Source organism: Schistocerca cancellata, chromosome 1 (genome assembly GCF_023864275.1).
Source record: "Schistocerca cancellata isolate TAMUIC-IGC-003103 chromosome 1, iqSchCanc2.1, whole genome shotgun sequence".
Classification (NCBI taxonomy): Eukaryota; Metazoa; Arthropoda; class Insecta; order Orthoptera; family Acrididae; genus Schistocerca; species Schistocerca cancellata.
In genome coordinates this window covers 1,130,108,035-1,130,252,213 of record NC_064626.1, presented here as the reverse complement: position 1 = coordinate 1,130,252,213, position 144,179 = coordinate 1,130,108,035, and the positions used below count along the sequence as shown (strand labels likewise).

Genomic DNA, 144,179 nt, shown 5'->3' with positions numbered 1-144,179 from the left:
TACCTCCACATCGATTGCACCCGTACTATATTTCTATGCGCCAGGAATTGCAAGGCAACGACTTTGAACGTCGTGTATAGTTCTGCCACTGGGCACGATGACAGATTTTTTGCACGCGTTCTATTTAGCGACGAAGCGTCATTCACCAACAGCGGTAACGTAAACCGGCATAATATGCACTATTGGGCAACGGAAAATCCACGGTGGCTGCGACAAGTGGAACATCAGCGACCTTGGCGGTGCGGCATTATGGGAGGAAGGATAATTGCCCCCCATTTTATCGATGGCAATCTAAATGGTGCAATGTATGCTGATTTCCTACGTAATGTTCTACCAATGTTACTACAAGATGTTTCACTGCATGACAGAATGGTGATGTACTTTCAACATGATGGATGTCCGGCACATAGCTCGTGTGCGGTTGAAGCGGTATTGAATAGCATATTTCATGACAGGTGGATTGGTCGTCGAAGCACCGTACCATGGCCCGCACGTTGACCGGATCTGACGTCCCCGGATTTCTTTCTGTGGGGAAAGTCGAAGGATATTTGCTATCGTGATGCACCGACAACGCCTGACAACATGCGTCAGCACAATGTCAATGCACGTGCGAACATTACGGAAGGCGAACTACTCGCTGTTGAGAGGAATGTCGTTACACGTATTGCCAAAACGTATTGCCAAAAGCATTGAGGTTGACGGACATCATTGTGAGCATTTATTGCATTAATGTGGTATTTACAGGTAATCACGCTGTAACAGCATGCGTTCCCATGAAATGATAAGTTCACAAAGGTACATGTATCATATTTCAACAACCGAAATGAAATGTTCAAACGTACCTACGTTCTGTATTTTAATTTAAAAAACCTACCTGTTACCAACTGTCCGGGAGGACGACGGTTCAATCCCGCTTACAGCCATCCTGATTTAGGTTTTCCGTGATTTCCCTACATCGCTCCAGCCAAATGTTGGGATGGTTCCTTTGAAAGGGCACAGCCGACTTCCTTCCCTAATCCGATGAGACCGATGACCTCGCTGTTTGGTCTCTTCCCAAAACAACCCAACCAACTGTTCGTCTAAAATTGTGAGCCATATGTTTGTGACTGTTACATCGACATCTATCACAAAGCGAAAAAAAGTGGTCCTTCTAAAACATTCATATTTATTTAGTTACTACACGAATATGTAATAAAAAGTGTGGATTCCTATTTAAAAAAGCGCAGTTGATATCCGTTTGACCTATGACAGCGCCATCTAGCGGGCCAACCGTAGCGCCATTTGGTTTGCCCCTTCAAGCTAGACAAGTTTCGTTCTTCGTAGTTTTTCGTTTGACGGTTATTTCGTGAGATATTTGGCCCGGTCACGATCAATGGACCACCCTGTATACACACATTAATAGTGCTAATATTAATATTACTGAAATTTTTAGTTTTACACATGTAACTACATTTAGAGGTACATTTTTTTCCATTTCTGAAACAGAAACTCGTCCATGGAGTAGAATGAGTTGTCCAAAAGAAATGATTTTAAGCTAGATTTAAAACTTGGTCTGCTACCTGCCAGACACTTTATGTTGTTGGCAAATGATCAAAGGTTTTTGTTGCTGAATAATGTACTCCTTTTTGAGCAACTGACAGCGTCAATAACGGATAGGGAAGGTCATTTTTCCCTCTAGTGTTGTATGTATGAACATCACTGTTCTTCGCGAATTGAGATGGATTATTTGTGACGAATTACATTAGCGAATGTATGTACTCTGATGGTGCAGTTTAAATGCCTAACTTCCTGAAAAGGTGCCTACATGACGTCCTTGGGTGAACACCACTAATTATTCTCACTTCTGTCTTTTATGCAATCAATACTTTATGTCTAAGTGGTGAGTTACCCCAGAAAACTATTCCATAAGACATTATTGAGTGGAAATATGCAAAGTACGTTAGGAGGCCGATCTATTTATTACCAAGACTAGCGATTATACGAAGGGCGCAAGAAGCTGAACTTAATTGTTTGAGAAGCTCAGTAATATGCTTCTTCCAGTTCAAGTTGTCTTCAATGTGAACACCCAAAAATTTGGAGAAATCCACCCTGTAACTGAGCCCTGTTCATATGCTACATCAATATGTCTCTATTCGGTGTACAGAACTGGATATAGTGAGTTTTTTCAAAATTAAGGGAGAGTCAATTTTCTGAGAACTACTTAATAATTCTGTGAAAGACATCCTTAACAATATCTTCAGCTGCTTTTTCTGGAATGGGATTTATTATAACACTCGTGTCATCTGCAAAAAGTACTAGTTCCGCTTGCCGAACGTTAATTGGGAGGTCATTCACATGAATAAGGAACAGCAGAGGAACTAAAATTGAACCCTGTGGGACTCCCTTTGTGATAACTCCCCATTCACTAGAATTTACTACCCTCCCAACATTATTTGTGTTATTGGGCAAGAACGGTTACCGTGCACCAGTAGCCCTGCAGAAGTTCCGGACACTCAAGGGCGTGAAGAATGGCATTGGCCGCTACTGCTAGGGGTCTGGAGAAAATGATTACAAAATTCGAAAAGACAGGTTCTTTCGAAGTGTGGCTTGTCAGAGGAAGTTGATACGACGTCTGTCGAAGATGTGGCCACAGCATTGCAGGAGGGATCGAGCGGTAGCTTGCAAAGATGTAGTGCCCGAACGCTGGACACACCTGCGGGCACGGTGCATAAAATCCTTCGAAACATCCTGCATGGTTACCCATACAAATTCTCTCACGTTCAGGAGTTGCTTTCTACTAACCTGCCAACAAGACAAACGTTCCCTGTGGCATTTCTTGCTCGCATGGGAGTGGACAGTGAATCGCCATGACACATTCTGTGGGCAGACGAAGCCCACTTCCATCTCCAAGAACATGTCAATATGCAGAACTGCAGAATATGGGCAACGGAAAATTTGCACGCACTTCTACCGGAACAACTTTATTCTGCAAAGGTGGCCGTGTGGTGCGGTTTGACGGCATAGTCGTAGGCCCGTATTTTTTTGAGGATCCTGTTACTTGTACCGTCACTGGTAAGCGTTATGAGAGTCTTTTGCGCATCAGCGTCATTCCAACCCTTCAACAGCGTGGATGAGTGGGTAGGATCATTTTTTATGCAAGATGCCGTTACGCCGCACGTTGCACAGCCAATGAAGCAACTGCTGCAGAGAGTGCTAGAATTATTAGCCGTTATTTCCCCTGGTCGTCCAGATTACCGTATGTTAATACGTGTGACTTCTGGTTGTCGGGTTTTCTGAAAGACATTGTGTTCAGTGCTCCAACTACGAACGTACCTGAATTGAAGGTACGCGTTGCGAAATGCATTCTGAAAGTGACCTCTCCCTTCAAGACACTCCGATCTGTTGTGGAACATGCTCTCCCTCGATTTCAACTTGCGGCAGAAAACGATGGACAGCATAATGATCATGTCATGCGCCAGCCTCATGACAATTGAAACCGATGTCATTTTGCTTTTTATGTGGCTTTTGGCCTCAGGACTATTAAAAATAGTCTTTTCTCATCCGATGTGGTACGACCTTATCGCGATGAACGGGCTTACCTAACTGACAGTGAGCAACTGTTGACTGCCGAACTTGTGCAGTGAGGTTCATTGAACAGTACGGCTGGTGTAATGTGCAGCTCAAACCATAGTCGTCGTGTTGCGATTGATCTGTCATTTGTAGCCCACCCCATTTACGCCAAGACGCTTACAGCACCATGTATTCGTAAATTATTTCCCTTCCATGGCGTTTCCTTCATGCGTCAATAATATGCTGTTCAAATTTGACGTCATTATGAGCTGTGGATCTCTTTCTACAGCGTTTTGAAAATAGAACTTTAATTATGGACGCGTGTCTGCACTCCTTCTACACGTTTAAATGCCAGCGTGACAGTGTCGTAGCTCACTGTTTACAGGAACCAAAACAAAATGATGCAGCTGACTGTTTCGGTGAGCTGAGCGATTTGATCTGCCTCCTCTAGCAGCAGATTACGGTACTCTGGTGTGGGCTTTTATGTGTCCTCAGACTTGACGAAGAGTGTAATTATTTCAGTTCCTAAAAAGGCGGATATAGTGTTTGTACAACGGAACCATCAATTTAATAAGATACGGTTGGAGTAATATTTAAACTTTCGCTACTTGCGAATACCCCCAAGAAAAACGAGTGATGGTAGGAGAATGAAACTATGTGGAAACGTTTGTAAGTACGTGGGGAATATAAATAACGAATAAACCTTTGATAGAAACATATTTTAACTTCCTCATGGGAGGGTTCAAATCTGGTAACCTTTGTGGTTATGCAGTTTAGAATGATCGGCCTATGATTCGGTTCTCTCCAAATGTGTTACGGAGTAACAGAGTGACCTTACGAGCAAAGTGAGATTGAGCTCCATCATGCATCAGAACGGTTGAGTACAAAGCACCTATCCCAGACAGCAGGGATAACATGTTGGCGGAGCAGGTCACAGTAAAGTGTGCCGTACATGTTGTTGTTTTTTGGGGGAGGAGACCAGACAGAGAGGTTCAAATGGTTCTGAGCACTATGGGACTTAACATCTGTGGTCATCAGTCCCCTAGAACTTAGAACTACTTAAACCTAACCAACCTAAGGACATCACACACATCCATGCCCGAGGCAGGATTCGAACCTGCGACCGTAGCGGTCACGCGGTTCCAGACTGAAGCGCCTAGAACCGCACGGCCACACCGGCCGGCGACAGAGAGGTCATCGGTCTCATCGGATTAGGGGACGGGGAAAGAAGTCAGCCGTGCCTTTTCAAAGAAACCATCCCGGCATTTGCCTGGAGCGATTTAGAGAAATCACGGAAAACCTAAATCAGGATGGCTGGACGCGGGATTGAACCGTCGTCCTCCCGAATGCGAGTCCAGTGTGCTAACCAATGCGCCCCCACGCTCCGTGTGTCGCACATGCTGCATGTCCTTGGTCCTTGGGATCCGAGTTCCTCAACAACAGCGAACTAACCGTGAACAGTGACGTGTTCACTACGCATGGAAATTTCACGAAAGTTCGTTGGCGGTGACGACCTCCAAATTCGACAGTTGTGAGTCTTCACTGCCCCAGCGAGCGTCAAGTGTGCTTCATCATTCCACAAAATGTTCAAAGGCCACGTGTCATCCACTTCAACCCATGCAAGACATGCAAGAACAAAGTGTAATGAAATGTCGGCGCCACGTGGCAAAAATTGGTACGAATACAATTTCACAATTGTTCCCCGAGCTTTTCGAACGGTGGATTACTGAATGTTCGGCTGTGGCGATACAGCCCGTGCACTGCTTGAAGATCGCACATTGCGTCCTGCGTTCTTAGTTATGGCATCAGTAACTTCTTCAACAATTTGAGGAGCAATTGGCCGTCGACCTGTCCCAGGAGCAAACAGAATCATTGGCCGCTCGTTCCGAACTACTTAATCACCAAGATCACCAGATTTGAACTCTGTCATATGAAAATTAAAATGTGGCTCTTTAGGTTGTTTATTCGTTATTTCTCTTCCACGTCTCCTTACAAATGTTTCCACGGAGTTTCATTGTCCTACAATTACCACTTTTCTTGTGGGCCCTCTCAGGTAGCGAAAGTTTAACTACCCAGGGAAGGAAATCAGCCAAACCATTTCCAATGCAACCATCCCAGCGTTTGTCCGGAAAGGTTCAGGAAAATCATGGAAAACCTAGATAAGGATGGCCGGTCACGGGTTTGAACGGCTGCCCTCCTGAAAGTGAGTCCAGTGCGCTAACCACTTACTCCCTGTCGCTCGGTTGCAAAATACTAACACAAATTTTTAACAGAAGAATGGTAGACGCCGACCTCGGGAAGCATCAGTTTCGATACCGAAGAAACGGAAGGACACGCGAGGCCACGTTGATCCTACGACTTATCTTAGAAGGTAAGTTAGAGAAGGGCAATCCTAACTGTATAACTTTCATAGACTTACTATTAGATTAAGTTTTTGACAATGTTGACTGGACTACGCTCTTTGAAATTTTGAAAGTAGCACAGGTAAAATACTGGGAGTGAAAGGTTATTTATAAATGGTACAGCATTCAGATTGCAGTTGAAAGAGCCGGTCATGAAAATGAAGCAGTAATTGAGAGGGGGTTGAGATAGGGTTGTCGCTTCTCCCCCATGTCATTCACTCTGCACACTGAGCAGTCAGTGATGGAAACCAAAGGGAAATCTGGAAAAGGAATTAATATTAAGGGAGAAGAAACGAAAACTTTGCTGCTTGCCGATGACATTACGAAAAATGGTTCAAATGGCTCTGAGCACTATGGGACTTAACAGCTATGGTCATCAGTCCCCTAGAACTTAGAACTACTTAAACCTAACCAACCTAAGGACAGCACACAACACCCAGTCATCACGAGGCAGAGAAAATCCCTGACCCCGCCGCGAATCGAACCCGGGAACCCGGGCGTGGGAAGCGAGAACGCTACCGCACGACCACGAGCTGCGGACGCTGACATTACGATTTGCTCTGACACGTCGAAGGAGTTGGAAGAGCAGTGGAGCGGAATGGATGGTGTCTTGAAAGGAGGATATAAGATAAACATCAACAAAAGAAAAACAAGGGTAAAGGAATGTAGTCGAATTACATCGGCTGATGCTGAAACACATTAGGAAATGAGATGCTAATAAGAGTAGATAAGTTTTGCTTTTTGGGCAGCAAGATAGCTCACGATGGCCGAGGTAGAGAGGGCATCAAATGCAGATTACGTCACATTTTCTTTTTCGAAAAAAAGTGTTTCTGTAAAAGAGAAATTTTGTTATTTAAGTGTTATAAATTTTTTCTGAAGGTATTTCATGGACTGTAGCCTTGTACGAAATTGAAGAAGATAGAGAAGCGTTTCTGAAAAAGATACTTTGTTATCTTCGAATATAAATTTAATTGTTAGGTAGTCTTCTTTTAGATATATTTGTATGGCGTGTTGCCGCACATGGAAGCGAAATGTGGAGGATTAGCAGTTCAGGCGAGAAGTGAATAGGAGCTATTGAAATTTGGTGCTACAGAACGTTTGTGAATATTAGATGGGTAGATTGAATAACTAATGATGGGCTGCTGAATCTAATAGGAAAGAAATAAATTTGTGGCACAACATGACTAAAAGAAAGGATGGATTAGCAGGGGATACCTTGAGTCATGAAAGAATTTCAGTGTGGTAACGGAGGGAATGCAAGGAGCACAAAGGGGGAGGGATAAAAATTGTAGAAGAATGAATTCAGTAAGCAGGTTCAAATGCATTTAAGTTACGGTAGTTATACAGAGATGAAGAGGCTAGCACAGAATAGATCAGCGTGGTAAGCTGCATCACACGAGTCTTCAGTGTGAAGAACACAACAGCTTGACGTAGTAAATCTCCTACCTCTCTTATCAGCAGGAAATATAACATCAGTCACTCTTTCTACAAGAGTTTGTCTTGTGTCATCAACAGAGCCGGTTGGAGAATGTTTTTCCGCGCAAGCGACTTATCATTTGACGCTCCTTCCTGCAGCCTCCCCTCCCCCCCCCCCTCCCCTCTCCACTTTTCCCTTGTACACTTTCAGCCGAGTCTTTTTTCGCTACTATTGTGATAAGCACTATAGAAGTGAGTCGATAGAACTTTACAACGTTGGAATGATATAGAAATTTACTGAGCTAACTTACATAATCGGTAGATATTTCATTTTGTAGCAAACAACCTCAAGTTCGATTCACAAAGTTCACCAATACCCCATTCCGCCAACAAGAGCGCCAGCGTAATGCATTGCACAGTGAAAACGGTTTCTCTGACTGGTGCAAAGATTGCTCGGTGAATGTTTCACTGTTTCGGTTTCATGAAACGAACTGTGCAGTAACTATTCGGCGTAAATTTCGCACCGAATACGCTAAAGAACCTCCAAGCAGGGCTACCACATCATTTCCTCATGTAAGTTCGAGGTTTCCTCGATAACCGCTTCCCAGGTCCGTGTGGCTTGGCCGTGAAAGGCCAGTCGCATGTCATCCTCCCTACCCAGACTTGACACCACTGCATTTCTTTCTCTGGAGTTTCATTAAAGACCGTTTATATGTTCCTCCGCTACCAAACAATTTAGCCGACCTGAAACATCGAATCTACGCTGCCGTTGGACAAGTTACACACAATTTTCTGCAACGAGTGTGGGAAGAATTTGATTACCGATGGAATGTTTGCCGCATCACAAATGGTACGCACATCGACCCAAAATGATGACACTTTTATGCGAAACTTGAGATTGTTTCCTACAAAATGACACATCTAACGATTCTGTAAGTTATCTCAATAAGTTTCTATATAATTCCAAAGTCGTTAAGTGCTTTTTGACTCACCCCGTGTAGAAACATTACATTTGACGCCCCTCTCGGCTTGGCACCCCAAGCGACCGCTAGTAACCGAAAACTTACTATGTGGAGATATTTGTCATGCCCTTGGCGCTCCTCTTAGCTTTGTGCCACAAGCAGCGGATTCTCCTTGACACTTCCTTCTATTCCACAGACAATTTCCGATTACTGTATTGTGTAAAAGGTGATGGGTAGGAATTACTAACCCATATTTTTACATTACAAAAAGAAAAGAAACTTATAAACGTTTAGCATGTACCCATATTTACAAATTAATTTGCGTTATGAATGCAAAATCACTCGTTCCGTATCATCATGATTTATCGTGCAAATGATCATTGGAACATGAAACTAACTAACTGACATATACACTACTGGCCATTAAAATTGCTACACCACGAAGATGACGTGCTACAGACGTGAAATTTAACCGACAGGAAGAAGATCCTCTGATATGCAAATGATTAGCTTTTCAGAGCATTCACACAAGGTTGGCACCGGTGGCGACACCTACAACGTGCTGACATGAGGAAAGTTTTCAACCGATTTCTCATACACAAACAGCAGTTGACCGGCGTTGCCTGGTGAAACGTTGTGGTGATACCTCGTGTAAGGAGGAGAAATGGGTACCACCACGTTCCCGACTTTGGTAAAGTTCGGATTGTAGCTTATCGCGACTGCGGTTTATCGTATCGTGACATTGCTGCTCGCGTTGGTCGAGATCCAATGACTGTTAGCAGAATATGGAATCGGTGGGTTCAGGAGGGTAATACGGAACGCCGTGCTGGATCCCAACGGCCTCGTATCACTAGCAGTCGAGCTGACAGGCATCTTATCCCCATGGCTGTAACGGATCGTGCAGCCACGTCTCGATCCTTGAGTCAACAGATGGGGACGTTTGCAAGACAACAACCATCTGGCCAGCACATTCTCCAGATCTCTCACCGATTGTAAATGTCTGGTCAATGGTGGCCGAGCAACTGGCTCTTCACAATACGCCAGTCACTACTCTTGATGAACTGTGGTATCGTGTTGAAGCTGCGTGGGCTGCTGTACCTGTACACGCCATCCGAGCTCTGTTTGACTCAATGCCCAGGCGTATCAAGGCCGTTATTACTGCCAGAGGTGGTTGTTCTGGGTACTGATTTCTCAGGATCTATGCCCCCAAATTGCGTGAAAATGTAATCACATATCAGTTCTAGTATAATATATTTGTCCAATGAATACCCGTTTATCATCTGCATTTCTGCTTGGTGTAGCAATTTTAATGGCCAGAAGTGTACATGTTTAATTTTGACTAGTAGCGACACACGATACCGGTGAAAATTATACATGTAGAAGCACATGCCAGACTATGCCAAATCAATGCTACTTGCTCTCAGACTCTAGTAAACGCTGAAAATGATGAAAAACTCATCATAGTTAGAGATAATGTATGGGTACAGAATGAAAGAGAGGAAGTATTGTCACATCCAGTGCGTATGAAACCAACAACATGTGGTCTTGAGGGAATGAAGGTCAGGCTCGCTTCAAGAGTAGCAGGCTCAATAAGGGATACCTCTACAGCTAAGAAGATAGAAGTTCCCGAAAAACACACAATTTCCTTAAAAGAAACGTCAGCTGCAGATACCAAGCGAGGTTAGCGCACTGGGCTCCCATTCGGGAGAACGACGGTGTAAATACCCATCCAGCCATCCGGATTTAGGTTTCTCATGATTTCCTGAAATAGATTCAGGCAAATACCAGGATTGTTCCTTTGAAAAGGCACGGCCGATTTCCTTCCCTTCTCCAAACTTGTGCCTCCGTCTCTAATGACCACGATGTTAATGGGTTAATGGCACAATACTATTTTTCTTTACTTTCTTGATTAAATGAAATTTGTTTTTGTTTTTAGAACAGATATAATATTATGATTGTCAACAACGTTACTTATAATAAAAAAGAACTTACGGTTTTAAAAAGTAAAATAATGAAAATGGTATCAGTTGAACTTCGGAACTATAGAGTGACAGGACGATCTTTGTGAAATTAATATTCGTCTTTTGTCTGACATGTTTCACGTGTCACTTCCCTTTTCTCCTTTCCTCTTCCTGGCCTTGTACTATTAAGACGCACATATTGTGCAAGTTTCTTTAAGTGGAAATAATCACTCTTTTTTTTGCCCAGGCATCGTGTGATGGTCTTTCATTTACACTACTGTAACCCTTTACACGTTACCAAAAGGTTTTGTAAGGAATTCCGGGTAAATCTTGCTTTATGAACGGTAATAACCGGCTTTGGAGAAACTTGGTTTGCCGCCTTAACGGCCATCTCACCTAGAATCGTAGTAATTATTCAGGACCCGCTTGATGTTCAAAAATGACACAGTCGCGAAAAATAAGAAAACAAGCTAGTTATTCCCGAAGCATAATATTTCGTGCGAGTTTAATGATTTTTAATTCATCGTCAATTTAAGTCTCCAGTAGAGTTAAAACGATAATTTTCCTTCCTCAACTGCAGATCGCTGCCAGAAGTAAGATTCGCCGTGCCTAAAACGGAAAGATGTTAAGTAGAAGAACAACTGAAACTGTTTCAACCATACAAAGAGAGGCAGGCCTGGATATCGGAAGGACACAAAATTGCGGTGTCCTTGTTGCAAGATCGGGGCGAAATAATTGATTAGAGCACGGAGATTCGTAAACACGCCTCCCAGCCGTCTGTCGCCAAGGGGGTGTCGGCATAACATACGAAATGCTGTGAGCTGAGTCCGGCGAGAACGCTGGTTTGCGAAACTCGCTATATCATTGAGAAGTGAATGGGCCATGTTAAAGGAATAGGCGCTGTGTTTAGTAACTCTCCACGAACAATTCCAATTTCGGATGAAGTTTTAGTGAAAGAGTTCCTCTTTCCCTTCTATATGACTGAATTTTAAAAATCGCACAATTAATGTTGTGTATGAGCTTACACATCCTGCCATTCTTATTGGTGAGAAAACTGCAGACATAAATGTAACACAGGGCGTATCCCAAGGGAGAGTTGCAGGGCGATTTCTGTTCCCAATAGAGGAAGCTCCATGAGTTGTTCGCAGATGATGATTATGGTGCAGTATGCAGAGAAGACAGTGTTGAATTACAGGAAGACCTTTAGCAGATCTACGTTTGGAGCAAGGCTTGGCGGTAGACCCTCAACTTGAACAAATATAATATACTGCGGATAAACAGGCGGATCGACAGGTATTGTATGATTACACGATTGCTGGACAATCACTGGAAGCAGTCAGCCATTAAATATACTCTAAGTAAAAAAATAAATAAATAAAAAAACGACGCATCACGAAAGAATCATCCGAATGGGACAGAAGTCGTTATGTGTGACGTACATGATTACAATTTTTTTAAAAAAACTGCATGATTTATTCAAGAGAAAGAGCTTCACAAAAATGTTCAAATGTATGTGTATTCTTAAGGGACCAAATTGCTAAGGTCATCGGTCCCTAGACTTACACACTGCTTAAACTAACTTATGCTAAGAACATCACAGACATACACCCATGCCCGAGGGAGGACTCGAACCTCCGGCGGGAGGGGCTGCGCGATCCGTGACAGGACGCCTTAAACCGCGCGGCCACTCCGCTCAGTGAGGTTCACAAATTGAGCAGTTCAGTGTGTTGTTTTCCACTTACAGCCGTTGTGCAAGGAGTTATTCGGCTTGGCATTGATTTACAGTGTTGTTGGATGTTCCCCTGAGGGATTTTGTGCCAAATTCCGTCAAACTCGAGCATTAGATCGTCAAAATATCCGTGCCTGTTGGAGGGTCCTGCCCAAAATGCTCCAAACATTCTCAGTTGGGTAAACATTCGGCGACCTTGCCGGCGAAGGCAGTGTTTGGTAAGCAAAAGACAAGCAGTGGAAACTCTCGCTGTGTGAGGGTGGACATTATCTTGCTGAAAAGTAAGAAAAGGATGGCTTTCCATGAAGGGCAAGAAAACGGGACGTAGAATATCGTCATTGTACCGCTGTATTGTAAGAGTGACGCGTATGTCCTGCTTTGAAAAGAAATGGTACCCCAGACCATCACTCCTGATTGTAGGGCTGTATGGAGGGCGAAAGTTGGGTTGGTATCACATTGCTGTCCGGGGCGTCTTCAGACACATCTTCGCAGTTCATCGGGGCTCAGTTCGAAGCACTAGTCATCCCTACAGACAATTTTACTCCAGTTAATGAGACCCCACGTGGAAGTCATTTGTTTGGATGAGTCTTATTTCACAATGTTTCCAACTTCTGGCAAATTTTACGTCCCAAGGGTGAATAATGGAGAGGGTTCGATGATGATTTATATCGTGGTATCCCACGGGCCCCATGGTTACTCTTCAAGGTCACATTCTTGGCAAGGATTATGTGACCGTTTTGGCTGATCAAGTCCTTCTTAGCATACAACGTTTGTTCTACAGTGGTGACGTTGTGTTCCAAGACGACACGGCCCCTGGTCACATAGCTCTCATCATGCAGGACTAGTTTTGTGAGCACGAGGATGAATCGTTGGGTTCTCCCCTGGCCAACACAGTCACCAGATCCCGATGATATTGAGCCTTTGTGGCCTACTTCGGAGAGAATGTCGCGTGATCTTTCTGCACCTCGATCATCGTTATCTGAACTGGCGACTATATCACTGGAAGAATGTATATGATTCCCTTGAAAACCATACAGCACCTTTGTTTGTCCATTCCGCGAGCACTGGAAGCACTTTTGAATGCCAGCATGTTTCCTCCGCCGTATTGGGCACTGTAATGCGTTGTGTTTTTGAAGTTCCCATATTTTTGTCCAGTCACTGTAGATAAAGTACGTTCTCCTATACAACATAAGGTGTCTTGAGGAATATAGATGTAGATGCAGTGTACCGTGACGATAAACTCCGAGGTCTCATTACATTTTTATTCACTGTAAAATAACTGAACTCCTGAACTCTGTGTGTGCGAAGTTGTTGTTGTTGTTGTGGTCTTCAGTCCTGAGACTGGCTTGATGCAGCTCTCCATGCTACTCTATCCTGTGCAAGCTTCTTCATCTCCCAGTACCTACTGCAACCTACATCCTTCTGAATCTGCTTAGTGTATTCATCTCTTGGTCTCCCCCTACGATTTTTACCCTCCACGCTGCCCTCCAATACTAAATTGGTGATCCCTTGATGCCTCAGAACATGTCCTACCAACCGATCCCTTATTGAGGTGAAATAAACCTGAACGCAAACCACAGACGAGGTAGAAGTTGATCTACCGGGTGATCAAAAAGTCAGTATAAATTTGAAAACTTAATAAACCACGGAATAATGTACATAGAGAGGTAAAAATTCACACACATGCTTGGAATGACATGGGGTTTTATTAGAATAAAAAAAATACCTCATATTGCTAGTCGCGTGAAAGATCTCTTGCGCGCGTCGTTTGGTGATGATAGTGTGCTCAGCCACCACTTTCGCCATGCTTGGCCCCCCAGGTCCCCAGACCTCAGTCCGTGCGATTACTGGCTTTGGGGTTACCTGAAGTCGCAAGTGTATCGTGATCGACCGACATCTGTAGGGATGCTGAAAGACAACATCCGACGCCAATGCCTCAGCATAACTCCGGACATGCTTTACAGTGCTGATCACAACATTATCCCTCGACTACAGCTATTGTTGAGGAATGATGGTGGACATATTGAGCATTTCCTGTAAAGAACATCATCTTTGCTTTGTCTTACTTTGTTATGCTAATTATTGTTATTCTGATCAGATGAAGCGCCATCTGTCGCACATTTTTTGAACGTTTGTATTTTTTTGGTTCTAACAAAACCCCATGTCATTCCAAGCATGTGTGTCAGTTTGTACCTCTCTATCTACATTATTCCGTGATTTATTCAGTTTTCAAATTTATACTGACTTTTTGATCACCCAGTATAATGCACCAATCAGAAAAGACAGTGAAGAGAAAGGTACTGAATACATCACTGAACCACATGAACAAATTTTGTGACAAGCGGCGTGGGCAGCATCAGGACGCTAGCCGGAACAGCAACAGTGACGGGAAAAAGTGGCCGAGAACCGACAGGGGAAGCAAGGGAGACCGACGGCAACGGCAGATACGAACAGAGACTGCGGCAGACGGCTGGTTAGGAGTGGTTAGGTCAATTCGAACGAATGACTTAACTGACAGAGGGAAGGCAGCACAAGGTGACTGTAAAAGAGAACTGGCTGTGTTTACAGTTGGCCGGCCGAGGTGGCCGAGCGGTTCTAGACGCTACAGTCTGGAACCGGAGACCGCTGCGGCCGCAGGTTCGAGTACTGCCTCGGGCGTGGATGTGTGTGATGTCCTTAGGTTAGTTAGGTTTAAGTAGTTCTAAGTTCTAGGGGACTGATGACCTCAGATGTTAAGTCCCATAGTGCTCAGAGCCATTTGAACCATTTGTTTACAGTTGCGTGAACAAGTCTATTTTGACTGCCTGAATAACGATGGAGAATTCAGGTAAAAAGTGTATGGTATTTGTTGGTAATACAGCTACAATGAACAGCTCCAATAAAATTCGAATGAGAATTTTCAAAAATGGTTATAGGTTTCTCTTATTTTCAGTCTAGTTCATTGACAACACATTTACATTCAGACAGAAACGACGTTACCCATCACAGAGCCAAATCATCACAAGCTGACAAAACAGATTAATTACTTTACAGGAATTATCACAGAAATCTCCAGGGGAAGAGAACGAATCTTCAAGATATATGATTATATCAAAGTTGTTCGTATGTCGCAGAGACTACGAGTAACTTTCGTTCGCAGTTAAATTCAGTTCAGAAACACATACAGATATCGTCGAAAAGTCGGTTAGATTAATTAATATAAACGGTTATAAAGATTCCGTTGCACGTAGACATTAACAATTTTCAGACGGGGAACCTTAAGAGGATTATACTCGTTTATAGTGTCAGATTTTTTTAAAATACAAATGTGTAGCTGTATTATACTTAGCTCACTGTTTCCATGATTCAGAGAGATAACGATAGTGCTTGTTATACTTGGCTCGTTATCAGACTGACAACAAGTAACAGCGATTGCGCTATAGCTGCTGCAGAGAACAGAAAGCAGTTGAATGAATGTATGTAAAGAATAGATTTATCACACAAATCGTCAGCAACAATTAACAAAGCGGAACCATTCGATCAATGTTTCGTGATACTCTATTTGTGTTGTGGGCTCACACTATTTTACAGAATTATGCACTGGGCTCGCATTCGGGAGGACGACGATTCAAACCCACGTCCGGCCATCCTGATTTAAGTTTTCTGTGATTTCTCTAAATCGCTTCAGGCAAATGCCGGGATGGTTCCTTTGAATGGGCACCCCCGATTTCCTTCCCCGTCCTTCCCTAATCCGATGGGACCGATGACATCGCTGTTTGGTCCTCTCCCCCAAATCAACCAACCAACAGAATTATGCTGCATTTGAATTCATCATATAATCAGCAAAAGACAAATTACACTATAAAATCTGAAAGATCTATCGAAAATTTCCAACAATGTGCGCAGAAATAAAGAGAAAGTATTGATAAAGTAGAACCATAAATCGCAAAAGTTGTGCCAGAGCCAACTTGGGAAAGGACGATACAGAAAGTGTTTTCACTGATATAAAAGTAGTAACAAATGAAGTACGGGACGAAATCAATTGTTAAAGTAAGGAAAGGTTTTCATTAATAAATTTCAGCTCTGCAGCGTCTGTTATACAGGGTGTTACAAAAAGGTACGGCCAAACTTTCAGGAAACATTCCTCACATACAAATAAAGAAAAGATGTTATGTGTACATGTGTCCGGAAACGTTTAATTTCCATGTTAGAGCCCCTTTTTGTTTCGTCCACCTACGCTCAATGGAGCACGTTATCATGATTTCATGCGGGATACTCTACCTGTGCTGCTACAACATGTGCCTTTACGAGTACGACACAACATGTGGTTCATGCACGATGGAGCTCCTGCACATTTCAGTCGAAGTGTTCGTACGCTTCTCAACAACAGATTCGGTGACCGATGGATTGGTAGAGGCGGACCAATTCCATGGCCTCCACTCTCTCCTGACCCCAACCCTCTTGACTTTCATTTATGGGGGCATTTGAAAGCTCTCGTCTACGCAACCCCGGTACCAAATGTGCTCGTATTGTGGACGGCTGTGATACAATACGCCATTCTCCAGGGCTGCATCAGGGATTCCATGCGACGGAGGGTGGATGCATGTATCCTCGCTAACGGAGGACATTTTGAACATTTCCTGTAACAAAGTGTTTGAAGTCTCGCTGGTACGTTCTGTTGCTGTGTGCTTCTATTCCATGATTAATTTGATTTGAAGAGAAGTGATAAAATGAGCTCTAACATGGAAAGTAAGCGTTTCCGGACACATGTCCACATAACATATTTTCTTTCTTTGTGTGTGAGGAATGTTTCGTGAAAGTTTGGTCGTACCTTTTTGTAACACCCTGTAGATGCTGGGGCTGTTGCGGAATATGAAGTCCGCCGCTCGTGGTCTCGCGGTAGCGTTCTCGCTTCCCGAGCACGGGGTCCCGGGTTCGATTCCCGGCGGGGTCAGGGATTTTCACCTGCCTCGAGATGACTGGGTGTTTGTGTTGTCCTCATCATTTCATCATCATCCAGGAAAGTGGCAAAATTGGACTGAGGAAAGATTGGGTAATTGTACGAGCGCTGATAACCACGCAGTTGAGCGCCCCACAAACCAAACATCATCATCATCATCATCGGAATATGAAAGACGAGTATCTACTCAACTGATCGCAAAAGAGGATTTTAGCATATCCATGTCTATAGAAGGAACGTTTAAAAATGAACTGGGAGTTATCTATAGAAAAAAGATTTTCGAATCATGAGTCGCACTACGCACCGTCTTCAGTTAGTAACTGAAAACGACTTGGAAACAACTTGCAACATGCGAACTTTCGACAGTCGTTTTCATGACAGCTGAGGCTTAGAGATGTTTCTCCTCTCTGAAGGAGATCAAGATATTTTTAAGAAGTGCATTAGTAGAGGCTAGGTTGATCGCATTAGCAATGGTTCCCACATACACGGTGCTCTAAAATTCCTCTTACAAACTTTTAGGACGTGTAGAGTGGCCTTAGTAGTTATAATAGAGGGATCCAAAAAAATGTATCCACTGATTAAAAGTCCATAACTGGCAAACTAATTGACGGAGTTGTCTCATCTTTGGTAGTGTAGTAGTTTGTAGTTCCTGGCAATCGCCACACAAGCGTTGTGCTAAAGATGAACACAAACAGCGATCTGGACGACTTGTAACAGTAACAAATCTAGCTAACTCCCGTCGTGTGTTACAACAATTCACTCGCTCACCACAGAAATCTGTGAGACAGTGTGCCCGTGAAACTGGAGTGAATTGCTCAAGTGTTCGGCGAATTTTGAAGACAGCGAAGTGGAAGTGCTACATCCCACGATTGCTACACGCAATGAACGAGGACGACTCAGATCGTAGAATGGAGTACTGCGAGTGGTTTACTAACATGGTGCGCAACGATGAAGAGTTTGCAGAGATGATTGTGTGGTCTGATGAGGCACAGTTCAAACGCAATGGTACAGTAAATTGCCACAATTGCATCTACTAGGCCGCCGAAAATCCGAACGTCCATGTAGACAAAGCCGTGAATTTGCCAGGAGTAAATGTGTGGTGTGGGTTGTCTTACCGGGGCTTGATTGAGTCACTCTTCTTTGACAGCACATTTACCGGTGAGGTGTACCTTCAGAAGCTTCAGACATCCATTTTACCGGCCATCCGAGACTTGTATGGAGGCGGAAGAGTTTACTTTCAACAATATGATGCCCCAGCCCACTACCAAAATCGTGTTAGGGCGTATCTCGCCGAAAATCTACCAGGAAGATGGATAGGTCGTAGAGGTGCTGTGGAGTATCCACCACGTTCCCTGGCCTAACTCCTCTGGACTTTTACCTGTGGGGAAGACTAAAGGACGTCATTTATCGACGCATATTGGATGAACTTCGAGAATCCATCGTACATTCATGTGCAAATATCTAACAGAACACGTTGCAGTCAGTAGTTCGTGCTTCATTTCGGCGGCATCGTTTGTGTGTGGATGTTAATGGTGAACATTTCGAACACCTACAGTGATATCTTTAAGTTGGACTTTAAGCTACAGCCCCCAGGGGCTCAGCATTCATTTGCTGGGTACGGGCTTGGCGACCCCGGGGTTCCTGAGCTGGGGACGGTAAGCGCCACCAGTCCCCTGTCACCGTAAGCTCTGAGCATACTTCAGCGACCACCGTGCGGCGCGGCGGTGGAACGTTGTGTGTCTCAGGGAATGGGGATCTTGGCTTGACCGCCCGGATCGCGAGGATGGTATAAACCTCTATAAAAAAAAACCTCAATCTCAAGGTGTGCTGCGCGCTGATGAGATGCATGGCTGTTGAGGTGGAACAGTCGATAGCGGGCAACCTCTGGGGAACCTGCCGCACCTCAGTTGTATAAGGCTTACCTAGGCACGCGGGGCTCTGTCTAGGTGGACTTCTAGTTCCCTAGCTGCTCGTGGGACCGAGATGGATCCTTCGAAATCCTCTTTTCTTCCTCCCAGCGGAAAGGGTGGGCCACTGGAAGGTTCTAACACCCAGTCTCTTAAGAGGGCCCGTGCAGTCAGTCCCCCTGACTCCGGCGCTTCTTTGAACAGTCCAGTCTTAGGTAACAGAATGCATTCTGGTAATCCGAATGTGTTTCTCATTGTGAAACGGAAGGAGGGTAGTTTCGAGAAGGTTTCGCCCTTCTATATACAAAAGGGATTGGAGGGAATCTGTGGCTCCTTAAAATCGGTGAAGCGCTTACGTAATGGGACCTTGCTAGTGGAAACTTCCACTTCCCAGCAAGCAACTAACCTCCAATCTGCTAAAAGCCTTGGAGAGTATGCCATAGACACTGAACTGCACAGCACCTTGAACTACAGCAAAGGTGTTGTGACATGCCGGGATCTAGTTGACATTCCCAAGGAAGAACTGCAACGTGAGTGGGCTCCAGAAGGTATTGTTGATGTCCAACACATAATGAAGAGGGTTGATGGCACTCTTGTCAAATCCGACTCCTTTATTCTGACCTTCAGTAGCACAAAGCTTCCTGAACATGTTAAAGCTGGCTTCCTTCGCCTTAGTGTGAGGCCTTATTTCCCGACCCCAATGCGCTGTTTCAAATGCCAGCGTTTTGGTCATACTACCTTAGGCTGTAAAGGCGAAGCGACTTGTGGAAACTGTGGTCAGGCTGCTCATGAAGGAGTTGGTTGCTCGTCTCCGGCTAAATGTATTAATTGCTCTGGGAACCACCCTGTTTGGAGTAGGGACTGCCGAATATTTTTAGAGGAACGCAAGGTCCAGGAAATAAAAACAACCAAGCGTATCCCCTATGGTGAGGCCAAGAAGATCTATAAGTCGATGCAACCTCCCACATTTGCTACATCTTTTGCATCCCTGGTTCAGAAGCCTACTCCAAAAGTCGATGCCTCAACGCAGACTGAGGTGGTGAGTGTTGGCACTAACACCTGCAGCTGTCAGTGCACTTGCAACGCAGCCAGTGTTTCAGAGCCAGTAGCCCCTACTCGAACGGCAGACAAAGGTACAGTGGCGAACTTGGGCCAGGCCCTGGCGCCTCCAACAGCTGAGGCTGTTCCCAAGCCCAGTGCGCCAATTACCACACCCACATCGGCTCCCCCAAAATCCACCAAACCACAGAAAGCTATTGTACAGCAGCAACAGCGCATCAAATCCCGTGGTAAACCATCTGACCATGCGGATGTTGTTTTAGGTGAGGCTTCATCTGACTCTTCCCCAGAGTTGATGGAGTACGATGTATGTGTGGGGCAATCATCTCGTCCCACGCCTGCCCCTCCACCTGCTGCGGTCTCCCCGCCCTGTCGGAGAGACAGGATGAAGGTGCTACCCCCAACATAGATGGCTTCCATACTCCAGTGGAACTTGCAAGGGTTCAGGACGCATGTGGAGGAACTTCGTCTACTCTCTCAGGGTAGACCACTGTGTCTCTGTCTCCAGGAGACGTATTTCCATCCATCATACTCCCCTGAGATACGAGGCTACACACTCCACAAAAAGGACGACCTGCGTGGAGAGAGAGCTAGAGGAGGCGTAGGTATTTTCGTCAGGACGGACTACCACTCCTCGCCTCTCTCACTTACGACGACTTTACAGGCCGTCGCTGTGTCCGTGCACGTGCGTCATCCATTGACTGTATGTTCACTTTACTTGCCCCCAAATGATGCTCTTGATGAAGCGGCCCTCACTGACCTTCTTACCCAGCTCCCCCAGCCATTCATTATTTGTGGTGATTTTAATGCCCATAATGTGCTTTGGGGCTCTGCAATTATCTGCCCCAGGGGTAGAGCAATTGAGAGGCTTCTCCTGTCATCCTGTGCCTACTTGCTTAATGGAGGACAGAGTACTCATTTCTCCACAGCGACTGGGTCGTTCTCTGCCATTGATCTCTCGCTTTGCTCTCCAGCTCTTGCCGCCAGTGCTCACTGGGAAGTGGTCGCTGACTTGCACGGCAGTGATCATTTCCCAATCTGGATTCACCTGCCAGATGGCGTGGGCCCCGAAAGGAGACCACCACGATGGGTGCTCAGTGGAGCTGACTGGACACTTTATAGCCAATTGGCCCAATTCGAACACTGTGCGAATGTTGAGGTGTGGGTGGATCACATCACCAAAATGGTCCACCACGCCGCTGCAGCATCCATTCCACAGTCCACAGGCCACCGGAAGAGGCCATCTGTGCCTTGGTGGAGTGCCGAATGCCGCTCTGCAATCAGGACGAGGCGTGCAGCTCTGCGTCGGTTCAAGTGTCGGCCGACTGCTGAGAATCTTGCAGCCTTTCGGGTGGCGAGGGCAAGATGTCGCCGCGTTATTCGTGAGAGCAAGAAGAGGTCATGGCAACAGTTCCTGAACACCATTAATCGTTCCACCAAAAGTTCCATTGTGTGGGAGACCATCAGGAGAATTTCTGGCAGAGGAGGGAGGTGCCCCATAGCTGCTGCAATGAATAATGGCACTCTCCATACGGATCCGCGAGACATTGCCCAGACTATGGCAGCGTATTTCGCCACAGTTACTGCAACAACCAGTCAGGATCCAGGTTTCCAGCGCCATAGAGCCGTTGCTGAGAGATGTAGTCTGGACTTACATTCCACCTCTCATGAAGTTTACAACTGCAAATTTTCTATGTGGGAGCTGGATTCTGCGTTGTCTGGAGCTCGTGACACATCCCCTGGCCACGACAGGATCCATTACAGTATGCTATGGCACCTCACATTGCGCAACAAAGAAATCCTCCTCGCACTTTTTAATGCCATTTGGGCGTCGGGTCACTTTCCTGACGCGTGGCGTGAGGCAGTTTTAATTCCTTTTTTAAAACCTGGGAAAGACCGCACAAGCCCAAGTAGCTACCGTAGTATTGCCCTCACTAGTTGCATAGGGAAGACCTTGGAGCGGATGGTCAACCGCCGCCTTGTCTGCATGTTAGAATCCCGGCAACTCCTTAGTCGCTTTCAGTGTGGGTTCAGGAGGTTTCGTTCCACTTTCGATAACCTTGCCCTCCTGGAGGCGGCTATACAACAGGCTTTCCTACGCCGTCACCACCTTCTAGGTGTATTTTTCGACATCGAGAAGGCCTACGATACTACTTGGAGGCGTCTCATCCTGGAGCAGCTTCAGGAATGGGGTTTTCGTGGTTGTCTTCCTCTTTTTATTCAGTCTTTCCTCTCGCCACGATATTTTAGATACCGGATTGGTGACGTCCTGTCTGATCGCTTTGAGCAGGAGAACGGTGTCCCTCAGGGTAGCGTTTTAAGTGTGACTCTCTTTGCCATCGCTATTAATAGCATTACGTCCATAGTGAAAAGTCCTGTCCAGTGTTCTTTGTTTGTGGACGATTTCTCTTTGTTTTGCTCTTCTTCAAGCCTTGCAACGACAACTCGTCAGTTGCAACTTACGATTAGGCGTTTGGATGACTGGGCGCAGAAGAGTGGTTTTAAGTTTTCCGCCGAGAAGTCTGTATGTGTTCTTTTTAACCGTTCTCGTTCGATTTTAACCTTTCCTGAGTTGAGGATGAGGGACACTATACTTACTTTTAAAGACACGGTGAGATTTCTGGGGCTCATTTTTGACTCGAAGCTCACGTGGTTACCTCGTCTTAAAGACCTGAAACGGCGGTCACTTAAGGCTTTAAGTATTTTAAAATGTCTTAGCCACAGTACATGGGGAGCTGACAGGACTTGTCTGCTCCAGTTTTACAGGGCGTTTGTGCGATCTCGGCTCGATTATGGGTGCACGGTGTATGGGTCTGCCAGGCCTTCTTACTTAAAGTTGTTGGATGTTGTGCACCATGAAGGGCTTCGGTTGGCCACTGGGGCATTCCGAACTAGCCCCAAACCAAGCCTCTGTGCAGAGGCTGGTGAACCGCCACTTCATATGCGGCGACGGCTACTTACAGTGCGCCAGGCGTATAAAACTTTGTCCACACCATACACCCCTGCATACCATACCGTTGCTCAGCCTCCTCTGGCACGATTGTTTCATAACCGGCAACGTGCGACGCAGCCCTATGGGATTCGCGCACAGGGTTGCCTCGGTGCGATGTCTATGGCTGGTCTTCATGTTTTACGTCGCGGTTGGAGCAGATCTCCACCTTGGCTCCTCCGGAGACCCAAACTTATTTTAGATTTGACTAATTTTAAGAAAGATGGCACACCAAATTTTACGTTCCAATCTCTGTTTTTTAACATTTTAGATGTGCATCATGGTTTCACTGTCGTTTATACTGATGGCTCCAAACAGGAGACTTTCCTTGGCTGTTCTGTGGTGTTCCCTGATCATGTTACCCGGATTCACCTCCCTGCTGAATATACCGTTTTCGCAGCGGAGCTCCACGCGATCCTGACGGCACTGGAGCAGATGCATCGTGTTCGGGGCGATCGATTTCTTCTCTGCTGCGATTCTCTTAGTGCCTTACAGTCACTGCAGAACCTGTACCCGACTGAAGAGATGGTCGAGCTGATACATGACCAACTGTACTTGCTCCAACGGCGGGGTAAAGAGGTATCCTTCTGCTGGGTGCCTGGTCATGTCGGCATATGGGGCAATGAACAGGCTGATCGGTCTGCCAAGGAGGCCTGCAGAGAGCAGGATGTGGTCCAGTGTCCTATCCCCTTGCAGTCAGTCATCGCTGCACTCCACAGGAAGTGCATGGAGTTGTGGGAGGACGAATGGCTGGCGGTGACGGCCAATAAACTGCGGTCGGTAAAGTCGACCATTCGGCCGTGGCGTTCCTCCTGCCGGCTGCTCAGGCGGGAAGAGGTGGCGCTCACACGTCTTCGGATCGGGCACTGTCCTCTGACACATAGCTATTTATTACGGCGGGAGGATCCTCCTTTTTGTGATGCTTGTGGTGTGCACATCTCTGTCCGGCACATTTTGACAGACTGCATTTTATACCGTGATGCAAGGGCAGAAGCACAAGTTGATGGGGATCTGCCCTATGTTTTAGCTAACGATGAGACGTGTGTGTCTAGGGTTTTTAAGTTTTGTGATGTGTCTGGACTCTGGCCTAAACTTTTAGGCTGGCGGTTTTAGTGTATTGCAGAGTGGCTGACTCCTCCCTTTTTTCCTTGCGGTCAGCCAGCCACTTCCATCTGCTCCATTGTTTTAGCTCCCTCTGCCTTTTTCTTCCTGTGTTGTCCATGTTTTACTGCTGACGCCCTGCTTCATCCCACGCTTCGGTGTGGGTGAGCACATGTTTTTCAATGATTGTTCCCCGTGTTTTCTGTTCCGTTATATGTAAATGTTCTGAGTTTTTTTCTTGACACCCGTCACACTATGATACTGAACGGGCGCTGAAGACCTTGCTGTCGTGCGCCCACACAACCCTTCTACTACTACTACTACTTTAAGCTATACTTTCTCCAAAAATGAGACAACTCTGTCTATTAGTTTGCTAGTTATGGACTTTTAAACAGTGGCTACATATTTTTGGACCCCTCTGTATTTTGAATTGGAACCCACGTCCGGAAATGTACCGTTTCCGTGCTACAACCATTTGAAAACATGTTAGCAACGCAACCAATTTTACAAGTAATTTCTTATGCGTTATCCGTAACATACCAGACGGTGCTCGGAGCAACAGTCATTACAAACGCAATTGCTCGTGTACACTGATGCAGTACTGCCTCTTCCCAGTCTGGTGTGTGGCGTCTCCTTGGAGCATCACAATCACGACTGCTGAAGATGAAGAAGCCCCTTCCTCGAAGCTGTTGTGTTATTTATGGCGAAAAGGGTATGTGGTGGAGTCGGACGTTGTGGATAACTATAGCGATAAAGGCTACGAGCAGCTCTTCCATTACCGTGATCTTCGCCATACAGAAGGATCACGTCGGTATATTCTGCAGACTTCTACTGAACCGTGTTGCTCTAACGCTCGCAGATACGTGAATAAGGCTCGAATCTAGTCAGAGCGGTAGGACAGACGTCAAATGACATGTGCTGATCTTACGTAAGAAGCCCCCCACCATGACGATCCTGTTGCATACCTACCTAGTAAACATGTTTTTAAACGACAGTACGACGGAAAATATACGGTTTCAGGTATGGGTTCCACTTCCAAATATTGTCTACTCATTCCCCTCTCAAACATTATGAATCACCTCGAAGGAAACGATCTATTGATACGTAATCAGCATGGTTTCAGAAAACATCGTTCTTGTGCAACGCAGCTAGCTCTTTATTCGCACGAAGTAATGGCCGCTATCGACAGGGGAACTCAAGTTCATTCCGTATTTCTAGATTTCCGGAAAGCTTTTGACACCGTTCCTCACAAGCGACTTCTAATCAAGCTGCGGCCCTATGGAGTATCGTCTCAGTTGTGCGACTGGATTCGTGATTTCCTGTCAGGAAGGTCGCAGTTCGTAGTAATAGACGGCAAATCATCGAGTAAAACTGAAGTGACATCAGGTGTTCCCCAGGGAAGCGTCCTGGGACCTCTGCTGTTCCTGGTCTATATAAATGACCTGGATGACAATCTGTGCAGTTCTCTTAGGTTGTTCGCAGATGATGCTGTAATTTACCGTCTAGTAAGGTCATCCGAAGACCAGTACCAGTTGCAAAGCGATTTAGAAAAGATTGCTGTATGGTATGGCAGGTGGCAGTTGATGCTAAATAACGAAAAGTGTGAGGTGATCCACATGAGTTCCAAAAGAAATCCGTTGGAATTCGATTACTCGATAAATAGTACAATTCTCAAGGCTGTCAATTCAGCTAAGTACCTGGGTGTAAAAATTACGAACGACTTCAGTTGGAAAGACCACATAGATAATATTGTGGGGAAGGCGAGCCAAAGGTGGCGTTTCATTGGCAGGACACTTAGAAGATGCAACAAGTCCACTAAAGAGACAGCTTACACTACACTCGTTCGTCCTTTGTTAGAATATTGCTGCGCGGTGTGGGATCCTTACCAGGTGGGATTGACGGAGGACATCGAAAGGGTGCAAAAAAGGGCAGCTCGTATTGTATTATAACGCAATAGGGGAGAGAGTGTGGCAGATGTGATACGCAAGTTGGGATGGAAGTCATTAAAGCAAAGACGTTTTTCGTCGCGGCCTTATCTATTTACGAAATTTCAGTCATCAACTTTCTCTTCCGAATGCGAAAATAATTTGTTGAACCCAACCTACATAGGTAGGAATGATCATCAAAATAAAATAAGAGAAATCAGAGCTCGAACAGAAAGGTTTAGGTGTTCGTTTTTCCCGCGCCCTGTTCGGGAGTGGAATGGTAGGGAGATAGTATGATTGTGGTTCGATGAACCCTCTGCCAAGCACTTAAATGTGAATTGCAGAGTAATCATGTAGCTGTAGATGTAGAAGTACTAGTAATTTGTAAGGGGAATTTTAGAGTACCCTGTGTAAGGACATGATCCAAAGCATACTTAATTTCTATGAAAACATTACTGATTTGATTGTTCCAAAGAAAGGCAGAACAATGAACTTTGTGTAGAGTAATTGCACATAGGCTTCATTGCTCTGTCAAGCACAGAAGTTACTGATACGATTTTAGGCTAATTTCTTTCATCAGTTGTTATCTTTAACATGTGCAAATTAGACTTTTGCTGGACAGTAATTATGAACAAATTGGAGATAATGTTAAACTACTTTAGTCATCCCAAATCAGAAGTAAATCAGTCTACAACAATTTCCTGGCTTTTGCTAAACTTTTGAGGGCCGAAAAACAACGAATTTTTTGGACATATTTCAGGTTTTCTCTTATAATTCGAAAACGATACGTTCTACTGAAAATTTCCATAATATCAGATTGAAAGGGCATAAGATTTAGCGTAGAATGATCCGCCTAAAAGTTAAAATCGGTTCAGTCGTTTAGACACAATCGATCGTCAAATGTTGGCAATTTTTACCAACTTGGCGGAAAAGTGAGCTATGCTCATGTTCCAACGCCTGTAACTGAAAAACGGCTATTCTAAATGAAAAATGTCATTCATACAGCATCAAACAGACATAAAAATAGCTCCTAAATTTTAAAGTGCACTCACTACGTCTCAAAGGTACAAATAAAACTTTTGAATACCAAATCATCCACGTTCTTCCAAATAATCAAATTCAAGGGCAATATAATTAGGCGCATACCTACCTACGCAGTTACCACTATGTATTAATATTAATTAATTACCATACCAGTTCAAGACGACAATAGATGAGTTTAAGAATTTAAGAAAGCCACGTTTTGTTAATGGAAAAATTCATCCATTATAATACAAAACTGATGAGAGATCAATTTTTTACAAACATTCTTTAAGCAATTATTTTTCTGCAGTTACATTTATTTACAATATAGGTAAAGAAATAGGATAAACAGGAGATATGACACTGCGTGAAGAGTTTGACAGAGCACTGAAAGACCTAAGTCGAAACAAGGCTCCGGGAGTAGACAACATTCCATTAGAACTACTGACAGCCTTGGGAGAGCCAGGCCTAACAAAACTCTACCATTTAGTGAGCAAGATGTATAAGACAGGCGAAATACCCTCAGTCTTCAAGAAGAATTTAATAATTCCAATCCAAAAGAAAGCAGGTGTTGACAGATGTGAAAATTACCGAACTATCAGTTTAATAAGGCACGGCTGCAAAATTCTAACACGAATTCTTTAGAGACGAATGTTAAAAACTGGTAGAAGCCGACCTCGGGGAAGATCAGTTTGGATTCCGTAGAAATGTTGGAACACGTGAGGCAATACTGACCCTACGACTTATCTTAGAAAATAGACTGAGGAAATGCAAACCTACGTTTCTAGCACTTGTGGACTTAGAGAAAGCTTTTGAAAATGTTGACTGGAATACTCTCTTTCACATTCTGAAGGTGGCAGGGGTAAAATACAGGGAGCGAACGGCTATTTACAATTTGTACAGAAACCAGATGGCAGTTATAAGAGGCAGGGGCATGAAAGGGAAGCAGTGGTTGGGAAAGGAGTGAGACAGGGTTGTAGCTTATCCCCGATGTTATTCAATCTGTATATTGAGCAAGCAGTAAAGGAAACAAAAGAAAAATTCGGAGTAGGAATTAAAATCCATGGAGAATAAATAAAAACTTTTAGGTTCGCCGATGACATTGTAATTCTGTCAGAGACAGCAAAGGACTTGGAAGAGCAGTTGAACGGAATGGACAGTGTCTTGAAAGGAGGGTATAAGATGAACATCAACAAAAGCAAAACGAGGATAATGGAATGTAGTCGAATTAAATCGGGTGATGCTGTGGGAATTAGATTAGGAAACGAGACGCTTAAAGTAGTAAAGGAGTTTTGCTATTTGGGGAGCAAAATAACTGAAGATGGTCGAAGTAGAGAGGATATAAAATGTAGACTGGCTATGTCAAGGAAAGCTTTTCTGAAGAAGAGAAATTTGTTAACATCGAGTATAGATTTAAGTGTCAGGAAGTCGTTTCTGAAAGTATTTGTATGGAGTGTAGCCATGTATTGAAGCGAAACGTGGACGATAAATAATTTAGAGAAGAAGAGAATAGAAGCTTTCGAAATGGGTGCTACAGAGGAATGCTAAAGATTAGATAGGTAGATCACATAACTAATGAGGAGATACTGAACAGAATTGGATAGAAGAGAAATTTGTGGCACAACTTGACTAGAAGAAGAAATCGGTTGATAGGGCATATTCTGAGACATAATGGGATCACCGATTTAGTATTGGAGGGCAGCGTGGAGGGTAAAAATCGTAGAGGGAGACCATGAGATGAATACACTAAACAGATTCAGAAGGATGTAGGTTGTAGTAGGTACTGGGAGATGAAGAACCTTGCACAGGATAGAGTAGCATGGATAGCTGCATCAAACCAATCTCTGGACTGAAGACCACAACAACAACAACAATTTAGGTTTTTATACTTTTATATGTTTCGTGGAAGACGGTCCCGATGAGGAAACGTCGTCGTCCAATTCTTCGTCCTCTTCTAGCATGGTGTCTAAATCGATCTCGCCCTCGACAATGTCAGTTTCATTGTCGACCTGTGTCTGTTCTGTTAGAGAGTTAAAGCATGGAAGCCCCTTGCAGCGGCTACATAAAGGGGAGCACTTTACGGACGCTTTCCTGCGGGAACAAGCTGCTTGCCATCCCTAGTTGCACGAGCAGGACATTGTTTTGAGCAGTTCCCAGGGCGCTGGTGGTTGGGTGGTTGCAATGGGGATCAGACCGTTTTTTATTGTCTTCCATTCCCATTTCAGTGGATCCAGTTGATTGTTACTCCAGATCTGAAACTGCAAGCAGACCCTGAGGGAGAGCTGACGAGTGATGGCTTGCCAAACTGAAGTTTGAAAAAGCTCTGGAACAGCTGCAGATGAATTTCAGTCAGAGGTTAGTATTTGCCACGGTGTACAAACACACAATGAACTTCACTCTTGCCACATCGACCTTATTAGGAGTGATGCTGGGATCCATGATGTGTGAGGCGGCCTCTTGGAGGTTCGCGTTCTTTTGAAATGTGCTTTTGCCCTGGCGAAAAAATGTAGAGGCGTGTCACAGCCACTCAAGGCATAAAGAAAAAATACATCTTTTTTATCTCTTCGGAGAGTTAAAAACTGTTAAGTGTAAATGAATATGCCTTGGTTACCTTATCCGGGTTTTGTAAGAAAGATATTGGTGACGGGTTCTTCCTGCCCACTATTTGGTGACGAGTACTTCCTGCTTCTGCTATCAGCTATGTGGCCAGTCAGTAGCGTCAAAAAATCAACATATTCTCTAGTAATGAAGACTTCGCCTGCCTGCATGGACTTTTCAATGAATGTGCCACAATCGAGGGGTCTGCTGCTTTCTCGATGTTCCGCTTGACCTGATATCCCTCACCATATAATTTTTCTGTCAATATTGAGATAAGACACTCTGTTCAGCAGGAAACACTTTTTCGGTATAGTTGGTGACATTGTTTCACCAAATAAAACAAAAGCGGACGACATAGGGTGGGCTCTTGAGGCACATTCAGCTGTCTATGGTTTTCTAAGTCCCTTCTCAGAATGTCTATCAAATACTATGGCGCAATTAGACCCAAAGTGTTTTGCGACGTAGTTCACGTATTTTTCAAGGATTGAGGAAAACACTTCAAAATGGTTCAAATGGCTCTGAGCACTATGGGACTTAACAGCTGTGGTCATCAGTCCCCTAGAACTTAGAACTACTTAAACCTAACTAACCTAAGGACATCACACGCATCCATGCCCGAGGCAGGATTCGAACCTGCGACCGTAGCAGTCGCGCGGTTCCGGACTGCGCGCCTAGAACTGCGAGACCACCGCGGCCGGCGAGGATATCACTTCATCTGTATTCTACCCAGGGCTAACTAAAAGGCGAAGTATGAGTGGAATTGTTGTGGTGAGTTAAAATGGAAAGGGATTGGACGGAAAATTGTATCAGGAGTGACAGGGACTGGTTCACCATTCATCTTGGCTGTACACTAGACAGCTCGTAGGGGCACTACTCGGTTCTTCCTCAGGAACTTCACTTCCTCTAAGTTTCCCCCTTGAATATTTTTCACGCATTTCGTCCCTTTTGTTAGATACTCTTGTATGATTACCATAAACTCAAATAATTAGCACATAACACTATAAATTACCTACACAAATAATTAAGTACATATATAGAGCTGACTGCCTAAATCGGTAGGTACCTAATTAAACTGCCCTTAAATTTGAATATTTAGACGAATGTAGATGATCTGGGGTTCAAAAGTAATTTGATTTTACAAAAAATAGTGAGTGCAATTCAAAATTTAGAAGCTCTTATTATGCTGAAAGCGATGTTCTATAACACTTATAAATGACAGTTTTCATTTATAATAGCCGTTTTTTAGTTATATGCACTGGAACATTAGCATAACTCACTTTTTCGCCAAGTTGGTAAAAATGGCTGATCTTTGACGACCGATTGTCTCTAAACGGCTGAATCGATTTCAACTTTAAAGAGCTCATTCTGTGCATAATTTTGTGCTCTATCTGTTTGATACTTTGGATATTTTTTGTGGGCTGTATCGTTTTCGCATTATAAGCAAAAAATTTAAATATGTCCGAAAATTTTGTGGTTTTTCTGGTCTCGAAAGTTTAGCACAAGCGAGAAATCGTCACAACCTCATTTCTTTCTTATTTGGCTTGCCTAACGTCGATTAACATTATTTCCAGACTGTGCATATTTATTAGTCAGTGAAGCCTTTTTTGGGCTAATATTCGTGTGCTGATTATGTGCTTAAATTGTATGTGTTTCCTATGACCTTTGCAATGATTTCTATACGTATGGACACAACGAAGAATGTTGAGACCTAATAAAGAAAATTTGAAAGTAGATCTGGAAACCAATTCCAGTAACACAAAAACAAAGTATGGTGAACACATCTTACAAAATTGAAGGTAGTGTAAACGAAGACGTGCAACGAGTTCATGCACTTTTATATTTAGGCCAATTGCATGACTGAGAGCAATAGAAATAAACGGAAGAGTAAAAATGGCCCGGCCACTTTTGGTAAACTAAACAGAATTTTAGAAACTAAGTTTCCAAGTAGTCTGAAATGGGAAGTCTATGATCAGTCTTTAGTGCCAGTTTTAACTTATGGAAGAGAGACAGAAACTTTTAATGCGGAAGAAATTCAAATACTGAGAGTAGTTCAGGAACCAATCTAGGGTTGCGTAATGGAAACTGGAAAGGTGGGACTGAAAACAAATAAAGGAATCGGGAAACACGCCAAGGGGGCAGCTGGAAAACAAATAAATGACTCAGGAAACAGGCTAGAGAGGAAGACGTAATTATGACTGCACTGAAATAAATTGCAGATAAGCAGGACTTGTGGCCAGGCGAATTTATGTGAGGAAGAGCGCAGATACTCTTTGCTGGATTCCAAGAGGTAACGTAATATCGAGGCGACGATCTATTGGACGGTGGCTATCAGCTATCAGAAAACAACTAAGAACAACATGAAGGCGTTTCTCTTAAGTGTTTAACGCATCGAGATCTCTGAGTAAGACATTCTTCTAAATAATACTAAATTCATTCCCTGAAAATTACTTAGGAAGCTCTCTCGTGACAGAAATACACTCCTGGAAATTGAAATAAGAACACCGTGAATTCATTGTCCCAGGAAGGGGAAACTTTATTGACACATTCCTGGGGTCAGATACATCACATGATCACACCGACAGAACCACAGGCACATAGACACAGGCAACAGAGCATGCACAATGTCGGCACTAGTACAGTGTATATCCACCTTTCGCAGCAATGCAGGCTGCTATTCTCCCATGGAGACGATCGTAGAGATGCTGGATGTAGTCCTGTGGAACGGCTTGCCATGCCATTTCCACCTGGCGCCTCAGTTGGACCAGCGTTCGTGCTGGACGTGCAGACCGCGTGAGACGACGCTTCATCCAGTCCCAAACATGCTCAATGGGGGACAGATCCGGAGATCTTGCTGGCCAGGGTAGTTGACTTACACCTTCTAGAGCACGTTGGGTGGCACGGGATACATGCGGACGTGCATTGTCCTGTTGGAACAGCAAGTTCCCTTGCCGGTCTAGGAATGGTAGAACGATGGGTTCGATGACGGTTTGGATGTACCGTGCACTATTCAGTGTCCCCTCGACGATCACCAGTGGTGTACGGCCAGTGTAGGAGATCGCTCCCCACACCATGATGCCGGGTGTTGGCCCAGTGTGTCTCGGTAGTATGCAGTCCTGATTGTGGCGCTCACCTGCATGGCGCCAAACACGCATACGACCATCATTGGCACCAAGGCAGAAGCGACTCTCATCGCTGAAGACGACACGTCTCCATTCGTCCCTCCATTCACGCCTGTCGCGACACCACTGGAGGCGGGCTGCACGATGTTGGGGCGTGAGCGGAAGACGGCCTAACGGTGTGCGGGACCGTAGCCCAGCTTCATGGAGACGGTTGCGAATGGTCCTCGCCGATACCCCAGGAGCAACAGTGTCCCTAATTTGCTGGGAAGTGGCGGTGCGGTCCCCTACGGCACTGCGTAGGATCCTACGGTCTTGGCGTGCATCCGTGCGTCGCTGCGGTCCGGTCCCAGGTCGACGGGCACGTGCACCTTCCGCCGACCACTGGCGACAACATCGATGTACTGTGGAGACCTCACGCCCCACGTGTTGAGCAATTCGGCGGTACGTCCACCAGGCCTCCCGCATGCCCACTATACGCCCTCGCTCAAAGTCCGTCAACTGCACATACGGTTCACGTCCACGCTGTCGCGGCATGCTACCAGTGTTAAAGACTGCGATGGAGCTCCGTATGCCACGGCAAACTGGCTGACACTGACGGCGGCGGTGCACAAATGCTGCGCAGCTAGCGCCATTCGACGGCCAACACCGCGGTTCCTGGTGTGTCCGCTGTGCCGTGCGTGTGATCATTGCTTGTACAGCCCTCTCGCAGTGTCCGGAGCAAGTATGGTGGGTCTGACACACCGGTGTCAATGTGTTCTTTTTTCCATTTCCAGGAGTGTATTTGACTGATTTACCCTGTAACCAAAGTTTAAGGAGTTCCTTTTAGCACTCATGTGGATGACCTCACACTTTTCGTTATTTAAGTTCAACTGCCACTTTTCGCACCATTCCGATATTTCTTCTAAATCGTTTTGCAGTTTGTTTTGATCTTCTGATGACTTTATTAGTCGACAAACGACAGCATCATCTCCAAACAACTGAAGACGGCTGCTCAGATTGTCTCGCAAATCATTTATATAGAAAAGGAACAGCCACGGGCCTATAACAGAATAAATAGATTATTTCGTTTTTTTACTGATAGATCGGAATTTTCAAGTAATTGAATATTATAATAGATAAATATAACTGAATTCATATTCACAAAAATTCCAGTTGGAAAGACAATACCAAAAAGAAAAAATGAAACAAATGAAAAAGTTCGTATGTTGATTAAAATGATGTGACAAAGAAATAGAAAAAATTACATTTAAACCAACTGATTAAATAAAAGTGATGAACAAAGTCATTTCGATAAAGATTTTAAAATAAAAAAAGATTTTGTACTAATGAGATTCGAACCCACATCCTCCTGCATGCAAAGCTATATTTTAACCTTATTTTTTTCGGTATTTTTCGTCGCGTTTGGTCTGGGAGGATGTCACAGTACATCCGTTCAAGTTAATCGTTGATTCCTGTACTCAGTTTTTTGTTAACGGAGGGCAACTAGCCCTCTGACCGAACACGCTGCGCTGCAGTGCCGGCATATCCATTACACCATACAAGCACGCTCTACAACACAACTTTTGTAATGGTACTGCGTACCACTCAACATACCAAATTTTCTTTTCATCAATTACTCGCAAACGAGGGTCCACCATGGTGAATGGGCTCTTACCTTACATCATCACGTAGATAGTCGATCGCAACGCTGGGGACCTCTCTTGCAAGTAAACGATTACACGCGAGATACGTCTTTAGCAGTGGAATGACGAAAGCGACTGTACTCTCATTTCTGTGTTCTGGAGTCCCATGCAATTGCTGGTGGCACTCGCAACCTATAACCGCCGATCCAATTTATTACGCACAAGCAGTTTTACAATTTGTTTTATGTATAAAAATACATGCTCGTTATGTGATTACAGAGACGATGTTTTTTTCTCTATTCATGTAACGGCCTTAACATAGAGAAAATCACTGTTTGTGGCCGATCGGTTCTAGCCGCTACAGTCTGGAGCCGCGCGACCGCTACGGTCGCAAGTTCGAATCCTGCCTCCGGCATGGATGTGTGTGATGTCCTTGGGTTAGTTAGGTTTAAGTAGTTCTAAGTTTTAGGGGACTGATGATCTTAGAAGTTAAGACCCATAGTGCTCAGAGCCATTTGAACAATCACTATGTTTACATGGGGCTTCCAAACGCGGGTTTCGTGAACCTATTTCACATTACCGTATCTGGTTGTTCATGTAAACACTCCAAAATCGATTCTGGAAATCCATTTCCCACTACCACAATCGATTTTCGCTTCCATATATAAACGCAAACCGTTTTTGAAACGCGCTTGGATTGTCAGATTACGTCTTGTTTCAAAATGTTCTACAATATGGACGGGATGACTTATTGTGCTGAGAAGGAGAAGCAGAAATATTAGATTGAGCAGGAAACTTTTTTACCTCTAATCTTGAAGTTAAGAGAAATATCGGTTGAGCTGACTAAATCAGTAACTGGGACTGCTGTTTTCCAGACGCCATATTTAAATGGGCTAGCAAATCCACTTCAGTCTGTAACATGCGAACACGTCTGGTTCCGTCTTTCGTAAGATGTTTCGCAAGTAAACGTAGTGTATGGGACGCTTTTGAAGACGGGCAATGCTGTCGAATATCTGGTCACAAACTCTACCGCGCCGAAGGCCATCGTACCTAAAAGCGGCAATCACATAATGTTCCTATTTTCTCTGTGAGACTTATATCGTAATTTTTGTAATGGATGTGACGAATTGATTCTGAGTGCAGCTTTTTATCAGATTGAGCTGCCCATTCAGTTTTACGAAGCAAAGCTTACAACAGCAAATAAACATTTTCGGAGTTGGCTCGATTTGCATGTAGACGAAAATTAATTCTGTCTGAGAAATATAAAATTTTAATATACGCCGGAGCCTGAAGAGATGTTTTTGAGTCGTACGACAAAAGGTTAGTGAATTAGACATTTGATGACAATTTTAAGAGAGAAGAATTCGATTTATTGTTGTACAACTGTATATAGAAGTTTTGTGTTATTCTGCGGCGACGTAATGAAAATGCTATAGACAACAGATAAGCTCCAAGTTTATCGCAGTCGTGATCCCTGCTCTATGTATCCTATTATCTTCTCCTTCTCACGCTGTAGAAAGCCAAAATTGCACACGAATGGTAAGTAATATCAGTCAATGACAAAGCCACACCATCGTATTAGATAATTACATGCGTTTTGTGTAAGCTCTACTGTAATCGCTGCTAATAATGACTGAGATGCATGGTAACATATCACGCAGTCTAAAATTACAAAATATACACTTAGAAAAAGAATCGAACTCTCAAACTCGAATAATCTGACGTTAAAAATCTGTTCACCGCACTTACTGTACAACACAGCTTGAGCGTATTGTACGAAGGCACTTCTCGCGCATATGATTCCAGTGCTGCAAAAGTTTCATTTCTTGACGTACGTTTTCCACGGGAAATATTCACGGGACGAAATTTTGGTGCAATCATTGTGCTGTTTCTATGCAAGGAATCGTTCTGTGGTGTCCGTATATCCACTAATCCCTAGGACGCGGAGGCGGGGGGGGGGGGGGGGGGGCGAAGGGACTTTGTTCCCAGATGTTAAAAATACTGAAAAACACTGTAACCTACTCAGTTACTTTGTATTCTAAAATTTTGTTTATTGTTTCTAATGAAGTCTTCTACCATATGTTTTAAATTTTTCATTTAAACTTAAGCCAAAAAGTTAAGTAGTAGATGTCACTTTCCCCAATGAAGGTCATATTCAATATTTTCAGGTTAAGGATCTTACTTTCACATCGACCTCTTTTTAAGGCGTATGTTGTGAATAAAAGTCAACACAGTGAAATTTGCATTTTTAAATTGTTTTAGGTTGGGCATAAAGGAGGCCCTTGGTAGTACACCTCACGGAAAAGGGGTTGATGTTGGTAAGATATTTCATATTTTGGACCCTACTAAGACATGAGTACCTCTTTAGAAAGTAAGTTCTTAATATGTCAGCAATAATTACGGAATTTAGTTTTTTAAATTAAAATTTTTTTAGAGTCGTTATACGGTATGCCGCCCCCCACCCCCTTGGTAATATGCGTTATGAAAAATGCGTTGTTATTGCTAGCGTTAAAAGGGTGGACGAAATACTAAACCATTGCTGACCCTCCCCTTTCCCTGTGTTTGTCATGAAAGCTGTTTTAACTATCCATTGATGTGTAACGTGATTGTGTTTTCGTATACGCTTCTTCAGCTTTTCTTCATTGTGCTCCACAGTTTTGGGCTGTTAGCTTATCAAAGGTCTTTTCCATATCAACGAATGCTAAGGGGTCTCTGTATTAAATTTTGCGTGTTTCCCAATGATCAGTTTAGCCAGAAGCACTGCGTTTATTGTCCATCTCCCCCTGCAGCAACACATTTTTTCTTCGTTTCATAAACACCATGATTTACTTTGAATCTGCCACTCAGGCATTGTATACAGTGTCAGTAAGCTAAAACCACTGTAATACCACTGTAAAACTTTTGTTTGTTCCCATGCACTTGGTAAGACACATCTTTTCCAACATTATGCTGGATAGATTTAGCAGTTTCAGGTAGAAATGAATTTCACCATACTTTAGGACTTCATTGTTGATTGTTGATGCTGACCATGTCATTCTGCTAAGCATAAATCGCCCTCATACTTCGAGCGTCTGTATATTCCGTTCCTCCATTTTCTATCAGTCCGTCTGCATATCAAAAGAATTTGCAGTGTTCGGAAAATTTTCGCTGTTCATTTCTTTATCTGTACAATATCTCTATCTCTTGTTTTTTGTTTTTTTTGTTAAGCATTTCCATTGTCTTGTAGGACAATGCTTATGCTCTATGAAGGTCATCTTCAGTTATACATTTATGAATGTTTGTGCTTTGTGAACTCTCACAAAGAACTTTCAACGTTGGTCTATTAGGTACACAACTAGAAAGTAAGAAACACAGATTTGTTTCACATAGATACCCGCAAAAAAGCTCTTTACCAAAGAAGTGTATTTTATCAAGCCAAATTACTCTTTAGTTCATTGCCTGTAACAATAAAGAAAATTAAACATTTTCAAACATTTGAAGTAGAACTGAAACAATTTATATTAACACATGTTGTTGTTATGGTCTTCAGTCTGTTGACTGGTTTAACGCAGCTCTCCAGCGACTCTATCCTGAGCAAGCCATTCCCACTCTGAATAATTACTGCAACCTAGCTCTTTCTGAATATTCTTACTGTATCCGTCTCTCGTATTCCTCTACAATTTTTATCCAACACAAGTCCCTCCAATACTAAATTTGTGATCCCTTGATGTATCAGAATATATCCTATCAACCGATCCCTTCTTTTAGCCAAGTTGTGCCACACATTTCTTTTCTCCGCAATTCTACCAAGTACCTCCTCATTAGTTATGTGGTCTACCCATCTTCAATTGTAACACACAGATTCTATAATACTGAATAATATCTGAATGTGTAAAAATACAACTATTTACATACATCTAATTAAAACGATTGTATTTATGTGGGAGACTGTTAATAACTTAAATATAAGTTGTATTGCAACTAACCTTGGCTACGACATTGTATTGTGTATATGTGTGTAATTATAAATATTTGAGTGTTGTTAACGAATGAATAAATAAATGACACTGAATTGAACTGGAAAGAGGTGACAGAGGCGTTTCTCGAGGTTTTAACACTCCGACTCCTCCGGTAAAAGTCGGAGCCCTTGGTGCCACGAATGTCGGACATATGCCACGCAGGACATTTGCCACGCCGGACATTTGCCACACTTGCCCCTTCGCCAGGTATAGTCTGTCTGTAAACTCAAGAGCGAGCAGCGCTTTTGGTGGGGGAAGTGGCCTTTCCCGGAAGAATCCTGCCACTGGCCTACAGGGCCACCCAAAATCAGTTGCCCCTTACCTGCCTAGCGGTGTAGCTCGGCGTGCAGTGATATACGTCGTTTCTGTTCGTGGGATCTTAGCTGCCAGTGTCAGTCAGTTGACTTTGTGTACTCACTGATATACTTCAGTATCCGGAAGTGATGGATAATCGCCCTGCACTGCAAAAAATGTGCACAATACGAAGAAGAGGAAGTATTTGCGAAGTAACGAGCGTTAGATCGTCTCCAACGTTATTACAGCGTGTGTTAAGGAGGCAACACAAAACGAACTGTTGGCTAATATTACCAGTCCCAATCAAAGGCTGCAGTTTATGCAAACGTCAGCCTCCCCGAATAGGACGCATAAGGAAGGAACGCGAAAACAAGGCGCATGGTTTATTGGAATCACCGCGAAGGAAAACTAATAATTTAGGGAGGGAGCCCATCGTTATAGACAGTTTCACAAAATCGGTCATTCGACAAACGATGGAGGACTTTTACATACACCAAAACATAGTACCCACGTTACGGAAATTACTTACTGCCGTGAAACAAAAAATACATTTTCCTTCAAAGAAAGATGTTTTACACAAGACAATGCGTGAAATGGGATTTACCTGCAAATATTTTTCAGACATGTTTACGAAGACAGTGACAAGAAAAAGCACTGCGAATCGAGCTAATACAACAGACGAAATTATAAATTTCCGGTTACTTTTTAAACACTCTTAATGTTGCAAGAATTGTTAAGTTTCAATGCAGCCCTTCAAAGAAAACTTTTACCTTTTAGTAAAAACACAAAGTAAGAACAAGCCTTAAATTCTACAGATTGATTGCACTATATCTGGTTCGTCTTATGAACAGAGGAACATAGAACCGAATGCCTATTCATGTGAATGTATGTTTGTAGTAGAATCCTGACTTCCGTTAATATTATTATATGTTAATATTATTTACTGTATAGTGTTTTGTTTCGAAGAAGCCATCGTCTTTTGTTATACTCTTAACGCATTTGTCTAAAAAGTAAACGCAGCCGGGACGTATCTCTACACAGCGTCGCCACAGATTTGAAGCGGGCGCCGCGGCAGGGCCGGCACTACGTTGTGAACCAGCCTGTAGAAGCGCCCTGTGACGTAGTAAGGTAGGCAGAGTGGGGACTCGCTCGCTCGCTCTTCAGTTTACCGACAGACTATAGCTTGAGTAGTAGAGGTGGGCCAAACGGTTATTCTGGAGTAACCGTTATCACAGTTCCAGTTATTCTTTGATAACCGTTATCGTTAACCGTTATTAATAACTGCCAAGTTATTTTTCGCTAGCGAATACCGATAACTCCGACAGTTAAATAACGACATAGTTGGAATCCATCAGTTTAGTTATCAGTATAACTGCGAGTAGTGTGAAATAGCAGGAATGTCGTATGAATCGTGTCATAACCTTAGCTTATTAACTCCGGGTACATTTTAGTTGATGTTAGAATGATTATTAGTGTTTCATATTATATGTTTGTATGTTATCGGTCGCTATTAGAAATATTATCTTCGCAGCTGCGACAGAAAGTACGCGGAACTTCGCCAAAGCACTGTTTAAGTAAAATGTTAACAACGTGCATTTTTAAGTATGAAGTAATATGTAAACTGAGTACTGTAGGTTAAATTCGAAGCTTAATTTCTTGTGCTGCTCACATAATGGAATAAAGTGTACAGCCTTATAATACAACAAAAAATATACGTAATGTGACAGATTCGTTTACTCCTGTGCTGTAAAAGCTAGTCCTATTGGGGAAAGTGTGAGTACGCTAATCCAAGTTTTATGTCAGATTTGCAAACTGCTCGATTTCTCCAGCGACAGCATGTTTATAACATATGAAGACATGCAGATCGAAAAGGTTGACAGTGTTACATTTCTGGGACTACAACTCGATAATAAATTCAGTTGGGAAGGGCATACCACATTTTTTCATTCTGTTATTTCATAAGGGAGCATATTCTGTGGGAACTTGTCAAACGTAGCAAAAGTTTTTCGCATGTAAAAGCGTGTAATAAAAATCGTTTGTGGTATTAATTCAAGAACATCATGTAGGAACCTGTTCAAGGAACTTTGTATTCTAACCACTGCTTCCTAATATATTTATTCCTTTATGAAATTTGTTACAAGTATTTCCAACCAATAGCTTAATACATAATATCAGTACTAGAAATGGGAACAGCAATCTAGATAAAGACCTAAAATTACTTACCTTGGTCCAAAAGGGGTCCAATATTCAGGAACATGCATTTTCAATAAACTGCCAGCAAGTCAGCAACCATTAAAAACTTGGTTTCAGATAAGGCACGGTTTACAGTGTGTTTGAAAGACTATTTGATACAGAAGTGTCTGATTCCACCCGTCATCAATATGCCGGAAATGTCTATTTTAAGTGTGTCTATGACGTCACTACATACACATGGCAACAAACACGAAGATACATATAAATAATACAATAACATTTCCCACCAAAAATACAATCAAACCAATGGGACAACTGCAGGAAGTTGGGGGTTTTTAGGGTGAGGACAAGCTAGTAAAAAAAACACACCATGATCCCAAAACACAAAATGAAGAACAAAAAGAAAAAAAAATACAGCATTCTGCTACACCAACAAAAATCTGCAGGAATCGGACACTTCCCTTGAACAATATAGGTCAACTATAGATGACCATACCAAAACACCAATACCCACAACTAAAAGTACGAAAATTGGAATCAGACATTTCCCTTGACCTATATAGGTCAACCTCAGATGACGATACTAAAACATCAACACACACAACTATGAAAATGGGAATCGGTCATTTCCGGTGACCTATATAGGTCCACCACAGCTACTGATGCCAAAAAACCAACACCTACAACTGCGAAAAATAAAACCACAATCCCAAAAGTCCACAAATCAATCATCCCTACATAAATTAAATCACATTCAATACATCATAAATACACAAAACATCACAGCTAGAAAAAAAAAAAATTAATTACCACCAGCAAATTCCGGCACTGCAACCTAGATCGACAGCCCCCCCCCCCTCACACACACACACACACACACACAAACCAACTCATAAACACCGTGCCGTAATCACATTCACACACCACAACACCTTTACGTCGAAGCAGACGGGTGGAATCAGACGCTTCCATCGACCCCTCCTTCTACTCTGTAGATGAATATCGTAACAGAGACTGATAGACCAGCTTAGGTAAAAATTCTGCTATATTTCAGTTTTGACAGCACTTGGTTGCAACCGTCAAGATCGGGTATTCTGTGTACGATAAATTTATTAAAAGTACGTAACTGTGTTTTATTCTGTCAGTGTACCAATTCTGTAAATATTAGCAGTTACTGTGATATATTCACATATTTTGACAATCTCCTGACAAATGATGAGGATAATAATTATTATATTCCACTGTATTATGTTATACTTTCTGACATGTTAATTGTCATTCGCGATGGCCAGCGGCTATTTCCGTAGCAGTACGAAAATATTTGTTCGCTCCAGTTACTATCCTCTCTGGAAATATCACCTCCTGGAACTACGACCTTTAACTGGAGTCACCGAGTCAGGAACGTCTAGGCACACAGTTATTCCGTTACCAGCTTCCAGGTTATCTGTGGTGGTAGCCCGATAACTACCAGAGAACTAGAACTACGAGCCAATAACGATAACTGCCAGAGGAGAATACCGGTCTCTGACAGTTATTTCCATAGTCGCTCGAATTCCTAAGTAACTTTCCTTCTACTACCCGTCCAAGCTAAATTAACACGTAAGGCGGTGGCTTAAGGGAACGACCGTACTTGTTAATGCCTGTACTGCAGCTCCTATCAGCCACGGCTCGGACATTAACTTTATTTAATTGTTTATGCTAAAAGTAACGAAGGCCCACGAAATAGTACACAGTTCTTATCAACAGATGGCGCGCAGTCTCACAGTTATTCCCATGGTCTATAGAACGCCTTCCAAATGCGCAGTACGATCTTCGGTCAACAGATGGCGCGAGGCACTGTTGACACTAAACAGTTATTGAAATAACTGCCAGAATCAGAGGAACGGTTATCGCAGTAACTGTTACTTCTCAGTAACCGGTTATTTCTATCAGTTACGTTATTTTTTGCCACCTCTATTGAGTAGCGATCCCTCAGGTAATAGACGCCCTTCCTCGTACTACTTCTGTCCGCTTTCAAACCGCCGTCTCCATATCTTACTCGATACAACCAGTACGTAAGGGACCTCCTTCTTCGCCATCTTGGCGAAATACAGAGCTTCTTTTTCGAAATCGAAATATTTATAACTCTTGGGAAACGAAAGCAAATCCGACGATTATGTCAGTATGTAATTAGTTCTGCCAAATATAAATGTAGATCCCTCTGTCTGTACGGTAGCTTCCTTTCACACTTACTGATTGCGATAGAAACAGTCCATCGCCGTGGGAGCAACAAGAAAGGAACAATGTAAAGAGATTGCCAATGTACGCTAATCATTTCTTTTTGATCACTGAATTTGTGCCTACTTTAATTACTACAAATGCATGCCCAAAAGACAATAAGGAAAGAAGAAATGGGTATGTGAGTGTTTGAAAAGAAGAACGACATGCTCCATATTAATTTACTTTCTAAAATCCGATAACCCTTGCAGCGAAACATTAGTTAATAAAGTGTAGCAGAACAATGTTCAAAACAAGACTGAAACCACGCTCATAAACAGAGATAAGAACATCTATGATTGACATGTCATTTAAAGTCTATGTACAATTATAAAATGTTAGAAATAAGGAAATGAAGTAATACAGAATGCTATGCTTGTAACGTACGTTGTTGTTCTACATTGTTTAGCTCTGTTATGTACAGGGTCACAGAGCAAGCATCCTAGGTTTTGGAGGGAAAAGCGGTAATTGTAATGATCTCCACTACAACAGAAACAAGAAGCACAACTTAAGGAAAAATAATGTAATGTGTGTTCCAGCTCACAAGCGACATTGAAGCAGATAGTTCCTATGACTTAGTGTGGACAGAGGTTATATTCGACAATCGCAATAAATTAATAACTGGCTCCTTTTACCGACCCCGGTTCACAGATGAAACAGTTGCTGAATGTTTTAAAGAAAACTCGAGGTACCCTACACATACAGGTACCCTAGGTACCCTACTCATACAATTATAGTTGGCAGTGACTTCAATCTACCTTCCGTATGTTGACAAAAATACATTTTCAGACCCTATTGTAGATAGAAAACAACTTCCGTAATTGTTCTAAATGCTCTTCTTTAATTATTTTGAACAATTAGTTCACGAGGCCATTCAAATTCTAAATGGTTACGAAAACACACTTCACCTCTTAGCCACGAGGCCATTCAAATTCTAAATGGTTACGAAAACACACTTCACCTCTTAGCCACAAATAATCCTGAGTATCACGACGGAAACAGATTAGTGAACACGCCGTCGTAGCGAGGCTCAATTCCGTAACGAAGAAATTCACCACAACTAAACGCGAAATATATCTATTTATGAAAGCAACTAAAAATTCGATTGACGTCTTTCTAAGAGACAGTCTCCAATCATTCCAAACTGTCTAAGTGAAGACCATATGTGGCTTAAGTTCAAAGAAATAGTACCACCAGCACTCGAGAGATTCATACCAAATAAATTAATAACAGACGGAACTGATTCCCCACGGTGCACAAAACACGACAGAAAGCTGCTGCAGAAGCACCGAAAAATGCAGGTATAATTTAGACGAGCGCAAAATCTCCCAAGATTGGCGAAGTTTTACTGAGGCTCGAAATTTTTTGCGGATTTCAATGCGAGATGAATTTAATAGTTTACACAACGAAACTCTCTCTAGAAATGTGGCGGAAAATCCATAGAGATTCTGGTGCTACGTTAAGTAAACCAGCGGAAAGGCTCAGTAAGTATCTTTACTGCGGGTCGGGGGACGGTCGAGGAGGAGGAGGAGGAGGAGGGGAGGGGGAGACAAGGGACCCAACCCTTCGGAGCACGTAAAATCGTGGCAAATGTCCGCCGTGGCAAATGTCCGCACACAAGGTGCCACGCCAGCTCTCCCCCCCCCCCCCTCCTATGCCTTAAGCCACAGACAAAGATATGTTACTCTGTGCTTAAGCGCATCTCAAAGAATGCATCTCAAATGAAACCGGCGCCTCAAGTGACTATGTTCCACGATCATGGAGGCCAGCTATGTGATCTTCCCTCCATTTGTGTTTAACCGGAGCAACTCAGATGCTTGTATTGAAATAGTACAAAAGCTCCGCCTTCGGAAAAACATCTCCGCGGCCAGCACTACTAGTCACGGCACAGAAGTAGAGACGGGAACAACCAAATGAAAACAATCGATTCAGTCGGCTCTTCACTCCGTTGTTGGAACACAGTGGACTCATTCGGTTGTAGTTTTACGCACTGGTTTGATTATTTATTCATTGTTTTGGATGAAACACTCTGTGGGAACGTGCATACGTATCTACATCTATATTCTGCGAACCACCGTGAGGTGCATTACAGAGGCTACATCCCATTGTACCAGTTATTAGGGTTTCTTACTGTTCCACTCGCGTATGGAGCGCGGGAAGAATAATTGTTTGAATGCCTCTGTGCATGCAGTGATTATTGTAATCTTATTCCCACGATCCCTGTGTGAGCGATACGTAGGGGGTTGTTCCATATTCCTAGATTTGTAAGCAATCTCCTTTGTAGATTGAGTGCACTTTTTATTCTGACGAATAAACCGAAGTCTACTACCTGCTTTACCTATGACTGAATCCATGTGATCATTCTAATTTCATAGCCCTGCTAAGTATTACGCGCAGGCAGTAGATAGTGTCGGAAGTGCCATGCGGCTTTTCGCGGATGATGCTGTAGTATACAGAGAAGTTGCAGCATTAGAAAATTGTAGCGAAATGCAGGAAGATCTGCAGCGGATAGGCACTTGGTGCAGGGAGTGGCAACTGACCCTTAACATAGATAAATGTAATGTATTGCGAATACATAGAAAGAAGGATCCTTTATTGTATGATTATATGATAGCGGAACAAACACTGGTAGCAGTTACTTCTGTAAAATATCTGGGAGTATGCGTGCGGAACGATTTGAAGTGGAATGATCACATAAAATTAATTGTTGGTAAGGCGGGTACCAGGCTGAGATTCATTGGGAGTATTGCTCATCAGTGTGGGATCAGTACCAGATCGGGTTGACGGAGGAGATAGAGAAGATCCAAAGAAGAGCGGCGCGTTTCGTCACAGGGTTATTTGGTAACCATGATAGCGTTACGGAGACGTTTAGCAAACTCAAGTGGCAGACTCTGCAAGAGAGGCGCTCTGCATCGCAGTGTAGCTTGCTCGCCAGGTTTCGAGAGGGTGCGTTTCTGGATGAGGTATCGAATATATTGCTTCCCCCTACTTATACCTCCCGAGGAGATCACGAATGTAAAATTAGAGAGAATCGAGCGCGCACGGAGGCTTTCAGACAGTCGTTCTTCCCGCGAACCATACGCGACTGGAACAGAAAAGGGAGGTAATGACAGTGGCACGTAAAGTGCCCTCCGCCACACACCGTTGGGTGGCTTGCGGAGTATAAATGTAGATGTAGATGTAGGCATTTGTATGAGCTGGCTGATTCCAACAGTGACTCATTGGTGTTATAGACATAGGATACTACGTTTTTCCGTTTTGTAAAATTTTACATTTATTAACATTTAAAGCAAGTTGCCAATATTTGCACAACTTTGAGACCTTATGAAGTTCTGACTGAATATTTATGGAACTTCTAATAGTACTTCATTATAGATAAATGCGTCAACTGCAAGAAGCATAATTTTACTTTTAATATTGTCTGCATGGTCGTTAATATACAATACGGACATAAAGGGTGCCAAGACAATTGCCTGGGGCACACCTGAAGTCACTTCTTCATTCGACGTTGACTCTCCATCCAAATAACACGCTGTGTCCTCCATACCAATAAGGTCACAATACAGTAACAAATTCCACTATGTTCATATTTTTGACAATAAGCGTGAGTGTGGCACTGAGTTTTTCGGAAATCAAGAAATACAGAATCTTTCAGCATGTCGTGTGAGAAAAGTACAATTGGGTTTCACATGATCGATGTTTTCGTAATCCTGAGTATAATTAGTCATTCATCCTTTTCACTGATACCAACTCGGGAAGCAACTGTATAAAAAGTCACCTGAACTCTGGCGCATTCAGTTCAGAGAGGAAACATTCGATTGTTTTGACATCGTTATTGTTGGCTGCACTCTGTTGTCACTCCAATATTTACTTCTTATTTACTGCCAGTAATCAGGTTTCAGTTCAGTTTTTTGTCCACGTTACGAATCAGCGTTTACTTAAAGTAAACTTTATGAATGGATCAGAATGCGGAAAGGCTCAGTGGCGTGGGAATGGATAAAATCATATGGCTGGATAAAATGTGATCCTCAAGATAATCTCAATGCGATATACAGTATCATATTCCGAAACTGTACTGATTAAAAACACTCCAACACAATCACAGAACGATGACAAAACATTTCTTACTAAGAAAATACTTTGGACACGTGACAGTATAAGCTTAAAAACAGGCGATTAAGTCACTAAATGATTTAAAAATTGTATGTCATATGCTTTCTGTTCGTGTCATCTCATCATTTACCAAAAGATAATATTCCGAGATGGGTTCAAATCAGCGGGAAGAGAGAGACAGAGCTTAAATAAATTTATTTATCCTTGATGGGTACAAAGAGGCTGAGAGATAGAGACAGAGCTTCACTAAATTTAAACAAAAAAGTATTTTTCATTTATTTAAAAGTAAATTTTAAAGTAACAGCAATAGCCCTTAAAAACAACCAAAAGTACGAAAAATTCGCAATTAAGAAAATAACTACAGAGTTTGGAAATATTTTATTTCTCAGAAGTATACATTTGCTTGTGTGAGTTTTGCTTTCGCAGACGTGGTTTGTTCCCCCACAGAAACTCTTGAAATTTTGTTTTAGATTACTTTATTATTAGAATTAGCACTGCAATGCAGTAATGTTAAGTCGTTTCACTGTTCGGTACTCAGACATCTTTGGCTTCTTTCCACGACCCATACATCACTCTCCGTGGGTACCATGGAATGCAACGAATGTAGTGCAATGTTTCCTGTGTAACAACGGCTACTAGCTGAAGTGCTGCCTGTAACGTGCCAACACCCACGAATGAGTGTGCTAGTAGATAATACTACTACTTCTTCTTCTACACTTCAAGAATTTGGTGACACCCCGCCTTTCCTTCAGTCTTCCTTGAATTCTTCTCCCTGTAGAGTCTTATGATTTTTAGAAGTAATCTTTGGTTATTCATTCTACTGAGTTCATTCCATGTTGTTCAGTCATCATGGATTTTATTACCTTATTTACAGAGGTTCAGTTCTTATCTAATGTCATCATTCTTTATTCTGTCAAATCTACTACATCATTTTACTGCTCCGAGAAATCTCATTGCTGCTGCCTGAATTCTACTCTCTTGTTTATATTAGATCCATGATTCTCTTACACACAATAAACGGGAACAACTATGATCTTATAAAATCACAGCCGTGTCTCTTTCCGTTTTTTTTTTCAGTCTATCTGGTACCAAGTTATCTTTCTAGTACTAAGTTTGTAAAACGTACTGTTGTTTTTGGAATGTAAATGATTGTTGAGGAAAAGACAATTGTTGCCGACATTTTAACTCATCCCCGCCGATAAATCTGTCATTTCAACATTAACGTTACAGAACCTTCTACTTAGGATAAGTGATGAAGTATTGAACGTTGACAAGGTTGTTTGATGACGTCCTGTTTTCGTTTAGGTGAGAGTTGTATTGAAATGAAGCCCTGGGATAGTGCAGATGCGTCGCACAATTTTCATAACCAGATTTAAGTTAAGGACAGGAGTCGATTATGTCAGCACATTCTCCTTTTGCTTGATCATAGCGATACTTCCTTGTTTCAAGAAATATCAGGCCTGTTATACGCCAGTAACTACCCTCAAGTGGAAGTCTGGTTTGAACAGCGCCGAATTTTAATAGGCTTATTTCTAGAGGTGGTATGCGCTTGCCTTCGTCCGACATTTCTGGCAGTTACAGGGGACCCACAGTTTTAACACTGTCAACGAACCATGGTGCAGCTTGAAGTTTTCCCATACAAAAATCAGTGCAAGAGGCGACAGAATCGATAAGTGACAGAAAAAAACGTAAGACCGACTGGGATAATAGGAGTTATGCTCTGACACTTCCAGTAGCCCAACGAGCCCATCGCAGACAGCTTTAGCACTGTTACTTTCTACCGAGGTTAGTTTTCTTTTGTTATAGAAGCAAGCATTAAGGGTCATACGACGTGCGTAGCGCCGATTTGAAAACCTAGTGCAATTTGTTGTAGGTCCAGCTTGTGATGAAGGGCAATATTCTAAATGTAGAAAAAAAAGTTAATCCAGATGAGTAAGAAAAGCAATCTGGTAATGTTCGAATACAACACTATTAGTGTGATGCTTGACACAATCAAGTCGATTAACCCTAGATTACTAAAACTTCTTAAAATTTACGATTGTATTTATTACCAGTTAGCGGTTCCCGCCAATCTGGTTTTGTTAGTAAAGGGTGTAAAATAGGACAGTTTGTACTTATTTTTTATTTGATGTACCATTGTAAACCTCACATTTGTAATTAACTAGTGCATAAACTATAAAGTATGACTTCCTTTGAATAAGATACGGAGTAGTAAAACTCGCGATGGTTTAGCAACAATGTAACATTCCACCTCCTTTAGTGTTCTGGAGTTAAATATATAGGCTAAACGTTGCAGAGCGACATGAAATGGAACGAACACGCAAGGGTGGCAATAGGGAAGGCGAATGTTCGACTTCGGTGTATCGGGAGAATTTTAGAAAGTGTAGTTCATCGATGGAGACCGCGTACAGAACACGTACTCTTGAGTATTGCGCGAATGTTTCGGATGCGCACCAGATCAGATTAAAGGACGCTATCGAAGTAATTCAGTGCGAGCCTCTAGGTTTGTTATCGATCGGTTCGATGAATCGGCGAGTAGTGAGGAGATGCATCGTGAACTCAAGTTGGAGTACCTGGAGGGAAGACGACAGTCTTATGACGAAACGCTATTGAGAGATTTAGAGGGCCAGCCTATGAAGCTGACTGCAGAACGATTCTACTACTGCCAACGTACATTTCGAGTAAGGACCACGAAGGGAGATAAGGGTTCGTACTGAGGCATTCGGACAGTCGTTGTTCCCTCATTCTATTTCCTAGTGGATCAGGAAAGCAAATCACTAGTAGTGGTGTAAGGTATCTTCTGCCTTGCCCCTACAGTGGTTTGCGGAGTATGTGTGTAGATGTAGTATTTCTTTCTAAAAGGGAAAATATATTTTTATCAATAGCTCTAAAATTACGATCAAGTCGACATAAAAGTGGTAAACTTGACTTGTTGTTGTTGTCTTCAGCCCAAAGACTGGTTTGATGATCTCCATGCTACTCTATTCTGTGCGAGCCTCTTCGTCTCCGAATAACTACTACAACCTACATCCTTCTGAGTCTGCTTACTGTCTTCATCTCTTGGTCTTCCCTCAAGAATTTCACTCCCCCCCGCCCCCCTCACACACACACGCTCCCTTGATGTCTCAGAATGTGTCCTATCAACCGATCCCTTCTTTTGGTCAACTCGTTCCTCATTAGCTACGAACACTTAAATCTATATTCGATGTCAACAAATTTCTTATATTCAGAAATGCTTTTCCTGCCATTGCCAGCCTACAGTTTATATCCTCCCTACTTCGACCGTCATCAGGTTTTTGCTGCAAAACTCATCTACTACTTTGTCTCGTTTCCTGATCCAACTCCCTTAGCATTATCTGATTTAATTCGACTACATTTCATGATCCTTGTTTTGCTTTCGTTGATATTTGTCGTATATTCTCCTTTCAAGGCACTGCCACCCACATCTACATGGGTACTCTGCAAATCACACTTATGTGCGTGGCAGAGGGTTAATCGAAACACCTTCACAACAGTACTCTAATATTCCAGTCTCGAACAGTGCGCGGAAAAAACGAACACCTATATCTTACCGTGCGAGCTGTGAGTTCCCTTATTTTATTATGATGATCGTTTCTCCCTATGTAGGTCGGCGTCAGCAAAACTTTTGCGCATTCGGAAGAGAAAGTTGGTAATTGAAATTTCGTGAGAAGATTCCGCCACAACGAAAAACGCCTTTGTTCTAATGTTGTCCACCCAAATCCTGTATCATGTCAGTGACACTCTCTCCCCTATTTCTCGATAGTACAAAAGTGGTAGTCTTCTTTGAATTTCTCGATGCGCTCCTTAAATCCGATCTGGTAAGGATCCCACAGCACACAGCAGTACTCCAAACGTGGACGGGCAATCGTGGTGTAGGCAGCCTCTGTAGTAGATCTATTGCATCTTATTATGTGTCGTGCCAGTAAAACGCTGTCTTTGGTTCGCCTTCCCCAAAACATTTTTTACGTTCGTTCCAATTTCAGTTGTTCCTAATTGTAATTCCTAGGTATTTAGTTGGATTTATAGCCTTTAGATTTGACTGATTTATCCTATAACCGAAGTTTAACGGATTCCTTTTAGTACTCATGTGGATGACCTCACAATTTTCATTATTTAGGATCAGCTGCTAATTTTCGCACCATATTGATATCGTTTTGCAATTTGTTTTGAACTTCTAATGATTTTACTAGACAATAAACGACAGCATCATCTGCAAACAACCTAAGACTGCTGCTCAGAATGTCCCTACATCGCGTATGTAGATAAGGAACGGTAGAGGGCTTATAAAACAACCTTGGGGAACGCCAGAAATCACTTCTGTTTTACTCAGTGACTTTGTCAGTACTACGTACTGTGACCTCTCTGACAGGAAATCACGAATTCAGACACATAACTGAGACGATATTCCACAAGCACACAATTTGACTACAAGCCACTTGTGAAGTACAGTGTCCATTTCTTTCAACTGCTCTTTCGAGTTCTTTGCTGTCTCTGACAGAATTACAATGTCATCGGCAAACCTAATTTTTTTTAATTTTTATTTCTTCTCCCAGGAGTTTAATTCCTACTCCAGATTTTTCTTAGGTTTCCTTTACAGCTCGCTCTATGTACAGATAGAGTAACATCAGGATAGGCTTCAACCCTCTATGACCCCCTTTTCAACCACTGCTTCCCTTTCATGCCCCTCGACTCGTGTAACTGCCGTCTCATTTCTGTAAAAATTGTGAACATCTTTTCGCTCCCTGTATTTTACCCTGCTACCTTCAGAATTTCAAAGAGAATTCGAGTCAACATTGGCAGAAGCTTTCTCTAAGTCTACAAATTCTATAAACGTTGGTTTACCTTTCCTTTACCTATTTTCTAAGGTAAGTCGTGGGGTCATTTTTGCCTCGCATGTTCCTACATTTGTACGGAATCCACACCGATCTTTCCCGAGGTCGGCTTCTATCAGTTTTTCCATTGTTGTGTAGGGAATTCATGTTAATATTTCGCAACTATGACGATAGTTCAGTAATTTTCACACTTGTCAGCAACTGCTTACTTTGGAACAGAAATTGTAACATTCCCCTTGATGGCTGCCGGTATTCCGCTTGTCTCATACATCTTGCACATCAGATGGAAGAGTTTGTTCATGGTCTGCTCCCCCAAGGCTGTCAGTAGTTCTGACAGAACGTTGTCTACTCCCGTTGTCTTCTTTCGACTTTTCAGATTCTTCTCGCAGTATCGTATCCTCCATCTCATCTTCATCCGAGTCCTCTTCTATTTCTAAAATATTGCCTTCAAGTTCGTCTTCCTTGTATAGACCCTCCACTATTCCACTTTGCCTTATTTGCTTCGGACTGCTTTTACATCTAAGCTCTTGATATTTGTACAGCTGAATCTCTTTTCCCCAAAGGCCTCATTAATTTTCCTGTAGGCGCTATCTATCATTCCCCAGTGAAACTATGCTTCTAAATCCTTACATTTGTCCTCTCACCATTCCTGCGTGGCCATTTTGAAGTTCCTATCAATCTGCTTTTTAAAAAATGTTTGGATTCCCTTTCGCATGCTTCATTTCTATATTTTTCTCATATCATCATTTAAATTCAATATCTCTTGCGTTACCCAAGGATTTCTACTAGGCCTTGTCTTTTTACGTATTTCATCCTCCGCTGTCTTCACTATTTCATCTCTTAAAGCTACCCATTAATGTTCTACAATATTCCTTTCTTCTGTTCTTATCAACCGTTGCCTAAAGTTCTCTCTGAAAATCTCAACAAACTCTTTCGACTTATCCAGGTCCCATTTCCTGATTTCCTACCTTTTTCTGATTTCTTCTTGACATAACCAGAGAAATTTTTCTCTGTACCTTAAGCAGGAAACTAAGTTCAGCACAGTGCACATCGATTTTTGGTACCTCCTGTGAGTTATAAAACGTAGCATCAATAGAGAGGGCTCTAAATACATAATGTAACATCGAAATCGACTGCAAATAAAGAAAGACCAATACATGCAGCTAAAGGAGTAACCTCTACCAAATAAATAGAAGTTTATGTATGCCTGAACGAATGTGCCATGGTTCCTACAGGGACGTCGATACTTGGTCTCGATAGTGTTCTCATTCGCCTTTTAATTATTTCTGGCCGGAATTGAATTTTTTCTACGCTTTGAAGAAGCGTTCTGATTTCAACTGTAAACTGTGTACTGGGCCATGGCGCATACAGAGGTATAATTTCCTGAACAGTACGTAAATGAAAAACACCTCACGAGTGAAGTGAAAATTTTCCGTCTGTCACAGATTTCTACCCATTACCACCAAACTAACGCCTTAGGAGAGTAAACATAACGGTCACTAAATAGTTGCAGCGACTTGAAACTGTGTGGTTATTGTTGTATTTTGTCAATTGCAAAACTTAATTCTCTTAGTGCTATAAAATGTTTCAAATTCAGCAACTTACAACTACCAGTAGGAAAATGAAATTTCTTCTCCGTTCCAAAGTAACATCGTTTATGCATGAACAGGGTAAAGTATTCTAATAGTCTGTAAAAATCGACAAACAAATCCAGTTTTCTTCTTGATAACGTATGTGACAGATCTTAATAACAACGTGAAATGAACGAGCAGTTGGTTTGGATGAGTCGATGACGGGCAAAATTGTTACTTACAGAATCTCAACAACAATCACCAACAACGCAATAATAATACAGTAGAAAATAAACAGTTCTCCTTTTCTGTACAGAAAAGGAATAAAATGACACAGATGTGTATTGGTAGCGCAGCTAACGATCCCAATCTACGTACTCCAGTCATTCGTGATAACGAATCGTGAGTCAATGGAACACGCAACTTATTAATATGTCCAGTGTGAGTGACTAATCCTGCATCAGAACCTACGCAGTTTAGTAGTTGCTGTGGAGATATGAGCCATCTTTGACAGCAGTTTCAGTTATTGTAGACGCCACCACCTATTTAAAGCTTCATTTAAGGCTCCATTAAAATGACAGAATATTTGGCAATTTATTTCCGATTGACGCATGTATACATTATGCGAAACAGGAGTGTATCAAGTATGTCCATAAAAGAAAGATAACTGCAGACGGACAATGATATGTTAGTGACAAAGGATACCACGTGTCCGAGCTGAATTTAAGCTACGGTTTCCTACAGACGCGCCTAAGAATTAATATTATTTAACAATCACGCTGACAAAGGAAAGACACTGTTTCCTATTATGATGATACAGTTGCTGAGAAATGTTGAGTATCATATCATGTTCAGAGCTAGTGCCAGGCATAAAACTTAATCGTAAATTCTACCAAACGCTTTCTCTGAAATTTTTGGATGTGAGGTCCGCCAGTTATGCAAAACACCGTTTTTCTCAGTACCCAAACATGTTTCGGCACCACAGTGCCACCATCAGTGGGTTTTCGGTTTTATTTATTCTGCAATGTGAACATTTTTGTTAAATGATTATCAAATTATGTGCATTTTTAGTTCAAACGACAGATTGTTTCTTTTTGTAAATGCCTTTACATTTGGTGAGCATGAATTTTCTGGATCACTTTTGTGATAATTATTACAGGTAGCTTGTCATCTGCAACCAAACGATGTTGATGAGAAAGTTTTTTGCTGGGAGTTAACCTATCTTCTAGAACGTAATTTAGTTTTTTGCGATGTTTTCGCGCCTATTTTCGTATTTACTTACGTTTTCGTGTGGCAAGCACTTCCAATTCTCCGCATCATGCTGAAATGTTGTGATGCATAACTGGCGGACCTCACATCCAAAAATTTTAACTGCAAACACGGCCAATATAAGGAGCTGCAAATCAAAAAGATGGAGCTTTCTCTGAAAATTATTTCGAGCAATTGGTTCAGGAGCTCATTCAAAGTGTAAATGGTTGCGAGAACAGGCTTGACCTGGTAGCAACAAATAATCCTGAGCAAATAAGGAGAGTCATGACGGATAGAGGCACCAGTCACCACAAGGTCCTTCGTTTTATTACACTGACGGACTTGTCCAAAAAGATCTAACTCTTTTATTTTGTTCCTCTGCGTCTTTGTAAGTATTTTCTGATGTTACCCCCTTGCGTTTTTCTGCGCTATTGGTGCACTAACGTTTGTGTCTGGACGCTGTTGACCCTAGTAGTTGAGCGCCCTAAAAATAAAAAATAAAATTAAAAAAACACAAGGTGGTAACGAGACTGACTGCCATAACACCCAAACCTACCAAAAATAAACATTCAATACAGTTATTTACTTAAAAAAGCAGATAAAAATTCGCTTGGCGTCTTCCTGAGAGACAGTTTCCATTCCTTGGAAATAATTATGTAGGCGTAGAATACATGTAGCTTGAACTGAGGAAACGTATCGACAGCAGTTGAGAGATGTATACTAAATAAATTAATAAGAGACGAAACTGACCCCCGTGTTACACAACACAGGTCAGAATACTGTTGCAGAAGCAACGAAAAAACATGCAAAAAAAAACGCAAAATTTCCAATATTGCCGAAGTATTAGGGAAGCTGTGCTTCACCATTTAACAGTTCGATGGGCAAATTTACTGCCAGTTATGCAAAGACTTTTGTTTGATTGGAAAGCGATCAAAATGTGTTTCCGCCAAGAAGGTGAGAATGTGTGCAACAAGCTTATTTGGCCTTTTGTCGCTAATAAAGACAATGGACTGCCGGAGTGCTATATTTATTTTGTACCTCATTAATTACGTTTACTTCACGAACGTATCAAAGGTTATACGAAAAGATCTCTATAGAAAGAAAAGTTCGGAGCAATTAAAGTCAAGCTTCTACATGCACAAACTAGTTTTCGTCGAAAAAAGATTTTGATACGGAGAAAAACTGCCAAACACACACACACACACACACACACACACACACACACACACAAATTATCAAAAGCATAATGGCAGCTCCAGGCAGCAACGCCAATGTGATAAGAGTGTTCAGTGACATGAACCATTTATGGCTTAGGCTAGACACAAACTGTCAATGTGGAAAAACAAGAATTATGCATTCGTTGTTATTTGAAGTTTGCAACAAGCAACGATTTTTACCAAAAAATTAAAGGCAACAAAACTTCGTTGAAAGATGTAACTAGCAATAATACATACAATTTTTAATGTTAACGAACTGTTTTATTGTGTTCACCTTCAGCCCACAGCCCAGCGAATCCTTTCGCCAGGCAATGTTCGTTAAGTTTGCCAATTTAATCTGGCAACCCTGGGCAAATCACAATCAGTATCTTCACTGCGCGATGATAATGTTACCGATGACAGTGCCACAAAAGAGGAAAGGCAAGGGTGCCGAGTTCGAGTCTCGGTCCGGCACAGTTTTAAGCTGCCAGGAAGTTTCATATCAGCCCACACTCCGCTGCAGAGTGTAAATCTCATTCTGCCACATAAGAGGCGTTTCTAAATAAGCTAATAGTTTTTCGAAATTCCTTCACCGAGGAAGACGAAGTAAATATTTAAGAATTCTAATGAAGAACAGCTGCCCACGTGAGTAACTTAGAAGCAGGTATTCTTGGTGTAGTGAAACAACTCATATCACTTAATAAATGCAAGTCTTACGGTTCACATTTATTGTTAATTACGTTGTTACAGAGAATGCTGATATAATAGCTCCACACATAGGAATAATATACCGGGTGATCAAAAAGTCAGTATAAACTTGAAAACTTAATAAACCACGGAATAATGTAGATAGAGAGGTAAAAATTGACACACATGCTTGGAATGACATGGGGTTTTATTAGAACAAAAAAAAAAACAAAGTTCACAAAATGTCCTACAGATCGCGCTGGACAGCAAAACTGCTACCGTGACGGGTGAGAAGTACGCCGATATGTTACAGAATCGCATCGTCCCCAGCCTGGCTGATAAACGCCTGCTGGAACGTACGATGTTTATGCAGGATGGCGCTCCACCCCATATTGCTAGATGCGTGAAATATCTCTTGCGTGCGTTGTTTGGTGACGATCGTGTGCTCAGCCGCCACTTTCGTCATGCTTGGCCTCCCAGGTCCCCAGATCTCAGTCCGTGCGATTATTGGCATTGGGGTTACCTGAAGTCGCAAGTGTATCGTGATCGACCGACATCTCTAGGGATGCTCAAAGACAACATCCGACGCCAATGCCTCACCATAACTCCTGACATGCTTTACAGTGCTGTTCACAACATTATTCCTCGACTACAGCTATTGCTGAGGAATGATGGTGGACATATTGAGCATTTCCTGTAAAGAACATCATCTTTGCTTTGTCTTACTTTGTTATGCTAATTATTGCTATTCTGATCAGATGAAACGTCCTTTGTCGGACATTTTTTGAACGTTTGTATTTTTTTGGTTCTGATAAAACCCCATGTCATTCCAAACTTGAGTCAATTTGTACCTCTCTATCTACATTATTCCGTGATTTATTCAATTTTCAAATTTATACTGGCTTTTTGATCACCCTGTACTACCGCTCGCTCGACGAAACATCCGTATCTAAAAACTGGAAAGCAGCACAGGTCTCACCAGTACAGAAGACACGAAGTATGAGTAATCGGCTGAATTACAGACCCATCTCACTAACGTCAGTTTGCAGTTGGAATATATACTGTATTCGAACACTACGAATTATCTAGAAGAAAACGATCCATTGACAGGTAGCCCGCACGGAATCAGAAAGTATCGCTCGTGTTCAACACTACCAGCTCCTTATTCTCATGCAGGAATGAATGCTCTCGCCAGTGGAACTCAAACTGACTCCATATTTATGATTTCCAGAAGGCTATTGATACTGTTCCTCAAAAGCAGTTTGTAATGAAATTGCATGCTATGGAGTATCGTCACATTTATATGACTGTATTCGTGATTTCCTGTCAGAAAGGTCACAGTTCGTATTAACTGACGGAAAGTCATTGAGTAAGGCAGAAGAGATAGCCGACATTCCCCAAGGCACAGTTAGAGACTTCTGCTTTTCGTAATCTATATAAATGATTTATTAGACAATCTGAGCAGCCTTCTTAAATCGTTTGCAGATGATGCTGTCATGTGCCGTCTAGTAACGTCATCAGAAGATCATAACTAATTGCAAAGTGATTGAGAAAAAATATCTATATGGTGCCACAAGTGGCAATTGACTCTAAACAATACAATGTGTGAGGCCAGCCATATGAGTATTCCTTTTAAGGATTACGTTAAATTTCGGTTACACGACAAAATCGCACAAATCTAAAGGCTGTTCATTAACTAAATATCTGGTGATTACAGTTACGAACAACTTAAATTGGAACGATCGCGTAGAGAATGCTGTGGCTGAGGCGAACCAAACACTGCGTCTTACTGGCTGAACATTTCAGCTGTGTCCATACTGGATGGACACGCCATGCCGCGCACAAATGTGCGGTGCAGAGCTGCGCAAATCGTTCGTAGGTGCGCACCAATGTTTCAGTGTGCACGTTCGCGCGTCAATAACAATGGAAAACAGAAACGCGTTTTAGCCAGAGCCGCGCACGAACGAACCATTTCCTTTGATGTATCAACACAGCACGGAACTAGTTCATTGTTGCGCAGCGGGGCGCAGTTTGAATTTCACACCGGACACCCCGTAGCGATGTGCCAAACGTCTCTTGCGCGGTGCAGCCGGTGTGGACATGGCCTTAAGAGATGCAACAAATCCACTGAAGAGACAGCGTACACAACACTTGCCCGTCCTTTGTAGAGATTCTGTGAGGTATGAGATCCTTACGAGACAGTATAGATCGGGGTGTCCAAAAAAAAAGTAAGTATTTTTGGGCCGCATATGTATTAACACGAATAAACACTGAGAAAAAGGGGAAAAAAAATCAGGAATAACATCGTTTGCGGGAGTTTGGGAGCCTCAAATCGAAAATGTTCAGTTTATCATAACATAATCGGATTTTTCTTTTTTTTTTTACCGATAGTGTGTTAGATGCTCACTTCTTGCGCCGCAGTGATACTTACTTTGAGCCGCACGCGGCCCGCAGTTTTGACACCCCTGGGATAGACGGAGGACATCGAAAAAGTTAAAGACAGCTGGTAATGTCCTATCGCGAAACGAGGGAGAGTTTGACATGGATTTAATATGCGAGTTGGGATGGCAACCATTGAAACAGAGGCGTTTCTCGTTGCGGCGAGATCTTTTCGTGAAATTTCAGTCACCAAATTTCTCCTCCAAATGCGAATGTATTCTGTTAACGCCCACCTACATACGAGGAAATTTATCATGGTAATAAAATGAGAGAAATCAGAGCTCGCACGGAAATATGTTCGTTTTCCCCGAGCGCTGTTCAAGAATGGGACGGTAGATATGTGCAACTGATTCAAAGAACCCTCTGCCAGGCACTTAAGGGTGGTTTTAAGCAGTATGGTTGGGAATGTTAGCGATCTTACTTGTGATACTTACTTATGAAGAACCTGTCAGGATTGCAAAATATTTATTTGAAATGATCTGTTTCAACACATACAGTAGGCCATCTTCATGTAAAACCGGTCATTTTAAATAAATATTTTGTTATCGTGACTGTTTCATCATAAGTAACTTTAAGAGTGGAGTGCAGAGTATTTAATAGTGATGTAGATGTAGGTATGCCCGTCATCTTCTGATAGATAGGGCAGCTCGTTTATTTTTTGTGCTAACTGTAAAACATCTGTATCACAGTACGTGTTTTTAAGACGAATCCTACTGCTAACGGAAGCTTCACAGCTAGCATTGGCATTGACCCAACCCATCGACTTCTACTGCAGCTATTCTGCGTCAGACATGAGACATCTGCAATGCAGTCCCTTGAGACTTAACATTTGTTTGTTTCTAATATAAATGAACAGAATTAATATACGAAAACCAGGAAAGGATAACAATCATAATTCGAGAAAGCAGTGCTACACCTACAACTGAAAAAATCTCCAGATCAGTTATTTTCATTGCTCTGTCGAACACGTATTTCATTCTGCAGTCTTTCTAGCAAGCAAATGTAAGACGATCGACCCTGGTTAAATGTATCAAGTAATTGCAATGATCAATTGCGGCCTTAAGCTGGTCACTGTCGTATGAGATACCGTGGTAATATTTTCAGATCCGTCTTCAATCAGGACATCAATTATTAGCTTCCATCGTGCACATTGTTGCAGTAACAAGTTCGAAACGTACGACAATACTAGGATTTCTGAATATTTCCATGCAATACTATTCCTTTGCACAGTACAATGTCCACGACAAATATGTTGAAAAATAATTTACTGAGCTCTATGCTGAGCACCGCACGTCACGTACGCGAATGTAGCATTATACTTATAAAAGAAAAGTTGCAGGTGAAAAAACTAGCAGTGTCTCCTAATGAAATATTTCGCCCGTTGCTTCCAAATATCAATTCTCATGTCGCTTTTCTTAACAATTTTTGAGTTAGAACACGTACAACGAACAGCGACGCTCTTCGAATTTGTAGATGGGCGATTCTAACGGGCTTACTTGTTCTCCACACCCTATGCTAGGGACAGTTCCGGTAAAAGTCATTATTGACTTCTCCGTCACGTAAAGCGTGCCGCCTACATAAACTGCTGTTTCTCTTCAAGGCTGTGAACCCACGGACTAAGTCAATGCCACTATGTCGCCTACAGTTAAAAACGAAGACCTTCCCCTCCTAAGTTAACCTTAGGAGCATGGAACAACTGTTAAATCTTTTAAATTCTTCATTGTCAATGATAGTCACATGGCTATTAAATTCTTTTTGCGTGTTGCCCTCGCCTAACAGCCGTTCGAGAACTCTATGCCCTTAAATATACGCCTTTTAAAAGCATTACGTCATGAAGCCCACGCGCGAAGTAGGCCACCGCAGTCTTACTCATTCGTTTTTCCGTAGAAGGCATCATGGATAATACCGGTTGTGGCCCTCGTATTCAGCTCTTGGAACGCCTACAGTATCCAATAGCAGAGCGCCTTTCAAACGCGGTAGGGCAAGGGCCAATCACAAGCTTCGTTATATGCTGGACTGCGGAGTCTATATAAGTGAAATCTGACGTTGCAGCCGTCACTTTAACCTCGGCGCGGGACACCTTTGCACGTTCCAGACGAGGCAGAAGTTTGCGGTTTCGATTTTTCCATCTGCTGAATTCTAGTGACCGATAACAAAATGGTAAGTTACTTCGTAACATTAATGCGTTTATGCTAGGCAGAAATTTTCGAAATAGACTATGCAGTTTAAAGATTAAGTTTTGCTAACGATGGCACCAAAATGTTCGTAGTTTTAACGTTATTGTGTTAAAGACTATTCGTATGTAAAAACGCCGGTGATTGTATACATTTATTACAACCAGGTTCAAGAATGGCAGTCTTGTTGAAATAAGGCATGGAAGTTTCATTATGGTTTGTCAATTTGAGGTTACAGATTTGGGTGGGGCACTTTGCCGGCCGGCCGCCATGTTTGACACGTTTCCAGCTCCAGTTCGTGAAGTGAAATGTATTTCCATTTCAGTTTCTAATACAGGGCGAAAATAAATAATCTTGAGCGAAATTAAGTTTTCCTTTTTTCATTTGAGATTGTTAGAGCGAATGTGTGCACTTTACGTTGTAACTTATTTCATGTGTAATTCCACTATTTTCGAGAGAGATAAGCGTTATTCTTCGCGTTACTTGTCGAATGATTTTCATTGAGCCGTGGATGAATAGCTGATGTTCTGTTCTGTAGGAATGTTCATGTAGAACAGTCTGGGAAGAAAATTTAGTTGTAAGAAGGAAGTTACTTAATGTGAATGACTTAATGTGAATGAAGACTGTAAGTAAAGCCATTAATAAGTGTTTCTGTATTTCAGCGTGAATGTATCTCAATCCACGTTGGCCAAGCGGGAACCCAGATTGGTAACGCATGCTGGGAACTGTATTGCCTGGAGCATGGCATTCAGCCCGATGGGCAGATGCCATCAGACAAAACTATTGGAGGGGGCGATGACAGCTTCAATACATTTTTTAGCGAAACTGGTGCTGGGAAGCATGTGCCACGCGCAGTATTTGTGGACTTGGAACCGACTGTTGTTGGTAAGTACAGAAACAGATTATACGCCGACGTAGCATTTTCCGTTGGTTTAGCACAACAAATAGTCAAAGATCGGTTTTAATAGAAGAAACTGCATATTCTTGTATTGCTGAGTTCGGAAACCGGTGAATACTGGGTGTTACTATCCTACGCACTGTCCCCCTGCTTGCAGATTTAAGAATTGGATCCTGCCCCTTTTGCAAGTACAAGATTGTTTTCTTATCCAATCATATCCAGTGGTTTTTCATTTTTTTACTAGAAAACCCCAAATTCCCTTTTATTCAGGTTTGAAATAAATTAGATCACATTTAAATTGCATACATACTTTTATTATGTAAGTTCCGTTAAGAACGTAGCGCATGCCGCTTTAATAATTTATTATTGCTGTATTTTGGTGTTATTTTTTTCTGCCAAATTTGTTTTTGGGCATTTAGTATGATCTGTGGACAGTGGTAAAAATTTGAGGCTTGGGTAGGAGGAATTATGGTGTTGTTTGTTGTTTATGGATTGTTTTAAATTTTAACAAATTGGTGAATTATGGATGCCCTGTGCTATAGTTTCTGGATTTTGTAATTTTCTTCTAGGGTTATTAAACAAACCCATACCCCCACCAGATAGTTCTCCAAGGCTTCACTAATCTGAAGCCTATAGGCTATTCTAAGAATGCAAGACCTCAAAAAAATAGTTCCATTTGAAGTGAAACTTTTGGATGATGCCCTAACATCTGTTTTTGCAGAGTTGATGTATTTAGACCCATGCCTGATTTTATAGTATTGGTCCCTCTTTAATTCCATGCAATTTCATGTTAGCTCTGCAAACATGAAAATAAGCAAGGTGGCAGCTGTTCCCCAGTCACAGCACAAGACATGTGGTAGTTGGTATTTTACAGCACAGTGTAAATGAATTGATCTTAATGGTTTCTCCTGAAGTAACATAATGTGTGTCCTGTCCTGTAGTTTGGTTGGCTGGCATGCAAACTAAGCAGCCGCTTCATTCGTTTTTGTATTTGTAGTTGCCTATTATGAAAATGTTCACTTTCAGTTGTCACTGAAAATGGTTTGCAGATTTAGTTGTTAAAGTGACAGTGTATGTTGTATCTGCTGGTAAAAAATGGTGCTATGGTTTCTAATCCATGTTTTATGCATTTAAATTGCTTCAGTGGTGTTCCAAATTGCTCATCTGCAATTCATTTTTTTTCATTGCAGATGAGGTGCGTACTGGTACCTACAGGCAGCTGTTCCACCCTGAGCAGCTGATTACTGGCAAGGAAGATGCTGCAAACAATTATGCCCGTGGTCACTATACAATTGGAAAGGAAATAGTGGATCTTGTGCTGGACCGTATTCGCAAGCTTGCTGACCAATGTACTGGGCTTCAGGGATTCCTGATCTTCCATTCCTTTGGGGGTGGTACTGGTTCAGGCTTTACTTCACTCTTGATGGAACGTCTGTCTGTGGATTATGGCAAAAAAAGCAAACTGGAATTTGCTATTTACCCAGCTCCTCAGGTATGTTAGTTTTGTGAAACCTTGTATGTTGCATATAATATTGGAAGTTGTGTGTGCTTTCTATAACTAAAGCATGGTGTTAAATTCTCAGGTCTCAACAGCAGTTGTGGAGCCATACAACTCCATCCTTACCACCCACACCACTTTGGAACATTCAGACTGTGCTTTCATGTGTGATAATGAAGCTATCTATGACATTTGCCGCCGAAACTTGGACATTGAACGGCCGACTTACACCAATCTGAACAGGCTGATTGGCCAGATTGTATCCTCAATCACGGCATCTCTTCGCTTTGATGGAGCTCTTAATGTGGACCTGACAGAATTCCAGACCAACTTGGTTCCCTACCCTCGTATCCATTTCCCACTTGTTACCTATGCTCCTGTAATCTCTGCAGAAAAGGCTTACCATGAGCAACTTTCTGTGGCAGAAATAACAAATGCTTGTTTCGAACCTGCCAACCAGATGGTGAAATGTGATCCAAGACACGGAAAGTACATGGCATGTTGTATGCTGTACAGAGGAGATGTTGTGCCGAAGGATGTAAATGCTGCCATTGCAACAATTAAGACAAAGCGAACCATCCAGTTTGTGGATTGGTGTCCAACTGGCTTCAAGGTATGTGTGGTTATACTACTATCTGTGATTTAGCTGCTAATTGAATGTTTTATGGGACAGAACAGAAATATTGTGTATATTTACTAAACCTTTGTTACTTGTTACAGGTGGGAATAAATTACCAACCTCCTACTGTGGTACCTGGTGGTGATCTTGCAAAGGTTCAGCGTGCGGTTTGCATGCTGTCAAACACAACTGCAATTGCAGAGGCCTGGGCTCGTCTTGACCACAAGTTTGATTTGATGTATGCCAAGAGAGCGTTTGTCCACTGGTATGTCGGTGAAGGTATGGAGGAAGGAGAGTTCTCAGAAGCCCGTGAAGATCTGGCTGCCCTTGAAAAGGATTACGAAGAAGTTGGTATGGATTCTATTGAAGGAGAAGGTGAAGGAGCTGAAGAGTACTAAGTTTGACAGATGGAAAATGCAATTTTCTGATTTGTTTGTGATGTCATTTAAGTTGTGATTTGATGTTCAAATTTTTTTACAGTTGAAAGATACTTGCTCATTCCACTTTTTTGTGTAATAAAATTTGTTTTGGCATAAATTGTGTAATGGTTATTTCAGAAATCCCGAGTGAATTAGCAATTAAATCTACAAATTGTTAAAAACTCAGTGTATTGCTGGTATGCTTCATAGCTTTCTGGTGTGATAACTTGAGGAATTCTGGGAGTTGGTGACAGAAAGATTATTTTTGTAGAGTTTGATTACAAGGAACTATTGCAATGAATGACTATTGAGCTTAATGAAAACTCGTTCTCGGCAGTATGCTAAACTTTCAACCTTCATTGATGCTGTAAATGGGACATCTAACAGTATACTAGTAAAATTCTATATAAGGGCAAATTTCTTTCATACTCCGCTTAGTGTTGGAATGTGAATATTAAAACTTGTATGTTAAAATGAGAGAGGGGGAAGAGTTACTGTTAACATGATTAAGCCTTTCAGAAGACTGTTTTGGAAAACTTGCATTTGTTAAGGTGTGGTCAATAGAAAATGGGCTATTGATGGAATGGTATTAAAGTTCTATTTAGTGGTTGAAAAACCTGATGTAGGCTTCAGCTCACATTTAGTCTGTATGGTGTACTAAAGATGGAACACTTACGGCACTGGCAGAAAAAATGCTTTCTTGGGTTTGTAAGATTTCCACTATCTGGCAGGTGAGTGTTTTGCCTCTGATGGCTTCTGAGAGATAGAAAATTTTAAAACAATGTCTTCCATAAGTATCACAAGAATTGAGTGAAATTTTACCTATTGTAAAAAAGCAAATGCTAAATTTTTGCACATTGGTCAGGGACACACAATATGGCTTGTTACTTCAAATTGAACTGATAGGTGGGTGTACAAATGAGAAATTTGTAGCAGAACCTCACTATTTCATGAGTAAAATTTTGAACTAATGATCAGTTGGGTGTTTGTAGTTTTTTCAGAATGTGAGTTGGAGTATGTCTGACAAAAGGATCAAGTTTTTGTGTGTAAATACTTTAAATTTACTAGATGCCTCTGTCAGTCTAATATAGTTGTGACACTCACTGCTGTGAAAGTTGTTACCATTTGACAGTTCAAATGACACTAGCGGCCAGAAAGCTTGCCTTCCTCTTGACGGCAGATGCGACGTAAAAATGTTTTTCATTAGTTTTGTACGTTATTTACAAAATAGTATATTTTTGTGTCACAGGTCTTAGAACAGTGAGTCATAAATGATCGTGAAATATAAGTAAACAGAGCATGAACTATTGAATGAAGTGACATAAGCTGCAACATTTTATTGAAGAAATAATTAAGTAGCAGCATACAATCACACTTATTCCACTGAAAGTAAGAGAATACACACTGTATATCCCACATATGAAGTATATAGATGCTCTTCCTTGTGTAAATATGAAGTGACACATCACTTCTCATTAAGTTCTGCTTTGCAGGAAGCCTGCTTCCAAAAGTACAATTTCCATCTTATTTTTTGTGGTGTCAGGTTATCCCAATAAAAAGCATGATTGTTTTAAAAAAACTATTATATCCCATTGATACATTTAACGAAAATAAAATTACGTGAATAAGTCAGTCCTAACACTTTAGCAACCCAAATGAGTGAGCTTCATCACTTTTTATTTCTTCTCTTGTTCCTAGAGACTAAGCAGAAGAGCCTTACCTTCAGTCTTATTAACAGCAGCTTGGTTTCAGCACTGCACTCAGGTGGAAAATTGGGGATTTCCATCATGTTCACAAAGAAAGCACCACAATTACTTATGTGAGCATATTCATCAAAAGAAGTCATCTTAGTGTCACAATAAGTTAAAACTTCTTTGACATCTTCTGTACAAATAGGGTTCCAAAGTTGCCTTCATAGCTTTTAAAATGACACTTTGTCATTTGCATCTAAGTCTTTGCTGTCATCTACAAGTACTGTCCTACATTTTGAAGTCATTAATTGTATGCAATTTCTTTAATACATAACCAGACACGTATCTCGTGCTGTTTGCCTCTCAGGTCTGTACAAATTTCCATGGCTTCAGTGTCTTTAATATTTCCAAATGTCTTGAGGCACTTGTAATGCAGTTCCTTAAGGATACAGGCACTTTAACACTATATGCATTAAAAATGTCAAAAATATCGTTTACTTTTTGGTAAAAATCTTCAGTAGCAGTAGCAGATGATGTGGCGCCACAAGTAACAAGTGTCTCAATTCCTGCTGCTACTGTTCGACTCAACACACGAACTGCAGTGCTTACCTCCAGTTTTGAAAATGCTGGCAGTTGGACAGCTCTTTTAGTGAGCTTGGGGGTCAACTTGTACTTCCTTTCACAATCACTTAAGTACAACTGACAAATGTCCTTCCATGAAGCAGTACCAATCCATCCTTCATCTGTTGTGGATAATGTTATACCTGAATAAATTATTACATATGATTTTTATCAAGTCTGTGGTGTCATAAAAGTAGATCTTACTCCCTTCGTGTACTAAGCATGGATTAACTGGTGTGATACCCAGTCTGTGCCTCCACTCCACAAAATTCGAGCCTTGGTCAGTCACACATTTTTACAACCAAACCAATCTCTGTGAGTTTTTTGACAACTTCAGAAAATGTGCACGTCAGATGGGTGGCTCCTACTGGTCCTTTGGAGAAATACTATACTAAGGGCTGTTTAAAATTTGAGAAGATGCCATTAATCATTATAACTAATGCAGTATTGGCAACCACAGATGTACGTATGAAACCCATGTCTTCAAATCCAATAACACGATCCCTAGAGCTGTCATATATCAAATTTTTCATTAATGACATCTCATCCATAAACAAATTTAAAAGATGAAATATGTTATTATTTATCCCATAATTTAATTGTATATCTTCCACATGCCTTTTAAGGTACATACTGATGGAAGGCTAAAACAGTGTGATAAAAAACTATATGCCTGAGTACTATAGTACAACATATTAAGTGCAAATAATTTAGTTTCATCTTTCCATCTTGCACCACGTTTTCCATTCAGTGGTATACTGATTTGGCTTAAAATCAAGAGCATCTTTTTCAAGTACTTGGAACCAATACTTTTTAAAATGAGCTTGTACTTCTGTCCTGTGACGTTGTGGTTGCAGTTTACTCTTACGATGGGCACTTTCCTTGTCACGTAGTAATTTTGTACGAAGTCTAATGATTTGCACATTTTTACACTTCACACGATTTTCCAACGCGCAAATAATTTCACCTGAAGCATTTCATCTTCAAAAGATGTCTGTATTGCAGCTTCCGTTATTAGGTATTTTCTATATGTCTCTCGAGTAGGAACACCTGTGGTAGCTGTTTCTTCTGTATCAGGAGACAGTTTCATTGTTTTTGCAGTAACACTTTCACGTCTGTATGGCAATTTTCGCTTCGTCACCAGTTGTGGCTTATTCAGCATGTCAAATAACGTCGGAACTGCATTCCATAACAATGTCTTCTTTTCCACGCTCATGAACTGGTTTGACTTGAAACGTAAAGCACAAAACTTCACGTTATTGAGCAAGTAAAGGACATCTTTTCACAGCAGATCCTGTCTTCTACTATTTATTAACCATTTCTTGCTCCTGATAAAGAGAGACAAATTCAATAATTTGATACAGTTTAGAAAAAAATCGTAAATAAAGAGCGGTCTAATGTGATGTTTCATACCTCTTGGTCCTTAGGAAACCTGAAGAATGACAAATGTGGTGTCTTCTTCCTATTATTACTGCAATTGATTGCGCTACATACACTGCCTTTCGTAAAAACCATGTTAAAAATGAATATAAACTATACTGTTTACATATACTAAATACCGTATTCAGCAGCATAGCTTCTCCACTGCTTGGGGCACTGTTGTTGTGGTGTATAACAAAAATCAGCGAGTGTGTCGCGACTGTATATATTAGACTGTGCCTCTGTCATGATTAGATAATGCAAACCTATATTGTACAGGGAGTGGCGTGTTTGTATTAATGTTAACTTGCATGTGCATTGTTGGATGTTCCACTGCTGCACTGGTGGGCTCATGTCCAGAGGAGAGGGGCCCTGCTATGGCTGGCAGTGGTCTTGTGGTGGTCAGTGTCTAAATGCTATCAATTGTTCTCAGTATTTTGTAGATATTGTGGAGGACTTTGTGTAAAATCTGTTAAGGCACGGGTTACATTATGGTTTCAGGAAATAATTATATAGTCTTCAGTTGCTTACAAAGTAAAATTAGCATGAAACTTCTCAATTCAAAAATAAGAAACTTCAAAAGGGTGTCTGCATCTGTAGCTGAGGTACTGATGTAGATGTCTGTTGTTTGGAGGATTTGGGGGGTGAGGTTCTTGGTGCAGCCAAGGATTTTTTGGCAAGCAGTGGTGTGCTAACATGGCTCTCCATACTGCATCTGCTTCACTAAGGCAGGTGATGACATGGTGACAAGTAAATATCCTTTGGGTCTTAAAAGCCTTGGTAAGGAGCTAGATTTGATAAGTGAACCAAAACAACGTTTTAAATCTGTTATTGAAGATATTCAGGTTTGGCTGATCAGTCGAGTTTAAATTTAGTATTAAATTTGTAGTGTCAGAATTGTTCATGTGGCCATGTAATGTATCTGTCAAATGCCAAATGGAAAAAAAAGTTGAGGGCACTCACTACTCATCCATATGCATTTGCTGCGCTTTAGTGTCCAGCATAATGTGTCTTGTAATACTTACACTCCATTATGTGAATTGTCTCGATGGTAGTGTGGATAATAAGCCGGCACCTATGATGCCAGGCCAACACAATGAGACTTGTGAATGTTGAACAAGAAATACTTGTGAATGTGAATCTTGATCATAAAATGCGTATGGAAATGATTTATGCTCTTTAAGTACAGATAATGTTGCGTTATATCAAGAGTGCAATCTGAGAAAAGTTTGTGATTGTAAGCTTCCTCATTCAGCTGATGTCACTGCGGAATATCTGCTAAATTGGAATTCTATGGAAGCAGCCCTATATGTACCTCCCATGGCTGCTGTTAACAGTATGGAATAGTAGGCATATGTACATTTACGCTGTTGCTGTTACATTAGTAGTGTCATATGGAAGCTCATTGTGAAGATCATTAAGGGATTTAAAATGAGAGAAGTTGCACATTAACTGGCAGAAGCAATCATTGGAGGGTACCTCTGTAAAGTATACGGATTATGGCTAAAGCTAATCTACTAATGGTAATCATGGGAATTACATGTAGAGTTATTAGCATGTTAGGTGAAAAGTAGTGAATTTGAAAAATTCCAGTGTTTGTTTTCTGGCACTAATTTTTTATAACACTTGTAAGCAGACATTCACAAACTTTGCAGATAACGGATTTAAAAAGAAAATTTTAAAATATTTTAATATATGAACAAAAGCTATTACCAGTGTTGGAGTTACTGGTAAATTAGAAGGAACGCCACTAAATTTCGATCTGCTGCTTCATCAGTTACATTTTATACTTGCTGCCCGTTTTCTATTTCTAGCTTGTTCTTAACTTCATTGTTACTCTCCAAAAACATTACTGTATGTCTTGCAGATTAACCATGAACATTGCTACTAGTATTTTTCCAGTCCTTGACTATATAACCCCATAATTTTTAATAGGGGCGGAGTATAAGGCATGTTTGTACTTTCATTGTGAATTTGTGGAGGTTCTCAAGTTTTTTGCTTTATGGGTGGGCAGTTGTTGAACAGTTTTTTGCCAGATTACATAATATAGAATACATGACAGTTGAATTGAAATGGATCTTTTTCGGGAACCGAAACAATTACTATGGAAGTGTAAATTTGGGCTTGCATCCAGTGTGTCTTTGAGCCTATTGTCCAATGATTAGTATTATCAGCAGTGTCACTGAAATGTATGGGTGCCTCAGGTGATCACCATGGGTTTGTGAAAGGCCTTATTCCTGATAGCGTTTTTGTTACACAATATGTGAACAAAGACGAAGACACACATTTCCTTGAACTTCTGTACGTAGTTGTAAATGGATTGTCTGGTAGGAGTTTTGTTAAACATGGTCCTGAATTTTTAGGGCCAGTAGCGAACTAGAAATTCCATACACAATTGTTTTGGCTATGCTGAGAAAATGCCTGCAGATGAAACTGCAACAACAAATGTTTGTGGAAACAATTTTGCATTGATTTGCAGTTGCAGACTCGCTCTTGCAGAACTCCACTACGCAAAACACCTTCTCCATTTACCTGGCAGCCATGTTGCTGGAGATCCTTGTAACAAAGAAAACTTCTTGAGTTTCTGTTTCTATACCCATAAAACGTAATACCTTACCTCAAAGCAAACATATTTTTACAGTCACTTGAAAGTGTCTTGATAATTTCGAATAATCTGTATGTTCGAGCTAGGAGAGGATAATGTATCAAAATAAATGCAAAAATATTTTAAGTTTAGCATATAGGAGTGCAGATTTAACACTCATTACCATACTGTACTAAAACGATCAATGGTCCGAAATGTGGTAATGTAAGTAACAAACTGTATTTAATACCAGCACTGAGATACAAAATGAAAAGAAATATAACCATGAATGTAAATTTAGGGGAGTGTGGAATGTAAGTGTATAATGACCAGGAAGAGTCGAAAGGTTAAGAAGCAATACCTTCATTTAAATGAACAGGGAAATAGGGTAGGATGCTTCACATATTGGTGAGTGTTTGTGATACAGTGCACCTGATATACTGATTGTGTTGGAGAGTAAATGGTAGGTGGACCCATGGAAAGGATGGCCTATGCCTAGGTCAGGTGAGTCCACAGAAGGAATGACCCGAACCATACTAGGGGAAGAAAATTTGTGAAGGGACACTAGGGTCTTAAGTTGAAAGGTAATTAAGAAGTATCCACCCATAGAAGAGGGTGTAGAAGCAAGTAATTGTTCACATTCGTGAATGGTTCTCAAATATGGATCAATTTAGAGAGACTTACCTGGTGAATGTCAAAGGAGGACAGCAGTGTTTTCATGTATGCTTGACTTAATAAATGTCTAGGATTTGCAATTATCAATTGCAGATTGAATTTACAGATCAGCATATAGCTCCTTGGGTACACGAAGCAAGGACTAAACAATGGCAACTTCAGGTAGGAATATTAACAGTGCAGGAAAAGACAGATTGGTACTTACTATAAAGAAGAAACATTAAGTTGCAGACTGGCGTAATTAAAAGGCACTATTGCTGTTGTTCAGCTCCGAGAAGTCTGTGAATCCCCATGACTTGTTGATAATTCTTATGACTGTAGAAGAGCTCAGTTTCTACTGAAACCAGGACTCTTTAACAATGATTTTAGGAAGGCTTTTGTATAAATGTTATTGTTATAATCTTATGGTTGTTGGTATTCCTTGACCCCATGGTTCGTGTCATTAGACACTTTGCTGCCTTTAATTACTTCACATGTTTTGACACTAAGTACAGTTCTAATGCTCTTGGGACAGAATTGAGCCCACACGGAATACTTAAGATAACTAACAGAACACGCAAAACAAGACTTGCTCCTTAACAAATCATCTGACATAAATAAACTTCTAAGTTCTTGTTTATCTTCAATCTACAAAATTCTTTATTTTCAAAAACTTTGACTGCAAAAGTGTGGAAAATCTGTTACCCTCATTGTGTAGAAAATGCTTCTTGCCTTGCTCTTGTCCAAGCAACATTAGTTTTTAAAAAGGACTGTCAACCGACATTGTACATGAAACTGTGAATTGAGACACAATGTTGTGTAAGAGAAAGTGCCAATATAGAAGGTTTAAAGTTCAGTCTTTCCCATCATTCAAATAAATTGGAAGACAATTAACAATTTCTTTTGCAGCCATCCACACACAAGGATATGAAGTCCTGTGAAGAGTGATGCACCATAGTTGGGCGGAATTGACTATCGTGGCCACCTCGGAAAACATCAACAAAGAGAAATGTACTAAAAACTAACATTGGACATCAGAGGATTACAGATCTCCCAAAGGAAATGTAACATTCTTACCACACCAAAACCCTTCCATGTTGCATTTCAGACTATCCTGATTTAGTTTTTTCCATGATTTCCCTAAATCATTCCAGGCAAATGTTGGGATGTTTCCTTTGAAAGCACATGGCCGGTTTTCTTCCCCATCCTTGACTCAGCCCAAATTTGTGCTCTGTATCTAATGATCGCGTGATGTCGATGGGACATTAAACACTAATCTTTCTTCCTTTAGTGCCTAAGCCATTGTCTGTGGTATCACTATTTTTAATCACCACCACCACCGCTGTCTTCTTTGCTGGTATCATCATCTTCATTTGTAAGCCTACTGGGATGTTTTCCTTCCTGACACCCCCCCCCCCCTCCCTCCCTTCCCCCCATAGTGTCATCTTGTGGGCTATCCATAACAATGGATATGTGGCACTTTTGACTCATTTCATAATGAGTTAACTTGAGGTTCCACTACCCTGGAAGACAATCAACTGGCCCAACATGAATATTGAGGGTTTCTTTATCGTCCCACTTGGAGTGAGGGTATAGTCTTCTCAAAGAAGCCATTCACTGTAAAACTGCCTGAGGTAAGCCTTAAACGGTCTGTTTCCATTATTTGATGTTGTGAGATCATGCTGCCAGGCATTATTACCAGGTGTAAGTTGTTCTTTGCCAACTGGTGCTTTACTTCATGGGTGAGGTATTCCTTGAATGACTCCAGCACCAACATTTCCCTTCAGTTAAGTAGAGAGCATGGTATTCTGTACCAAACAACCTTCAACCAATCTAGCATGAAGTCATTTGTCATCCAACCCTTTTCTTGGTATCTCAAGATTAAGTCCTGCAGGCAATTTTTTTCGGTATCATTTTCCTGCAAAAAAATCATGCATGGGGGGGGGGGGGGGTAACTTCTTCCTATCTGTTCCTATAGCTGTGGCTTGGTGTGAATGTTTGTTGGGGGCAGCCAGTTGTCATATGGACTGTGACAGGTGAGCTGAGTGCACATAAAGGCGGCTAGGAAGCTGTGAGGTACAGCAGTCACCAGGGTTTCCCAGGTGAAAAGAGGATTGTGTTCCAGTGGCTAATATGGAGGGGGCTGTATTTGAGATATTGTCACTAATGTCATTTTAATAAAAATATGTGAAAGACTTACAAGCATGCTAAAAAGAAACCAATGACATCTTTGGAACCATAACAATGCAACAAGCTCATTGAATATAAACCCTTGTTTGACATTTTAACAGTTAAAATGTATTAACATTGTAAGCATTATTGTTTATTATAAACTGTAACAGCTGAACCCATCGTGAAAGTCACACTTATGAAACACAAGATGAAAGAGGATAATACCAGCAATATGATGAGCAGGTTACTTTTCTAATTAAACAAACATACAAAAAATGTTATAAGCAGTCTAGTTTATTTATGTAAATAGTACCATAACTGCGGAATTCTCCACAGAGAGACAAAGGATGTTATCAGCATGAGTTTCCTTCTTTGATATTCCAGTACCTCTCAATGCATATTTAACTATAGTTGTGGTTTATAAAATAGATGAAGTCAGCATTTTGGCTTAAGTGCTGGATGTGGCACTTTATATGTTTGAGATTTGTCTGAAATTGTTAAAATAAAGTGGAAGTGATTTTAAAAGAGGTTGCAAACTAACCAAAGAAATTTTCTATGTGATTTATCACAAGAGTGTGTATAAAATTGCTGTGAAAGTTATGAATGGTGGTCAGGATGAAAGTATCTGCACAGAACTGAGGAGTAGTCATGTGACCAAATCTTTAAATAAGTATGCAGGAAGAGCTCATGGTCTTTCATCTGTTTTCTCGTGTCTAGAGGTTTTGATGTAGTTCTTCATGGGTTTGTATGGAGTAAGTAAAGTTATGGGCAGTGTGTATGCCGCGAGTGTTTCTTTTGTGTAGTGAGGCTTAGAGTAATCATGGGCATGTGTGATAACTTGTAAATCTTGAGACTCTGATTTCAGTCTTTAGAGCCAGTTTAGTTAGTGAAGAGTGCTGAGGTCTTTCACACATGACTTTACTTTCTGTTGTATGTCATTGCATCATTGCAATTGCGAACTTAAGACTTGTGGTTTAACAGATTTATGTTGTTATGGGCTTGAACTGATTTAATTGGATAGCACTGACAGCTATAAAATTTATATTCAACAGGAATGTTAAAGTGCAGGCTAGTAAACATCAAGATACAGTTCAGGTTTTTGACAGTTTATTACTCTGATGCACTTTATTATTTAGCACATGTTGCTGGGCTTAAATGCTATGTCTGCACAAAGTAGTTCCAAATTTTGCACTACTGATAGATACTGAACAGTTATTCTGTTATTTGTATGTGGCCACCATTCACATACATTGTGCATTTCTGAAAAATAAAAGGGACCTATATCAAGGTAAAAATCAGTCTGTTTTGAGTAGTAGTATTATTGTCCTTTACGATTTCATCCAACAGATCCAATCTCAGTTCATCTATTATTAAATTATTTGCTAATGTGTCTCACAGTTAGTATAAGGTTTTGGTATAAACATTAATATATTGAGTTGCTGAGCTATAGACTGATGGTGTACGGCCGCCTCTTATTGACGACGATGAGCCATGCTCAAACTTAAGGCCGTACATTGCCCAGATGCTGCTGGAACTTACTACTGTGTCATAACTGCTTGTATCAAAAGGGATACATGACATGAGGAGTAGGAACAAGAACCCTGCAAGTATCATAGTAATATGACACTAATGTGTACGTAGATTTTCATCAAACACTTGCAGAAAATTGCTGAGCTGGCATTGTTCTGAATTGTATCATAAGCCTGGCCATAATCATCACCCTCACACACTAACCAGTTATAATGCATGCAGTTGGAAAATTTCTCTTTATCTCCATAACATTCATTTAGATAATTTCTCAAAAAATTGTGAAGCCTTCATTGCGTTTCTCTTCACATACTCAATGACCTGATGCTGAAATTCATGAAACCTTCCCCTGCTTTGGTTCTCCAAAAATTCAGCATTTAGAAATGGCATTCTTTAACTTACTCTTTATCTGATGCCACCTAGCAACATTAGCTTCTGTGACACTGAATTTTCTTCCTGATGCATAGTTTTTTGTAGTTTCTGCTTCATGAACCAACATTAACTTAAAATTAGTGTGATATTGTCTGACCGAACCAACTGTGTACTATGATCTCACAGATGTACATTTTTTAACAAAGTCACAGCTATAATTTGTATTCATTATTGACTGCTACAGTTTACAATTTTCACAGCACTGAAAATATTACTAAACTGAACAGCAACTATATATTGTCTACTCAACTCCCTACAGCTGAATAAGCAGAAATCGTATCATTTTGGATTAATACTGTACCAAATCTTAAAAATTATCAGTGATGTAGAACAGCAGCAGCTTTAGCAACAATGATGAAGCTCATGTTTCACTCACACCACATTTCAGTTGTTCTGTGTGACCACAATGTTAGCAATAATTGCTCTCTTCCTATTATTATTTGTCCAACTCATGGGTAGTTCTATTCTGACTACAAATGGGTTCAGGCTAATGGCAATTTAAACATGATACATGTATATAAAAAGCCAAAGTACACTGTATACATTCATACTGTTGACAGCATGGCGAAATTTGCTTGCTGCTCACCACTTCCTTCCTCCCACTCATACTAGTGGTTCAAATGGCTCTGAGCACTATGAGACTTAACATCTATGGTCATCAGTCCCCTAGAACTTAGAACTACCTAAATCTAACTAACCTAAGGACAGCACACAACACCCAGTCATCACGAGGCAGAGAAAATCCCTGACCCTGCCGGGAATCGAACCCGGGAACTCATACTAGTGCTCAGCCAAGCTGGTGTCATAGTTCCCCCTGCAACTCTTTCAGATTGTACATATAAATGTGAGATGACCACTATATTAATCTATGAGTGTAAGATGACCCAGTATTTTTTGAATGCTGAATCTGGGGAAAAGCTCATCTTACATTCAGGTAAATATGCTAGGTCTTTTGTATTAAGCTTTCATGTGTAGATTTATGGAGGAATTTTAAGATTCTTTGTATAATCTTATTTCCTCAGGTTTTAACAATTGGACATGTTTAATTAAATTTATGAATAAATATTTACAACAATGTGGAAAGGACATGGTGCTAGTCACCACATGGAGGAGGTACTGAGTCACAGAAAATGAAAAAGAATGCTAGAAATATTTCAGCATGTGGACAAAGTCCTTCTTGGAATTATAAAACTCTTACACATTCACTCAAATGCAATTCACTCACACAACCTCGGTCTCCAGGCACTAAGCTTGACTGTGGCAATGTCCGACATGAATGCTAATCAAGCTGGGGTGAACACTATGGATAAGGAAGAGGGGGGGGGGGGGGTGGCAGGGATAGTGGGGCAGGGGTGGGGGAAGATGCTAGTGCTGCCTGTGAGAGTGCAGAGGGATGTGGTGGAAACAGGATAGGGTTGCTAGATGAAGGATTCGGTGGCTGTACTATGGGGAGGGGGTAGAGGAAGGGGAGAATACAGATGTAGACAAGAGGAAAAGACCATATAATGCCTTACAGAGGTAGAACCATATGTAGTACTAGAGTGGGAACAGGGAAAGGAATAGGCATTTGAAGGACAGTTACTAGCAAAGGTTAAGGCCAAGGGGGTTATGAGAATGAAGGATATGTTGGAGGGAGAATTCCCACCTGTGCAATTTGGAAAAGATGGTTTTGGTAGCTGACCATTCATGAGGACAGACATCTTGTTGTAGTCAGGTCCACACAGAATGCCGTACTGTGGTGACAGCTAAGTTTTTAGATCACATGGCTGCTTTCACAGGTGGCCCTGCCTTTGGCAGGATAAGAAATGCCTGTGCCAGAACTGAAGTAGGTGTGATAGTTGTAGGATGTGTGGGACAGACATTGCATCTAGTCTACGATATTTCATAATTTCATAATTTGGGTGGCTGGAGGAATACTACTGTATGAGGGGCAGGCAGGATGTTTCTCATTTCAGGGCATGATGAGACCTAGCTAGAACTTTGGTAGAGAATGTGATTGAGTCGCTCAAGTCGTGGGAGGTATTATGTCACAAGAGGAGTCCTCCTATGTGACTGGACAGTGGCTATATGGGGGAAACGGATGTCTTTGTAGTCGTACGAGTGGCAGCTGTCGAAGTGGAGTTTGATGTGGACTAGATGTAGCCACCCTTGAAGTGAAGGTTGACATTAAGGAAGGTGGCTTGCTGGGCTGAGAAGGGCCACATGAAGCAAATTGGGAAGAAGACATTGGGATTCTGGAGGAATTTGGGCAGTGTGTCCCAACTTTCAGTCCAAATTGTGAAAATGTTGTTAATGAATCTGAACCAGGAGAGGAGTTTGAGGGGTTTGGTATTCTGGGTGGTTAGGAAGGATTCCTCTAGATGGCCCATGAACAGATTAACATAGGATAGTGCCATGTGTGTGTACATTGCTGTACCATGGATTTGTTCATAGGCGTTGCCTTCAAAGGAGAAGTAATTGTGGGTTAAGGATGTACTTGATCATGGTAACCAGGAAGAAAGTTGTAGGTTTAGAGTCAGTCAAGCATTGAGAAAGCTAGCCTGCAACAGCAGCATGGCCATGAGCATTGGGATGCTAGTGTAGAGGGCAGTGGCACTGACAGTGACAAGCAGAGAACTGGGTGGTAAACGAACAGGAACTGTGGAGAATCGATGGAGGAAATTATTGGCGTCTTTTTGTGTAGGAAGGTATGTTATGTGTAATACGGTGAAGGTGTTGATCCACAAGAGCAGAGATTCTCTCTGTGGAGGTACACTAACAAGTTGCAGCATAGTGTCTTGGATGGTTCAGTTTATGAACTGTAGGAATCATTTAGAGGGTAGGATTTGGTGGGGATGTGTGTATGTGTGTGTGTGTGTGGGGAGGGTGTGTGTGTGGGGGGGGGGGGGGGGGCGGGCGAGAGAAAGAGAGAGAGAGAGAGAGACTCAGGGCTTGAGGAGGGACTGGAGATCCTACTGCATTTTTTGGATGGGGTCATTGTGGCAGGGCTTGTAGGAGGACATATCTGACACCTGATAGAGTCCCTCTGACAGATAAATATTGTGTTTCGTAACCACAGTATTTACTACTAGCCTGCCTTGGCAGGTAAGATTATAGGGTTACAATCTTAAAAAAAGATTTAAGTTCTTTCTGGAGATGTTAGGTTGGTTTCCTTGTTGAGCTATTTGGTGAATGATGGTGAGGCATGTGATTTGGGGGCAGTGGGATTGGGTTACAGTTGAATGGAGGAGTAAACTAATAAGCCAGGTTTCAGTATGGATTTTGGATCGAGTCTGATTGTTAGAGTTAGTGACAGAACAGTGTTTCCACTGTAGGGACTGGGAGAAAGAGGAGAGATCTGTGACATGCCCAGCATGATTGGATCTGGGAGTGAGGCAAGGAGTAAGGCTTTTAGTAATGACTGGTACATCTGTGGGACTGAAGCATTTGGAGGACGTGTTCATGACAATGTTGCAGGTTGTAATGGGACACCTGTCTCCAACATTACGTTTCTTTAATAGAAGTAATCAATACCAAAAATATTTCGAAATCTTGAATAGGTTAAAATTATCTCAGCTGTTGTGTTAAAAAATTTCATATGATTTTGTATATGATGCATTATATTTCAGGCTAAAATGTATAATAAGAAAATACTTTGTTACAATCGATATGTATTAATTCTGTATGTACAGTTAAAATTGTTCTTCTTTTAGAAACATTTAAAACTACAAAATATCTGGCACACTTAGAATAACTATCATTAATTATGCAATCTGCCACTAATTATTAAATTTATTTCTGGACTCATTTATAAAATAATGATATAACTTGGTGAAGATTCTCCTTGTGTCAAGAAAGTTTGTAAACTCTTTTGTATTGTAAGCTCTTTGGAATGTCGTTAGTACTGCAGAGTGAAGCAGTAGTGGGTGTGCCTGATGGAATAAGACCTGTATTTAATTTTTGCAATAACAATGTAAATTTCTGTTTTAAAGTGGAGATTGTAAAGATAGTGTGACATACAAGAATGGGATATATAAAAAAGTCGTAGAAACAGAAATAACACAGCAGACTTACTTAACTGTTATCAAGTCACCTGGAACCCACAAAGTCAAAAATTTCAACCTCAAGAATCTAGCCCTTCATGTGTTGAACTGCAGCCAACAAGAAAATGAAGATAAGTAAAAAAGTTATTTGAACATCTTACTCCCCTTGAAGCTTATGAAATGAATCAATTATTTAAGAGACTGAAAATCTACTGGTGATGTGTGTGAGGGTAAGATTACAAGGTCTATTTTGGCTCTGGGTTCTGTAGGGTGGCAGGAGAGCATTTCTCAGGATGTGGTAAATATGCAGTTCTGCAAGGCAGGGTTTGGTGGCTGTAGAGGAATGCAGAGAGGGTTTGATGGGCGATCTTGCAGTGGTGTGGGATAGTGGTAGTCCAAGGCAGGGATATACAGGGTGGTCCATTGATCGTGACAGGGCCAAATATCTCACGAAATAAGTGTCAAACGAAAAAACTACAAAGAACGAAACTTGTCTAGCTTGAAGGGGGAAACCAGATGGTGCTACGGTTGGCCCACTAGATGACGCTGCCATAGGTCAAACGGAAATCAACTGCATTTTTTAAATAGGAACCCCCATTTTTTATTACATATTTGTGTAGTACGTAAAGAAATATGAATGTTTTAGTTAGACCATTTTTTTGCTTTGTGATAGATGGCACTGTAATAGTCACAAACATTTGGCTCACAATTTTAGACGAACAGTTGGTAACAGGTAGGTTTTTTAAATTAAAATACAGAACTTAGGTACGCTTGAACATTTTATTTTGGTTGTTCCCCTCACCAAGCCAGTCAGAAAAAAGTCTGCAACTGATTCTGCACTAGCATTAATCCTTACTGGGGGTGTTGCACAATGGACACACCACCCCGTACCCCATTTAAATGAGGGGGGGTGAGGCCCACCTTGCAGTTTCCTATCGTGCTTCTGCCAGGACCCATTGCAATTACACTCCCGATGACCCCAACGTCTGCATTTCCTGCACTGCACTTCCTTGCAATCGCGTCTAATGTGTCCCATCCGACCACATCTGAAACATTTTATTTCTGCATTAAACACTGCTTTTCTGTCCTGCGTCTTTGTTACTGCTTCAACTTCCTCCAACACCACAGTGATTCCGACTGCCTCATTGGAGAGTCTTAGGGGATTCCATCCTAATCTTGCGGGAGGTTTCAGGTTCCCCGCAAAAATGCATCTAGTGCCCTCTGCTCAGCTTCCTGCAGAATGGCTTCATTAACCGTATTGTAATCCGTTAGCTCATAGATATTAACATTAATTTTTCGAATTTGATCTACAAAAGTTTCTATTGATTCCCCATTCCTTTGATACATCCTATTCAATTGTTCCTGATAATATGTAGACGTATTTTTCCTCTGATACCTTTCCAGCAACCCTTTTTTGAGTACTTCAAATGCCCGAGCATCCCTTAATTCTTCATGGCATGTAACGTATGCTCTGGCATCCCCAGTTACTTTCAACTTAGCCACATGCAAAAGTGTTTCTGCACCCCATTTTCCCAATTTAGCGGCTGTGCTAAGATTCTCAAAAAAAATCATAACATCCTCCCCAGCATTTCCCGAGAAATGGGTGACCAATGACGCAGTGTTAGTGTCAAGAATTACTGCATTAACAGGAAACCGTTCCTTGCTTGCTTCTTTAGACCAAGCAAGCTCTATCTCTAATTCCAACACTCGCTCAGGTAGCTGCTGAATAGCCACCTCGGCTGACACAGACTGCTCCATCACTACCAGCTATTGAATCAAGACTACAATAAGCCCAGAGAGAAGAACAGGATGGGAAGACGGACTATGCTACAGGTTCAGACAAACCACCAAACAAACAATTGGCACATACTTGTCATGTTGCAGGAGTTGCTGATCCATTGTTGCCCTTCTCAGATGCCACATATCCTCGCTGATTTCCAGCCACAATTTCCTCCCAATACAGGGAGAAGACCACTACTGTTACCAACTGTAACAGGAGTGTGTGATGAGCAGGTTGCCTGACTGACACCACTTGTAATAGGATTACCGAAGCGGGTGATGTGGTCGGGGTTGTAGGGCACGGCTGGGTAGAAGAAGGTGGCTGTTTTTAGCAATCTTCCTCTTTATTGTTGGTTCTCCCAATACATTTTCCGGTAGCTCAGACCCACCGCTCGTGTCTTGGTGGAGACGTGCTGATGCACGCAGCCCAGGGAACGTATGCCGTGCTTGGTCAGTGGCTGCGCAGGCGGTAGGAGGTTAGCAGCACAAGGCCCGGCCAGGCTCACCCCCTGCAGACGCGGCGGCTTGTGACGACGCTGGGAGTCGCCGATGCAGCTGCGGGCAACGCCCTCCGCCGGCTAGTCCTCGGGCACAGTGTCACTGATGACGACGACGTGACAGTGACCGAACGCCCAATTGGTCGAACTGAATGCCGACGCCCACCTCTGATGCCCTTAAATAGTGCAGACCGCTGCTAAATTCGCTGGTTACGTGGTGCCGTGAATGTTCTCAATGAGTTGGCTAACGCAACCGCGCCACACGCGGCCCACACCTTAATAATTCTGCTGATGCTGCGTTCTGGCTGTTGATGGCTGCCACGCACATACACACATACCGACGCTCGTTGCAAAACTGTGTCACCTGCATAATGTGCCGGCCAGCCTTCGTCCGCCATCTGCCGTGAGGTTGGCGCATCGTGCACTGAAACACACTAAATCACAATTTCACACCATATTTCCTAAAAATAGCCCATTGCGTGTGTAAGGGGTTGTGTTCTCTATTCTAAGAGAGTGTTTGTTAATGTATTTCCATTGTCACATCTTATTAAACAGTTATATTATTGTTAAATACTGTACGTTGATGTTCTGTATCATTGTTACGATTTCTGTGCTTATGTCTTGCTCTGTTGTTGTCTTGATCACTGGACTCTCTGCACACAATACTCGCATTATTTTCTCTTGTTCCCCATTGTCCCCATTGATCATGTTGCATGAGTGTTGTTGCTGTTGCTATTTGATTGTGATCTCTCTGATTGTCTCTCAATGGTGTCTATGTGTTCTAAATATTCTAATAAATTATTAACGTTTCTCAAATCTTTGCCCAGAAGTTTGTCCCTTACTCTCCATGGGAGGCAACTAACAAATGATCCTCTCTTATGGGATCATCTAAGTACTTAAGCTTATTAACATGCCACTCAACGAAATCCCTGTATCCTTTCCAATAGTTATTATTGTATGATTTTTAACACAACAGTTCAGGGCATAACTGTTTCTGTGCCCCTAGGACCAGTACTTTGATTTGAAAGTAATTTTGAAATATTTTTAAGTTCTAAAGTTTTGTAATTGTGGCATTCCCCTCTACACAGCATCACCTATCATATGACTTACGATAAATCGTATTTGGTTATAATCTGCCCTTGTTTTGGGTAACATACCTTTTATCAGTTTCAAAAATAAAATCGGATGTATCTCTGCTTATGGTATAAATTATGGAAACTTGTGATTTAGTCCTTTACTTAATAAAGTATTGAAATCATCACAACTGTTACTTATGACCATACTCATCTTTACCAGATCTACAACCTCTCTTGTTAGTTCTTGTCCTGTATTATTGATCTATGGTACATCCTTAGTATTACTGAGTGACAGTTACTGTGTAAGAGCACAAGAGCACATGAACATTCTAACTTTTGATGCCTTGCAGATTTATTGGTTATTTTTCTTTGAATGCTGTTAAACATAACACAGATGCTGCAATCTGAAAGATATGGCACTTAAACCTGCCATGCTACTTCTCCTCTAGACACAATAAAACTTTGCATCAGGGTCCTGAGCACACCTTCAGTTGTACATGTTTTAAGGAGCTTTTGCTGATGTACAACCCACATGACGTAATTGCCTGATGATTCAAATACATATGGATGCAGGTCAGGAGGCCAAAAATGTCTTCAGACATTGTACATCTTCAGTGGGCCATTAAATGACATAATGTGCAAGTAGTAAAGCTCACTACTCTGGCAATTCCGAAAAAATCACAAGAGAAGTTTAATGCATCTATTATATACCTGATCTATCTGTGTGAAGATGCTAATCGCGAGGAGTCCCTGTGGTCAAGTGGTTAGCGTTCACACTGCAGGTGGGTTGTGGATGAGATGGCAGTTCGAATCCCTGTGTGACTTACTTATTTAATATATATTTTTTCATCACTCATCACATTATTTAATTTAAATGATATTTGACAGGTTTTTAATGGTTATTCTATGATGGCAAACTGCATTCATTATAAACAGATGCATGCACAGTGTCATCGCAGTCTTTGGGATAGCAAAAAAGGTAGCTGAGTTTCATTCACTAGTTCTTTTAACAGTTCCACTCCCTCCTCTGTCGTGTGGGCCAACCTCCGATGACTGTCTGGGACCAACATCCATTCCCCAATTTCCAGCTTGACAGTAGCAGACGATGTCATCGTGGATCCTATTGCTATCTCCAACACTTTGGGCCGCCATTTTGCGGAAATTTTGAGCTCTTCCCACTGTCACCCTGCCGTCCTCCATTGGAAATGTGCGGAGGAGGCTTGGGCGATACCCCTCTCTTCTCAGAATTGTGAGTGCTACAATGCTGCCTTTACCAAGAGAGCACTAGACCGTGTTCTCACTTCATCCCAATCCTTCGCCCCAGAGCCAGATACTGTTTGATTCAGCTGTTGCACTGCCTTTCTCTTGCGGGCAAGTACTTTCTGCTTAATACTTACAATTGCATCTGGGCAGAGGGCATGTTTCCCGTACCTAAGCTCGGTAAGGACAAACACCTTCTAGTTACTGCCCCATCTCTCTCACCAGCTGTGTTTGCAAGGTGATGGAACATATGATTTGTGCCTGGCTGGTATGGTGGCTTGAGTCTTGTGATTCACTAACTACTACACAGTCTGGGTTTCGAGTGTGTCATTCTTCAGTTGATCATCTCGTCAATTTGTCCACCCACGTCATGAATGGTTTTCTGTGGAAGTCCCAGACTGGCTGCATTTTTTGATTTGGAGAAAGCCTGCAGCACCTGCTCGAGGACTGCTATCCTCCACACTCTCTACACATGGGGCTTCAATGGCCACCTACCCCATTTCCTTGAGGAATTTTTAAAAGACTGAGTTTTCAAGGTGTGCGTGGGTTCTGCCTTGTTGGACACCTTTATCCAGTAAAATGGTGTGCCTCAGGGTGTCGGCCTGAGCATCATCCCCTTTGCTATCGCCATAACTTTATAATGCACTGTCACCTGCTGGGCATCTCCGGCTCCCTTTTTGTTGATGATTTTGCCATCTATTACAGTTGTCCATGGACCTGTCTCATTGAGCAGCATTTTCATGACATAATCTGAACATTACTTAGTCACTTTATGTGGACTACCCCCAAAGATAATTGTATGTACTTGATCTCAATGTAATGTGATCAAAGTTACTCAAACATATTTACCAAGTAGTCACTCACACAGTATGCATTGAAATTCCTGACATGAAACATAGTCACAAATGTTCTTATTATAAATAAGTTTTTACATTGTCTCTATTTGTTCGTACTAGTGGACTACCCACAAAAGGGACTGATAAACCTGCTGCACCTTTATTTATTCATCAGTTTGTAGAAGTCACTCAAATTACAATAATGCACTTGACAATTGCTATGAATCAAATTACAGCAAATCAGATGTCACTCTTTGAAGATACAGTATGTCATCATGTTGTTTCAATTGTGGTTCAGCTGAATGCTATGGCAAGTGGTCATGCTCTGTTTTGTTACCAAGGTGATAGTGTTGTAAACATTTGTGTTATAATGATAGATACAAGCAGGTTCTGTCCACCAGCTCTACAACAAGCTCCAACCCTCCCCCACACCCCCTCATAGCGACAAACCCTGTCTCGCAGACCTGCTACACTTACCCCACCCTCCAAAACTCCCTCCCACCACCACACAGAATCCAGAACCTAAAAAGACTCGTAACACAGTCATGAACCTTTCCTCCAGAACTTTAGCCCCACAGAAATATCAGTCATTTCCAAAGGCCTCACCTTTTGCCCCATTCCCAAATTCAATCATGCTACAGTGGAAACACTTTTTCGCCACCAACCCTACCAATCAGACTCAACCAAAGACCAATATTGAACCCTGCCTTACTCAGTTCATTCCACCACCCAACCATGATCCAGCCCTGTTAATTTTCCAGAATTTCTTAACCTTGAACCTTGCCTCACCATCATTCCCCAAATCCCTCAACATACAAACTAACCTCACAGCTGCAGAAAGAACCACAGTCCACCATCTAAAAACTGATCCCGACCTTATAATCCTACCTGCAGACAAAGGCTCCACCACTGTTGTTTTGAATTGCAAAGATTACCTGGCAGAATGACTCCACCAGCATCAGATACTTCCACTTACAAACCTTGCCACAGTGACCCCAATCCAGAAATCTAACAGGATGTCCAGTTGCTATTCAAATCCTTAGACTCATCCTAGAACCTCTCCCTGGAGTCCATCTCCCTACTCACTCCTACCACTTCCCACACTCCTGCCTTCTACATGCTTCCTAAGGTCCATAAACCTAAACACCCAAGATACCCCATTGTGACTGGTTACTCCGCCCACACTGAGAGAATCTCTGCTCTCATAGACCAACACCTTCAACTTACTACCTGGAACCTACCCTCCTATATAAAATACAGCAACCATTTCCTCCATTGACTCTCCACTGTTCCTGTCCCTCTACCACCCGGTGCCCTGCTCATCATTATTGATGCCACATCACTTTACACTAACATTCCTATTACCCGTGGTCTTACTGCTATTCTTTAACGAAGACAAGGCAGTTCTAAATATACAGTCCAGCCACTGTCATTACATTTACTTTCTTAAAATAAGCTTGAAATGATTTATATGGGCTTAGTCCTGCTATGCACATTATGGCTTTCTTTTGCCATTTAAACACTAATTTTGAGCCTACAGAATTGCCCTATAATAGTATTCCATAACTCAGATGCGAATGGAAGAATGCAAAATATGCATATAACAGAAGTTCTTTACTGACACTGCTTCTCAGCTTGAATAGCAGATATACAAAATGTGCCAATTTGCCACAAACTTCCCTATGTGGAAATCTCAGCTGAGCTTTCGATCTACATGAAAGCCTCATAATTTTACTGTTTTGTTATAATAACTGGGAGCATTCAGATTGAATACAATAGCTTCAGTTTTTCTATCATTCTTGTGCCATACATTTGCCTTGACCCAAGTAGTGTACCTCTCAATTGCCACCGCTTTGCTGTGTTGCACTTTTTCAAGGTTGGTATCACATGTGATGAGTGTTGTGTCATCAGCATACAGCACTGCATCACATGGTACAAGTGCAGGTAAATCATTTATATAAATAATAAAAAGAAAGGCCCAAGAACAGATCCTTGAGGTACACCCCTTACAACTGGGGGGCATTCTGACATTTGATTATTTACCTTAACTAACTGTTTTCTGTTGTCCAAGTAAGACTTCATTAGGCATAGAGCATTCTCTCTCACTCTGTAGTGGTAGAGCTTTTTTTTATGAGAATGCTGTGGAGACCGTAGTCCAATTCATCCCCAAAATAACTTAGGTATTATGAAGCAACCTGCATAAATAGTATGTTATTAATTCTAATTGGCAGTAATATTTGTTTGTTCACTATTTTATTATTTCTTTCAGTAGCTCCTCTAATCTTAATCCCTATTAAGATTACTCAGCAAAATCTGGACTGTACTTTATTCTATCTTTTAATTTTTCAGACACTATGCAAAATGGATTATCGGTGTCAGAAAGTTACCTTCCCAGTTATCAGTTTCAGTATGAAAGTATGGACTTCCCTGTATATTATTATAATATTTATTTTCTGCTTAATACAAAGGACCCATCTCATTTTCTTTGGACCCCATAGCTTTTACTTAATCTTTGGTTACATGTGTTTCTGTTTTTAGTTGTATGGCACCCACAGGCTTATTTTTCCTAAGTTCTCTAAATTAATTCTTATCTCTTCCCACCATTATGGATGCAAGCTGTCATACCTTTTTCAGTGTATCTTTTATTTTACTGATCACTACTTTCTTTATCATAATGATCCCAAGCTGCTCTTAAGATATAACAACTAACACATTTTTCATACTTTGTCCCATTCTTTAACAGTTTACTGTTTTGCTGATATCAGCTGCAAATCTCACTTCCCTGTCAGAGTTATGGCTTCCCAGAATGTGTTCGTTGCGGTTCCCATAAATACCTTTCTCTAACACTTTAACTTTCGCATTAATCATGCCCTGTAATTCTCCATTAAAGGCAGTCTCACATTTTCTCATCATATCTTCTGCAACATTCTAATCATCATCTTCTATAACATCTGAAAAATATTATAAAAGCCTGCAATCTTTGTCTGACTGTTAGCTCTGCAACACATGTAACAAAAATTAGTGTCACTCTCCTTGATCAGGTATGTGTAAACATGGAAAAGTGTACATCAGAAAACTTTGATACTGGCTGTAGTGACCACTTTTCACAGGTACTGACCATAACTGTAAATCACATTTCTACCAGTATAGAAAATGTTATCCATAAAAGGATTGATAGTAGGAAAAATATTGAATACTTGGAGAGAAGTATATGATACCTCTATTATCAACGAAGAGATGAACATTTTTTTGAACATTGTCAAGCATAACTTTGACATAGCTTTTCCACAATGGAAAGTGATTTCCAAAAGCACAGATAGATTCAAAAACTGGATTACATCAGGCACTAGAGTATCTTGTAAAAGGAAGTGGGAACTTTTTCTGCAGTCAAATACTCCAGAATTCATTAATTATTTAAAAAAAATACAAGCTAGTTTTGAAACGTGTCATAAAAGAGGTAAAAATTAAGGAAAATGACAAATGTATTATGAAGTCATCCAATAAAACTAAGTCCATGTGGAAAGCTGTGCAGAATCTTACTGGGAAGAAGACAACTTACAAAAAATATTGTGGTATCACATGATGGCAAGAATGTCACTGACCTTAGGGCAGTTTCAAACAGTTTCAATTCTTATTATGTAACTGTTGCTGCTCACTTGTTTCATTATTCTTATAATTGCCTTTTGTTTCCTGAAAACTGTTATAGCCTGGTATACATTTATGCAGAAAATGATACCGTACTTCAGTATTGAATGTACATGAGCGAAGTATACAGCCCTAACTGTATCTGCACTAGTATTGTTGCAGAGAATTCTTAATACATAGCTCATTTTTGCTATTTTTGAATTTACGGATGTGATATGAGTGCTCCATTTAAGATTTTTCTGGGCATGAATCCCAAGAAATTTAGTTTCATTGACAGCACTAACGTTTTGGTTATCTATACATATTACATGTTGTGCTGGATTTTTATTTTGATCAGTGAGGAAATCCGTGAGTACCATTTTTTGGGGATTAGCTATTAGCCTGTTTCTGGTAAACCATTCAGTCACTCCCTTTGTAATATCTTTTGCGGATGCAGTAAGATTTTCTTCTTTATTCCCTTCAATCAATAGACTGGTGTCATCTACAAACAGCACAGATTCAGAATCCCTAACGTGTGATGGGAAATCATTAATACAGACCAAAAAAAAAAAGAAAGGGACTTAAAATGGAGCCCTGTGGACACCATGCTTTAGTCTACATGGTTCTGAAAGGTGTACCTGGAGTTCATTTCCTTCCATGCACTTAATTTCATTACCTGAGAGTGATATTCCAAATATGATTTAATCCACTGGTTTGGCACACCTCTTACACCGTACCATTCAAGCTTCCTCAGAAGTATAGAATGATCAATCACATCAAAAGCTTCTGTTAGGTCCAAGAATAAACCTGAGATATTTCTATGGTTGTCCACTGCATTTAAGACATGGTTCATCAGATTGAGAGTGGCTGTTTCAATTGATCGCTGTGGTTTGAAGCCATGTTGACATCCAGAAATAATATTATTTTTGTAATAACAATTAATTTTGAAAGGAACACTTTTTCAATAATTTTCGAAAACCCTGAAAATAGAGACATTTTGAGTTGCTGAGAGAAGACACCACTAATAAGGATGAATTGCATATGTCCAAGAAGGGCAAAAGTATTTGTTTTGCTGTTATTTTTATAATATAATCTGGAATATCATCAATACCAGTAGAATACTTACTCTTCAGGGAACTAATGGTATTTAGGAGCTATGTTGGGCTTACTGGACTGAGGAGCATGGAAATATGATGATATTCCAGATTATATTATAAAAATAACAGCAAAACAAATACTTTTGCCCTTCTTGGACATATGCAATTCATCCTTATTAGTGGTGTCTTCTCTCAGCAACTCAAAATGTCTCTATTTTCAGGGTTTTCGAAAATTATTGAAAAAGTGTTCCTTTCAAAATTAATTGTTATTACAAGAATAATATTATTTCTGGATGTCAACATGGCTTCAAACCACAGCGATCAATTGAAACAGCCACTCTCAATCTGATGAACCATGTCTTAAATGCAGTGGACAACCACAGAAATATCTCAGGTTTATTCTTGGACCTAACAGAAGCTTTTGATGTGATTGATCATTCTATACTCCTGAGGAAGCTTGAATGGTACGGTGTAAGAGGTGTGCCAAACCAGTGGATTAAATCATATTTGGAATATCACTCTCAGGTAATGAAATTAAGTGCATGGAAGGAAATGAACTCCAGGTACACCTTTCAGCACCATGTAGACTAAAGCATGGTGTCCACAGGGCTCCATTTTAAGTCCCTTTCTTTTTTTTTTTTTGGTCTGTATTAATGATTTCCCATCACACGTTAGGGATTCTGAATCTGTACTGTTTGTAGATGACACCAGTCTATTGATTGAAGGGAATAAAGAAGAAAATCTTACTGCATCCGCAAAAGATATTACAAAGGGAGTGTCTGAATGGTTTACCAGAAACAGGCTAATAGCTAATCCCCAAAAAACGGTACTCACGGATTTCCTCACTGATCAAAATAAAAATCCAGCACAACATGTAATATGTATAGATAACCAAAACGTTAGTGCTGTCAATGAAACTAAATTTCTTGGGATTCATGCCCAGAAAAATCTTAAATGGAGCACTCATATCACATCCGTAAATTCAAAAATAGCAAAAATGAGCTATGTATTAAGAATTCTCTGCAACAATACTAGTGCAGATACAGTTAGGGCTGTATACTTCGCTCATGTACATTCAATACTGAAGTACAGTATCATTTTCTGCAGAAATGTACACCAGGCTATAACAGTTTTCAGGAAACAAAAGGCAATTATAAGAATAATGAAACAAGTGAGCAGCTGAAAACCATGCGAACCTTTCTTTAAAGATCTAAAGATCGTACCCCTTCCCTGCATCTATATACTGGAAGTAGTCATGCATGTCAAAAAAAGCATACTGAGAAAAGAAAACCTTTTTTCTCAAAACAAATGTGTCCATGATTACAGTACCAGGTCAAACAGTGACATACATGTTAATCATTGTAACACCACATTATGCCAAGAAGGTGTATATCATGCAGGAACAAAACTTTACAACAAATTACCAAGACATACAAAATCTCTTCATGAACTACAAAGCTGTAAAAAGTCTGTGACAGCCTACGTTCTGAAAAACTGCTACTATTTAATCTCTCAGTATCTTATGCAAGAAAAAATGTAATTTGTATCTTTAATTGTAGAAATAACTTATAAATAGACATTGTTTCAAAAATTTATACTTACTAACTGTATAGATTTAATTTGTCATAAAAATTTAAGTAATCTACATCTACGTCTACATCCATACTCTGCAAGCCACCTGACAGTGTGTGGCGGAGGGTACTTTGAGTACCTCTATCGGTTCTCCCTTCTATTCCAGTCTCGTATTGTTCGTGGAAAGAAAGATTGTTGGTATGCCTCTGTATGGGCTCTAATCTCTCTGATTTTATCCTCATGGTATCTTAGCGAGATATGCATAGGAGGAAGCAGTATACTGTTTGACTCCTCAGTGAATGTATGTTCTCGAAACTTCAACAAAAGCCCATACCGAGCTACTGAGCGTCTCTCCTGCAGAGTCTTCCACTGGAGTTTATCTATCATATCCGTAACATTTTTGCGATTACTAAATTTATCCTGTAATGAAGTGCGCTGCTCTCCATTGGATCTTCTCTATCTCTTCTATCAACCCTATCTGGTATGAATCCCCCACTGGTGAGCAATATTCAAGCAGTGGGCGAACAAGTGTACTGTAACCTACTTCCTTTGTTTTCGGATTGCATTTCCTTAGGATTCTTCCAATAAATCTTAATCTGACATATGCTTTGTCGACGATCAACTTTATATGATCATTCCATTTTAAATCACTCCTAATGCCTACTCCCAGATAATTTATGGACTTAACTGCTTCCAGTTGCTGACCTGCTATATTGTAGCTCAATGATACAGGCTCTGTCTTTCTATGTATTCGCAGCACATTACACTTCTCTACATTGAGTTTCAATTGCCATTCTCTGCACCATGCATCAATTCGTTGCAGATCCTCCTGCATTTCAGCACAATTTCCCATTGTTACAACCTCTCGACATACCACAGCATCATCCACAAAAAGCCTCAGTGAACTTCCGATGTCATCCACAAGGTCATTTATGTATATTGTGAATAGCAACGGTCGTACTACACTTCCCTGCGGCACACCTGAAATCACTCTTACTTCGGAAGACTTCTCTCCATTGAGAATGACATGCTGCGTTCTGTTATCTAGGAACGCTTCAGTCCAATCACGCAATTGGTCTGATAGTCCTTATGCTCTTATTTTGTTCATTAAACGACTGTGGGGAACTGTATCAAACGCCTTGCGGTCAAGAAACACGGCATCTACCTGGGAACCCGTGTCTATGGCCCTCTGAGTCTCGTGGACGAATAGCGCGAGCTGGGTTTCCCACGATCGTCTTTTTCGAACCCATGCTGATTCCTACAGAGCAGATTTCTAGTCTCCAGGAAAGTCATTATACTCGAACATAATATGTGTTCCAAAATTCTACAACTGATCGACGATAGAAATATAGGTCTATAGTTCTGCACATCTGTTCGACGTCCCTTCTTGAATACGGGGATGATCTGTGCCCTTTTCCAATCCTTTGGAACGCTACGCTCTTCTACAGACCTACGGTACACCGCTGCAAGAAGGGGAGCAAGTTCCTTCTCGTATTCTGTGTAAAATCGAACTGGTATCCTATCAGGTCTAGCGGCCTTTCCTCTTTTGAGCGATTTTAATTGTTTTTCTATCCCTCTGTCATCTATTTCGACATCTACCATTTTGTCATATGTGTGACAATCTAGAGAAGGAACTACATTGCAGTCTTCCTCTGTGAAACAGCTTTGGAAAAAGACATTTAGTATTTCCGCCTTTAGTGTGTCATCCTCTGTTTCAGTACCATTTTGGTCACAGAGTGTCTGGACATTTTGTTTTAATCCACCTACCGCTTCGACATAGGACCAAAATTTCTTAGGATTTTCTGCCAAGTCAGTACATAGAACTTTACTTTCGAATTCATTGAATGCCTCGTGCATAGCCCTCCTCACACTACATTTAGCTTCGCGTAATTTTTGGTTGTCTGCAAGGCTTTGGCTATGCTTATGTTTGCTGTGAAGTTCCTTTTGCTTTCGCAGCAGTTTTCTAACTTGGCTGTTGTATGATGGTGGCTCTTTTCCATCTCTTACGATCTGGCTTGGCACACACTAATGTTTGAAAAACCAATAACTAAAAAGGTTTTCTGTCCAATATCCTGTGTGCAATATATGTACTGAAAAAGAGATTTATATGGACAAATAAATAAATAAATAAACATTTACACTATTCTCACTATTCCATCTTTTTCATTAATCTCACTATAATCATCTAAGATAACATCTTCAGTCTTCTTACTACTATTATCTAATATAACTTCTTCCTCCATAAGTACACAATTGTCAGATTCACCAGCTTCAATATCACAAAGAGTAAATTACTTTTTTTGCATCTGTTACATCTACTTATGTAACCTAGGTTCATCAAAATTATCATCAGTTTTTTTCTCTCTCATTAAAACTTCATTACTGCAAACATTCGTCAACGATTCTACATGTGGTTCTACTTCCATAATATGAGTAACCTTTTTCTGATTTTCCTCTGCTTCCCAAACTTTCTATCAAAATATACTATATGAATTTCATATTTATTCCATCTTGTTGTTTGTATGATTCAAAGATTCTCCTTCTCTTATAATTTCGTTGTGATAATTAGCCCGATTTCTTCCTCATTCCAAACTGATAGGCTCCCAGTGCGAGAATCCCTCATTTCCAAGGCACTACCCCTGTTTTCATATCTACTATGTTTAGATGCTCTATTGTTTATTTCCCATGGTTTGTTACAGTGCGGGTATGATACAAGTGACACATGACAGAGTATGGTGGACTTACACTTTACTGAATGAATGCATACACAGACAAACACACAAATTGTACAACATGGATGCTAAGATCTAACTGAAGTCTCTGCCTGAGTCGCAGATATTGCATTCACACTATGTCAGTGGTGCTGTAGTTGTTGATAGTCACTGCAGAGCTCTCCCAGGTAGTGCAGAGTGTGAGTGGGAGAGATAGTATGCTGATGATTCACTGTTTTCGCACAGATGTGCCTGACCAACTGTGCCATGGCTGAGTTGGGAACTGACCACAGTTGGACTGTTTCATGTATGTGATGTGATGTGATGTGGATGTGCATGATGGTCTTGCCGTGACCTGGCACTTTTGTGCGATGCAACTGGAATGTTTCTCGATGTGATGTGGTACAGATGTGTTTGACCACTTATGCCAAGGCTAGCACTTTGTTTCTTGAAGTCTTGGCGGGTATGGTATGAGTGCTGAATAGGCACTATAGCTGTGTCTGTCATGGGAATTGTGTCCTGTGTCTACACAGGATGCCAGTGATGCGACCGAAGGGATTGGGGGGGGGGGGGGTGTCAGTGACGAGGATTTTGGCTGTGGAGGCCAGGTGTACCAGAGATCTTGTGATGGTGTATGTTGACAGTGCAGTGTGTCTAATGTGAGCTACTAATTTATTATTGGAAGCAATCTATGATGGGCGTGGTTTGTCCAGTGACTCTCTGTGGTAGACTGGAGGATGAGAAGATGCAGGAATTATGACCATCAATCTGGTTCAGGTCGTGGTTGAAGTCTGTGTAGGCGAAGATTCAGTCATAGAATCTGCATTGGTGTGCTGAGCACTTGTTGGGAAGAGGTACTAAAGTTGTTGGCGACAGTTGAAAAGAGTAACTGCCAGTGGTTGAAATGGCATCGTATTGTGTTCAGATCCTCTGATGTGTCCTGAAAGTGGCATTGTAAAGCATCATAGACCTGTGGTAGGTGTGTGGTGAGCAAACATGGAACCAGGTGGATGTAGTCAATGCAGTCAGTGTTCTCGTGTGAAGATTGGCAGCAGACATTGATTGAGCTGCATCCCAGTGAGTCATGCTAAAGAGACGTGGTGACAGTATGCTATGCAGCTGGAGGGGTGTATCCAAAGATGTTAGTGGCGGAATAGTCGGGTGGTGGGGACAAGCATGGTGTACCATTATGTGTGTTTTTTTGTATGGCCAGGTGGTGATCGTGCAGATGCTAGGTGGGGTGGGGAGAGAGTGCAGTCGGAAATCGGGTAGGCATGACAAGTCCGTGGAACTGGGATCACGCATGCACTCCCACACTCATTGTCATGATAATTGTGTGCCAAGTGTGTCAGTTGCTTGATGGTAGGGCAGCTGGAGCCAGCGTGTCATTATTACATTGCAGGAGCAATGTGTTCTCCACATGAAGTACGTGCATTGATATGTGGTAGTCAGTGTAGTATTGGTGAATCACCATGGTATCATCGGCTATGTTGGCATACTACTTGAGTGTGTTGATGGATGTATGATTTTCTTCTTGTTGTTTCTCTTGAATGCCTGATGTACCAGGTAGGATAGTGATCTGACATCAGAGCTGTTGTCTGCTGAAAGTGTTTTGTTGGAAGTGGAACAAGTGGAGATGGAAGCCCCACAGAACACTTGTCAGAATCCAGGTCGATGAGATCACATTCAAGTGTACAAGTGGAAATGTAAAATCTGGTTGCAGTCACTGTCAGTGGAATGAGACAATATTCATTGCCTTGAAGAACTGAAGACGACTATGATAGTCTTCTCACAAAGGTGAACGTGTTAGAGGCACAGTTGAGTAGTCACAAGACAGGCTACATCTGTGTACTGTATTGATGAACTGCTCCCTTGTGGATGTGGCAGCATGTAGGGCGTGGTTGCAGGGTGCAAAGTCAATTGTTTCGACAGGATGAAGATCACTGTGTCATGGTGACACATGGAGGATGTATGATGCAAGCTGCCAAAGCATATCCGTCAGGGTGTGGTGCAGCAGGTTGTGTGGAGCTGCTGTGTGGGCATTGCATAGTTACTGATGTTCTGCGCAGGTAGAAACACAGTGTGCCCAGTGGCGCTCTCTGCTCGCCTAGGGGTGATATGGATAGATATAGTCTGTATAGGATGGGTGCAGCATGCTCAGTGGAGTTCTACACAAGTCTGGGTGTGATGTGGAAGGGGATGTTCTGTGCTGTTGAGGGCATACATTGTGGGGAGTTAAAGACATGTTGATGTGTTAAGGCTATCACTCCAGCCAGACAAGGTGATCTGTGAGCCAGAAGTGATTATGCAAAACTGGTTGGGCTAGGAAGGAAGCACACCAAGGCTGTCAACAGTGTGAATACCAGGGCAGTGGCCCATAGAATGTTCTTGGTGTTCATTTGCAAATACCGCTAATTAGAAATAAATTGTCCACAGCTGTAAGCTGGATTGGAGGTTGGCCTGGATGCAGCTGAGTATGTTCCATGGTTGCGTTTGAATGCCAGGCAATAGGCAATTAGCAACAGCAAAGGTGAATGAATGAATTCGTATGTGGAGTGGAAGATGTCCTCTCTGTGGTTAGTGAATGTGAATCTACGCTGCAGGAATGTTGCAGCCCAGTCTTTGCACAGTATTTCTGCAAGCAGGGTACAATGATTAGGTCCCACTGTAGGTCGTTTGTTGATTTCAGTTGTTCAGGACTATCTTTGTAAGTTGAGCCACAGCACTTAACCACTTCAGTTGGGCAATTGATGTCTATAGATGGTGAAAGAGTTTGTTGAGAACACTGCATTTCCCAGAATGGAAGCTGCCAGCATGGCATGTGAACTTCAGCACATTTTCGTTATGTGGGGGTCACATTGTCCTTGTGAATTTTACTTCTTATTTGCTCATAGTTAATTGTCGGGTCCCCAGTGTGGGAGTCTGGTCCAGGGTGGGTATGATATAAGTGACAAGTGAGGTGCTACACCGAATAGTACACCTACTCCTTAATGAATCAATGCATACACAGGTAAAGATACACAACTTTACAACATGGATGCTTGGATCGAACTGAAGTCCCTGGTAGAGACACAGATATTACATCTTCAGCATGAAAGCACAATCTAACATATCAGCCGCGACACTTACTGCTGTGAAAGATGTTACCGTTGGACAGATGGAGCCACACTATCACTCCAAGCAGCGAGTAAGGTGAACATCAGATGCGTCGTAAGCATAATGTTTGTTTTGCATCCATTTCCTACGTCGTTGTTGTTGTCTTCAGTCCTGAGACTGGTTTGATGCAGCTCTCCATGCTACTCTATCCTGTGCAAGCTTCTTCATCTCCCAGTGCTTACTACAACCTACATCCTTCTGAATCGGCTTAGTGTATTCATCTCTTGGTCTCCCTCTACGATTTTTACCCTCCACGCTGCCCTCCAATACTAAATTGGTGATCCCTTGATGCCTCAGAACATGTCCTACCAACCGATCCCTTCTTCTAGTCAAGTTGTGCCACAAACTCCTCTTCTCCCCAATTTTATTCAATACCTCCTCATTAGTTATGTGATCTACCCATCTAATCTTCTGTAGCACCGCATTTCGAAAGCTTCTATTCTCTTCTTGTCCAAACTATTTATCGTCCATATTTCACTTCCATACATGGCTACACTCTATAAAAATACTTTCAGAAACGGCTTCCTGACACTTAAATCTATACTCGAAATTAACAAATTTCTCTTCTTCGGAAACGCTTTTCTTGCCATTGCAAGTCTACATTTTATATCCTCTCTACTGCGACCACCATCAGTTATTTTGCTCCCCAAATAGCAAAACTCCTTTACTACTTTAAGTGTCACATTTCGTAATCTAATTCCCTCAGCATCACCCGACTTAATTCGACTACATTCCAATATCCTCGTTTTGCTTTTGTTGATGTTCATCTTATATCCTCCTTTCAAGACACTGTCCATTCCGTTCAACTGTTCTTCCAAGTCCTTTGCTGTCTCAGACAGAATTACAATGTCATCGCCAAACGTCAACGTTTTTATTTCTTCTCCATGGACTTTAATACCTACTCCGAATTTTTCTTTTGTTTCCTTTACTGCTTGCTCAATATACAGATTGAATAACATCAGGGACAGGCTGCAACCCTGTCTCACTCTCTTCCCAACCGCTGCTTCCCTTTCATGCCCCTCGACTCTTATAACTGCCGTCTGGTTTCTGTACAAATTGTAAATAGCCTTTCGCTCCCTGTATTTTACCCCAACCACCTTTAGAATTTGAAAGAGAGTGTTCCTGTCAACATTGTCAAAAGCTTTCTCTAAGTCCACAAATGCTAGTAATGTAGGTTTGCCTTTCCTTAATCTATTTTCTAAGATAGGTCGCAGGGTCAGTATTGCCTCACGTGTTCCAACATTTCTGCGGAATCCAAACTGACCTTCCCCTAGACCGGCTTCTACCAGTTTTTCCATTCGTCTGTAAAGAATTCGCGTTAGTATTTTGCAGCTGTGACTTATTAAACTGATAGTTCGGTAATTTTCACATCTGTCAACACCTGCTTTCTTTGGGATTGGAATTATTATATTCTTCTTGAAGTGTGAGGGTATTTCGCCTGTCTCATACATCTTGCTCACCAGATGGTAGAGTTTTGTCAGGACTGGCTCTCCCAAGGCCGTGAGTAGTTACAATGGAATGTTGTCTACTCCCAGGGCCTTGTTTCGACTCAGGTCTTTCAGTGCACTGTCAAACTCTTCACACAGTATCGTATCTCCCATTTCATCCTCATCCATTTTCATAATATTGTCCTCAAGTACATCGCCCTTGTATAGACCCTCTATATACTCCTTCCACCTTTCTGCTTTCCCTTCTTTGCTTAGAACTGGGTTTCCATCTGAGCTCTTGATATTCATACAAGTGGCTCTCTTTTCTCCAAAGGTCTTTTTAATTTTCCTGTAGGCAGTATCTATCTTACCCCTAGTGAAACAAGCCTCTACATCCTTACATTTGTCCTCTAGCCATCCCTGCTTAGCCATTTTGCACTTCCTGTCGATCTCATTTTTGAGACGTTTGTATTCCCTTTTTCCTGCTTCATTTACTGCGTTTTTATATTTTCTCCTTTCATCAATTAAATTCAATATTTCGTCTGTTACCCAAGGATTTCTGCTAGCCCTCGTCTTTTTACCTACTTGATCCTCTGCTGCCTTCACTACTTCATCCCTCAGAGCTACCCGTTCTTCTTCTACTGTATTTTTTTCCCCCATTCCTGTCAATTGTTCCCTTATGCGCTCCCTGCAACTCTGTACAACCTCTGGTTTAGTCAGTTTATCCAAGTCCTATCTCCTTAAATTCCCACCTTTTTGCAGTTTCTTCAGTTTTAGTCTACAGTTCATAACCAATAGATTGTGGCCAGAGTCCACATCTGCCCCTGGAAATGTCTCACAATTTAAAACCTGGTTCCTAAATCTCTGTCTTACCGTTACATAATCTATCTGATACCTTTTACTATCTCCAGGGTTCTTCCATGTATACAACCTTCTATCATGATTCTTAAACCAAGTGTTAGCTATGATTAAGTTGTGCTCTGTGCAAAATTCTACCAGGCGGCTTCCTCTTTCATTTCTTAGCCCCAATCCATATTCACCTACTTTTTTTTCCTTCTCTCCCTTTTCCTACTCTCGAATTCCAGTCACCCATGACTATTAAATTTTCGTCTCCCTTCACTACCTGAATAATTTCTTTCATCATACATTTCATCAATTTCTTCATCATCTGCAGAACTAGTTGGCATATAAACTTGTACTACTGTAGTAGGCATGGACTTCGTGTCTATCTTGGCCACAATAATGCGTTCACTATGCTGTTGGTAGTAGCTTACCTGCACTCCTATTTTTTATTCATTATTAAACCAACTCCTGCATTACCCCTAGTTGATTTTGTATTTATAACCCTGTATTCACCTGACCAAAAGTCTTGTTCCTCCTGCCACCGAACTTCACTAATTCCCACTATATCTAACTTCAACCTAACCATATCCCATTTGAAATTTTCTAACCTACCTGCCCAATCAAGGGACCTGAAATTCTATGCTCCGATCCGTAGAACGCCAGTTTTCTTTCTCCTGATAACGACGTCCTCTTGAGTAGTCCCCGCCCGGAGATTCGACTGGGGGACTATTTTACCTCTGGAATATTTTACCCAAGAGGGCGCCATCATCATTTAACCATACAGTAAAGCTGCATGCTGTAGTTTCCACTTGCTTTCAGCCATTTGCTGTACCAGCACAGCAATGCCGTTTTGGTTAGTGTTGCAAGGCCAGATCAGTCAATCATCCAAACTGAAAAGGCTGCTGCCCCTCTTCAGGAACCACACGTTTGTCTGGCCTCTCAACAGATACCCCTCTGTTGTGGTTGCACCTACGGTACCGCCATCTGTATCGCTGAGGCATGCAAGCCTCCCCACCAAGGGCGAGGTCCATGGTCCATGGGGGTAGATTTCCTACGTAATTTACGAAATATTTGAGTTATTTTCTTGCTTCTAAGGATTTATGTAGTATGAGAAGGCATATATGTTTCTAAAAATGATTCTAAAATAAGCGCAAGCTAGGAAAAAAACTGAATCGAGTGGCAAGCTACAACACATTCGTGAAGAAACACTTGTGACGTTGGATAGAATTGCAGCTTAGCTCGTTGATATCAAAAATATATAAACACACAGATTCACATGTAAGAAGCACAAACATGTTCCTCTACATGCAAAAGCGATCGACAGCTCATTTATCGTTCAGTAGGCCTACTGTATTTGACATTGTCACCTGTTGCCACAAGTACGACCTTAATCTTTATATTATTGTGTGTGGGACAAGCAACTGCCAAATAGTGGGTGGAATATGTTGAAAACATTATAATGAGCTGATTACGTTACATTTTACGCAAAACCAAATATTTGAATAATTTTCAAACAATCTTTCTGTGAACAGCTTATTTGCCTCCCAGAATGCGAATGTATATTACGTTTCCTGTTTTCTTTCCAACAATTTTGCGTTCCGCTTTTCGTATCTTAGAAATCACATTACCACAAAGCCTATATCAGAATTACTACGAAAGTTCCACACGGCATATACCACCTCGACAAAAAGTCGAAAACAATGACAAATACAGATCTTTCTGCCCGCCAAAAATTTCGTCTTCAAAGATAATACTCGCACTGCCTTCAAATCATGCTAATATATATCAAAAATTTTAGAAAAATAGGTTTCACTGTGCACACGAAGATAGAACCACTGGAGTAAGCTGCAATTCCTCAGGCAATAGAAGTGTGAATTTGTATCAGCCTAAGGGGCCAGAAACATTTTCCACATGCGCTATCTGATTCTCCACTGGTTCTGTGTTCAAAATGGCGTCAACAGAAATAAGCCACCTGGGCATAAATGTAATTGTGCAGATTATATCTCAAGAATTTCAAGAAACATTAACATAAGGAATACATTTCCACAAATATTTTTTGTCAAAATATATTTTTCATAGACATTATTTACAAGTGTTAAGCAAGCTAATAAATGTTGTTGGGGTATGACAAAATGCAGTTCAAAAAGGAAATGAATGACAGTTTTTAATTTCCTATCAGCTGTACGTCTTGCTGTGTACAGAAGTCAAATACCTGTATGTAGGGGAACATGATAGCTCTCATTAACTTACAAGTAACACTAAGGTACTTGAAACTTCCTGGCAGATTAAAGCTGTGTTCCCGACCGAGACTCGAACTCGGACCTTTGCCTTTTGCAGGCAAGTGCTCTACCATCTGTGCTACCGAAGCACGACGCAGTCCCGCTCCTCACAGCTTTACTTCTGCCAGTATCTCGTCTCCTACCTTCCAGACTTTACAGAAGCTCCCCCAGGCTGTGGCTAAGCCATGTTTCCGCAGTATCCTTTCTTTCAGGAGTGCTAGTTCTGCAAGGTTCGCAGGAGAGCTTCTGTAAAGTTTGGAAGGTAGGAGACGAGATACTGGCAGAAGTAAAGCTGTGAGGACTGGCCATGAGTCGTGCTTCGGTAGCTCAGATGGTAGAGCACTTGCCCTCGAAAGGCAAAGGTCCCAACCACGAGTCTCGGTCGGGCACACACTTTTAATCTGACAGGAAGTTTCATATCAGCACATACTCTGCTGCAGTGTGAAAATCTCATACTGAGGTACTTGACAACAGGACACTTCTCTATTATCACTGCAGTATGATTACAGCATTCCTCTAAGCACAATTTTCAAATTTTTATGTGAGGTTCTGGCGTCTTTTTGCAATACCTTGAAAGCAGATTGGAAAGTAAGGCATTTATATCAACAGCTCTGCTGTCTTCAGTTTTAGAGTTAGTGAAGATTCTAGTAAGTGACAATTGTTGTAAATATAACTTTTCCTTTATTTTATTTTGTTACATAACTTTTTACTACTGTTCAGAACAGTCATATTTCAGTGATTACAACACTGAGAACATTACTGTATTTACGTGTGATTTTAATTAGGTCAAAAGTAGTTCTAAATTTCTGAAAGCACAAATGAATTCCTATTTCCACGTCTTTTGTAACATTTACATTCAATGACTAAAACAAAATATCGTTATCTTACAATAAAATTAAAATACACTGATCAGCCAAAACATTATGGCCACTTCCCACTGCAATGTCGGATGCTACCTGGTGGTGTTGCAGCCACATGATGCGGTAACAAAAGTATGTAAGCGGTGCATTCAGAGATGGGGATCACCTATCAAAGATACGGGGAACTCCACTGAGGTAAGCTACTTTGACAAATAGCAGATTATTATTACACAAAGCCTATGAACGAATATCTCGAAAATGGCGAAGCTGGTCGAATGCTCATGTGCCACTGTTGCGAGGCACTACAGCAACTACAAGACAGGTAGGACAGTGAAACTGTCACTAGGCGCAAAATGGTTTGACGTCCACGACTCTTCACATGACGTGGGGTTTGGAGGCTCATCTACTCTCTGAAGTAGGATACATGGTGTTGTGACGTATCTGCCGAACGAACGCAATTCTAATGTGTTTCGAACTGCAACGTTCGTTGTACATTGTTGAACATGGAGCTCTGCAGCAGACCACATCCAAATGCACACACGTTGACGCAATGGCGTCGTCAATTACGATTGCAGTTGACAAATGACCATCACTGTTCGTCCATTGAGCAATGGAAACATGATGGCTCTTGAGATGAATCTCATTTTTGGTACACCAGGTCGATGGTCGTCTCCAGAAACGCCGCCGTCGAGGTGAATGGCAACTCGAAACGTGCAGGGGACCACGGACGCACGCCGGTGCGACCAGTATTATGCTGTAGGAGACAGTCTCCTGTGCTTGCACGGGACCTGTGGTAGTAATCGCTGATGGCTGCAAACCACCTGCATTCCTTCATGCTTGATGTCTTCCCTGACGATGTCGTCATTTTTCAGCAGTATAACTGTCTGCGTCTCGAAGCCAGAATCTTGCTACAGTTGTTTGAGGAGCATTATAGTGAACTCACATTGATGTCCCAGCAACCAAATTAGCTTGAATAAATCCTATTGAACCCATCTGAGTCGCTGCTGGGCGCCATCACTGCATACGCAAATTACGTGAATTACATGACATTTGCGCAGACGTCTAATACCACGTACCTCCACAAACCTACTAACAAACTGTAGGATCCCAGAAACAGTGTATTTCGTTCCAAAGACGGATAAACAAGCTCTTCAGCAGGTGGTCATTATGTTTAGCCTCATCAATGTATCTTTACAATGTTAACTTTTCTGCAGTAGTATGAACTTCAGCAAGTTCATACACTCAGTGACAATACTTTTCGAATATGTTTCATCACTTCAAATAATTCTATGTTACTTCATTACAAATAAGTGATTATAAGGATTGCTGAAGGCTAGGATGAAATTCCTATCGCAGGGTTCAAGAGCATTTTGCCATTTTACGAAGTATTTATTTACCTACTTGAAGACAGAGCTCATTTTGTTGCCATGATGCTAACTATTCACATACACAAACAAAATATTCAAGCTCTGTACCATCCAATGAACGAAAACAGAATGAGAGTAGATCCACCTAGTGGCATTTGCTGAAGCTTTCACAGTGGGGGAAGATGTATGTGGCCAGTAACTGCATGCTGCAGAAGCACACCTGCTCAAGCGCTTTGCACATGGCTCAAGCACGCATTTATAAGCATCAGGTCGTTTCTGAAATATGTCGAACTCAGGTGATGATGATGATGATGACGATGCAGATGCACTTGTCCATGGTAGCAAATGATTCTGCAGAGTGGAATTTTCTGTACTGCGCTACCTCCATTGATGGAAAACATTGAGAGATAGGTCCAGCTGCAAATGGTTCTTTATATTCTAATCGCTAAAATACTGAACATATGATTCTGCTTACCATAGCAGATGCAAATTACAGATTTATTCTGTTCAGTTTAGCACAAATAGTAGAATATTGGATGAAGATGTGTTTCAGACTAGAATTTTCTTAGGAGACTTCATCAAATCGCTGTACATTTGAAAGAGACAAAAGTCACAAATAGTCCATGAAAGCTGCCGAATGTATTCAAAGGAGATGATGTTTTTACTTTGAGGAGTGATATCCTACAGGTATTCAGTGAGACTGACCTGAAGTCCACAGCAAAAAAATTACAACTATTGACTATTGATTATGCACAGGATGAGTTACTGAGATGTTTCTAGGATTGTGACAGCAGTCTTTAGAACTTTTAGTACTCTTATAAATTTGGAAGTAGGCCATATTGATAAAATAAAAAAATAACTTGATTTACATAATTATTTAATGACTACTATGAGTCAGGCCTATGTTTCTTTCTATCATCTAGACTGTGATGATGTAGAATATGGTATAATTCACGGTGGCTCAGCAGTAGATAATTCGAGTATGCTACTATTGCGAAGGTATATGGCTGGAAACTCTCCACTCGTTGCTAAACATTGTAGAGAAGAGTTCATGACTTGCTTTGTAAATGAAGGACAAGTTCCTTGGCCACAAAAGTTTGTACATTATCAAAGTAAAATCAGAATAAGTAAATAAAACTATGTACCAAAGTTTTGTGTAAATGAAGGCAAATGTCTTTAATTCTTAAGAGCACTACTGCAACTAATTCCTGGTATTCTTGAAAGGCTATATGACTTACATCTATTTCTTCCAAATCAGTTGCAAAGCTAATAGTTATTTCCTGCTCGTGCAGAAGGAAATTAAACAAATAAAATATTAAAACACTGGTTTTTATACATAATATGAAGCTGTCCCTACTTTATATCTTACTTTCCATTTTTGCTTTCCCTATTGTAATTTCATCTCAGTGAAGTTGTCATTTTATCGCTATAACTTTCTCTGGTGCAGGAGAAATTGCTCTATAGTGGACAGAAAGGAAATCATACACCACATATTCGATATTACACAGGAAAGCCTGACTTTCATATGCACAAATGAAAGCTTTCAGCAGCTCACGGTTGATATATTTGAAATTTCTCTGCACAATTCCCACAAAAAAATGTTTATACAAGTTTCCCTATACATTGTATGTTTGCACAAATGTGCAAACTTGAAACTCGATCAAACAGCTTGTACAGTCCTGATGCCTTCACAGATTTATCCTACTTACTCTCAAACGTTTTGGATAAAATAATTTTAGATATTGTGCCATATCATTGTAAACTACTAAAACAACTAAACTGCTGACATTTCGACTGGATTGCTGTAGTCCTCTTCAGGGCCATTCACTGCTCTATACTGACTAATGTCTTCCTGTAAATACTGTCATTTTCGGTATATGGTGGCTACTGACATCATATATTATAGAGATCTTCAGACAATTCGAAGAGGTTGTGATGGAGGAGTGGCTGTACACTTTTGCCTATGCTACCCTGGTGGCCGATTGGAAGGCAATTCTAGTAGATGACTGGTAGAAGTTCTGTCTGTTGCCTGTGCTGCTGTGGTAAGTGACTGGTAGGCCAATTCTAGTTGGTGACTGGAAGGCAACAACAAATTGACAGCTGTGGAAAGTGACTGGTAGGCCAATTCTAGTTGGTGACTGAAGGCAACAACAAATTGGCAGCTTATATCCAAGGGTTAGTGTTTTCATGCTGTGAGGCGATAAGACCTTATTGCAGGCCACAGTTTATGCTGTTAAACCTAGGCCAAATGATTTTGTCCAATATGACACCGCCCATGACAGCTGAAATCTTCTGTAACAAAAACAAAACAACAATGTTTGTACTGTCTCCAGAGTAACAGAAACTGGCTGGTAGCAAATACCTGAAAGCCAGCTAGTGCACTGAACACCAAACAGTTTCTGAATTACACTCATATAATCCTGCAATAAAATCAATATCTACAGAAAGTGAAGTTGTGGGCGAACTTGTGAAATATACACCTAACGTGTGTAATCTATGGCAAAAAGATGCTCACATTAATACATGCCACAGATGTTTTTGAATTTGGAAGCAACCGACTTCCATTTTCAATTCCTTCAAACACAGTGCCTGCTCCAAATAATCGTTATACTTTCACAAATCAGATAGCCACAGTGGCCACCCCAAACTTTTGTACGAAACTTCTCTATAATAGTGGTCTCACTTGTGTCTTATATACATATTGCTGTAATGTTGTTGATTGTTAAAAACAGAAAATAATGAAATACTGAAATTTGACATATATCCAAACAAAAAAATGTTATTATGTGAATTATAAAAAAAAACATAATTAGGCAAAAAATGTACACCGTTAATGAACAGTCTCATTCACAATGAAAATCGTCAGGTTTTTAAATATAACAATACACATAGCAATTTAGTGGGTTGCATGAAAAATATCGAATATAATTCCTTCCTAGTAGGATTCCTAGTTTCAATAAAAGTGGACCTTTTTATTTATTTATTTATTCATCCGTGGAACAATGAATATTGTACAGATGTCGTCAGTTTACAACACATGAGCACACATTTACATTTACAATGAAACAGGTTTATCATATTTTGTATAGTTTTTATAACTAGTCATACACACATTTATAATTACATAATATTTTGGTGATAATGTCATATGTTGCTAATAATCTACATCTATGTTAAATATTCTTTTGCAGTATAACAACCTTTACTTACTAAGAAAGTTTTAAGCTTTTGTCTAAAAGTGAGGGGTTCATTTATTTCTTTAATTTCCTTTGGTAATTTGTTATACAGTTTTATCCCATTATAAAATGTACTTTTTTGCGTCTTTGACTTGTTCTTTCTATCTAGATGGAGGTGGTGACAAGCTCTTGTTTCATGGTCATGTGTTAGGCTGTTTGTGTTGTACATGTTGAGATTTTTCTTGATGAACATTATGTTCTGAAAGATATACTCACAAGAAACAGTTAGAATGCCTAGCTTTCTAAATAATTCTAGACAGTGGGCCCTGTTGTTGCTGTTTGTTATTATTCTTATGGCTCTTTTTTGTACTTTGAACACAGTTTGTATGTTACTGGCACTTGTTCCCCAAAACATGATCCCATAGCTGAGGACTGAGTGTAGATATCCGTAATATGTTATTTTAATACAGGTATTATTGCATACCGGTGCAAGGATACTAAGAGCATAGCATGCTGTGGATAATTTCTTTGCCAAAATGTTGACATGGTTTGTCCATTTCAATTGGCTGTCTACATTCATCCCTAAGAATTTGGTAGTTGTTACACATTCTAATTCATTATTATTAACTTTTATTCTAGTGGCATTGCGTTTTTTGTTCAATTGGAAGTTAATATAGTTAGTTTTCTTTGCATTTAGGGTTACTTTATTTTTTAATGACCAGTTGTGAACATCATTGAGAGCCTCGTTTGCTCTTTCTGACAGTTGTGTTGGATTTTCACCTGTTATTACTATGTTCCTGTCATCAGCAAAAAGTATTTTTTCTCCATGTCCGATACTTTGTGGGAAGTCGTTAATGTATATAAGAAACAATATTGGGCCTAATACACTTCCCTGTGGGACGCCTATATTCACATTTTCTGGGTCAGACAGGTGTTTTATAAGGGAATTGTTTGAAACTTGTGATATCTCAACTCGTTGAACTCTGTTTTCCAAGTATGATTTGAACCACTTCTTTGTCACACCTCTTATTCCTATTTGTCCTAATTTATGAAGTAAGATTTTGTGGTCAACTGTATCAAAGACCTTGGACAAGTCTAAAAAGATACCACTTACATTTTCACATTTGTCCAGCGCTTCTAAAATTACTTTAGTGAACTGTGCTATAGCAGATTGTGTGCCTTTTCCGGGCCTAAAACCAAATTGGTCATTGGAAAGAAGGTTATATTTATTCAGGTAATTTAGCAGTCTCTTTTTGACTAGTATTTCTATTATTTTAGAAATGATACACAGTATAGAAATCGGCCTGTAGTTCTCTACATTTTCCACATCTCCGTTTTAAAGGATAGGTATAACTTTTGCTTGTTTTAGGTACTCCGGAAAGTATCCAGATTCGAAAGATTCATTAATTATGTCTGTTAATGGGCCCTTTATGGAGTCTATTCATTCTTTAATTACGCAGACTGGTATTTCATCAAGTCCTACTAAAGTTTTATTTTTTAGTTGGTGTACTACTAGTGCCATTTCCCTTTCTGTAGTTGGCAAGAGCACCATTGAGTTTGTTGGCTGGTTCTGAGTAGGTAAATCATATCTATCTGGAAATTTCTGCTGTAATTTTTTTGCAATACTACTGAAATATGAGTTTACAAAATCAGCTAATTTTTTAGGGTTACCTACTGGTACATCTTTGTTTTTAATATGTGAATTGAGGTCCTTTTTAGCAGTGTTAGATGTTTCCTGTTTGACGATGTTCCAGGCTGCTTAGCTCTTGTTTTCAACTTCAAGTAATATTTTGTTGTTTTAAAGTTTTTTTGCGGCTAGCAACACCTTTCTGTATATTTCCCTGTACTTTTTGTAGAATTGCAGAACTTCTGGGTTAGATAGATTATTTTTTATGGAGTTGAGATATCTAAGAGTTTCTCAGGATTTTTTGATACCTGTAGTCACCCATTGATTTCTCTTTATAGTTTTAATTTGATAAAGAGTTTTGGGAAACATCTCTTCAAATCTGAGTTTAAAAATTGACATGAACTTGATAAATTTCTGATTTGCATTGGTTTCTGCATAGACTTCCCTCCAATCTTCATATTCTAGCTGGGATTTAAACTGATACAGGGCTGATTTGGAAAACATTTTTTTGTATGTACACAGTTTAGGAGGAGTTTCTACATGAATGTTAGTTTTTAAGATCTGTCAGAGGTGGTCTGATAGGCCCAGGTTTTGGACAACAATATGACATTTTTTACTATCAGTATCTGTAGCTACATGATCTATAGATGAGGAAGATTCTTTCGTTATTCTAGTTGGACAATTAACAAGGGAGGATATTCCATATGAGCTTAGAATATTCACATATATGTTGCTAGCCTTATCAGGCTTCATCATATTAATGTTTAAGTCGCCACAGATAATTACATTTGCTTTTGGTCCAGAAACCTTGTCTAAGCTTTGATTCAGTTTTGAGAAGAATATATCAATGTCTCCACTGAGAGAGTGGTACACACAAATATGACTAATTTTTTTGCTATGCAAAGTCCTATTATTTCAACTGCGGACAGTTCAAAATGTTTGTCCTCACCTAAATCTAAAAGAGCATATCTAACTTTAAATGACATACCTTACAATATTTCGAAAAACAGTCTGTAATGTCCTTAAAGTGGTTTGTTTACGTATTTGCGATTAGCTGTCGTGTTAATAACAGTACCTACATTTCACACAGACAAGAAGATGTTTTGCAATTATGAAGTAAGGCTCATATTTTAATTCAATTCTTTTTTTAGTTACAAATAATATTGGATTTAACGTTTGTGGCACAGAAAGGGGTTGTATCTGTATTTTAGTGATTTTAAGTAAATAACATAGTTTCAAGCATTTGTACCAATAACAGTGTCTACTTGAGGCATAAGGAATACTTTATACAAGTTTATTTCATCATCGCCTTTGCTTGGCTATGCTTAGTCAGTCATTCAATACACAGAAGTGTACAGCATAATAAAGAACATATATACACATAGCACTGGTTCACTTAGTTTACATCACATTGGTTGGTGGATCACACTGAAAAAAATTAGTTTTTTGCTAACAGTGTGCTTAAAATTTTCAAAGTTAGTTGGTTCTTGAATAATTTCCATTTCTTCCAGGAGATTGTTATCAAGTTTGATTCGCATACATTTAATACTGTTACTGTATAGTTTAGATGAATGGGGAACTAACCTGAAAAATCTCTTCAGCCTTGTGTGATGGTGGAGACTATCCAGGTTCTGGTCGAGTCTACTGATGTTCTGTTTAATAAAGTAGAGTAGTTCAAAAATGTATTGGCTAGGGAGAGGCAGTACGTTTAATTTTTTAAAGAGTAGTTCACAGGTTTGCCTTTAATGATTGTATGGGAGTGTTCTAATTGCTTTTTTTCTGCAGTTTAAATAATTTCTCTGATTTGGTACTATGATCACAAAAATTGAGTGGGCAACTTAGTACCGACTGGAAAAGAGCATGATACATACAAGACGATGTGCTGTTTGGAGCACAGAACAGACCTTGCTTAGCCTGGAACTCATTGTGTCAATGAGGTTTTTCCATGTGATTGGATCCCTAGGAAAATTGTTTCATTGGCAAATTCAACTTTTCTGTCACTTAATGTTACTATTTGAGTTCTGTTCTCAATGGTGTGAAAGGTTAGCCATACTGTCTTTTTTGTATTGAGCTGCTGTCTGATGTTAGCCATGAGTCTATTTGGGCTGTATTTCTGTTGATTGCTGCCTGGAGAGATTAAGCTTTAATTGAGATGTAGACATAAGTGTCATCACTGGATATGTATATAAAAAAGGAATGTTTATATAAGGAAGAAATAAAAAAGGATCTAAAACTGAGTCCTGTGGCACACCGTATTTTATGACTTGTCAGGATGAGTGCACCACATTTAGTATGCCTGACTGATTTCATTTATTTATATGAACACACTGTGATCAGTCTTTAATACAACTATTGATCCAGCCATAGGTAGTTCCCCTTATCCCATACCAGTCCAACTTTTGCTAAAGTATGTTGTAATTCACCTTGTTAAAAGTCTTTTTAAGCATAAGAAAGACCACAATTGCTGGAGATTTCTTGTTAACCAGGTGTAGAGTAGAATCAAATAATTCATATATGGTATCTTTTGGCACATTTTCTTGGAAACTGTAATGAGCAGAAGACAGAATTGTGCATTATAATCAGAAAATATCAGATTTATAGGGATAACAGAACAATCCATGTTTCAAATTATTTCGTCTAGGGCACTTACACCTTGGTTAATTACCTAGTTGGGGATGTATCCTTCATATGGAAGCTGTAACAGCTCATAAATTTCCGAAGTATACATGGTATTTGGGCGTCTGATCCTCCACTGTCCATGCTAATTAAAAGTTCTAACTCGTTTAGCTTATTCTTAAGTCCCTACACATTATGAAAATAAACTTTTGTGGCAGAGTAATTATTTATACTATCAATACAGTCCCATGAGAAGATTCTGGCATTGTTTCATCAGTTACAATTCAATGTCCAGATTTATTTATAGCATTGCTGTGAGACTGCACGTGAACTGAAGTTGTTACCTTTGATCTTTTGTTAGGGGGTGGGGGGCAGAAAAATACTTCTTCTTTGTTGCAGACTACTTTGGGCTTAAACTGACACTCACTGTTGCTGTTGTTCTTGATTACACTGGTGCTCCTAGTACCTCTGCTATGGGGGTTGTTGGTGTTGATGGTACCACTGCATGTGCCACTGCTATTGCTGGCACTTCTACTGATGTTGGATCTATTAAAGTCGAGCATTATTCTTCATGTACTCATCAATACTGTAAAAGGTTTCACTTATAAGCATTTTATTAAGCTCATTTTTAAAAATGTGCAGCTTTGATAACTTTGTAATTATTAAGGGAAGGGCGCTAAAAGAATTTTGGAATAATATATATCATTTTTGTTATACTGGCGTTTCTTTTGTACTTCTCTATGGAAGTCAGTTCTGTGTCTAGTTTTGTAGTTATGGCAATCACTGTTCAAACAAAGAAGTGGGAATGGGATTTCGAAACGTATGTACTTTCACAGGTATACATAGATGGAAGAGTCGTAACTTTCATTTCGTTGAATATGTCTTATTGCTCGATTTTGAATAGTAAAGGAGTGTTTTGATAGTCTTGGAATACCACAAAGTAAGACATCATATCACAGTAGACTATGGATGAATGCATCATGGGGCATTCATCAATGTTTGTTCACTGCAGGAATTTTTGAACATTCTTAAATCATAACAGCATTTACTTAACTTTTTGTTGAGCCATTCTATATGTTTATCCCATTCTAGATGCTCATCCAACCAAATTTCTAAAAATTTAGTATTTGAAATTTATAGCATTCTCTGTTTGCCTAACATCGCTCTTATATCAGAGATTGCTTTATTTGGTAATAAATGAAATTCACCCATAATGTTTTCTTGTCATTAACAAATAGACTGTTAGTTCTAATCCATTTAACTACTTCTTTTGTTTTTATTTCTATTTTGTTATGTAAGCCAGACAATTTCTGAGACTAGTAGCGTCAGCAAACTCTAAATCATCAGCTTATGTTAAATAACTTGGTAAGTCATTTATAAATGTCAAGAACAACAGCAAACCCAACACCAGCCGGCCGCTGTGGCCGAGCGGTTCTTGGCGCTTCAGTAGGGGAACCGCGCTGCTGCTACGGTCGCAGGTTCGAATCCTGCCTCTGGCATGGATGTGCGCAATGTCCTTAGGTTAGTTAGGTTTAAGTAGTTCTAAGTCTAGGGGACTGATGACCTCAGATGTTAAGTCCCATAGTGCTTAGAGCTCAACACCAACCCTTGGGGTACTCCATGACCAACTTTCTCATACCCAGAAAAGTACGATTCACCTTAATGAACTATTTATACTTTCTGGTATCTCAAATAACTATTATTTCAACCATATCTGAGCAGTGCCACTGACTCCACAGCAGTATAGTTTATCATGCAAAACTTTATTATCAGCAACATAAAATGCCTTAGTTAAATCTAAAAACAATCCACAGTCAACTTCATTACGAGCAATAGAATTTATAACAAGGTTTATGAGATCATATATAGTAGTTTCAGTCGTTCTGTTTCTTCTAAAAGCATTTTGTTCATTGGCAAATATTCCACTTTTGTTAAAAAGTCTTTTGTATATTATTCTTTCAAAAATTTTTGGGAAACAAGACACAGGTCTGTTATTTTTTACATTGAGGAAATAGTTTTATTGGTTCTGACGTTTTATTATCACATCTATATGATTTTCCCGAAAGCTACAGTTGCGCTGGCTTGTTGGGGAAGTTTAAAACTTTATGTATTCCATTCCATACTGGTTTCTCACTGATTTGGCTGAACATGTAGCGAACAAAACTGCGCTTTGTTGGGTAGATATATGACATCTTTCTACAAAAGGTCAGGTCTTCTAGTGTTTACTAGGTGTTTTCAGTTATTAAAGGAAAATTAAATTATTCAATAGATGTTTGTACGTTACTAGAGAATTGTAAATAAACTGTTCTGTAATGCACCATTTCATGTCTCTCAGGAGTTGTAGAAAACTAAATAATCATAAATATGGTGCATTTTTTAGTTATTGTCGATTTGTGTGGCACTACAACCTGCAAGAACTAGGTTACAAATCAATATAAACGTTAATATTCGCACTCGTCACATTTAGAAATACCGCTTGCTTGTCGCTTGTGGCACTGCTATCGCTGTGGGTAGCAAAAAAGAGATGGAGTGTCGTGACTGATATGTTAGACTGTGATATTCGTACTCATCCGATATTGTCTTCAAAAGTGTCACTTGCTGGCCGTTTGCTGCACTGCTATCGCAGTAGGTAACAGACACAAAACAAAGTGCCACTACAGTTTTTGTCTGAAGTATGAAGAATTTAATAATTATGCTTTCATACTTTTCTTTGCTTTGTTATCTGTGTTTCTCTCTGCTTTTTATCATTGATCAGTATCTTACCTGCAATGGTGGTTATGGTATAATGCAAGGTGTGATTCAGAAGTTTCAAGACTGATTCATTTATGAGCAGGAGAGCACGTGCAGACTGGTTCCGCTAAGTGGTGGAAGTAGTGCAGGGTCTTAAGGAACGAACTGACACTGCGGCAGTTGCCTCCAGAACCCCAGAGAGTGCACACTGCTTGCAGCATGAGTGCGTGTCATTGACCCTCGGTCGAAAAGTGGGAGAGGCGAAAATGGAGCACCACTTGGAGCAGCGTTACGCGATTAAGTTTTGCATGCTACTGAACAAAACTGCCACGGAAATATTGTTATGATTCAAGAGGCCTTTAAGGAAGAAGCCATGTCCTGTACAATGGTTTTCATGTGGCACAAACATTTCAATGATGGCCGCGGGATGCTGAAGACCACGACCACTCTGGGGGGGGGGGGGGGGGGAGGCATCATCGAGCCAAACAGATCAAAATGTGGAGAGAGTGCAGGAACTTTTAAACAATGACCATCGTCTTAGTACTAGATTAATTGCCGATGAACTGGGACTCAGTCAGAGTATGGTGTGGAGGATTGTGATGGAGAATTTGGTGATGCGAAGAGTGTGTGCCAAAGTGGTGCCAAAAGTTTTGTCGGTGGATCAGAAGAAACGGGACATGACTGTTTGCCAGGAAATCCTCCAACAGTTGAATGTTGATCCTAACCTCCTGGAGATAGTGGTTACTGGTGATGAGACCTGGGTCTACAAGTACGACCCTGAGTCGAAGCGTCGAAGCTCAGAATGGCACACTGCTTCCTTGCCGAAGCCCAAGAAACATCGCATGTGCAAGTCGTGCGTGAAGTGTACGCTGATTGTATTTTTATGTTGAAGGAGTGATTCACAAGGAGTTCGTTGCTCGAGGACAGACTGTCACAGGTGACTTTTACGCTGGAGTACTCCGCCGCTTGAGGGATCGAGTTCGCCACGTCTGCCCCGCAATCAAGGGCGATTGGATTCTCTACCAAGGGAACTGACTGGTAAATGTATTTACTTGGAGCAGTTATAATCCCCAGTGTTTTGAACAGATCTTTACAATGAGCTTGACTAGTATTTTTGGTTATTATTCTTAAGGCTCTTTTCTGGAGTTTGAAAATTGTGTTCATATTTTGTTCGTTTGTTCTTCCAAAAAAGAATGCCATAGCTAAGAACTGAGTGTACATATGAATAACCGAGCGAGGTGGCGCAGTGGTTAGACACTGGACTCGCATTCGGGAGGACGACGGTTCAAACCCGCGTCCGGCCATCCTGATTTAGGTTTTCCGTGATTTCCCTAAAATCACTCCAGGCCAATGCCGGGATGGTTCCTCTGAAAGGGCACGGCCGACTTCCTTCCCCATCCTTCCCTAATCCGATGAGACCGATGACCACGCTGTCTGGTCTCCTTCCCCAAACCAACCAACCGACCAACATATGAATAATATGTAACTAAAAGACACTGCATGTTACTCATTCTTGATAGGATTCCGAGGGCATAACATGCTGATGACATTCTGTTGGCAAGTACCTTTGTGTATTCACACCACTTCAACTGAGAATCAATATTCATTCCTAGAAATTTTGCAATTGTTACACAGTCTATAGATGTGCCATGTACATTTAATTTAACATTGTCATTTTTCCTCTTCAAACTGAAATTCATGTCATTAATTTTCTTTGTGTTCAGTGACACTTTATTGGTTATTGACCAATCATAAACTTACTTGAGAGTTTCATTTGCTTTCTCTGCAAGGAGTTCTCTTGTTTTCTCAGTGACTATAAAATTGCTGTCATCAGCGAAGAGAATTTTTTCATCGTGAGTAACACTACTGGGAAAGTCATTGATGTATATCAGGAATAGTATCGGTTCTAATATTCTACCTTGCAGAACCCCTGTATTAACGTATTTTGGTTCTGATAAGTGTTTTACAAATGTTTAGACCTAGTTGAAGTATGTGTTATCTCTACTCTTTGTACCGTATCTGCTAGGTATGATCGAAACCAGTCATTAGCTACCCCACTTATTCCTAATGCTTCTAATTTATTTAATAGAATCTTGTGAGTGACTGTATCAAAGGTGTTAGAAAGATCCAAAAATATGACTGGGACACATTCATCTTTATCAAGAGCATCAAGTACAACTTTTGTGAATTCTACTATGTCTGGGCTGAGTCCGTATTTTTGCCACTTTGGAATTTAACTGTGATTCGCTTAAAAGATTGAATTTATTCAGGTAATTCATTAATCTGTCTTTCATAATTCCTTCTATTATTTTTGAGAATGGTGACAGCTGGAAAATGGGCTGGTAATTTTCTATTTCTTCTTAAGCAAAGGCACAACTCTTTCCTGTTTTAACTGCTCTGTTACATATTTTAGAAACAAGATCATATTAGGGCACAAGGCGAAAACCTAAAAGTAACAGTTCCATAAACATAGCTACTAATTTACAAGAAACTAACAGAAATGAAGTCAGTTTTCCTTTTCTTGTTGCTGCTGGAAGTTTTTCAGATGAGTTATATCTAGATTCAAGGACAATGGAATATTTAGCGAATTTTTACATTTGACCAATGTGAGAGAAATGGAAAATCCAAAAAGAACTGAGATCTCTAAAACAATTTTTTTTGTTTGCTAGAAAGGTTGATTGTTTATACCATCACTGTCATCAGCAGAACATTACGCAGATGATGATGAAGTCCCCAAAATCCTCCCCGAGGAAATACGAAAAGCTATAAATGAGAGGCAGAATGGCAAAGCAGGGGTCTAGATGATCTGACAATTGACATACTGAAGCTAAAGGGGAGGAAACAGAAATACATCCAGCTAAAGTCTTTACTTCGTGTATGCAGAATGGCAGCATCCCAACCTGCTGGAACAAAGCAAACATAATCTTACTACATAATAAGGGAAGTATTCACGATCTGAAGAACTACTACCCCATTAGCTTACTTTCTGTTATATATAAAGTGTTCACTAAAGTCCTGATATGTCGCATTAAAATGGTAGTGGAGACTGCACAGCCCATAGAACAAGCTAGATTCCGGAATGGTACAACTGACCATATAAACACACTGCGTGAGACAACTAGTCGAGCCAATGAGTATGAAATGCCACTACGCATAGCCTTCATTGACTTCGAAAAAGCATTTGATTCTGTCAGTCACACTGCAGTCATACAAGGACTGGCCAAACAAGGAGTGGAAACAAAATATATAAACATATTGTGCAATATTTATGACATGTCTGTAGCATATATCAACATAGGGAAAAGGAAGTACGAATTTCCCATTGGAAAAGGAAAAAAGCAGGGCGATCCTACATCCCCGAAGTTATTTATAGCAGTTCTCCAGATGGCTATGTCCAAAATTATTTGGAACAATAGAGGAATAAGGATAAATGGTAAAAGGCTCACCAGCCTGAGATTTCCTGACACTATGGCGTTTGTAGCTAACAGTAAGATGGAAATGCAGTCCTCTATAAAAGACTTAAAATAAATCACTCTAAAACTAAGGGTATGCATAATAAGTGGGTAGCTGCAGGACAAATAACACTGAACGGCAACATCCTAAGCAATGTTGCAGAATACGTTTATCTTGGGCAATTAATTGACACAAAAGGGGATTTGAAACCCGAAATTTTTCGTCCAATTAAAGTGGGTTGGAGGGCTTACGGAAGGAATGCAACAGTTTTCAAATCTAACATGCCAGTCAACTTAAAGAAGACAGTGTTTGATCAGTGTGTCCTAACGGTTTTAATGTACGGGTGTGAAACTTTGACTTTAAATGAATTTTTCAAAAGGAAACTTAGAACTGCTCAGAGGAGTAAAAGATATTGTAGAACAGGTTAAGTTTCTAAAATGGCAGTGGGCAAGACATTTAGCACGAACGAAGGATTTAAGATGGACAAAATCAGTTTTTGTGTGGATTCCAGAGAAAAAGGAAGACCACCAGGGAGACCACCTGATCGCTGGGAAAAGGAGCTCAGGAAAGCTGCAGGCCTCAACTGGCAGAAGACAGCAGCGGACAGAGGGACAGAGAAGCATGGAAAAACCTCTTAAAATGTATTTAATAACTTAAAGAGGCTACATCTTGTATAGAGATATCACACAGACACACAAAAACACACACACACACACACACACACACACACACACACCACACACACACACACACACACATATATATATATATATACCTCTTAAAATGTATTTAATAACTTAAAGACACACAAAAACACACACACACATATATATATATATATATATATATATATATATATGTGTGTGTGTGTGTGTGTGTGTGTGTGTGTGTGTGTCTGTGTGTTTGTGTCTGTGCGCGCGTGGTCGAAGAGAGCGACGAATTATACATACTGCTATCGATATATCGCTCTTGTTGAGGTCGGTGGAATGTGAATTCTGACGTTCCAACCGTCAATTTACCCTCGGCGCGGGACGTCTTCGCACTGTTCAGTCGAGGCGAAAGGTTGCAGTTTCGTTTTCACTTTCTACTGTGCAATAGTAGCGAGAGATAGTAAAATGGTGAGTTATGGTGAAGCGTTGATCATATTAACTTCAACCAAACTGTCCGAAGTAGACGGTGCAATTACATGATTTAGATTTTGTGTGTCGTTCCGTAGGGCATGTAACTCGACGTTACAGTATTCAGACTGTCTGCTGGTAAGAACATTATTGATCAGATAAATTTATTTCCCTCAGCAGTGAGAGTAGATATTCGTTTAACGTTAAGCAAAAGGAGTTTGTGTTATTTTCTGAATTTGAAATTACGAATTTGGGCGGGGCATACTGCCGGGTGGCTGCCATATTTCAAATGATCGGTCGATTGTACGAAATGGAAATTTTAAAGTGTAATTATTATTGCAATACGAAGATATATCAGGCATTTTTGAAGACAAATATCCGTTTTAGCGACTTTGAAACATTACTTTTTTATTCAATGAAGATTGATTACTCAAGTCTTACGAACACTGAATTTCGACGAAAATTTTTTGACGTTACAATGTATTTCGTAGTTGAATTCGGTATTGTTTGGAAGTTAAAGCTTAGTGGTTTAGAGCTTTCATTTAGTAATGACCCATCTTCTATCAAGTGATCGTTGCGCGGATTAAACTTCAGCCGGATACGTTGATACAAAAGTTTCTGGCTACTATTTCAGTGTTTAAAAATAAGCATACAATTTTTTGGTTTTCTACGGCGCTCTTGGCACTATAGCTAACCTACCGTCTTCATTCTACTTTGTTTCAGCGTGAATGTATTTCAATCCATGTTGGTCAAGCGGGAACCCAGATTGGTAACGCTTGCTGGGAACTTTATTGCCTGGAACATGGCATCCAGCCCGATGGGCAGATGCCCTCAGACAAGACTATTGGAGGCGGCGATGACAGCTTCAATACATTTTTTAGCGAAACTGGTGCTGGGAAACATGTACCACGTGCGGTGTTTGTGGATTTGGAACCGACGGTTGTTGGTACGTACAGAACCATATGCACTTTAAAATATTTAGTGGCAGGTTAATTTTCTTTCTTACCTGAAATTGTGCGTTCTTCCTTTGCAGATGAGGTGCGTACAGGCACCTACAGACAGCTGTTCCACCCGGAACAATTGATTACAGGCAAGGAAGATGCTGCAAATAACTATGCTCGTGGTCACTATACAATTGGAAAGGAAATAGTGGATCTTGTGCTGGATCGAATTCGCAAGCTTGCCGACCAGTGTACTGGGCTTCAAGGATTCTTGATCTTTCATTCCTTTGGGGGTGGTACTGGTTCAGGCTTTACGTCACTTTTGATGGAACGTCTATCTGTCGATTATGGCAAAAAGAGCAAACTGGAATTTGCTATTTACCCAGCTCCTCAGGTAAGAATGTTTCCTCAAACCCTTAATGTTGCCATTCAGATACGTTTGAAGGTAAATTGTGTGTGCTGCTTTCTGTAACTAAAGAATTAGGGCCTACCTTTAATTTTCAGGTCTCAACAGCAGTTGTGGAGCCATACAACTCCATCCTTACCACCCACACCACTTTGGAACATTCAGACTGTGCTTTCATGTGTGATAATGAAGCTATCTATGACATTTGCCGCCGAAACTTGGACATTGAACGGCCGACTTACACCAATCTGAACAGGCTGATTGGCCAGATTGTATCCTCAATCACGGCATCTCTTCGCTTTGATGGAGCTCTTAATGTGGACCTGACAGAATTCCAGACCAACTTGGTTCCCTACCCTCGTATCCATTTCCCACTTGTTACCTATGCTCCTGTAATCTCTGCAGAAAAGGCTTACCATGAGCAACTTTCTGTGGCAGAAATAACCAATGCTTGTTTCGAACCTGCCAACCAGATGGTGAAATGTGATCCAAGACACGGAAAGTACATGGCATGTTGTATGCTGTACAGAGGAGATGTTGTGCCGAAGGATGTAAATGCTGCCATTGCAACAATTAAGACAAAGCGAACCATCCAGTTTGTGGATTGGTGTCCAACTGGCTTCAAGGTATGTGTGGTTATACTACTATCTGTGATTTAGCTGCTAATTGAATGTTTTTTTGGGACAGAACAGAAATATTGTGTATATTTACTAAACCTTTGTTACTTGTTACAGGTGGGAATAAATTACCAACCTCCTACTGTGGTACCTGGTGGTGATCTTGCCAAGGTTCAGCGTGCTGTTTGCATGCTGTCAAACACAACTGCAATTGCAGAGGCCTGGGCTCGTCTTGACCACAAATTTGATTTGATGTATGCCAAGAGAGCGTTTGTCCACTGGTATGTCGGTGAGGGTATGGAGGAAGGAGAGTTTTCAGAAGCTCGTGAAGATCTGGCTGCTCTCGAAAAGGATTATGAGGAAGTTGGTATGGATTCTGTTGAAGGGGAAGGTGAAGGAGCAGAAGAGTACTAAGTTTGACAAGATGGAATTTTTTCCAATTTTGCTTGTGAAGTTATAAAATTGTCATTTGATGTGTTTTTATTTTTTTATTGAAAGGTTGTTCATTCCATTTTTTATTTAATAAAGTTTGTTTTGGCGTAATTTGTATGGTACTTATTTCTACAAATATCCCTGAATGAATTAAATTGGCGAAATTAACCAAAGAAATTCATTGATTGTTAGGGGCTACTTATGAAACATTCATTTCTCTGGTATGGGTATTAATGTTAAGAGACGTGTACTATCCAGTTTTGGGTAACACATCACGAAGTTGGATTATAAATATTCGTGGGATCTGTTTGCCTCCAGTTTGTGAAACAATTGAGCTTCAGTGTTGTAAATTGACGTTATAAGGAATTTAATTCATGTGCAGTGAATTGTAAAATGGTACTTCTTCCAAATGTATTTGGCATGAAAAATCATTGTTTATCTGTCTTAAACTCCAGAATACAAATGGAAAATTTTTGCCCCACTACACTTGGTAATACTGGTAAATTCACTCACGAAAGAGGATTTGTGTTTAAAGTGAGATAATGACCTAGAATAAGGTAGGCTACTTAAAGATTGGGTTTGGGAGTTTGATCATGTTGACCATTTCTGTGGTTTACATGTAACTAACATTTTAAATTGGTGTACTGATGTTCAACCAAAGTTGCATTGGGTGTTTTACATTGTTCTTGAAAGTGGTGTAAAATGCTATTGGTGTTTCTAAAGTTGATGTATTAGGTAGAAATGTTTTCAATAGTAGACCGATTAAGGGTTTGGAAATACTTTTTCTGTGTTTATCCATATAGGTTAATATTTTGGAGGAGAGAAAAGTTGAGAGTATTTGCTCACACTTGGCACTCAGTGTAACATGGGTAATCAGTGTTATGAGGACTTGGTTTGCTGATGGTCAGTTACTTCACAATCAGAATTAGAAACAAACTAGTAATAAGGAACAAGGAAACCGAAAAGAAATGACCACACAGTTAAAATATCAAATTGAGTATAAGGATGGAGGTACACAGGGTTCCCCAGGAGGCTGGTCAATATTCAGGGATATGGGAGGAACAATCATTAAAAGAAAAAGTTTAGTAAACATGTACCTTAAGAGCTATGAGCCCTTTGGTAGAAAAGATATTCTGCAGTAATGAAGATGAGTGTTCATTGCTCTTAAGGAAAGCACTTCCTCGCCCATGTTTGTTAGACTTACCTGGTTTTGATTGATACTACCACCTTCCAAAATATGGAAAGTGCTTTCCAAGTAGCAGAGAGACTGAGTTGCAGTTAGGTGCAACAGACTCACAATACAAGCTTTTGGCCAACAAAGCCTTTTTCAAAAATAGATGTGCCTGAGCTGCCAGTGTGTGTGTGTTTTTTTTTTTTTTTTTTTTTTTTTTTTTTAACTCGACAAGTGTATTGCTTCCTCCTACACATATATGGTAGAAAGACCACCCTCTGCCATGTGGCATAAGGTAGTTTGTGGAATATAGCTGCAGATGTATACATTTTTTGAACACTTTAATTTCTGACTCCTAAATCAGTATGATTCTTCCAACACCAGCAACTCGTCAGTGAAACCAAACGTCATTTTCAATGTTAACAATTCCTTAATAGTTGTCTAGTTGGCAGTACAGCATCCATTTGAGCTAAGTCCACTTCTATGTCTACGTCCATACTCCGCAAGCCACTTGACGGTGTGTGGCAGAGGGTACTTTGAGTATCTCTGTCGGTTCTCCCTTTTATTCCAGTCTCGTATTGTTCGTGGAAAGAAGGATTGTCGGTATGCTTCTGTGTGGGCTCTAATCTCTCTGATTTTATCCTCATGGTCTCTTCGCAAGATATACGTAGGAGGGAGCAATATAGTGCTTGACTCTTCGGTGAAGGTATGTTCTTGAAACTTATACACAAGCCCGTACCGAGCTACTGAGCGTCTCTCCTGCAGAGTCTTCCACTGGAGTTTATCTATCATCTCCGTAACGCTTTCACGATTACTAAATTATCCTGTAATGAAGCGCGCTGCTCTCCGTTGGATCTTCTCTCTCTCTTCCATCAACCCTATCTGGTACCGATCCCACACTGCTGAGCAGTATTCAAGCAATGGGTGGACAAGCATACTGTAACGTACTTCCTTTGTTTTCGGATTGCATTTCCTTAGGATTCTTCCAATGAATCTGTCTGGCATCTGCTTTACCGACGATCAACTTTATATTATCATTCCATTTTAAATCGCTCCTAATGTGTACTCCCAGATAATTTATGGAATTAACTGCTTCCAGTTGCTGACCTGCTATTTTGTAGCTAAATGATAAGGGATCTATCTTTCTATGTATTCACAGCACATTCCACTTGTCTACATTGAGATTGAAGTGCCATGCCCTGCACCATGCGTCAATTCGCTGCAGATCCTCCAATTTTCCATTGTTACAACCTCTCGATACACCACAGCATCATCTGCAAAAAGCCGCAGTGAACTTCCGATGTCATCCACAAGGTGATTTGTGTATATTGTGAATAGCAACGGTCCTATGCCACTCCCCTGTGGCACACCTGAAATCACTCTTAGTTCGGATGACTTCTCTCCATTGAGAATGGCATGCTGCGTTCTGTTATCTAGGAACTCTTCAATCCAATTACACAATTGGTCTGATAGTCCATATGCTCTTTCTTTGTTCATTAATCGACTGTGGGGAACTGTATCGAACACCTTGTGGAAGTCAAGAAACACGGCATCTACCTGTGAACCCGTGTCTATGGCCCTCTGAGTCTCGTGGACGAATAGCGCGAGCTGGGTTTCACACAACCGTGTTTTTCGAAACCCATGTTGATTCCTACAGAGTAGATTTCTAGTCTCCACAAAAGTCATTATTCTCGAACATATGTGTTCCAAAATTCTACAACTGATCGACGTTAGAGATATAGGTCTATAGTTCTGCACATCCGTTTGACGTCCCTTCTTGAAAACAGGGATGACCTGTGCCCGTTTCCAATCCTTTGGAGCGCTACGCTCTTCTAGAGACCTACGGTACACTGCTGCCAGAAGGGGGGGCAAGTTCCTTCGCGTACTCTGTGTAAAATCGAACTGGTATCCCATCAGGTCTAGCGGCCTTTCCTCTTCTGGGCGATTTTAATTGTTTCTCTATCCCTCTGTCGTCTATTTCGATATCTACCATTTTGTCATCTGTACGACAATCTAGAGAAGGAACTACAGTGTAGTCTTTCTCTGTGAAACAGCTTTGGAAAAAGACATTTAGTATTTTGGCCTTTAGTCTGTCATCCTCTGTTTCAGTACCATTTTGGTCACAGAGTGTCTGGACATTTTGTTTTGATCCACCTAACGCTTTGACATAAGACCAAAATTTCTTTGGATTTTCTGCCAAGTCAGTATATAGAACTTTACTTTCGAATTCATTGAATGCCTCGTGCATAGCCCTCCTCACACTACATTTCGCTTCGCGTAATTTTTGTTTGTCTGCAAGGCTTTGGCTATGTTTATGTTTGCTGTGAAGTTCCCTTTGCTTCCGCAGCAGTTTTCTAACTCGGTTGTTGTACCACAGTGGCTCTTTTCCATCTCTTATGATCTTGTTTGGCACATACTCATCTAACGCATATTGTACAATGGTTTCGAACTTTGTCCACTGATCCTCAACACTATCTGTACTTGAGACAAAACTTTTGTGTTGAGCCGTCAGGTATTCTGTAATCTGCTTTTTGTCACTTTTGATGAATAGAAAAATCTTCCTACTTTTTTTAATATTTCTATTTACGGCTGAAATCATCAATGCCGTAACCACTTTATGATCGCTGATTCCCTGTTCTGCGTTAACTGTTTCAAATAGTTCGGGTCTGTTTGTCACCAGAAGGTCTAATATGTTATCGCCACCAGTCGGTTCTCTGTTTAACTGCTCAAGGTAGTTTTCAGATAACGCACTTCAAATAATTTCACTGGATTCTTTGTCCCTGCCACCTGTTATGAACATTTGAGTCTCCCAGTCTATATCCGGCAAATTAAAATCTCCACCCAGAACTATAACATGGTGGGGAAATCTACTCGAAATATTTTCCAAATTATCCTTCAGGTGCTCAGCCACAACAGCTGCTGAACCAGGGGGCCTATAGAGACATCCAATTACAACGTCTGAGCCTGCTTTAACTGTGACCTTCACCCAAATTATTTCGGATCTCCGTCAATTTCCTTCGATACTATTGCACTTCTTATCGCTATAAACACGCCTCCCCCTTCACTGTCCAGCCTGTCTCTGCGGTATACATTCCAATCTGAGTTTAGGATTTCATTACTGTTTAGGTCTGGTTTCAGCCAACTTTCTGTCCCTAGTACTATATGGACGTTGTGACCATTTATTAATGAGAGCAGTTCTGGGACTTTTCTATAAACGCTCCTGCAGTTTACTATTAGCACATTAATATTGTTATTCCCTGTTGCATTTTGTCTACTCCTACCTTGCCGCGTCTCAGAAGGCGTCTTGTCGGGCCTAGGGAGGGAATTCTCTAACTTAAAAAATCCCCATGTGCACTCCACACATACTCCGCTACCTTTGTAGCCGCTTCCGGCGTGTAGTGCACGCCTGAACTATTCAGGGGGACCCTACATTTCTCCACCCGATAGCGGAGGTTGAGAAATTTGCACCCCAGATCTCCGCAGAATCGTCTGAGCCTCTGGTTTAAGCCTTCCACTCGGCTCCAAACTAGAGGAACGCGATCGGTTCTGGGAATGATACTACAAATAGTTAGCTCTGATACCACCCCGCGAGCAAGGCTTTCTGCCTTCACCAATTCCACCTGTACGAACTGAGGATGACCTCTGAACCCAGACGGCAGGAGTCATTGGTGCCGACATGAGCAACAATATGCAGTCGGGTGCACCCAGTGCTCACTATCGCCGCCAGCAGGGGCTCCTCCACATCTCGGATGAGACCCCCGGCAAGCAGACAGAGTGAACACTGGCCTTCTTCCTCGACCTTTCCGCTATTTCCCTAAGGGGCTCCATCACCCGCCTATCGTTGGAGTTCCCAGTAACTAATAAACCCCTCCCCCCAGTGCCTGCTCGGACCTTGCTGAAGGAGCAGCCACATGTCCACTCACAGGCAGAGCAGGCGATGCCACACGGCCAGCCTCCACATTTACCCTCCGCCTCGTGCGCCGCGAATGCCGCTGAACCCGCCACTCCCCTTGGGGAGAGGGTGGCCCAACCGCGCCTGGTACCCGCGACGATGTGTCGACAGCAGGGACAGTGGGTGAAGCAACACCTGGGGTGTACCATGCGACGCACCAGACTCCCCACTGCCGCTACACTCCGAGGCAGCAGCCTGAAGACGGCTGACTGCAGCCATCAACATGCTCAGCTGTTCGCAAACAGTGGCCAGCTCCTCCTGCATCCGTACACAGCAGTCACACATCCTATCCATCCTAAGAAATCAATTTACTGTAGAGAGTTAATCAACTTTTAACTAGACTGCTAATTCACTAAACGCAGCTGATTGTTGACTAAACTGTGATTGCTAGCCACTTCTTGAAGAAAGCAATAAAAAATAGCTCTACCTGTCTCTGGACTGTATTGAAAACAAACACTGGCACTATGGTTGACTAAAGGGACGCACTGTTGTAACTGCCTGGGTTTTCAGGGCAGTTGTAGTAAGTGGGTTTCGAAGTGTTAATCTGCAGTTGGCAAAAGTGCTAATCACAAGTGAAACTGCAGTTGTGCTGCACAAGCTGAACTGCAATAGTGCAGCAATCACTGGAGGTGAGAGTGGGCTGGCAATTTTTTAAACTGTTGGTGAGTTTCAAATGAATGCACAAGAACATATTAAAATATATGTCGGGCAGTGTATTACCTTAGTGGTCCGTATTGATTTGGGATGAAAACTTCAGCATATAGTAGAGCTGAAAATATAGGTGTGGGCATGCAGATGGAAAACTCTTGAAACAATATGCAGTGATAATTGCAGAGGTGTTAATCTTCAAATATGATATGCAGTAGTACTTATCTCAGAGTTCAAGGGAAATGTACTACATTGAGATAGGCTCATACTATTAGTATGGTCCAAGTGTTTTTTTCCTTTATAAGGTGAAAAGATAAAATATTGTAGATGTGAATCTCTGCACATTGATGGTTTGAACTGTGAAAGACATAGTCAGAGCTTTATGCTGCTGCTTTGAAGTGATCTACATTCTTTACCGTTTCTTTGTAACATGAATATGATCGAAAAAATTTTGTGGGCACATTTAGCTAATGATCAGCTGTCACTGCCATTTACTAAATAACTCTGGAAGTTAATTTAAACTATCTAGTATGATAGAAGTAGAGAGTTCTGAAATATTTAGCAAGGCATGGGATGTATATTGAAGAGATTAGATGCCGTAGAGGGGGGGGGGGGGGGGGGGAGCATTTATTACAGTCAACAACAATACTGCATCTGTTGAGACTGGAATTGAGTGTTAACTTACCTTGACATGAGTAACTGGCATGGTGACAGAGACTCCAAATGTTTTGTACTGGGGTTCCCTACAAAAGAACTTTCAAGTGCTGAAGTCCTGTGTGTTTAGGTGGAGAGAGCATGGAGGCCAGACAATTGGCCTGTCTCTACATATCCATCAGTCACCAAATCTGGACTAAGAATTGCCATCACCCGTTGCAGCGTCGTGGGCTTTCCCTGGTTGCAAGTATCATGCTTAAATGCCCCATGTTTCCTAAGACAATGGTCAGTGGCTTTTATATTGTTTTACATACGTGATTGACATGTACCTGCCAATAGAGTTTTGAGTCCATGTAAATACCGAAGAGTTTTACTGACTTATTGCCTGCTTCATTTGCTATTCCCATTCAAATTTGTTGGGTTATATCAGGATTGCACAGGAGCTTATTGGCTGCAAGCCAGTCCAGGGCCTTATCAAGTGTTTCTTTTGTTACACTATTTAGATCTGAAATGTTCTGATGTGTGGTAAGTAGTGTTGTATCATCAGCATAACATACAACAGGGGAGGCTATGTTATTAGGTAAATCATTGATAGCTACAATGAAGAAGAAGAATGTGGTACACATGTGCTGATTGCCATTATGGAAGAATTTTCATTTCTGACTGAGATAAATTGTTTTCTGTTACTTAAATAAGAACTTACCACAGCTAAGGTGCTCCCTCTCAACCCACAAAACTCTAGTTTCCCCAGTAGTATGTCAACAGGACTGCAATCAAAAGCTTTGCCTGGGTCACATAATAACAGTGATACCATGTTATTTATTTTCAAAAGCTGTTAACGTTTGGTCCGTGATTTCCAAGATGACCCGTGTTGTTTCTCCCCTTGCAAAACCAAATTGATTGTTTGATTGTTACCTAGGATATTGTGTTTTTCAAAAAAGCTGCTTATTTGTGTGTGTATCAGTGCCTGAAATTTCTTTGAGAATATTGTATTGGAACAATGAAGACTGGTCTGTAACTTTGGGGAAGATGTTTGCCCCCTTTTTTTAGAAACTGGGACAACTTTTGATACTTTAAGTGCATCTGGTAAAATTCCAAATTTCACATATTTATTAAAAATAAAAGCTAATGGGATGTAGAAAATTTCCACTACCAGTCACAATAAAAGGTTATTTCTTTGTCACACAACCGGTTTCGAGCTTATGCCCATCCTCAGGTGTTTATACATTCATGTACATGTTTATATTGCAGGAGATCAATAAAGATGAAGCATCATTATTATAGTTACACTGTGGTGATAGTTTTTCCACTTAGTTGCACACTTGTTATCATTTTCACATCCATATTTCAGTTTTATATAGTTTAGCTGCATATGTCACTATTACGGCGTGCACTCATGAAATACACTGTGATTACATACAAACATGAAAATTATAATAAGTGTGCAACTAAGTGGAAAAACTGTAACCACAGCATAACTATAATAGTAATGATTCATTTTTATTGATCTCTAGCAATATAAACATGTACATGAATGTATAATCACCTGAGGATGGGCACATGCCCAAAACCAGTCATGTGACAAATAAATAATCTTTTATTGTGACTGGTAGCGGAATTTTTTCTACACCCTGTAAAGGAAAAGTCGTGTAATTCAACAGCATCCACTATGGTAAAAGCTTTTGGTTGGCAATTGAGTGTATTGTCTTTTTAATGATGTTATTCGATAACCAATAACAGTCATACTTTTAGAACCTGAAAATTTGTATACTGCTTTTATAACTTCACCATATGTGACAGCTCTCCACTGAAACACCAGGTTAACAGGCAGTGGTGTTCCAACAAGATCCACTGCAGATGAATTTGTTGCTTTAATATTCCTTGGGTTCAAGCAGGACTGTTTCTGTGCATTTTGGTGTATTCCCTTGTTTTATTTTTTGCCATGCTGCCTTGATTTATTGGGAGCCCTTACTCTATAGTTTTCCACTGCTTGCTTTTTTGCCAGAAGTAGTTTAGCTTTGTAGAATTTTTTTGCATTTCGGATATGACTCATGAATGTTCACACTCTCTTCTGCTGCTGGGGTAGAGGCTTGCTTATCTGGTACAGCATATGCATGCTTCTTCTGATTTCTTCTGTAAACCAGTTCAGTCTTTTCTTTTTCATTTCACTTGGATATCTATTTTTTTATTTTTTTTTTATTTATTTATTTATTTTTTTTTACTGCTGAGCAAGAATACCATAAATCTGTGTACTTTTTAAAGAAGTTATTGAATGTAATTTCAGGTTCCCTTTTCCCAGATTGACAGTTATATATGAAGTTCCAATCTGCACTTCCTAATCTATCAATAAACATACTTATGTACTCTTCCTTATGCCCTCACACCATTACTACTTTAGATTCTTCAATTTTAACTGGTTGGCTCTTACAGAGTGTAAGGAGTAGTGGCTCATGGTTTGCAAGTCCACTTCTTAGAAGTCTGACAGTAAAATCTTCCCTATAGAAATTCACAACAATATTGTCTATGCAGGCATTCTTACATGTGGCACGGTTATTTGTACAATAGAGATCCAACGATCTTAGCATATTCAAGAATGTCCTAGTGACTTGCCTTTATGTGTTTGCCATTTCTATGTTGAAATCACCACAGACAGCAATTTTTGTCTTGCTCTTTAATATATTTTTGACTATTAGTTCACATTTTTCAATAAACAAATTTACATCTCCATGTGGCGACCTTTACTGTATAAACTAACTTGGCTCAAATGGCTCTGAGCACTATGGGACTTAACTTCTGAGGTCATCAGTCCCCTAGAACTTAGAACTACTTAAACGTAACTAACCTAAGGACATCACACACATCCATGCCCGAGGCAGGATTCGAACCTGCGACCGTAGCGGTCGCGCAGTTCCAGACTGTAGCGTCTAGAACCGCTCGGCCACTTCTGCCGGCTATAGACTAACTACCATTATATTTTCATTTAATAGTTTTACACAACTAAACTCCCCATCTAGTTCTGAGGAGTATGTAGATACATCAATTCTGAAAATTTCCAAAGTTTGGAAGGTAGGAGATGAGATACTGTCAGAAGTAAAGCTGTGAGGACGGGGCGTGAGTCGTGCTTGGGTAGCTCAGTGGTAGACCACTTGCCCACGAAAGGCAAAGGTCCCGAGTTCGAGTCTTGGTCCGGCACACAGTTTTAATCTGCCAGGAAGTTTTAGAGCCCCTGCGGCATTAAAAACATCATTTTAACTTTTTCGACTGATGTGATATATTACTTTCAGCATTAACATATTTGAGCTGCTGAATAAATAACAGATGTGAGTGTCACTGACTGTTTGACCATTTCATTCACATAGCAATAATGGTCTTTGTACATCTGATACATTGCAATAATGGTCTTTGGACATCTGATACATTTCACATATGTTAAGTCAACTTTACATAACAGAAATTTCTCAGTCTAATTCAGACTCCATAATATACTATGCCATAATGGTGTTGAAGATCCTTTATCATTTAGCAGGTCAGCAACTGGAAGCAGTTAATTCCATAAATTATCTGGGAGTAGGCATTAGGAGTGATTTAAAATGGAATGATCATATAAAGTTAATTGTCGGTAAAGCAGATGCCAGACTGAGATTCATTGGAAGAAAACAAAGGAAGTAGGTTACAGTACACTTGTTCACCCACTGCTTGAATATTGCTCACCAATGTGGGATTCGACCAGATAGCATTGATAGAAGAGATAGAGAAGATCCAACGGAGAGCAGTGCGCTTCGTTACAGGATCAGTTAGTAATCGCGAAAGCGTTACGGAGATGATAGATAAACTCCAGTGGAAGACTCTGCAGGAGATGCTCAGTAGCCTGGTACGGGCTTTTGTTGAAGTTTCGAGAACATACCTTCACCGAGGAGTCAAGCAGTATATTGTTCCCTCCTACGTATATCTCGCAAAGAGGCCATGAGGATAAAATCAGAGAGATTAGAGCACACACAGAGGCATACCGACAATCTTTATTTCCACAAACAATACAAGACTGGAATAAAAGGGAGAACCGACAGAGGTACTCAAAGTACCCTCTGCCACACACCGTCAAGTGGCTTGCGGAGTATGGATGTAGATGTAGATATAGATGTAGATGTACGTGGGCACATGAGATATTGTGACAATTCAGCATGAACTGTATGCAAATGCAGTATGTATGAAATTTTCTTTAATACATAACACTGCATTTTCACACAGTAGGCATAGTCAGTTTCATATGCAATGGTGTGAGGAAAAACTACCACTCAGCCTGAAAGCTGCTCAAAAAAGTTGTGAACGACCTGCAAATGTATATACAAATTTTTAAAAAGTTTACTAAACTAGAAACAAAACAACTACCAAAAAAAAAAGTGGTTAGGTAGGGAAAGCTCACCAGTGACACAGGGAATTTCAATAGTATGTTTGTCAACTCTGTGCACTGAAGTGTTCTTAGGTCCTTGGCATGCTGTTCACAATAAGAGGAAGATGTTACTGCTTAAGACTGTCTCATTCTAGTGCAGTGGCCCTCCTGGGGTTATGAAATGCTTGAGGAATGTTCCTGTGGTGACACACTGCACATTTCAACTGGTCGCAGTGAGCTAAGTTGCTTACTTGTCAGGATTGATCTTAGGTCTGAAGGGAAGGTGTTCACAAGGTGGCAGCAGAGAGCTCATACATTATTGTCTTGCAAGATCAACTCGTCACCAAAATGTTCATTGCAAGGCTGGACTATAGGTGTGAGGATGTTGTTCTGATACTGTACACCCTCTGATTACTGTCTTGATGGCAATGAGAAGTGTCCAACATCCATACTTGAAACCGGTCCAAAAAATGTCAGGCCCACTCCTCTGTAATCCCAAGGAATAGCATACATGGGACATGCATTGGAATGTGTGCACTTCTGCACACTTTGACAATGATTATCAGATGTCAGACAAATTCTGCTCTCTTTGAGGAAAAGAACTTGACAACACGATATAGGTTCCATTGCAGGTGTTCCCTTGCTCACACTCTTCATACACCTCATTGCTGAGGATCTTGTCCTGCTGTTTTTAACGGGCACTTCAGAGGTCATGTTGATCGTGTGGAAATAGTTGCACAATTTCTGGATTGACACAGCCCTCCCAGTTGCTTCCAAAAAGACAACACACACTTCTGTTGTGTTTTTCTTTGGATACCTACAAGTCACATTTTATAGGCAACATTACTCTTCAAGTGCTGTTGACTGTGGGCTACCACCAGGAAGCAGATCTTCAGTGTTTAATCTAATAATAGTGGTTGAATATTTGAATGACGTTGTTATGATTTATACAAAATTGATGGTCAACTTCCTGTACCAACAAATCTGGTCATAAAGGGACACTGTGCACATGATTTAAGCCTCAAACGCCCCTCCAAAGCATGTTGACAGAGTGAACAGTGTGCACAATTTACATGATTCCATTCACATTTGGCAACAACTGCACCAAGAATGAAGGTTTACTTTTACCTCCTAATACACAGGTCACTGTACATATCTTCTTCATGTGATCCAAAGATTATTGAGAAAGAGGTTTCCAATCAAAAGAAGACAAATTATTCAAGGATAAGAGTGGTGCAAAACATTTTTTGGGCGCTTTAAATATTTTGCAGATGAGATGGATATCAGCAAGCTATTGAATTATACAAAGTAGTTAGCTAACCTCTGCAGTAAACAAGACCTTAATTACTGTAACTGAGCCTCTTACCCTCAATGTAGACTTTAGAGCAACAATAATGTGTCAAATGACTGCTCTTTTGTTTCAACATAATATTGTGATGGTTCCTTCTGGAGTTTGCATCACTGTGTGAACTTACCATAAAACCAGAGAAATTCTGGTAGAAGTAGTGTTCTGCATATAAAGAACATCTCACTTTTTTTAATGAAATTAGAAGTGAGATCCTTTAACAGGTAACACATTGTGTATGGTAGATGTGAAGTTCCAGAAAATAATGCGAGTACACTGCCACATGGAGCCAGTTTCCAAATGTTTTTGCTAGCATAAATTAATGTGAACTTCTGTCTGTTGCCCATTATTTTAAACTATGTTATTAAATTGGGAAATTTTCTACTTTCTTGACGTTCTTGTAATCTTTTAAGTGAAACAGTTTGAACCACAGTGGGTTGAGAGAAAATACGAGGCAGGAATGACTCCTCTTAGCTTCCCATGAACAGTGTAGTCAGCTCAGAAGGAGCTCTTGATCAGTGGGAAATGAGGATGGGAGAGGAATGACAAATGATCTATCTAAGCAAGCACCTCACATTTACCTGATTAGATTTAAGGAAATTACAGAAAGCATAATACTGGACAAGGAATTTGAATCCTACTACTCACATAATTGACACCAGTGTCCTAACTACATTGTCGCCTGTTACGTGTAGGTATATGTGCATAACATAAAGAGTTAAACACCAGACCATACAGATTCCAAACAAAGCTCTGGGGTAAGTTCACACCAATGTCTACAGCAGGATTCTTCCACCATGGGTGGCATTAACCCCCCTCCCCCCCTTCTCCAGTCCCTCCTCCCTATTGTTTTTTAACGTTCTGCTTCAAGGGACTATTCTCAGCCCAATATTATATGTATTGCTGATATTGAAGCTTTGCTACCAACAAATTACTAATCATTATGATATGCAGACAATGTATGCTTATATCTGAATACCTGCCATAAATTAAGATCGTTCTACCGAGTTACTTGACATATGGTTCATAAAAAAAGGGCTAGCATCACCACCTTGCAAACAATGGTGTTTATTTCCTAAAATGTACAGCATCTTCCTGTGCACATGAATTCGGGAGTATATGATATCTGTAACCTCAACTCCATGATTCCTCAAACTAATCTATGAATCATGACCGAAGTGGAATGCCCATACCACACATCTGCTTCTGAGATGATAAATATTATCCAATCATTGGTAGAGTCACACATCCTGCCACAATGCTCTATCTGTATCAGTCGCAAGAACGGCCTCAATTGGATTACAGTCCGATCTTTTACCAAAGTGATATCAATATTTTGGACGCCAAATCATATAAAATACAGAGCAATGCCCCCAACACTAACCACTGCTATGCTACACTCTGCTCTTGGAAGTAGCAAAAATTTCCTCTTCATATTCAGCACCAGTTTCTGGGAGAAGAATTTATTTATGTTGCAGAGAATCCAAGTTGTGGAGCCTGCCCCATTTCCTCTGAAATTAATTTGAAACCAGAAGCTACTTTGCACACATTATTATTTCTCTCTTGAAGCACCACTACTTAACAGGAACACTTCCTTACAACCCAATCCCTGAGACAAAGCAGCACTTCAACATTTCCTTTTTTCAACTACTCATTGTGTGCAATTGCTCCCCAAAAGTGAAGTTTCAAACATTAACAGCATCTTTTTCCCCTAATGACAACCATGCAAAGGCAGTGACCATATACTATTAAAATTGTCATTGAGGGCTTGGAAGTACCTGATTAACAATACACATTTTCACCTCCAGGCAGAATGGCCTTTCACCCTCATTCTGAACACAGTCATTGTCATTAGGCATTAGGCAAGCTCTCCATTGTGTGTAGCCACTTGGGCTGAATGAGATCAGTGTCATAGCTGACAAATCAAGTGTTTAGTGGGTCTCAGCACGCCAGCAGTACAACGAGACACATAATGCAGAAGATAATTGAGCTCAATCAGTGTCAATCTGTGACTAACTTTCTCTGGATACCATCACACAACGGTCTCCAACACAGCAAATATATAGCTGTCTTTCCTAATGACGGGGCTCACAATGGGTGTTTACTTATACCTCATTACAAAGCAACAGACCCACTCCTGAACTAAAGGCAAGGCATATAACACATGTAAAGAGGAGTTGGGAATAACACAATGTGCAACCAGTTCCCCACAGGAGATCATGGTTTATGGACTGCACATGTGGTACACAGCATCTAATGTCAATGATAAAGATATACAGTAGTTCCATTAAGGAAACTTTCACCATCACCTACACAGGAAGGATGTACATGACATCCCAATTGGTCTTGCAACTCAACAACAAAATTTAATTTAAATGACATTTTTGTTTCATAAGAATGGTATTGGGATCAGCATCTAACTTTTTGGAACAGACAAACCAGATGGAAACATCTTCTTATTAGTGCCACAACTACAGTTGTATCAGAAAATGCAATCACTTGCAAACTCATCATAGACTTCTTAAGAGATTCTCACCAAGAGCTTCAGTACCATACCATTAACTGGGAACCCCTCATATGATAAATAATATTGGAACATAACTGTACAGCTAACTGGTGTCTGTGTACTATTTTTTTTTTGTACATCACACAGAGTCTCTACGTACTGAAATTTTTTTAATCATCAGATGTACCAATTATGTAATACCGTGCTCCCAGCATAGTGTATACACCAGCAAAAAATTTAAAAATTACATATAACAATATAATGAAAAGGATAGTTGGTAGTCACCATAAAGCGGAGATGCTAAGTCACAAAAAGACACAACAAAAAGACTGTCGGAAAGTTATTTCTTAGCCAACAAAGTTGTAGGCCGAAACTAACTTTCTGACAGTCTTTTTGTTGTGCCTTTCTACAACTCAGAATCTCCACTTTATGGTGCATAGCAACTCTCCTTTTCGTTATATTGTTACATTCCATCCCGGATTTTCCATTGTTTGAAAATTTACAACTGCATACACTCTCCACAAGCTACTATTTGGTGCGTGGCAGAGGGTACCTCGTATCATTGCTAGTCATTCCCTTTCCTGTTCCACTAACAAACAGTGAGAAGGAAAATGACTCTATGCTTCTGCAAAATCCCTGTTATTTCTCTCTTGTCTTCATGGTCCTTATGCAAGATGTATGTTGATGGTATTAGAATTGTTCTGCAGTCAACTACAAGAGGGATTTTCTAAACTGTCTCAATAGTGTTTCATGAAAGGATTTACTCCTTGAGTTTACAGAGCATTTGTGTAAATCTCATGTGCTAATCGAACCTACCAGTAACAAATTTAGCAGCACACTTCTGAAATACTTCATTGTCTTACTTCAATATGACCTAGGGGGGATCCCCTCTCCCAGGGGACACCGCCTTATAGTAGGCACCTTCAGTGCCAAGCAAGATGGTTTTCATGCTCTGACGAAGTCAAGTGCTGTGCTGGTGATAGCGTAGCTACTGGCAGGGTTATTCAAGCCAGATTGGTCTCAATGGAGGAGTCAGACAAAGTGTGTCTCACAACATAGGGCAGGGAGGGGCTCTACACTCCTAGGGAAGTCAACCCTAAAAAAATATCCAGGCCCTTCAAGTTGGGGGTTGGGTGTGAGGCTAACAATCCCACCCTGGAAAAAAGTGTTGTTGCAGATACTATACATACCTCGGAATGGAAAGGATTGCCTGTTGACGAGCCAGCGAGAAAAACAGTTAAAGAGAAGGAACACAGATATTCAGATAGCCACCTGGAATGTGAGGACACTCAAGAGGCCTGGCAAGCTACAAGAAATTTGGAATGAACTAGATAAGTATCAAGTGAAAATAGCAGCAATACAAGAAACTAGATGGAAAGGGCAAGGAATGATAGTGTCGGGGGAACATTTAATGATGTATAGCAGTGGAGATACAGGCCTGTATGGCACTGGTTTCCTTCTACATAGGTCTATGAAGGCTAATGTAATTGTTTTTATGGCAATAAGTGACAGAATGTATTCTCTACGGATAAGGACAAAATTTTTTAATGTTACAATTGTGAATGTCTATGCCCCTATGGAGGAGGCAGATGAAGATGCAAAGGATATCTTTTTTGCCAAATTGGAAGAAGAAATTCGTAAAATTCAAAGGCACAATGTGAAAATAATACTTGGAGACCTAAACACAAAAATAGGGAAAGAAGAGGTATATAGAAGTTTAATAGGAAAGGAAAGACTACACAACGACAGTAATGATAATGGGTTCAGACTAATGATAAAGGGCTCAGACTGATAGACTTCGCCAGTGGAAATAACATGATAATAAAAAGCACCTATCACCCAAGGAAAGATATTAAGAAATGTACATGGGTATCACCAGATGGAAACACAAGAAACCAAATATCACGTACTCATAGACAAAAGGCATGCATCAGATATTAAGGAAGTTAGCAGCTGCAGCAGGGCAGATGGAGACACAGACCACTACTTAGTACGATTTAGATATAGGCAGAAGATAGATTTGGTAAGAAACCAAAGGAATAAGATAAGAATGAAACACAATATACAAAGACTCCAAATGAAGGAAGCACAGGAAGAATATAGGAAGAAACAAAAAGAGATGTTGGAAGCAGGGAGAAACACAGGGAATGAAGATAATGTGGAAACTAAATGGGAATCGTTGAAAACTGCCATTAGTGTAGCTGCAGAAGAGATACTGGGGAGAGAACAATGCAAAAAGGTGGGTAAGAGGTTCAGCAAGGAATGCTTAATGGTGATACACAAGAGAAATGGAGCGAGACAGAGAATGTTGCAAAGGAACACGAGGTTAGTGCCAGAAGAATACAGAGAAAAGAGGAAAAGAGTGGATAAGCTTTGTAGGGTAAAGAAAAGGCAGCATGAAAGGAGAAGGATAGAGCAGCTGGACAAAATGGGAGACAATAAATAGATCAGAAGGTTCTATGAAAGAACAAGAGATTTGAAGATAGGTTTCCAACCTCAAGCAGTTTTTTATAAGGATAAGGACAAAAATCTAATTGGAGATAAAAGCAAAGTCCTAGAAAGGTGGCAAAAGTATTTTACCAAACTGTTTAATGGGAAAGAAGGGGATAAAGAAGAAGGAACTGTGATTGAGAATGAAAGGGAACAGGACTCAGAATTGGAATCAGAGTTAGATGTAGAGGATCAGGAAGAGGAAGTGGTACCAGAGCTAGAGGAAGTGAAGAATGCTATCAAGAGCCTAAAAAATAATAAAGCAGCAGGAGAAGACGGCATAGAGGCCAAATTATTAAACTATGGGGGAAAGAAAATGGAGGAGGCAGTCCATGAACTGATAAAGGAAGTATGGATAAAGGAGGTAATGCCTAAGGATTGGAATATGGGAATTATCTGCCCATTACATGAAAAAGGCGACAAGTCAGAATGTAATAATTATTGTGGAATCACTCTCTTGGACGTAACATATAAGACATTTAGTAAAATTTTAGCCTCCAGACTTGAAGGGATGATAGAAGGGATATTGGGGGACTATCAGGCTGGATTTAGGAGGAACAGATCCACGATGGATGAAATATTTTTATTAAGACAAGTGCTAGAGAAGTTTTATGAGTATGACAAGCAACTACATCAGTTGTACATTGATTTTAAGCAAGCGTACAACAGCCTACACAGGAAGAAAATTATACAGACCATGAAAGAATTTAGAATCCCATTAAAACTGGTTAATTTAATGGAAATGACAATGAAAGCAACAGCGTGTAAAGTAAGAATAGAGCAAGAACTGTCTGGTGAATTCCAAGTACAGAGGGGGCTATGACAGGGATGTGTGATCTCTACAATGCTATTTAATTTAGTGTTAGAATAGGTGATGTGGCAAATGCCGATAAACCCAGGAGGAACAATACTTAATCAGCAAGATCAAGTGGTAGCATATGTAGGTGACGTAGCATTAATGGCAAGGAATGTAAGGGCACTAAAGGGGAACTACGATACATTAGAGGAAGCAGCAAGTAAGTATGTTTAGAAGTAAACATAAGCAAAACAAAGTATATGGTGATGGGGGAGCCCAATATAAATGGACAAAAGAATTCAATAGTAATGAATGGGAAAGAATATGAAAGAGTGAAAACATTTAAATATTTAGGTTCTATAATAACGGAGGACAATAAAGTAGCAATAGAGATTCAAGAAAGGACAGCGAGTGGAAATCGTTGTTATTTTGCTTTCCAGAATGTATTTAATTCCAGGAATGTTAGTAGGAATACAATAATCAAAATATACACGACCATATTAAGACCTATAGTAATACATGGATCAGAAGGCTGGGTATTGACATTAAAGGAGGAGAACTGGTTATTGAGATGGGAAAGAAAGATACTGAGAAGGATTTCTAGAGCAGTGAGAGAGGAAGATGGCTGGAGAGTAAGAACAAATGTAGACCTACAAACACTTTTTGGACAGATGGATATTATTGTTAAAATTAAGCAAGGAATAATAAGATGGGCAGGACATGTATAGAGAATGCCAGAAACTCGGAAGTGTCAAGAAAGTTTTCATGCGAAAACCTGACAGGAAAGGAGAAGAAGTAGACCCAGGAAAAGGTGGCTGGATGATATGGAAGAAGATCTAAAGGCAATGGGAATAAGAAATTGGAGAAGGAAGGCAATGGACAGAGAAGAATGGAGGGAGGTGATACAGGTGGCCAAGGTTCTTGAAGGACTGTAGAGCCAACCAAGAAGAAGAAGAAGAAGAAGAAGTGGGGGATCCCAAACACACTAGCAGTTCTCAAGAATGGGCCCAACAAGTTTCCTTTATGCAGTCTTCTTTATAAATGAGCTACATTTACCCAAAATTCTTCCAATAAACCAAAACTGACCTTATGTGTTCATTCCAGTTCGTGTCACTTTACAACATTACAGCTGATATTTAATCACTGCAACTGTATCAAGCAACACACCAGTAATGTTTATTCACATATCCTAGGCCTGTTTTTCTCAACCATCTGTGTTACCTTACATTTTTCCGCATTCATCACACCAAATACGAATTCTATCCAAGTCAACCTATATCCTCCTGCAGCCAGTGAACGATGGCAGTTTACCATGCACTATAGCATCATCAGCAAACAGTCATAGACAGCTGCTTACCCTGACTATCCATCCATTTATGTATATATGTCTTTGCTAAGAGTTCTCAGTGTGACACTGTCAAACCCATTCTGGGAATGGATTCTGCCTGTTGCCCTTCATCCATGGTTTTCAGGACATGGTGCAAGAAAAGGCAAGCTGAGTTTCACAGTAGTGATGCTTTCTCAATTCATGGTGATTTGTGTGTGGACATAAGCTTTTCTCTCTAAAGGAAACTTATAATAAATGAAATCATTCCACATTAGGCTGTTAGAACATTATAAGCTATAACAGCCTGAAGCAGAATGATTTCATTTAAAAATTTCACAAAGGCTGTTGACCCAGTCATCATCAAATTTCTGAATTTATTGTATTCAAACTTAAAATACATTCAAGAATTCTGCAGCATGTTGACATTGGCCTGTAATTTTGTGGCTCTGTTCTTTCACTCCTCTTATGTACAGAAGTCACCTGCACTGTCTTCCAGTTGCTGGGGACTTTTTGCTGGGCAAGAGATTCAGAATAAATGCAAGCTAAGTAAGGGGCTAATGCCATGTAAAACCAAATCAGAATTTCCTCTGGAACTAGCAACTCATTTGTTTTCTACTCTGCCAGTTGGGAGGCAGGGATGCTTATTTCTTCGTCATCCATATATAGATTGTGCAGCAGTTAAATGATGGTCTGTTTGTATGAAGCTCTTGACCCACTTAGCAATTTTACATAGCTCCAGAATTTTCTAGAGTTCTTGGCAAGATCTTTCGCTGACACATGGCAATAGAAGTACTTGTCTGCTTCACATATTGATTTTTTCCTAGACTCACACACAAATTTCTATTAGATTTTGCCTGCCAGCATTTCTACATTCTTTCTGTGCAACAGTCTCTGTTTCCTCAGCATTTTCCAAATTTTGTTATTAACCCCTAGATATAAAATCCAGAGTTATCTCTTTTTTTAAAAAAAAAAAACTGAGATAAATTTAAAATCACAAGTATATTCACCCAACTTAATACTTAATTAAAAATCTTTGAAAAAAATAAAAAAATAATAAAATAAAAACACTTGCTTATATCCACTTCAGCACTGGTAGTTAAGTAGTCAGCCCCTAGAGAGATCCAGTCCTATGTTTGCAGCCAGACTGCCATGTTTTGGTTGAAGTATTGCCACTAGATATCATTTTTACTCTGTGCAGCTTTGGATACTCTACAACAAAACTGGGCTTTAAGTCTCTGTCCTGTATTGTTGTTTAGGCAGTACTTCTGAAAATAGCGGGCTATAGTGATCTTGAGTTTGACACTGAATTTAGTGGCTCAGAAAATGAAGTTATTTCATTGGAGATTGATAGCGATGACAGCTTATCAGGTGACAGGCAAGTGCCTGCCCATGATATGAAATAAACACATCTACTGTGCTTCAGCCAGTCCCTCTAAGAATTCCATTCACAGGAAACCATTGGGACACACATAGTTCAACTTCATATCTACACAGAAGCTAAAAACGAGTAAGTTTCAGGATACTTTAGTCAAAGTACAGTGCACGAGTTTTCTCTGGATTTTATTATTGATCAGCTTCCAAAAATTTTAATTTATTATTTTGAATTTTAAAAACTGTTTTTATGTACCTGTTTGTAATGTCAGTCATTAAAGGACTTTTTCATTAAATAAAACATACTTAACATAATGTGTAGAAGAATAAAATCAGTATGTTACAAGTTTAAACCACAGCATGTATTTTCGAGTCTTAATCCACTTACTAGACACATACTTCTCCAGACTGATCTACAGCCATTTTAAACTTTACCCTGAATTCCACTATGTCCATCATACTGCGATTAAAGAATGTCCATTCTTCATCTATGTAGCATGCTAACAACTGGGTGTCACCAGCATAAAACTCTACCAGTCTTTTTGACATATTTGCTAACTAGCTATGACGACACAGAGATCACTAATCCTTGATACTACACTGACACCGTCGACAAGGTCATTTGTAGCTACAAGGCCTAAAATATTTCCATTGTGTGCAGGTTGGTGAGGTAGCTGCTGAAGTCAATTTTCAAAAAGGTATTCAGAAATACTTCACAAGAATGTCTGTACTTCTATACACATTCCAGGCTGTATTCAGTAGATTGTAACACCAACTAATATTGCATGATCAGAGTACTTTTGCGTTACTGAGCATAAACCATCTTTGAATGATTCCACAACTATTACAGCAGAGTCAGATGTCTGGTAGAAACATTCAATGATTAATCTGAGTTCAACTGCACTAGTTACCTACATCCAGATAACTTCGCAGTCAGCCTCAACTTTGACCTTGACAGACATAATAAAATAACTTAGCCCTGCCAATTTCCTCTTCTTTTCTCTACTAAGATGTAAGACATCACTCATGATATCCCAAGTGCCAACAGCATCCAAAGGAACCAACCCCACATTTGACCCAGTTAACAGATGCAGTTTAAATTCATAATCAGAATACTGTCAGGGCTACTCAACTAACACAGACCATGTCATCTCAGAACAAGCAGAACACAACATTTATTTGATCTTTGCTGAAGCTGTCATAACCAGATCACTCTTATTAACCCTATGCTGTTCCCAGTGAATACTGTTTCCTGCCCCGATCAGTACTACAAGATAATCCCTCCTCCATAAAAGTTTGCGCAATGAACCAGTGTCTTCCACCATACACTTGGTTTATAGAAATTTGTGACTTCGTACTTGTTATCTTATTCTTACTGATTCTTGGCTTTGCACAAATTTCCTGTTTAAAACTCTCCACAGTATGCCTGGATAGAAATTGGATGATGCTGACAGTTTGGGTGGAGGCAGCAGATGTGTGAGATAGGAATGTAGGAGGGAGGGACAGCAGCTGGATGGACTAGGAATGCAACACCTGGGCACTGGAGTCAGTGAGTTTGTGCAGTGCACAGTGATGAGGACGCAGAAGAGTGGATTGAGAAGATGTGGCAGGACACAGGAAGGGAAAACTGTTGGGCACAGGGTGTGGATGCAATGGATTAGTGGAGATTGAAAACAGGAGGATTATAGGAGCATAGGATGTGTTGTAAGGATAACTCCAATCTATGCAGTTCAGAGAAACTGGTTCTGTGGGGGGATCCAGATGGTATTGCCTCTGAAGCATTGATTGAACTCTAGCAAGCTATGCTCAGTAACGTCTTCTGCCACTGATTGCTCAGCTCTGTTCTTGGCTACAGTTTAACAGTGGTTATTCATTTGGGTAAACAAATGGTTGGTGGTCACACCCACATAAAATGCTCTGCAGAAATTGTAGCAGATTGGTATATGGCATAACTGCTTTAAAAAGTGATCCTGCCTCCAATGGGACATGACAGGCCTGTAATAGGACTAGAGAAGGATGCGCCGGTTGGGTGAAATGGGGAGGTCTTGCACTGGGTCTTTCACAAAGATGTGACTCATGTGGCTAAGGGGCGGGAGTTTTAGAGATAGAACAGAATGTTGTTTAGGTTGGATGGGCTGCAGAATATCACTTTA

The 144,179-nt window shown here is 40.8% G+C and overlaps 1 protein-coding gene across 2 annotated transcripts; it reads left to right on the top strand.

Annotated features, from left to right (window-relative positions):
- The first annotated feature begins 61,152 nt into the window (after positions 1-61,152).
- Positions 61,153-121,490, top strand: LOC126092616 (tubulin alpha-1 chain-like). 2 transcript variants are annotated; one of them, XM_049908334.1, is made up of 6 exons: positions 61,153-61,309; positions 61,986-62,208; positions 63,412-63,713; positions 63,805-64,332; positions 64,440-64,493; positions 121,119-121,490. In XM_049908334.1, exons 1-6 carry the CDS (start codon positions 61,307-61,309, stop codon positions 121,359-121,361), a joined length of 1,353 nt encoding a protein of 450 aa, XP_049764291.1. In that variant the 5' UTR covers positions 61,153-61,306; the 3' UTR covers positions 121,362-121,490. The 2 variants fall into 2 exon arrangements, with proteins under 2 accessions (XP_049764291.1, XP_049764298.1); XM_049908341.1 differs by lacking the exons at positions 61,153-61,309; positions 61,986-62,208; positions 63,412-63,713; positions 63,805-64,332; positions 64,440-64,493 and adding exons at positions 118,836-118,983; positions 119,707-119,929; positions 120,017-120,318; positions 120,429-120,956 and having other exon boundaries at positions 121,065-121,490.
- Positions 121,491-144,179: the final 22,689 nt, after the last annotated feature.

What these genes read in the sequence shown, in the direction of transcription:
- LOC126092616 (XM_049908334.1), top strand. An exon ending in CTATTTACCCAGCTCCTCAG is followed by an intron (nt 63,714 to 63,804) that starts GTATGTTAGTTT and finishes TTAAATTCTCAG; the next exon opens with GTCTCAACAGCAGTTGTGGA. An exon ending in CTGGTGGTGATCTTGCAAAG is followed by an intron (nt 64,494 to 121,118) that starts GTTCAGCGTGCG and finishes GATCTTGCCAAG; the next exon opens with GTTCAGCGTGCTGTTTGCAT.